This window comes from Nicotiana tomentosiformis, chromosome 1 (assembly GCF_000390325.3).
Source record: "Nicotiana tomentosiformis chromosome 1, ASM39032v3, whole genome shotgun sequence".
In the NCBI taxonomy this organism is placed as follows: Eukaryota; Viridiplantae; Streptophyta; class Magnoliopsida; order Solanales; family Solanaceae; genus Nicotiana; species Nicotiana tomentosiformis.
This window is the reverse complement of record NC_090812.1, coordinates 95,941,472-96,085,650: the sequence shown is the minus strand read 5'-3', so window position 1 is coordinate 96,085,650 and position 144,179 is coordinate 95,941,472. Positions and strand designations below refer to the sequence as shown.

The 144,179-nt window shown below is 38.8% G+C and overlaps 5 protein-coding genes, 1 long non-coding RNA gene and 1 other non-coding gene across 18 annotated transcripts; 4 read left to right on the top strand and 3 right to left on the bottom strand.

Annotated features, from left to right (window-relative positions):
• The first annotated feature begins 49,511 nt into the window (after positions 1-49,511).
• Positions 49,512-53,372, top strand: LOC104093916 (uncharacterized protein OsI_027940). 2 transcript variants are annotated; one of them, XM_070188155.1, is made up of 7 exons: positions 49,567-49,719; positions 50,829-51,015; positions 51,431-51,590; positions 51,683-51,720; positions 51,810-51,833; positions 51,927-52,014; positions 52,976-53,372. In XM_070188155.1, the coding sequence occupies exons 1-7, from the start codon at positions 49,715-49,717 to the stop codon at positions 53,068-53,070; spliced, it is 597 nt and encodes a 198-aa protein (XP_070044256.1). In that variant the 5' UTR covers positions 49,567-49,714; the 3' UTR covers positions 53,071-53,372. The 2 variants fall into 2 exon arrangements, with proteins under 2 accessions (XP_009598040.1, XP_070044256.1); XM_009599745.4 differs by having other exon boundaries at positions 49,512-49,719; positions 51,810-52,014.
• Positions 53,373-53,978: 606 nt separating this feature from the next.
• On the top strand, positions 53,979-57,786 carry LOC104093917 (WD repeat-containing protein GTS1). Its single transcript, XM_009599748.4, has 8 exons — positions 53,979-54,263; positions 54,356-54,563; positions 54,662-54,757; positions 55,145-55,219; positions 55,766-55,876; positions 56,495-56,586; positions 56,814-56,898; positions 57,188-57,786. The coding sequence occupies exons 1-8, from the start codon at positions 54,124-54,126 to the stop codon at positions 57,539-57,541; spliced, it is 1,161 nt and encodes a 386-aa protein (XP_009598043.1). The 5' UTR covers positions 53,979-54,123; the 3' UTR covers positions 57,542-57,786.
• Positions 57,787-58,133: 347 nt separating this feature from the next.
• On the bottom strand, positions 58,134-73,471 carry LOC104093919 (DNA mismatch repair protein PMS1). Of its 5 annotated transcripts, none has more exons than XM_009599749.4 (11): positions 72,985-73,469; positions 71,543-71,866; positions 69,346-70,578; positions 68,918-69,192; positions 68,705-68,834; positions 67,632-67,700; positions 67,417-67,490; positions 65,842-65,907; positions 59,352-59,455; positions 58,842-59,023; positions 58,134-58,416 (listed from the first exon to the last, which is right to left on the bottom strand). In XM_009599749.4, exons 1-11 carry the CDS (start codon positions 73,216-73,218, stop codon positions 58,285-58,287), a joined length of 2,823 nt encoding a protein of 940 aa, XP_009598044.1. In that variant the 5' UTR covers positions 73,219-73,469; the 3' UTR covers positions 58,134-58,284. The 5 variants fall into 5 exon arrangements, with proteins under 5 accessions (XP_009598044.1, XP_009598045.1, XP_070044248.1 ...); XM_009599750.4 differs by having other exon boundaries at positions 68,705-68,831; XM_070188147.1 differs by lacking the exons at positions 58,134-58,416; positions 59,352-59,455 and having other exon boundaries at positions 58,843-59,023; positions 72,985-73,471.
• On the top strand, positions 61,575-65,477 carry LOC138900714 (uncharacterized). The gene is made up of 2 exons (XR_011411912.1): positions 61,575-61,957; positions 62,006-65,477. It is a non-coding gene; the product is annotated as an uncharacterized lncRNA (long non-coding RNA).
• Positions 73,472-73,482: 11 nt separating the features above from the next.
• On the top strand, positions 73,483-73,556 carry TRNAV-AAC (transfer RNA valine (anticodon AAC)). Its single transcript has one exon. It is a non-coding gene; the product is annotated as a tRNA-Val (tRNA).
• A 1,320-nt stretch (positions 73,557-74,876) lies between these two features.
• Positions 74,877-79,244, bottom strand: LOC138891351 (thiamine pyrophosphokinase 1). Of its 3 annotated transcripts, none has more exons than XM_070188128.1 (6): positions 79,024-79,244; positions 78,824-78,920; positions 78,008-78,080; positions 76,942-77,040; positions 75,801-76,050; positions 74,877-75,567 (listed from the first exon to the last, which is right to left on the bottom strand). In XM_070188128.1, the coding sequence occupies exons 1-6, from the start codon at positions 79,154-79,156 to the stop codon at positions 75,449-75,451; spliced, it is 771 nt and encodes a 256-aa protein (XP_070044229.1). In that variant the 5' UTR covers positions 79,157-79,244; the 3' UTR covers positions 74,877-75,448. The 3 variants fall into 3 exon arrangements, with proteins under 3 accessions (XP_070044229.1, XP_009598048.1, XP_009598049.1); XM_009599753.4 differs by having other exon boundaries at positions 78,824-78,925; positions 79,024-79,165; XM_009599754.4 differs by having other exon boundaries at positions 78,824-78,915; positions 79,024-79,162.
• A 2,508-nt stretch (positions 79,245-81,752) lies between these two features.
• Positions 81,753-97,597, bottom strand: LOC104093922 (uncharacterized). Of its 5 annotated transcripts, none has more exons than XM_009599758.4 (27): positions 97,312-97,594; positions 96,917-97,109; positions 96,681-96,793; positions 95,031-95,153; positions 94,745-94,888; positions 93,993-94,642; positions 93,688-93,809; positions 93,501-93,592; positions 91,159-91,381; positions 90,939-90,999; positions 89,724-89,872; positions 89,533-89,603; positions 89,274-89,447; positions 89,119-89,190; positions 87,521-87,622; positions 87,352-87,441; positions 86,452-86,527; positions 86,262-86,358; positions 86,060-86,129; positions 85,775-85,954; positions 85,494-85,616; positions 85,334-85,417; positions 84,978-85,162; positions 84,734-84,872; positions 84,545-84,604; positions 84,179-84,283; positions 81,753-82,224 (listed from the first exon to the last, which is right to left on the bottom strand). In XM_009599758.4, the coding sequence occupies exons 1-27, from the start codon at positions 97,396-97,398 to the stop codon at positions 82,111-82,113; spliced, it is 3,699 nt and encodes a 1,232-aa protein (XP_009598053.1). In that variant the 5' UTR covers positions 97,399-97,594; the 3' UTR covers positions 81,753-82,110. The 5 variants fall into 5 exon arrangements, with proteins under 5 accessions (XP_009598053.1, XP_009598050.1, XP_009598052.1 ...); XM_009599755.4 differs by having other exon boundaries at positions 96,681-96,808; positions 97,312-97,593; XM_009599757.4 differs by having other exon boundaries at positions 93,697-93,809; positions 96,681-96,808; positions 97,312-97,593.
• Between the last annotated feature and the right edge of the window lie 46,582 nt (positions 97,598-144,179).

Genomic DNA, 144,179 nt, shown 5'->3' with positions numbered 1-144,179 from the left:
CCACAAAGGAATCCAAGTAGGGTTTGAACACCCGGTTAATCAAATCCATGAATGCTGCTGGGGCATTTGTCCGGAAAGCTGTCTTAGGAACATCGGATGCCCTAATCCTCAACTGATGGTAGCCAGATCTTAAATCAATCTTTGAAAACACCTTGGCACCCTGAAGCTGATCAAATAAAACATCAATCCTCGGCAATGGATACTTGTTCTTGATGGTAACTTTGTTCAACTGCCGATAATCTATACACATCCTCATTGATCCATCTTTCTTCTTCACAAACAACACAGGTGCACCCCAGGGCAAGACACTAGGTCTAATGAAACCCTTATCAAACAAATCTTGCAACTGCTCCTTCAATTCTTTCAACTCTGGCGGGGCCATGCGATATGGCGGAATGGAAATAGGCTGAGTGCCCGGAGCCAAATCAATGCAGAAATCAATATCCCTGTCGGGTGGCATCCCCGGTAGGTCTGCAGGAAACACCTCTGGAAACTCACTAACAACCGGCACCAAATCTATGGAAGGAACCTTCGTACTAGAATCGCGGACATAAGCCAAATAAGCTAAACACCCCTTCTCGGCCATATGCCGAGCCTTCACATAAGAGATAACCCTGCTGGTAGAATGGCTAAGATTTCCTCTCCATTCTAATCGAGGTAACCCCTGCATGGCTAAGGTCACTGTCTTGGAGTAACAATCTAATATAGCATGATAAGGTGACAACCAATCCATACCCAGTATGACATCAAAATCAACCATGTCGAGAAGTAGGAGATCTACACGAGTCTCAAGACTCCCAATGGTGACCACACATGAACGATAAACACAATCTACAACAATAACATCTCCCACTAGTATGGACACATACACAGGAGCACTCAAAGAATCACGGAGGACAACCAAATAGGAAGCAAAATAGGATGACACATAGGAGTAAGTAGATCCCGGATCAAATAGAACTGAAGCATCTTTACTGCAAACTGAAACAGTACCTGTGATAACGGCGTTAGATGACTCAGCCTCAGGCCTTGCTGGAAAAGCATAACACCGGGGTTGGGCCCCACCACCCTAAACTACGTCCCTGGGATGACCTCTAGCTGGCTGGTCTCCACCTCTAACGGCATGACCTCCACCTCTAACAGTCTGGCCTCTACCTCTGGCTGCCTGACCCCTGCCTCTAGCTGGCTGAGCAGGTGGTGCAACAACTGCTGCCGGAACCATGGCACGAGAACTCTGATGTTGTGAGCTGCCCGTTACCCGAGGGTAAAATCTAGTAATATGCCTCGGATCACCACAAGTATAACATAACTTCGGCTGCTATGACTGATGACCCTGAAACTGACCCTGTCGACCTGAATAACCACCCTGATGACTCTGGAGTGGAGGTGCACTAATAGAAGATGGTGGTGCACTATAGGCTAGATGGTTGGAATAATGCATCTGAGGGTCACGACCACCCGAGGCACTGTGAGATGTCTGAGTCGCTGAATGAAACGACCTGGGGGGATGGACTTTACCAAAAGTACTCCTGCCTATAGGTGAGGCACCGCTGAACTCACCGGAATGACGAGGTCTCTTGTCAGACCCCTGACCTCTCTATGTAAGAACCAGTTTAACTCGTCTGGCGACATTAGTAGTCGCCTGAAAAGAAATCTCACTCCCCATCTCCTTAGCCATCTGCAATCTGATAGGTTGAGCAAGTCCATCAATAAACCTCCTCGCCCTCTCTCTCTCTCTCTCTCTCTCTCTCTCTCTCTCTCTCTCTCTCTCTCTCTCTCTCTCTCTCTCTCTCTCTCGGTGGGAAGCAGAAGAATAGCATGACGGGCCAAATTCACAAAACAGGTCGCATACTGAATAACAGTCATACTACCCTGCTAGAGACGCTCAAACTAATGGCGACGCTCCTCTCTCAATGTGATAGGCAGAAACTTCTCTATGAAGAGCTGAGAAAATTGGTCCAAAGTAAGAGCAGGTGACCCAGCTGGTCTGGTCAACAAGTAATCTCTCCACCATTTCTTGGTGGAACCCGTCATCTGAAATTCAGCAAAATTGACCCCATTGGTCTCCAATATACCCATGTTCCGTAAAACCTCGTGAGAGCTGTCAAGATACTCCTGGGGATCCTCTAAAGGAGCATCACTGAAGTGAACATGAAAGAGCTTGATAAACCTGTCTAATCTCCATAAGCCTTAGAAGCCATAGCTGGCCCATCTCCGACCTGTGCCGCAATAATCGGCTGAACTAATCCGACTAGCGGAGCTGCTGGAGCCTGATACTAGGGAGCTATCTGCTCTGGAGTGGGAGTGGTAGGGGTCTGGGCTCCTCTTCCAGCTTGAGAGACTGCTGGTGCCATGGGAAATGCGCTAGTCTGGGCCACACTCTCCATAAGTCCCACCAAACGGACCAAAGCGTCCTGAAGTACTGGGGTGGCAATGAACCCCTCCGGAACCTGAGCTGGTTCGACAGGAACAGTCTGGACTGGAACCTACTCCTCAAGCTCTATCTGAGGCTCCACTGTTAGGGCTCTAGGTTGAGCCCTGCCCCTGCATCGGCCTCTGGCACGGCCTCAGCCTCGATCTCTGCCTCGCGTAGGAGCTGCCACTGGAGGCTCTGGCTGCTACTCAGCTGAGGAAGCGGTACGTGTTCTCGCAATCTGTGAGAGAATAAGAGTTGAAGAGTTCAATCAGCATTGAGAAAGCAAAAACCGCACGACAGAGAAGAAAAGAAGTGAAACCTGTTCCTAAACTTCATAGCCTTTGGAAGATAAGCACAGACGTCTCCGTGCCGATCCCCAAGACTCTACTAAGATTGCTCGAGAATAATGAAAAGACACAATTAAACAAAAAATCCTTAAACGAATTGAGCAAATTAAACAGCAAGGAAAACTGGACGACATCACCCTTCGTACTTTACACTCTTCCTCACAATATAATTAAATTATGCACGGCATCACCCTTCGTGCTTTACACTCTTCCTCACAATGTAATTAAATTATGCACGGCATCACCCTTCGTGCTTTACACTCTTTCTCACAATATAATTTAATTATGCACGACATCACCCTTCATGTTTTACACTCTTCCTCACAATATAATTAAATTATGCACGGCATCACCCTTCGTGCTTTACACTCTTCCTCACAATTCACAGAATCAATAACAACGGATAGAGAGAAGTTTCACAGGAAATCAATATTTCATCAATGATTAATTTTACAATTTTATCGACCTTGGTGGAACCGGATACAAGTCTCCCAACATTTCAACAACAACAATAAGCATGGATAACAAGATTTAAGACTACAAATTTGCAAGAAATGAAATTTCACTCGCATGCTATGACTCGACCACAACGTATAGATGCTCGTCACCTAAACTATACATCGTATTCAATAACAAAAACACGTAGCAAATACTCACACAATACCTATTCCCTCAAGCCAAAGTTAGACACAATACTTACCTTGCTCCGAAGGCCACTTAATTCTCAATCACAGCTTTTCCCTTGGAATTCACCTTCAAACCACTTGTATCTATTCAAAAATGACTCAATAATATCAAATATTGCTAAAGGAATTAATTATATTTCTTAAATTAAATTTTCCAAATTTTCCTCCAAAACGTCGAAAAATTGACAACGGGCCCGCTTGGTCAAAATCCGAGGTTCGGACCAAAATCCTTTTACCCATTCATCCCCGAGCCCGAATATATAATTGGTTTTGGAATTCGATCCCAAAATGAGGTCTAAATCCCCAAATTTCCGAAATCTCTAGTTTCTACCCTTACCCCTAATTCTACCATGAAAACTCTAGATTTTTGGTTTAAAATTGATGAAATGTAATGGGTAATTGAAACAAAATGGTTTAGAATCACTTACCAACAATTTAGCGAAGAAATGACTCTTGAAAAATCGCCTCTCACCGTTTTGTTTTTGATAAAAATGAATTTTTGGCTAAAATCCCGTTTTTGGATTCTGTTAAATGCTGGGCGACAGTGTTCATCGCATTCGCGAGAGCACTGTTGCGTTTGCAAAGGGTACTCGCTACCAAGCCTTCGCATTCGTGAGACCCAGCTCGCGTTCACGATGATCACTCCCCCCGGCCTTCGCGTTCACGAGACATGGCTCGCGTTCGCGATGAAGCAACGACTAACCACCCCCAGGTCCCCACATACTTCTCCTTCGCGTTGAGCCAGTCGTGTTTGCGAAGGGTAAGTCCCCCATCACTTCGCGTTCGAGACCAGGCCTTCATGTTCGCGAAGAAGAAAACTTCAGCTGCCCAGTTTACTCTTTGCGTTCGCGAGAGTACCTTCGCGAACGCGAAGAAGGAATGCCAGAACACAGACTCAGCAGAAAAACCAGATTTCCAAAGTCCAAAACATCCTGTGGCCTATCCGTAACTCACCCGAACCCTCGGGGCTCCAAACCAAACATGTACACTTGTCTAAAAACATAATACAAACTTGCTCGCGCGATCAAATCGCCAAAATAACACCTAGAACTACGAATTTAGCACCAAATCGAATGAAATCCTCAAGAACACTTAAAGATTACTATTTTCTGAGCCGAAGGTCCGAATCACGTCAAATCAACTTTGTTTCTCACCAAATTTCTCAGACAGGTCTTAAATATCATAATGAACCTGTACCGGGCTCCAGAACCAAAATACGGACCCGGTACTAACAATGTCCAACATCAATTAATTCTTAAAAATAATTAATTTTCAGACTTTTAATGTTCATCAAAAATTCATAATTTGAGCTAGGGACCTCCGAATTCGATTCCGGGCATATGCTCAGGTTTCATAATTCGATACGGACCCACCGGGACTATCAAAACATGAATCCGGGCCCGTTTACCTAAAATGTTGATTGAAGTCAACTAAAATTAACTTTTAAGGCAAAAATTCTTATTTTCATTAGTTTTCAACATAAAAGCTTTTCGGAAACCTATTCGGACTGCGCACACAAATCGAGGAGGGTAAAAATAATATTTTTAAGGCTTAAGAGCACAGATTCGAGTTCTAAAATATAAGATGACCTTTTGGGTCATCACATGGGGCTCAACCCCGATTTTATGCTTTTCTATCTAGGCCTGAGGCCGAGTCATCTGATGTTGTGATCACAGGTATTATTCCAGTTTGCCATAGAGATGCTTCAGTTCTATTTGATCGAAGATCTACTTATTCCTATGTGTCCTCCTATTTTGCTTCATACTTGGTTGTGCCTTGTGATTCTCTGAGTGCTTATGTGTGTGTATCTACACCGGTGGGAGACTCTGTTATAGTAGATCATGTCTATCATTTGTGTGTGGTTACTATTAGTAGTCTTGATACTAGAGTGGATCTTCTACTTCTTGATATGGTAGATTTTGATGTCATCTTGGATATGGATTAGCTGTCACCTTATCATGCTATATTAGATTGGCATGCCAAGATAGTGACCCTAGCTATGTCGGGGTTACCTCGGTTAGAGTGGAAAGGAACTCCTGGTCATTCTGCCAGCAGGGTTATTTCTTATATGAAAGCTCGGCGTATGGTAGAGAAAGGGTGTCTAGCCTATTTGGCTTATATTCACGATCACAGTGCGGATGTTCCTTCTATGGACTCAATACCAGTTGTTCGTGAATTTCCAGAAGTATTTCTCCCAGATCTGTCGGGGATGCCACCCGACAGAGATATTGGCTTCTGTATTGATTTGGCTACGGGCACTCAGCCCATTTCTATTCCACCATACCGTATGGCCCCACCGGAGTTGAAAGAATTGAAAGAGCAGTTACAAGACTTGCTTGATCAAGGATTTATTAGACCCAATATCTCGCCCTGGGGTGCACCAGTATTATTTGTAAATAAGAAAGATGGCTCTATGCGGATGTGTATAGATTATCGTAGGTTAATAAGGCCACTATCAAGAACAAATATCCGTTGCCAAGAATTGATGACTTATTTGATCAGCTTCAGGGTACCAAGGTATTTTCGAAGATTGATTTGAGGTCTGGCTAGCATCAGTTGAAGATTAGGGCATATGATATTCCTAAGATAGCTTTTCGGACTCGGTATGGGCATTACGAATACCTAGTGATGTCATTTGGGTTGACAAATGCCCTAGAAAAATTTATGGATTTGATGAATCGGGTGTTCAAGCCCTATTTAGATTCTTTTGTGGTTGTATTCATTGATGATATCATGATTTACTCCAGCAGTCGAGAGGAGCATGAGCAGCATCTTCGGAGTGTGTTTCATACTTTGAAGAATAATCAGTTATATGCCAAATTTTCAAAATGTGAGTTTTGGTTAGACTCAATTGCCTTTTTGGGGCATGTTGTATCCGCAGAAGGCATAAAGGTGGATCCTAAGAAGATTGAGGTTGTTTAGAATTGGCAACTAGACCTACTTCGATTACAGAGATCCGGAGTTTCCTAGGTTTGGCAAGTTATTATCGTCGGTTCATGGAAGGGTTTTCATTTATAGCAAGCACATTGACCAGACTAACCCAGAAGGGTGTCCCATTCAGATGGTCAGGCGAATGTGAGTTGAGCTTTCAGAAGCTCAAAACCGCTTTGACTACGACGCAAGTGTTGGTATTACCCACAGGTTCAGGATCGTATACGGTATATTATGGCGCATCTCACATTGGGCTTGGTGCAGTATTAATGCAAGATGGCAAGGTAATTGCATATGCGTCGCGGCAGTTAAAAGTTCATGAGAAGAATTATCCTGTTCATAACTTAGAATTGGCAGCCATTGTTCATACACTGAAGATTTGGAGGCATTACCTCTACGGTGTCTCGTGTGAGGTATTTACTGATCATCGTAGCCTTCAGTATCTATTCAAATAAAGGGATCTTAATTTGAGGCAGAGAAGATGGTTGGAGTTGTTGAAAGACTATGATATCACCATTTTGTATCACCCCGGAAAGGCCAATGTGCTGGCCGATGCTTTGAGTAGAAAGGCTATGAGTATGGGCAGTCTTGCGTATATTCCAGTTGGTGAGAGGCCATTAGCTGCAGATGTTCATACATTGGCTAATTAGTTCGTGAGGTTAGATATTTCAGAACCTAGTCAAGTTCTGGCTTGCACAGTCGCTCGGTCTTCTTTATATGAGCATATCATAGAGAGGCAGTATGATGATCCTCATTTACTTGTCCTTAAGGAAACGGTGCGGCGCGGTGATGCTAAACAGGTTGATGTAGGTGAAGATGGAGTTCTGCGAATACAGGGTCATATTTGTGTGCCTAATGTGGATGGGCTTTGTGAATTAATTCTTGAAGAGGCACACAGTTCCAGGTATTCTATTCATCCAGGTACCGCCAAAATGTATCAAGATTTGCGGCAACATTATTGGTGGAGGAGAATGAAAAAGGATATAGTTGCATATGTAGCTCGGTGCCTGAATTGTCAGCAAGTTAAGTACGAGCATCAGAGACCTGGTGGTTTGCTTCAGAAGTTAGAAATTCCTGAGTAGAAGTGGGAGCGTATCACTATGGATTTTGTTGTTGGGCTCCCACGAACTCGGAGAAATTTTGACACAGTTTGGGTCATTATGGGCAGGTTGACCAAGTCAGCACATTTCATTCCATTGGCAGTTATCTATTCTTTAGAGAGGTTAGCTAAAATTTACATTCGTGAGATTGTTCGCCTTCACGGTGTGCCCTTGTCTATTATTTCAGATCGAGGTACGCATTTTACCTCATATTTCTAGAAGGTTGTACAACGTGAGTTAGGCACGCGGGTAGAGTTGAGTACAGCATTTCATCCATAGACAGATGGACAGTCAGAGCGCACTATTCAGATATTGGAAGATATGCTTCACGCTTGTGTTATAGACTTTGGAGGTTCTTGGGATCATTTCTTGTCACTTGCGAAATTTGCTTATAATAATAGCCAACAGTCGAGCATTCAGATGGCTCCATAGGAGGCATTATACGGAAGGCGATGTCGTTCGCTAGTTGGCTGGTTTGAACCGGGAGAAGCTCGGTTATTGGGTACCGATTTGGTACAGGATGCCTTGGATAAGGTCAAGATTATTCAGGATCAACTTCGCACAGCTCAGTCTAGACAAAAGAGTTATGCCAACCATAAAGTTAGTGATATTGCATTCATGGTTGGAGAACCAATATTACTCCGGGTTTCACCTATGAAAGGTGTAATGAGGTTCGGAAGGAAGGGCAAGTTGAGTCCTAGGTATATCGGACCCTTTGAAATTCTTGAAAGGGTGGGTGAAGTAGCCTACAGGCTTGCATTACCACCTAGTTTATCAGCGGTTTATCCGGTGTTCCATGTGTCTATGCTTTGGAAATATCATGGTGGTCTTTCCCATGTGTTAGATTTCAGCTCAGTCCAATTGGACAAAGATTTGACTTACGAGGAGTAGCCGGTGACTATTCTAGCCCGGCAGGTCCGGTAGTTGAGATCTAAGAGTTATGCTTCAGTTCAAGTGCAATGGAGAGGTGAGTCGGTAGAGGCATCTACTGGGAGTCCGAGTCGGACATGCTGAGTAAATATCCACATCTTTTCTCTAGCTCAAGTACTTTTTCTAACTTCGTTCGAGGACGAACGTTTGTTTTAGAAGTGGAGAATGTGATGACCCAAAATGTCATCTTTAAATTTAATAAGTAATTCTGTGTTCTAAGACCTCGAAAATCACTATTTATCATTCCTCGACTTTATGTGAAGTTTTTATGTGAAAAATGGATTAAAATGTGAAATAGAGCCTTAAAACTCAACTGAGTTGACTTTGGTCAGCATTGTGAGCAAACGGAACAAGATCAGTGTTTTGACAGTTTCAGTAGCTCCGTATTGTGATTCGGGACTTGGGCGTATGCCCGGAATTTAATTTGGAGGTCTCTAGCTCAAGTTATGACCATTTAACGGAAACTAGTAATTTAAAGGCTAAAGATTTCCAAGTTTGACCACGGGGTTGACTTTTTGATATCGGAGCCGGAATCCGATTCTGGAAATTTGAATAGCTCCGTTATGTCATTTATGACTTGTGTGCCAAATTTGAAGTCATTATAGATTCATTTAATATATTTTGGCACAAGATTTGAAAATTAAAAAGTTTAAAACTCAAAGTCTAAATCGAGGTGTGAATTACAATTTCGATATTATTTTATGTGATTTGAGACCTCGAGTAAGTCCGTATTATGTTACGGGACTTGTTGGGATATTTTAATATGGTCCCAAGGGGCTCGGGTGAGTTTCAGACGAAATTCGAATTGTTTAGAGCATGTTGAAAGCATCAGGTTCTTGGCAGAACCTGGTGTAATCACACTTGCGAAATGGTGATCGCAGGTGCGCATTCGCATCTGCGAGAAGCTGGTCGCTTCTGCGACCTGGGCACTGGCCAGTTGCGTCGCTTCTGCGAAGAAATGGGGCGCAAATGTGCGACCGCTTCTGTGAAGGCTGAAGCGCTTCTGCGGTCGTTTGGTCGCATCTGCGACGTCGCAAGTGCGACATTGATGTCCGCAAATGCGGAATTTCATCTGGAAGCCTCACTTCGAAAATGCGAGATTTTTCTCGCAAATATGAGCTCGCAGATGCAAAAATATGTCCGCAAATGCGAAAATGCTGGACAGAATGCTTAAAAATCGGGAGTTACCATTTTTACTCATTTTTGAGTTTTGAGTCTTGGATTTTGGCGATTCCAAAGCGATTTTTTACGACTTTGAATTGGGTAAGTGTTCTAAAACCAAAAGTGATTATATTTCATAAATCCATGTCTATATTCATCATTTATTTCGGATTTAGATGGAAGAAATTGTAATTTTTTTAAAATCTTTCAAAAATAAAAAATTTAGATTTGAAGGTCCATTTGACATCGGAATTGGATAATTTTTGTATGGTTGGACTTGTCTCGGAATGGATGTTCGTATTTCGTAAATTTTTCCGAGATTTGAGATGTGGGTCCCACTGTCAAATATTTTAATAAATTTCAGATTTTTATCTGGAAAAATAGTAAATTCATTTGAAATTAATTCCTATGATTCGTATTGAGTATATTGAATTATTTATGAATAGATTCGAAACTTTTGGAGATAAATTTAAAAGAAAAAGTTGTGGTCGAGTAATTGATTGAAATTCGCAAAGCGAGGTAAGTATCGTGGTTAACCTTGACTTGAGGGAATAGAACCCTTAAATTATTTGTTATGTGAATTGCATGTGAATGACGTATAGGCGAGGTGACGAGTGTCTATACGTTGTCGAATTAATTGTTTGCATCATTATTTGAAAATCATAAATCATTTTAAATCATGAATGAATTATTATATTAATTGTTTCACTCATAATTCCTTGTCAAATATTAATTCTTGAATTCCTGTAATAATGGCTACATGCTTATTTGAATTATGTGCATTAATTGCTACTTGACATTTAGTATATTAAACATTAAACTGCCTATTTTCTCTCTGATTTTTATAATAACTTTCTATTCGTCATTGTTTGTTTCATAATTAAATCATAATTATTGTATGCTTGTTGTCTTATAATTTTATATTAATTGTTGCATTTATTAGGAAAACTTTTTCTATAAGAATTGGTAAATTAATATATTGGAGGAGCGGGTTGCACGCCGCAACAGAATTGATTGAAATGGATATATTGGAGGATCGGGTTGCACGCCGCAACAGACTTATTAAAAGTCGATATATAGATATATATATATATATATATATATATATATATATATATATATATATATATATATATATATATATATATATATATATATTGGGGGATCCGGTTGCACTCCGCAACAGAATTGAATATGAATATATTGTGAGAGCAGGTTGCACGCTGCAACAGAATTGATAGAAATGATAATTGATTATAACTGCTGAATTGTGTTCAATTATTATAAATGAGTTACCTGATTTATTTTTATTATTGTTGTTTTTACTAATATTGCGTACAAGTAATGTAAGTGACCCGCCTTAGCCTCGTCACTATTTTATCGAGGCTAGGCTAAGCACTTACTAGTACATGTGGTCGGTTGTACTGATACTATACTCTGCACTTCTTGTGCAGATTTTGGAGTTGGTCCCAGCGGCATACCATAGACTTGCTCGGATTTTCGCTACTCAGAGGAGACTTGAGATATAACTGCACGATGTCCGCAGTTCTGAAGTCCCCGTCTACTTTACTTTAGCTGTGTGTTTATTTTCAGACAGCTTTATTTTATTCAGGCCCTAATTTGTATTATTCTAGAAACTCGTGCACTTGTGATACCAATTCTGGGATGGTATTTAGACACCATTGTTCTTATGGATTATTCACATATTTCAGACCTTACTTCCATATTTGTTCCTTTGTTATTAATAAATTTAAAAATTATTTTTAAATGGATAATATTATTCTAACGTTGGCTTGCCTAGCAAGTGAAATGTTAGGCGTCATCACGGTTTGAAGGTGGGAATTTCGGGTCGTGACAATTATGTAAAACTTTATTAACTTGTTGAAACTTAAAAATAAATGATGTTATAAAATACATTACTTTTGATATTTGTGTTGTAACATCATTGTAGCTAATTTGCATATTATGATATATGTCATACTTTTCGTATTTGTCACGATCAAATTTCACCTATAGGTCATGATGGCGCCCAACACTACAGCTAGGCAAGCCAACTAGTAATTTAAACATACATCAATTATTTTCAGAATAATTTTTCTAAGTAATTTTTATTATTTTACGAGCAATATTAAAAAAAATATAAAAGATACCGATTAATTTAAATTCAAGATAAATAATCGAATCCCAATTCTACCAATGTGTGTATCAAGACCTGGTATCACAAGTGTATGAGCATCTAGTAGATTATACAAAACTCCAAATATTGTCTGAAATAAAAATAGACAGAATAAAAATGCAAGAAGAGGCACAGGTAGCTGCAGAACGGCTCAGAAAGGCATCTCACCACTACGCCTCTGGATAACGTGGATGTGCGATGATAGGTCCTCCACTAGTACCTGCCTCAGATCCTGCACAAAAAGTGCAGCAAGTGTAGCATGATTACGTAAACAACGTGTACCCAATAAGTATCAAGCCTAATCTCAAAGTGGTAGAGACGAGATGACCGACTTTGACACTCACTATGGGTCAATAATAATAATTAAAATAAAACTAGAATATCTAAATCAACATGATTCACAGAGTTAATAATAATTTATTTAACCAGCAAAAATAATTAAATTCCTTCCAATGCATCAATTTCTCATCTATTAATTAGCCTCATTATAGGGATAACAATAATTCCTTAACAAGTAGAGATAATTAATTCTTTAAATTCTAAAGATTTTCACTTTATCAATTAGCTTCAAAAGCTGCAATAAACTATCCAAATATCGTGTAATTATTATTATTAAGCACGATTTCTGCCGAGGTCGTACGACCCGATCTAGAGTATCGTGTACACTGCCGAGGGACGTGCGGCACGATCCATAGATGCATCTATCCTGCCGAGGCGTTCGGCTCGCTCTATAACAAAGGAGGACATTTTCTTATGTACCTCCAAAAGGAGAATATATTTATTATAAGATAAATTCGAGAGGAAGAACAATTTCTCTTAACAATTAATTAGTATAAACAGAAAAATCAAGTATATGAGATTTTCATCCTTTAATATTTTTATCTAAAAATTCACAATATAAATATATATATCAAATAATATTAATTAAACAAAAAATACAATTTACACAAGTAATTCATGATTTGAGTCCTAAACTACCCGGACTTTAGCATTAATAGCAGCTACGCACGGACTCTCGTCACCTTGTGCGTACGTAACCCCCACAATTAGCAATAATTATTTAATTTTAATCACCTATGAGGTAATTTCCCCCTCACAATCACTAAAAATTATAGGAATCAATTCCATAAGAAAATACTATATTTTTCAATAAAAATCCGAAATTAACTCAAAAATAGCCCGTGGGGCCCACGTCTCGAAATCTGGCGAAAGTTATGAAATATGAACGTCCACTCAACCACGAGTCTACTCATACCAAAATCACTAAATTCAGATAATAATTCGGCCCTCAAATCCTCAAATCTATCCAAGAGGGTTTTAAACTTTTCCAACTCAATTCACCAATTAAATGATAAAAATAGTAATGGATTCAGATAATTTAACCAATATTGAGTTAAAAAATACTTACCCCATTATTTTCTCTGAAAATCTCCCAAAAATCGTCCAAATTCGAGCTCCAAATCGCTAAAAATGAAAAATGGGCCGAAGTCCCATTTTCAGAACTTAAACTCTCTGCCCAATGATTTCTTCTACGCGATCGCGAACTTCCTCCCGTGATCGCGAAGAACAATTCCAACACTACCCAAAATTTACTCTACGCGATCGCAGAAAGACTCACGCGATCGCGAAGCACTGACTCCGTAAACCTACGCGATCGCGAACCTCCTCGCGCAATCGCGAAGCATTAAGCGCGTGGTCAAGTTCCTCCCCAGGTTCCCCTACGCGATCGCAGACAACGCCACGCGATCACGATGCAAAGACTGGCCCAACCTACGTGATCACGGACGTACCCACGCGATAGCATATAACAAATTTACCTTTGCCCAAACTAAGCCTGCGCGATCGCAGACAGACTTACGCAATCATGTATAAGGAAATCAGAAGAAAATTCCAGCAACTATGAGAAATCTCCCAAAAGCCAAAAATGATCTGTTAGCCGTCCGAAACTCACCCGAGCCTCTTGGGACCTCAACCAATTATACCAACAAGTCCCAAAATATCATACGAACTTAGTCAAACCCTCAAATCACACCAAACAATTCTTAAACCACGAATCATCCTCCAATTCAAGCTTAATGAAACTTAAGATTTTTAACTTCTACATTCGTTACCGAAACCTATCAAATCAAGTCCGATTGATCTCAAACTTTTCACACAAGTCATAAATGACACGACGGAGCTATGAAAATTTTCGAAAATGGATTCCGACTACGATATTTAAAAAGTCAACTCCCCGGTCAAACTTCCAAGCTTAAATTCATGTTTTAGCCATTTCAAGCCTATTTTAACTACGGACTTTCAAATAAAATTTCGAACACGCCGCTAAGTCCAAAATCACCATACGGAGCTAATGGAACCGTCAAATCCCGATTTCAGGGTTGTTTTCTCAAAATATTGACCGAAGTCAAACGTAGCATTTTAAGGCCAACTTAAAGAACCAAGTGTTCCGATTTCAAACCGAACACTCCCAAATCCCGAACCAACCATCCCCGCAAGTCATAAATCAATGAAAGTACATACAATGAGTTTTATTTAGGGGAACGGGGTCCTAAAAGTCAAAATGACTGGTTGGGTCATAAAAGTATTATTCATAGATGAATTATAATTTATAAATATTTTAAATATATTATTTGTTATAATTTTGGGGTTTTAATGTAATTTTTATAATTATTTTTTATTTTACATTATCTTAAAATTCTTGAAATTAGTAAAATTTAAAGATCCATGTGACTTACGCCCCATGTCTCAGGGCTTACGCCTCGCCTCGTCAGAGGTAAAACGTCTCGTCTCACGCCCCCGCCTTTTAAAACATTCACTACTTAAATCTAATTAGGTTACTTTGATAGCTTGCTAGCTAGGTATTTCATAATGTAAGTTAGGTGTACACATTTGTTTTCTCACATAGGCGCGATCGGTCTATGTAGCCATATAGTACTTCGTGGTCCCTAAAATAACATTAATATTTATAATATATTCTAACTTCGGACAAATATTTTTAAAGATGTATGCAATAAATATTTAATTTGATTTTTGTTCGAATGTATGCTTGGACATTCTTGGTTCATTAATTTACATGATAGGTTTGTATGGTTGTTGACATTTTTGGTGATTTTTGTAACTAAATTATATCTAAGTTCAATAACTTTGATGCTCGTATATTATGCGAGAAAAGAAAATATAGAGAAACATAACTTCCTCTAAACATGAATTTGAAGATCTGCGAACATATGGTTGCTAGTGGATTCATACTAATCATTATTTCATATGTTGTACTATAAAACAATAATTCATGGTTAAATAGTGAGGCATACTTACAATTTAATGTTGCATTCACGCTCCCATTTCAAAATCCTATATTAATTGTGAAAGGAATTAGAATTATGTTATATAGTTTAAATAAAAAAAGAATTTATATAATGTAATGTTTTATTTAATTTTTAATGTCTTAAATTTTATGATTTGTGAAATAATTTAAGTAAAGAAAGATTTATATTTGTCACGACACAATTTCACCTATAGGTCGTGATGGTGCCCAACACCACAGCCAGACAAGCCAACTTAATAAATTAAGCATATATTGACAAAATTTAAAACCAAAAAAAATAATAAAATCCAAATCCTACCATTGTGTGTGCCAAGACCTGGTGTCACAAGTGTATGAGTATCTAGTAGATTATACAAAACCTCAAATACTGTCTGAAATAAAAATAGACAGAATGAAAATACAAGGAGATACACTAATAGCTGCAGAACGGCTCAGAAAGTGCAGCTCACCACTATGCCCCTAGATAACGTGGGTGTAAGACGATAGGTCCCCCACTAGTACTTGCCTCAGGTCCTGCACAAAAAGTGCAGCAAGTGTAGTATGAGTACGTAAACAACATGTACCGAGTAAGTATCAAGCCTAATTTCGAAGTGGTAGAGACGAGATGACCGACTTTGACACTCACGATGGGTCAATAATAATAACTGAAATACAATTAGAATATTTAATTCAGCATGATTTATAAAATTTACAATAATTTATTCAAGCAGCGGAAATAATTAAATTCTTTCACATGCAACAATTCTCAATATATTAATTAAATTTCTTAAATTCAAATAATTTCTAATTTATCAATTAATCTCATTTACAGGAATAACAATTTATTTCCTTAACAAGCAGGAATAATAATTCATTAAATTTCAAGGATTTTCCTATTTATCAATTAGCTTCGCAAGCTGAAATAACTATTAAAGTATCGTGTAATTATTATTATTAAGCACGATTTCTGCCGAGAACATTCGGCCCGATCCATAGTATCGTGTACACTGTCGAAAGACGTGCGGCATGATCCATAGATGCATCTATCCGGCCGAGGCGTTCGGCTCGATCCACAAGAAAGGAGGACATTTCCTTATGTACCTCCGAAATTAGAGTATATTTGTTATAAGATAAATTCAGGAGGAAGAACAATTTTTCTTAACAATTAATTAATTTAAACAAAAAAATCTAGTATATGATATTTTCATCCTTTAATATTTTTATCTAACAATTCACAACATAAATATATATATCAAATATTATTAATTAAATAAAGAATACAATTTACACAAGTAATTCATGCTTTTAATCCTAAACTACCCGGACTTTAGCATTAATAGTAGCTACGCACGGACACTCGTCACCTCGTGCATACGTAGCCCCCACAATTAGCAACAATTATTTAATTTTACTCACCTATGAGGTAATTTCCCCCTCACAAGATTAGACAAGAGACTTACCTCGTCTTGCTCCAATTTAATCCACTAGAAGGCCTTTTCCACGATTATCCAACTCTGTCTGGCTCGAATCTAGCCAAAAATAATTCCATACAATCACTAAAAATTATAGGAATCAATTCTATAAGAAAATACTACATTTTTAATAAAAATTCCGAAATTAATTAAAAATCCGTCCATGGGACCCACGTATCGGAATCCGGCGAAAGTTACGAAATATGAACAACCACTCAACCACGAGTCTACCTATACCAAAATCACTAAATTACGATAACAATTCGGCCCTCAAATCCTCAAATCCATCCAAGAAGGTTTTCAAACTTTTCCAACTCAATTCACCAATAAAATGATAAAAATAGCGATGGATTCGGGTAATTTAACCAATATTGAGTTAAGAACACTTACCCCATTGTTTTCTCTGAAAATCTCCCAAAAATCACCTAAATCCGAGCTTCAAATCGTTAAAAATGGAAAATGGGACGAGGTCCCATTTTCAGAACTTAAACTCTCTGCCAAGTGATTTCTTCTACGCGATCGCGAACTTCCTCACGCGATCGCGTAGCACAAATTTTACTGCCCAAACATTAACCCTACGTGATCGCGGAATATCCCACATGATCGCAAAGCACAGTCTCCGCAAGCCTACGCGATCGCAAGCCTCCTCACTTGATCGCGAACCTCCTCACGCGATCGCGAAACATTAAGCGTGTGGTCAGCTTCTTCTTCGTTTCCTCTTTGCGAATGCATCCTTAGCCACGCGTTCGCATAGCACAACTGAATCCAACCCACGCGATCGCGGACTTGCCCATGCAATCACATAGAACAAATTCTCAGATGCCAAATTAAGCCTACGCGATCGCAACCCAATCACACGATTGGGTATAAGGAAATCAGAAGAAAATTTCCAGCAGCTATTAGCAATGTTCCAACAGCCAAAAATGATCTGTTAGTTGTCCGAAACTCACCCGAGCCCCTCAGGACCACAACCAATTATACCAACTAGTCTTAAAATATCATACGAACTTAGTCAAAACCTCAAATCATATCAAACAACACTAAAACCACGAATCATCCTCCAATTCAAGCTTAATGAAACTTAAAATTTTCAACTTCTTCATTCGGTACCGAAACCTATCAAATCAAGTCTGATTGACCTCAAATTTTGCACACAAGTCATAAATGACATATCAGAGCTAAGAAAATTTTCAGAACTGGTTTCTGACTCCGATATCAAAAAGTCAACTCCCCAGTCAAAATTTCAAACTTAAATTTCTATTTTAGCCATTTCAAGCCTAATTTAACTACCGACTTCCAAATAAAATTCCGAACAAGCTCCTAAGTCCAAAATCACCATACGGAGCTGTTGGAATCGTCAAAATTCTATTCCTGGGTCATTTTCTCAAAATATTGACCGAAGTCAAACTTAGCACTTTAAGGCCAACTTAAGGAACCAAGTGTTCCGGTTTCAACCCAAACACTTCTAATTCCTGAACCAACCATCCCCGCAAGTCATAAATCATTAAAGGCACATACAGGAAGTTTTGTTTTAGGGAAGGGGTTCTAAAAGTTAAAATGATCGGTTGGGTCATTATATTCTCCACCTCTTAAACAAACGTTCGTCCTCAAACGAGTTTAGAATTGTACCTGGAGTGCTGAATAAGTGTGGATATATTCTCCGCATGTCTTTCTCGGCCTCCCAAGTCGCTTCCTCGATTGGTTGGCCCCTCCACTGGACCTTTACTGTAGAAATCCTCTTGGACCTCAACTGGCAAACTTGTTTATCAACAATGGCAAATGGCTCTTCTTCATAACCCAAACTCTTATCTAGCTGAACTGTGCTGAAGTCCAACACATGTGATAGGTCGGCATGATACTTCCGGAGTATAGATACATGGAAAATTGGATGAACTCCCAATAGACTGGGAGGCAATGCAAGCTCATAAGCAACCTATCCAACTCGTCTCAACACCTCAAATGGGCCTATAAACCTTGGGCTTAACTTGCCCTTCTTCCCGAATCTCATAATTCCCTTCATCGGTGAAACCTTCAAGAGAACTTTTTCACCTACCATAAATGATAAATCACATGCTTTCTAGTCCGCGTAACTCTTCTGTCTTGACTGTGCTGTACGAAGTCGCTCCTAAATCAACTTTACTTTTTCCAAGGCATCCTTTACCAAATCAGTATCATATAACTTAGCCTCACCATGCTCAAACAATCCGTTAGATGAACGGCATCGACGGCCATATAAAGCCTCAAATGGAGCCATCTCGATGCTGGATTGATAACTGTTATTATAATCAAACTCGGCCAAAGGCAGGAAACGATCCCACTGACCTCCAAAGTCAATCACACATGCCCTAAGCATATCCTTCAAAATCTGAATTGTCCGCTCTGACTGCCCGTTGGTCTGCGGATGAAAGCTATGCTGAGCTCTACACGGGTCCCTAATTCACTCTGTACTGCTCTCCAGAAATATGAAGTAAACTTAGGGCCTCTATATGATATGATAGAAATTGGCATACCGTGCAACCGAACTATCTCCTGAATATAAATCTGGGCCAACCTCTCTGAAGTATACGTAGTCACAACAGGAATAAAGTGTGCCGACTTGGTCAACCTCTCGACAATGACCCAAACTGCATCAAACATTCACAAGGTCTGCGGCAACCCAACTACAAAGTCCATAGTGATGCGTTCCCATTTCCATTATGGTATAGTCATCTGTTGAATTAGGCCGCGTGGCCTCTGGTGCTCATATTTAACTTGTTGGCAATTTAGACACCTAGCTACATACTCAACTATGTCCTTTTTCATTCGTCGCCACCAATAGTGCTGCCTCAAGTCACGATACATCTTCGTAGCACCTGGATGAATAGAATACCGAGAACTATGTGCCTCCTCTACGATCTTTTTTACTCAATTCATCCACATTAGGAACACACAGATGATCCTGGAGTCGCAGAACACCATTCGCACCAATAGTAACTTCCTTGGCACCACCTCGTAGTACCATTTCTCGAAGAACCATTAAATGTAGATCATCATATTGGTGAGCCTTGATATGCTCAAATAGTGAAGACTGAGCTACGACACATGCAAGAACTCGGCTGGGCTCTGAAATATCTAGCCGTACAAGTCTGTTGGCCAAGGACTGGATATCCAAAGCTAATGGCCTCTCTTCTGCTGAAATGAAAGTCAAACTACCCATACTCTCCACCTTTCTACTCAAGGCATATGCAACTACATTTGCTTTACCTGGATGATATAGGATAGTAATATCATAATCTTTTAGTAATTCCAGCCATCTGCGCTGCCTTAAATTTAGGTCCCTTTGCTTGAACAAATGTTGCAAACTGCGATGATCAGTATAAACTTCACAGGATACCCCATAAAGATAATGCCTCCAAATCTTAAGGGCGTGAACAATCGCAGCTAACTCCAAATCATGTACCGTATAATTCTGCTCGTGGGGCTTCAACTGACGTGAAGCATATGCAATAACTCGCCCTTCCTGCATTAATACACAACCCAAACCAACGCATGAAGCATCGCAATACACTATATACATTCCCGAACCGGAAGCTAACACTAAAACTGGTGTTGTAGTCAATGATGTCTTGAGCTTCTGAAAGCTTGACTCATAATCATCGGACCATCGAAACTGAACATCCTTCTGGGTTAATTTGGTCAAAGGTGCTACAATAGATGAAAAACCTTCCACAAACCGACGATAATAACCTGTTAAACCCAGAAAACTCCTAATCTCAGTCGTCGAAGTGGGTCGATGCTAATTCTGAACTGCCTCAATCTTTTTGGGATCAACTTTAATACCTTCGCCCGATACAATATGTCCCAAAAATGCTACAGACTCTAGCCAAAACTCACATTTAAAGAACTTAGCATATAGCTTTTGTTCCCGCAATGTCTGAAGCACTACTCTCATATGCTGCTCATGTTCCTCCTTACTACGTGAGTAGATCAAAATGGCATCAATGAAGACAATGACAAACGAATCAATATATGGCCTGAATACCATGTTCATCAGATCCATAAACACTGTCGGGGCATTAGTTAAACCGAAAGACATTACCAGAAACTCATAATGACCATATCTAGTACGAAAAGCAGTTTTCGGAACATACGAATCTCGAATCTTCAACTTATGATACCCCGACCTCAAGTTGATCTTATAGAACACCCTAGCACCTTGCAACTGGTCAAATAGATCATCAATACGCGACAACAAGTACTTATTCTTAATAGTAACTTTGTTTAATTGGCGATAGTCAATACACATTCGCATTGTGCCATCTTTCTTCTTCACAAATAATACTGGTGCACCCCAAGGCGATACACTCGGTCTGACGAACCCTTTGGCTAGTAACTCTTCAAGTTGTTCTTTCAATTCTTTTGGAGCCATGCGATACGGTGGGATAGATATAGGCTGAGTATCTGGAGCCAAGTCAATACAGAAATCAATATCACGATCAGGTGGCATACCTGGAAGATCTGAAGGAAATACATCGAATAACTCTCGAACTACTGGTACTGAATCAATAGCCAGAGTCTCTGCTGTAGTATCCCGAACATAGGCTAGATAAGCCAAACAACCCTTCTCAACCATGTGTTGAGACTTTATAAAAGAAATAACCCGATTAAATGAACTAACCGAAAAACCCTTCCACTCCAGCCTAGGCAAAGATGGAATAGCCAAGGTAACAGTTTTGGCATGACAATCTAGAATAGCATGATATGGAGATAACCAGTCCATACCCAGAATAATTTCAAAATCGGTCATCTCGAGCAATAAGAGATCTGCTCTAGTTTCATGACCACAGAATGTAATAATATAAGACCGGTAGATCCGGTTCACAATAACAGAATTGCCTACAAGAGTGGACACATAAACAGGAGTACTCAATGACTCACGAGAAACACCCAGGAATGGAGCAAATAGAGATGACATATATGAATACGTGGATCCTGGTTCAAATAATACTGAGGCATCTTTGCCGCAAATAGAAATAATACCTGTAATTACAACATCTGAGGCCTCTATATCTGGTCTAGACGGAAAGCATAGAACCGAGCTCGAGCGCCAACTGGCTGGCCTCCGCATGGCTGACCTCCACCTCTAGGATGACCCCTACCCACCTGTCCTCCACCTCTTGGTGGTCGGACTACTGGTGGAGCAACTGGTCCGGTAAGCATAGGCTACTAACCCTGCTGCACTGGTCTACCCCGAAGCCTGGGCAAAATCTCCGCATGTGACTGGGATCCCCGCACTCGTAACAAATCTTCGGTGCGATGGGCTGCTGACTAAATGTCTGGCCCTGGGGAGCTGAATACCCACTAGGAGGACCCTGAATAGCTGGGGGCGGTAGGAACTCTCCGGTATAGCACTGAGATAAGGTCGCACTAGAGCACCTCGAGGAGATGGTGGTGCTGGATATGGGGGTCTGTTGGACTGCCCCCTCACGAACTGACCTCTGCCCCCAGATGGAGAACCTCTGAACTATCCAGAATACCTGAACCGCTTATCTCTCATAATCTTCTCTCAGCTCCGTTGACGCACACCCTCAATCCTCCTGGCTATCTCCACAACTAGCTCATAAAAAGTACCCATCTCAACCTCTCGAGCCATAGTGTCCTGAATGCCAGTATGTAAACCAGCTACAAACCTCTGCACTCTCTCCGCCTCAGTAGGGAAGATCATAAGTGCATGGCGAGATAATTCAGAAAACCTCGTCTCATAATCGGTCACTGACATCTGGCCCTACTGGAGCTGCTCAAACTGAAACCACAACTCTTCCCTCTGGGAGGGTGGAATATACCTGTCCAAGAAGATACGGGTGAAACTGTCCCAAATCATGAGAGGAGAATCTGATGGTCTGCTGAGAACATAAGACTGCCCCATCTACGGGCCCTGCCCCTAGCTAAAAAGTAGCGAAGTCAACCCCATGAGATTCCAATATCCTCATGTTGTGCAGTCTGTCCCTGCAACGATCAATAAAGTCATGTGGATCTTGATGTCTCTCTCCCCCAAAGACAGGAGGATGTAGTCTAGTCCATCTGTCCAATAGTTTCTGAGGATCAGCGGCTACAGCTGGCCTGGGCTCAGGTGTAGCTGTTGCTACTGGTTGGGCTCCACCCACGGGTAGTGCACCCTGGGTCTGATATACAGCAGCTGCCTGTCCATGAGCCTGCGCGGTAGGGGTCTGTGCTCCCCCGCCCACCTGAGATATGGCTGGGTCTGCCGGAAATAAACCAGCCTGAGTCATATTGTCCATGAACCGTAGCATACGACCCATTACATCCTGAAATCCTGGCGCAGATGTGAAATCCACCGGAGCTGGCTCTGCTATAGGCACCTCATCTTGTTCCTCAATAATGGGGTTCTCTGCTGGACCCACTGGCAGTATAACTGGAACAGTCTTGGGACATCCTCACTCTCTACCACAGGCCGGAGACCTCTCTCGGCCTCGGCCTCTGCCTCGGCCTCTAGCAACTGGGGGAGTAGCTCTTCCCTGGTCTGGAATCTCATTCTAGCGCGTTCTCACCATACATGAGAGAATAAGAGAAGGATATTTAGTACTACATCAATTGCACGATGGAATATGAAGAAAGGTAATTTCCTAACACCCTATAACCTCTCGAAGATAAGTACAGACGTCTTCGTACCGATCCGCAAGACTCTATTAGGTCTGATCATAACTTGTGAGACCTACGTGAACCTAGTACTCTGATACCATGTTGTCATGACACAATTTCACCTATAGGTCGTGATGGCACCCAACACTACAGCTAGGCCAGCCAACTTAATAAATTAAATATATATTGACAAAATTTAAAATCAAGAAAAATAATAAAACCTAAATCCTACCATTGTGTGTGCCAAGACCTGGTGTCACAAGTGTATGAGCATCTAGTAAATTATACAAAACCTCAAATACTGTCTGAAATAAAAATAGACAGAATGAAAATACAAGGAGAGACACTAGTAGCTGCAGAACGGCTCAGAAAGTGCAGCTCACCACTATGCCCCTAGATAATGTGGGTGTAAGACGATAGGTCCCCCACTAGTACTTGCCTCAGGTCCTGCACAAAAAGTGCAGCAAGTGTAGTATGAGTACGTAAACAACGTGCACCGAGTAAGTATCAAGCCTAATCTCGAAGTGGTAGAGACGAGATGGCCGACTTTGACACTCACTATAGGTCAATAATAATAACTGAAATACAATTAGAATATTTAATTCAGCATGATTTACAAAATTTACAATAATTTATTCAAGTAGCGGAAATAATTAAATTCTTTCAAATGCAACAATTCTCAATATATTAATTAAATTTCTTAAATTCAAATAATTTCTAATTAATCAATTAATCTCATTTACGGGAATAACAATTTATTTCCTTAACAAGCAGAAATAATAACTCATTAAATTTCAAGGATTTTCCAATTTATCAATTAGCTTCGCAAGCTGAAATAACTATTAAAGTATCGTGTAATTATTATTATCAAGCACGATTTCTGCCGAGAACATTCGGCCCGATCCATAGTGTCGTGTACACTGTCGAAAGACGTGCGGCACGATCCATAGATGCATCTATCTGGCCGAGGCGTTCGGCCCGCTCCACAAGAAAGGAGGACATTTTCTTATGTACCTCCGGAATGAGAGTATATTTGTTATAAGATATATTCAGGAGGAAGAACAATTTCTCTTAACAATTAATTAATTTAAACAGAAAAATCAAGTATATGAGATTTTCATCCTTTAATATTTTTATCTAATAATTCACAATATATATATATATATATATATATATATATATATATATATATCAAATAATATTAATTAAACAAAGAATACAATTTACACAAGTAATTCATGCTTTGAGTCCTAAACTACCCGGACTTTAGCATTAATAATAGCTACGCACGGACTCTCGTCATCTCGTGCATACGTAGCCCCCACAATTAGCAACAATTATTTAATTTTAATCACATATGAGGTAATTTCCCCCTCACAAGATTAGACAAGAGACTTACCTCGTCTTGCTCCAATTTAATCTAGTAGAAGGCCTTTTTCACGATTATCCAACTCTGTCTGGCTCGGATCTAGCCAAAAATAATTCGATACAATCACTAAAAATTATAGGAATCAATTCCATAAGAAAATACTACATTTTCAATAACAATTCCGAAATTAATGAAAACTTCGTCTGTGGGACCCACGTCTCGGAATCCGACGAAAGTTACAAAATATGAACACCTACTCAACCACGAGTCTACCTATACCAAAATTACTAAATTCCGATAACAATTCGGTCCTCAAATCCTCAAATATATCCAAGAAGGTTTTCAAACTTTTCCAACTCAATTCACCGATTAACTGATAAAAATAGTGATGGATTCGGGTAATTTAACCAATATTGAGTTAAAAATACTTACCCCATTATTTTCTTTGAAAATCTCCCAAAAATCGCCTAAATCCTAGCTCCAAATCGTTAAAAATGAAGAACTTAAACTCTCTGCCCAATGATTTCTTCTACGCGATCGCGTAGCACAAATTTTACTGCCCATACATTAACCCTACGCGATCGCGGAATGTCTCACGTGATCGCGAAGCACAGTCTCCGCAAGCCTACACGATCGCGAGCCTCCTCACGCGATCGCGAAGCATTAAGCGTGTGGTCAGCTTCTGCTTCGTTTCCTCTTCGCGAACGCAACCTTAGCCACGCGTTCACATAACACAACTGAATCCAACCCACGCGATCGCGGATTTGCTCACGCGATCGCATAGAACAAATTCTCAGCTACCAAATTAAGCCTACGCGATCGCAACCCAATCCACGTGATCGCGTATATGAAAATCGAAAGAAAACTTCCAGTAGCAATCAGTAATGTTCCAAAAGCCAAAAATGATCTGTTAGTCATCCCAAACTCACCCGAGTCCCTCGGGACCTCAACCAATTATACCAACAAGTCCTAAAACATCATACGATCTTAGTCGAAACCTCAAATTACATCAAACAATGTTAAAATCATGAATTAGCCTCCAATTCAAGCTTAATGAAACTTAAAATTTTCAACTTCTTCATTCGGTACCGAAACCTATCAAATCAAGTCCGATTGACCTTAAATTTTGCACACAAGTCATAAATGACATATCGGAGCTATAAAAATTTTCAGAACTGATTTTCGACTCCGATATCAAAAAGTCAACTCCCCGGTCAAACTTCCAAACTTAAATTCTTATTTTAGTCATTTCAAACCTAATTTAACAACGGACTTTCAAATAAAATTTCGAACACGCTTCTAAGTCCAAAATCACCATACGGAGCTGTTGGAATTGTCAAAATTTTATTATGGGGTCATTTTCTCAAAATGTTGACCGACGTCAAACTTAGCACTTTAAGGCCAACTTAAGGAACCAAGTGTTCCGGTTTCAACCCAAACACTTCCAAATCCTGAACCAACCATCCCCGCAAGTCATAAATCATTAAAAATACATACAAAACGTTTTGTTTTAGGGAAGGGGTTCTAAAAGTTAAAATGACCGGTTGAGTCATTACAATATTAGCTTTAATTGCAAGATTTATATGTATTAGGAGGGAAAGTGGGTTCTTATTAGTTTTACATGATTAGGGTTCATATATTTATTTAAAACTTCTTTCTATGTAAAATGTGTTTAAGAAAGATTATATAAATTTAGGAAGACAGAAGCTTGAAATAGAGCTCTCATTACGATTTATAAGTTTTAAAACTTGGAAACGTGTAAGGATCAAATTAAAGGAAAATAGCTTTAAATAGGAAAAAGATCTATATAAGATAAACTTTTAATCAAAAGTCCCAAATAAGATTTTCTATATAGTTTTAATAGGGAAAGATTTATAAAACAAATTTTTAGTTGATTTCTAAATACTAAATATTAGAAAAATAATTAAATAACTATTTAGTCCACTGTTAGATCAGTTTTTAAAGGGTAAAAAAGACGAACGGCATTTCACTAAAGGGTTTCGTGCTTTTAATATAGTATAAATATAAATAGATAGATAAGTATAGATGAAAGTATACATGGTACCGATTTTTAATATAACAAATTAAATATCAAACTATAAATAACCTCTCCATTACAATTCATAAACTATGATTCCTCTGTTATAATTTTAAAATTACTAATCTCTTTATAACTTGTTTTTAAACCAAACTATCTCTTAACAAGGCATATTACGATAATACGAAAACTCAATCAAATACAAAAGTGGCAATAAGTATTTGGAATTTGAATTGTGCACTCTTGACTTCTACTTTATCTCTCTTGAGGATTGATCATGTTAAAAGACATTGCTACAAGATTTTTGGTTCATTATCCGGAGCAAGACAGAAATAAAGGTTAGAGATGTTGAACTATTTTCGAGGTCCTCCTTATTTTTACGTGGGTTTTGAGTTGATCTATGAGTGATTTGCATAAATAGGCCATTCACTGAGTTTCTTAATTAGTAATCAATGAGTTAGGCTAAAATATCAAAAAATAGGTGTTGTTGTTTGAATCTTGATCCCACTAAAATAAGTCTTGAGAAAATAGCTCCCCAAAATTTTGGGAAGCGCTCCTATCAATACCTATAATTTTTCATATTTTAATCGCCAAGATTTAACACAAAATATGATAAACATTAGAATTTTTCATATGGTAATCACCAAAATTTGCCACAAAAGTTAGACGGATCGCTAGAATTTTTCAGCATTGTGGCTGAAACACTTGACAATCACCATAACTATCTATCAAGGAGGCCGTTTTTTCAAGATTTTTCTTAACAGAATCAAATTCAAATGGTGATTATAAAAAAATTCATCCAACGTAATTTCACCTCGATCAATTAATGGCCGAAGTAAGAAATAAATATATTTAAAAAAACAGACTTGTGGGCTTTTAGAACAACGTTTTGGATTACGAAGTAGTTGGCTTTGCGAGCTGAGACCTCTTCAGAGCATAGCTAATGTTACGCGGCGCCTTCCTGAAGTTCCTTGGAAGGGCGACGTAAGGCTAGGCAACCGATGTCAGTACGGTTGCTGTCCGCCAACTGAGGTCCCCTCCGTACGCTAGACTAGATTGTCAGTGCCGTACGGGAAAACCAATGTCATGAGCAATTGAAAGAGAGCAGAAAAGAGAATTGAGAATGAAAGAAAGCTTGATTGCATTGAATGAAAGCTATTACAGAAAACAAGACGGTGTCGGGGGGGAGAGACACCAGTACAGAGAATTGTTTGCTTGCTTGAAAGTTTTGATTGCTTGGTCCCCCTTAATAATGCTTAAAAAAATAAACCAAAGTTACATGACTAGACCTATGAAAGCTGAAAAATCACACTTAAAGAAAATGCAGCAAAACTACTCTATATTTACAATGAAAAGGACTTAGTCTTCTACAAAGCAGCAGCAAGTCCGTTGGCAGCAACTTTGTCTTTAGCATCAGGGTCTGCGCGCGCGGCATTGTCTGCGCGCGCGGCGCTGTTGGCTTTTGCCTGTGGCTGGGCGCTGGCGATGGCTATCGGTGGGGCGACAGAGGCACATGCGCGCTTGTCACTTGGAGCTGCCGAGACCACGGGGCCGACCGTGGCGACGGGCGTTGGGAGGCTGGCCAGGACGCCACGGGGCGCGTCCAAGGGATCATGGGGCATGGCTGGAAAGCCGCCCATGACATTCTCCCCCACCTGAGTTGGCGACGTCCTCGGCGCCTTCCTTGCAAGGTAATCATCAATCAGGCTCTTGTAGGCTTTGAGGTTTGTTCCCCTCTCCCAAGTATTCTCCTCTGCATCACATCCCTGCCATTTCACCAAGAACTCCTGGTGATCTTTTCTTGAGGCGTGAATAACTCGATCATCAAGAATAGCTTCAGCACGCCTTTTTCCGGTTGAATTGGGGCCTCGAATACTTGGTATTGTGAGTTGGCTTCGTGAAGGATCCTCCACATCTTCCCGAAAAGGTTTCAGGAGACTGACATGGAAAACAGGATGGATTTTCCACCAAGCTGGGGTATCCACCCGGTATGCAACTTTCCCAATGCGCCTTTCAATGGACAAGGGTCCAATATATTTTTGCAATAGGCGAGGGTCATGGACCCCTGCAAACAAGTACCGCTTTGGGATTTTGACCATCACTTTGTCTCCCACCTGGTATTCCACAAAGCGGCGATTCTGATCAGCATGCCTCTTCATCCGCTTTTGGGCTTTGACAAGATAGCTCCGCACTATCTCCAAATTTTGCTTCCATTCTTTTGAGAAGCTGGCAGCCCGAGGAGATTTTGACATGTTTGGTGCGTTCACTGTGTGTGGGAGTAGCGGTTGCTGTCCGGTAACAATTTCAAAAGCGCTTTTGTTGGTACTTGAGCTCTTTTGTGAATTGAAACACAGTTGAGCAGCATCCAGAAGCTTCACCCAATTCTTCTGCGATCCGGTCACAAAGTGCCGGAGATATTCCTCTAGCATGCCATTGAATCGCTCCGTCTGGCCATCAGATTGCGGATGAAAACTTGAGCTATGACTCAATTTTGACCCGAGGCACTTAAAGAGTTGGGTCCAAAAATTGCTAGTGAAGCGTGAGTCGCGATCACTAACAATGTCTTTAGGTAAGCCCCAATACTTGACGACATGAGAGAAGAATAGTCGAGCTGTATCTTCTGCTGATATATATTGTGGGGCTGCTATAAAGGTAGCATACTTGGAAAACCGATCCACCACAACCAAGATAGTTGTGAGATCTCCGACCTTGGGCAATCCGGTGATGAAGTCCAGGGAAACGCTTTCCCAAGGTCTTTTTGGTACAGCTAGTGGTTCCAAGAGCCCTGCCTGCGTCAAGCGGTCTGACTTATCTTTCTGGCATACTAGACAAGTCTTCACATACTGAGCGACGTCATCGACCATTTGAGGCCAATAATATGCACGGCGAAGCAATGCCATGGTGCGTTCCTCGCCGGGATGACCGGCCCACAAAGTATCGTGGCATTCTGCAAGAAGAGTCCGTCGCAGATCTCCTCCTTTAGGAACATAAAGTCGGTTCCCTTTCACCTTCAGGAACCCATCTTCGGTGTAGAACTGGCGAGTCTTGCCCTGTCCTACCAAATCAACCAAATACTGTGCAGCAGGATCCTTGATGAGTAGATCCTGTATCTGGTCTTTTATGGTGGTGGTTACTTCGCTTCCCTTTAGGGCGGCGAGAACACACATCGATGCTAGATCAGCTCTCCGACTGAGTGCATCAGCAACATGATTGGTCTTTCCACTTCGGTACTCCAGGTTGAAGTGAAATTCCGCTAGGAGTTCCTGCCACCTAGCCTGTCGTCCATTCAGCTTTGGCTGGGTCATGAAATGGCTAACGGCTGTATTGTCTGTCTTGACCACGAATGGGGCTCCCAGTAGATAATGCCTCCAAAGGCGTAAGCAATGAACGACAGCCAATAATTCTTTCTCATGGGCGGCATAGCGTCGCTCTGCATCCTTCAGTTTCCGGCTCTCGTACGCTACGGGATGCCCTTCTTGTAGCAATACTCCACCAAGTGCATAGTCGGAGGCATCCGTTTGCACTTCGAATGGCTTGGCCAAGTCAGGGAGGGCCAAGACTGGGCTACTGGACATAGCCATCTTCAATGCGTCGAAGGCCTTTGCCCGCTTGGGGCCCCAATCCCACGGGGTGGCCTTCTTGAGAAGTTCTGTCAGCGGCACTGCAATGAGGGAGTAACTTTTCACAAACCGCCGATAGAAGTTGCATAGGCCAAGGAACGACCTCAAGGCATGTATATCCTTAGGAGGCGGCCATTTTGTAATGGCCTGAATCTTCTGCTGGTCCATCTTGATCCTCCCTTCCTCGATGACATGTCCGAGGAAGTCAATTTGTTTCTGAGCAAAGGAGCACTTGGATAGCTTCGCATATAGTTCGTGCTCCCGCAATCGGGCTAGGACCTTCCGCAAATGCTCCAGGTGTTCTTCTAGTGTCTGGCTATATACCACAATGTCATCCAAATAAACCACGACGAATTCATCAATGTATTCTCGGAAGACTTGGTTCATCAAGGTGCAAAATGTGGCTGGCGCGTTAGTCAAGCCAAAGGGCATAACCAGGAAGTCGTACGACCCATATCTTGTCACACAGGTCGTCTTGTGCTCATCACCATCGGCAATCCGAACTTGCCAATAACCTGTCCTCAGGTCTATTTTGGTGAATACCGTCGCACCACCCAGTCTATCAAACAAGTCTGCCATTAGCGGAATAGGGTACTTGTTTTTCACGGTGATTTTGTTTAGAGCCCGGTAATCCACGCAGAGTCGCAAACTACCATCATGTTTCTTTTGGAATAGCACAGGGGACCCGTATGGGGACTTAGAGGGCACAATGATCCCTGTGTCTAGCATTTCCGTCAATTGTCTCCGAAGCTCGGCGAGTTCGGGTTGTGACATTCTGTATGGCGCCCGGGCAGGTGGCTTCGCACCCGGCACCAACTCAATCTCATGGTCCACAGTTCGCCTAGGCGGAAGACGCTTTGGCATGTCTTGTGGCATGATGTCTTCAAATTCCAGAAGTAACTCCTTCACGGGTGCAGGAATGGGACCCGAGGAGCGTTCTATATCTTCCATGCAGAGGGTAGCCAGGAACGTGGGTTCATGTCTTTTTACCCCCTTCTTCAACTGCAAGGCCGAGATGTTCTCGGCTGCCATCTTCATGGGAATGCACGGAATAATGCAGGGCTTGGCCCCATTTGCCCCCATCATCAGCAGCATGTCTGCATACGGTGCGGGCATGGTATTGGTCTGTCTCAGGAATTCCAACCCCACGATTAACTCAAAGTCATCTATGATCACTACGCGCAGGTTGAACTTTCCTTCATAAGGGCCAAGCTTCACTGGTACTTCTTTGGCTATTCCACCCACTGGTTGAGGTGGTGAGTTGATAGCCTTCACACGACCTTTGCCCTTTCCTACGACTAGTCCAAGACGCTCCACCTGAGTCGAGGCTAAGTAGTTGTGGGTGGCACCTGTGTCTATCATTGCCCGAATGGGCTTGCCATTTACCTTCATGTCAACGAACATTAGGGTCCTCTCTTGATGAGGAGGAGTCCTCAAATTCGCCTTCTTATTTCCTTTCCTGGCAATTGGACAGGGGTCCTTCTTCTTGCGGATACCGGCACTGGTACCCGCTAAGGGCTCAGAAATGGAGCCAACAATTGCATTGAATGCACCTACTGGCTCGGTCTGGTCCGCATCATCGGCGTCGTCATCCGTCCCATCCTCAAAAGCTTGATGGGCATTCATCTGTGCATGTGGACATTCATTATTCCAATGTGGTCCGCCGCAATGGCGACATCCTGAGGGGGGCTTCCTCCCCCGATCATTGTTGTTAGATGCAGCACTAGTACTGCCGGAAGAGGGAGTCTTGGATTTGGGTGCACTCCGGTCTCCTCCACTTCTGCTAGGGCCACTAGTGTTTGGTTGGCCCCCTTTGTATCCTCCTCGGACAGGCTGTTGAGGCCTATCCTTCCGGGCTTCCACTTGGTAATCCCCAAGGCACTCTGCTGCTTGGATTGCCTTAGGCAACGTGTCTACCCTTTGTCTCTGCAACTCCATCCGGGCATAAGGTTTCAACCCTTCCAGGAAGGTGAAGAGTTTGTCTTTGTCCCCCATGTCACGGATGTTCAGCATGAGCGCGGAGAATTCCCGCACGTAATCTCGCACTGATTTGGTCTGGCGGAGCTCCCGCAACTTTCTCCTGGCATTGTACTCAACATTTTCGGGGAAGAACTGTAGGCGTATGGCTGCCTTCAGTTCCGCCCATGTGTCGAGGGCATCTTCACCTGCCTTGATGGCTTCGTACTTCACCCGCCACCAGAGTTTGGCATCACCCTGAAGATACATGGCAGCAGTTGCTACCTTCTTAGCTTCTTCCAGGCTTCCCACGGCATCGAAGTATTGCTCGATGTCGAAAATGAAATTTTCCACTTCTTTGGCATTCCGAGCTCCACTGTATGGCTTTGGCTCAGGAATTTTCAGCTTTTGTGCCATGGGGGCGAGGTTCACACCACCCCCAAATTGGTTTCCGCCTCCTCGAAGTAGGCCTTGTAAAGCAGCATTGACAACATTGAGCTGGCCTGTCAAGTTGTCAATGGTTTGTTGCATGGCAGTCACCCTGTCTGCCTCTTGTTCCCTGTTGGCTAAATCCTCGGCACGCTCCTGCTGGAGGACCTCAAATTTACCAAAAATTTCAGCTGCCTCTGTGGCTGCTGTTTGCCGGTCTCCTTCAGAGTCGCGGCTGATGTTTTCTATGTCAACTTCGGCCTGGATGAGTCTGCGGTCCAGGTCGTCCAACCTTTGCACTAGGCTGGTTTTTAGATCGGGCACCATTTCCACGATGGGCCGTAATGCGTCAACCGTTCCCTCAAGGGTCGCGATGCGATCCCCATAATTCACCATGGTCAGAAATGGTGGTAATTGCAATGTGATCCCTCGTCCGATGTCGAGCCTAGGCTCTGATACCAACTGTTACGCGGCGCCTTCCTGAAGTTCCTTGGAAGGGCGACGTAAGGCTAGGCAACCGATGTCAGTACGGTTGCTGTCCGCCAACTGAGGTCCCCTCCGTACGCTAGACTAGATTGTCAGTGCCGTACGGGAAAACCAATGTCATGAGCAATTGAAAGAGAGCAGAAAAGAGAATTGAGAATGAAAGAAAGCTTGATTGCATTGAATGAAAGCTATTACAGAAAACAAGACGGTGTCGGGGGGAGAGACACCAGTACAGAAAATTGTTTGCTTGCTTGAAAGTTTTGATTGCTTGGTCCCCCTTAATAATGCTTAAAAAAAATAAACCAAAGTTACATGACTAGACCTATGAAAGCTGGAAAATCACACTTAAAGAAAATGCAGCAAAACTACTCTATATTTACAATGAAAAGGACTTAGTCTTCTACAAAGCAGCAGCAAGTCCGTTGGCAGCAACTTTGTCTTTAGCATCAGGGTCTGCGCGCGCGGCATTGTCTGCGCGCGCGGCGCTGTTGGCTTTTGCCTGTGGCTGGGCGCTGGCGATGGCTATCGGTGGGGCGACAGAGGCACATGCGCGCTTGTCACTTGGAGCTGCCGAGACCACGGGGCCGACCGTGGCGACGGGCGTTGGGAGGCTGGCCAGGACGCCACGGGGCGCGTCCAAGGGATCATGGGGCATGGCTGGAAAGCCGCCCATGACACTAATCATGCTCCAATAAGGAAGGCTGAGAAGTAAGAAGTAATCCTCAAATTCGCTTCCATCCCTTTGCACAATAATGCCTTTACTAGCAACTGCGTGGACTATAGTAACTAAGATTAATAACCTGAAAATCAAGGTATAAGTGCTACAACTGATTAAAATAAATTGATAATGTAAAAAATATAATTACATTTCAATATATACAACTATATTAAAAGCGTGAAGGCTCTTAGCGAAATGTCATTCGTTTTTTTTTTACCCTTTAAAAATATATTTAATACTGAACGAAATAGTCATTTGATTTTTTTTTCTAATATTTAAGACTTCAAAATTCTGCTTATTAAATCTTTCCTTATTTGGATCATGTAAAAAATCCTAATATTTATGATTTTAAAATTAATTAATTTTTTATATTAATTTTTTTCCTTATTTGACCAACTTTTATATCCTTATTTATGGACTTATTATAGGAGTATTTTCTTTTGGAGTTTAATACGTGGCACTTAAAGTTTTCCTTGTTCTTAGACTCTTTCCCCAAATATTACCATAACAGAATACCTAAATATCATTGGAAATCAGCAATGCATGTTACTTTTCGTTTTGACTTTTTAAGAGTTAATTTTAATTTTAAGTATAAATTTTTAGAAGTTTAAACTAACACGATAATATTAATTTAAAAAATAAATCAAACTACAACCATACTATGTAAAATTATTATTTTAATCTTTTGATAAACTAATATATTTGGAACTTTAAAATAACTACAAAGATTTCATTTTTTCACGAGAAGAGGTCCACTTAACTTTAATGAACTTTGAATGAAAAGAAAGCCTATGTAATTAGGTTACAAAGAACAAATTCCATCACCATGCTAAAAAAAAAAGACATATAAATATCAAAGAAAAAGGTTTTAATATTGGACCCAAACCTTAAAAAGGAAAAAAAGAAACAAAGAAAAGTTTCAGAACACATTTTTAAACTTTTAGTCTCTTTTGTTATAAAAGTAGCTTAACTTCATTTTGTAACATATAATATTGATTTTAGAATATTGATAAATCAAAATTAAATTTTATCATTTTATTCTTCAGAAAAATAAAAACGGATTGATTCGTGTAATAATGCGCATAAAGTTTTTATACTCCATTTTATATCAACCGAAAGAGTGTGCACTCTTTTTTATTTAATAAATAATTATTATTTTTGTATACTAATATTTTGAATATAGAGTTTTAAAGAGATGTCAGATGAGATACAATAACATAATATATTTATATTTTATATAACACAAAATATTATACAGCTAATTCAACCAAATTTATCATCTTTACATATTCAGAAGATATTAAATTCAATTATTGTGTCAATGTAATAATTCTTATTTTCATGATTTAAATAAATATTTGATTTATCAATTGTTATTTTTCAATAATTTTTTCTTCTTGTATACATTTATACTGATTAACGTGATGCACACGTGCAACGCACATACACTAAAACTAGCTAGTATATCTAAGAAGTAAAACCCCATAATAACTTAAGAGATATACATGAATACCACCCTCAACTTGTTATGAGGTTCCAAACATACGTTTAAACTTTGAGCGAGATCTATTATCCAAATGTACTTTGGTAAAAGTGTATCTCCTATCACCTTGAGTCTTGAGATGCCACATGGCATAGAGAGCATATTTACTCTCCTAAAATGCGTGAAAGAAGAAAAGTTTTATTTTTTGCAGTATCTTTTATTTAAGTTGAACAACAAAGCAGCATAAACTCAAACGGGTAATTAGAACTAATTTTTAAAAAGGTTAACTTATTATAAACTTAAATTTTGGGAGATGGCAAATGCAGATTTAAAGCTTAAGTATTTTGAAATGTGTTTACCCTCAAAATTGGATAACAATTAAATTTATACGCGATTTTAAGAATACGTGATCTAATTTGACACAAAATGAAAAATCAGATTAATATGAAAATAAACGATAAAAAAATAAATGCAAACCACACAAGTTGAACAATCCTAACCTTTAGGGGATTGGTCACCCTCAAGCGAGAAATAATTTTATCGGTGCCGGAGCAGAATGACAAGATGGTAAAATTGGAAATAACAGTATATTCCTTTGTGAAGCGTGTTACAATATATCTTTCATGCATTATTAAGTCCCCTTTTATGTATTAGGGCCTTTGTGAAGCGTGTTACAATATATCTTTCATGTATTATTAAGTCCCCTTTATGTATTAGGGGAGACCTACCCTTTAAGGTATTACTTTATTACTCTATAAAAGGCACAAGTCCTTGATTTGCTGACCGTTGGTTTCCTTTTTTGATTTGTTCCGTGATTTCTGCCATAATGATTGGTTAATGGCGAGAATTACGGACCTCTGCCGGATGAGTTAGCGAAACTTTCTTCGAGACCGTTAGAAACAGGACCAGTTATGCCACCGGTAGAGTTGAGGACAGATCTTATGGTTTCGATGGCTAATTTTGACGATGCTTTGGGTTCGATCTTAATTACCATGTTTCGATCTTTGGCCGATCGTGTGGGGCATTAGATCGATCTTCGAGCTCGACTTTTACCCGATCACAGATATTTCGACACTGGCCTAATCAGGGAGTTTGGAAGCTCGATTAAATATCGAGTTTGATTTTACCCGTATACAGATAGTCTCCTCATTTTTTGGAGAGTAGGCGACAAGAAACGATATGAGCTCTCGATTCTCACTTCGATAAATCATGACGTAAGCGACAAAAGGTAATTGAAACGTCCCATCGGTCCAGTCTTCAAGGCATTAAATGTGTGCCTGTTAATGGTCGACCACTTCGGTGTCACGACCCAAAATCCATTAAAGGTCGTGATGGCACCGGACACCGCTGTCAGGCAAGCCAACAATAAATACTCAATTTGGTTCTCATCTTTAATATTTTGAAATCACATTTTTCCTTCAATTAAATAATAAGAGATAGAATTTATAAGATAACTAATAATGCTTTCAACAAATTTCAATATGGGACAACCCGTAATCACCCCAAAACTCGGTATCACAAGTGCATGAGCATCAACTAGGAATATAAAATAAAATACAGCATATGTCCGGAATACAAATTTGGACAGGAGAAATATAAATACTCTGAAGGAGACTTTGCCGGCTGCGGGTTGTAATGTGGAATGCAGCTCAAGTAAGTCCCCGTATGTATACACACCTCTGCTCTCACAAGGCCACTAGTCACGTATGTACCTACACAAAAATGTGCAGCAAGTGTAGCATGAGTATGTAATCAACGTGTACCCAGTAAGTATCTAGCCTAACCCCGACGGAGTATTGACGAGGGGTCGACATAGACACTCACTAGTGGTCCAATAATATCAAGTACAGTGAAGAGGTGAGTAAATATGAGGCAGAGTAAATAAATGAGGTAAACAAGTAATAAATCATGTGGTACAAATTCCCCCTCTTTACGAGGAACTCAAGCTCTCCATTAGAAATTTCCTCCCTAACCGGAGCATATATATATATATATATCGGATCTCATCAGATAGATCGTCATAACGCAAATCGGGAAAACTCACTGATATACTGGCTTTTTGCCAAATATTACGCACGAATCCATGAGGATATGATATAGGAAATGTCGAGGCTTACGGCCTGATCCAACATAATAATAAAAATGTCTATAGCCGACGGTCAAACGGTCCGAACTATATGATAAATCAATTAACCTGCCGAAGTGAACGGCCCGCTCCTATAAGAGTGTGGTACATAAATCCTGCCGAGGCGAACGGCCCGATCCCATAAGAAGTGAAATACAATTTCATGTCGAGACGAGCGGCCCGATCCCATAAGAGTAAGAAGCTTGACGGGTCCTTGACCCCACTCACGAATAAACGTGTGAGTTGTAATTTCTTTAACAAAACCCTTTCAATGAAGTATATATATCGCGGAAACATGCCGAAAGAGGAGTAGAATTATTCGGTGACTAACCATGAACTCGTGAAGTCTCTACAATAACAAGTCTAGTCTCAAGTAATAATGTAAAACAAAGGAATCAATAAGTGAGAGACTACTCAAATAGTACAGCTATAGCATGATGTGAACCTAAGTCTATCCGGACAATAACATGAGTGTATCTACGTACGGGCTCTCGTCACCTCGCGCGTACGTAGTCCCCACAACAAGTAGCACTCATCAAACATATCAACTAGGGGTAATTTCCCCCTCATAGAGTTAGACAGGAGACTTAACTCGCTCAGAAGTTCCATAACCAGCTCCAACGCTGCTCTAACACCTCAAACCGATGCCCGTTGCTCCAAAACTAGTCAAATAAGATGCAACCCAATCAAAATATGCTCTGATACTCATAATTAACTAATTTACAACAAATTTTCAACTCCGCTCGAAAAGTCGATAAAGGCACCCTCGGGCCCACGCGCCCGGATTCCAAAAATATTTGAAGATAATTATTACTCGTAGTCTCACGAACTCAAATATATAATTTATTCTCAATTTCATGCCCAAATTCGTGATCAAAATCTAAGAATACCAATTTCTAGGTTTTTCTTCAAAATCCCAAATTTTCATATTTAAATCCATATATAAACCAAGTATTTAACTTGCAATAGGTGGGAACCACTTGCCTTGACATAGATGATGAAAATCTTCCCTTGAAACTCTCCAAAAATCGCCCATCCCAGTGAAAAATGAGAGAGAATGAGCCAAATCCCGTATTAAATCCAATCTGCCCAGACTTGTTCTTCTTCGCGTTCGCGTGACTAGTGTCGCGTTCGCGAAGGACTGACCAAGCACAGCATCGCATTCGCATTCAAGCTCTCGCATTCGCGGTAGCCAACTGCTCTCCTTCATCGCGTTCACAGTCTAAGCTTCGCGTTTGCGAAGGCTTAATGGCTCAGGGTCCTAGCTCCCCTTCCTTCTTCGCGTTCGCGACCACTGCGTCGTGTTCGCGCAAGCTTGACCAGACCTTGCCTCGCGTTTGCATTCGCGTCTACTGCTTCGCGTTCGCGAAGGCCAAATCCAGCACCCCCAAAATATCTTCTTCGCGAACGAGGGACTTCCTTCGCATTCGCGAAGAAGGAAACCAGACACCAGAATCAGCAGTTCCAAAACAGCTCTAAATGATCTGAAACACACCCGAGGCCCCCTCAGACATCAACCAATCATACCAACCAGTCCCATAACACATTACAAACTTGCTCGAGGCCTCAAATTGCATCGAACAGCATCGGAATCACGAATCGTACCCCAATTCAAGCTTAAAGAACTTTAGAACTTCAAACTTCTACATTCGATGCCGGGACCTACCAAATCACGTCCGATTGACCTCAAATTTTGCACACAAGTCACATTTGACATTACGGACCTACTCCAACTTCCGAAATTGAAATCTGACCCCGATATCAAAAAGTCCACTCCCGGTCAAACTTCTCAAGAACCTTCAAATTTCTAACTTTCGCCAAATGATCCCAAAATGACCTACGGACCTTCAAATCCACATTCGGACGCGCTCCCAACACCAGAATCACCATATGGAGCTATTCCTAGGCTTGAAATCCCAAACGGACATTGATAACATTGAAATGCACTTCAACTCAAATTTAAGAAATCCTTCTAAAAATGCTAACTTCCATAATAGGTGCCGAAACGTTCCCGGGTCATCCAAAATTCGATCCGGACATACGCTCAAGTCCAAAATCATCATACAAATCTGTTGGAACCGTCAAATCCTGATTCCGAGGTCGTTTACTCAAAAATCCAACCTTAGTTAATTCTTCCAACTTAAGGCTTCTGAAATGAGAATTTTCTTTCCAAATCAACTTTGAACTTCTGAAATTTCAATTCCGACCACGCGTACAAGTCATAATACCTGAAGTGAAGCTACTCATGGCCTCAAACTGTTGAACGACGTGTTAGGGCTCAAAATGACCGGTCGAGTCGTTACATTCTCTCCTACTTAAACATACGTTCGTCCTCGGACATGCTAAGAACTGTTCTGGAGTTGTCTGAAATCACTGTTTAACACCTCGTGCACCTGCCTGTGCTACCACAACCCAGTTGAGCACATTAGCTCGAGCAAATCTAAAGATCCTCCCCTATATTTAGGCAAATGAGCCTTAGGGCCAAATTCCAACGTCCAAAATTCTCTACTAGGTCTGCTTCCAACATACAAACACTGTTTCAATCACCACACGATGTACCAGTACATGATTGTATACTCTCACCGAATTCTTACCATGCACCACATAACTCACTTGCCCAAGGCAATCTTTCCGAGCACATCAGCTAAAATTTCCACTGATCGAAGTCCGTAGTGTACCTCATGACCAATTAAGCCTTGCTTAAACTCTCGCAATACTGCCACAACAGAGAAGATGTGTAGAACTCATAGCCATCTGCCGAATTACAATTTATGAAGTCTCTCCTGCCAACTTCAACTTTTGAGAAGATGGTATACAAGATTGGAATGCGTAGACTCAAATATTTGAAACAAGATTTTCATTAGGATAGTAAAATACGCGATCCTTACTAAGATTTTTTCCCACAGGGTTTTCCTTATGAAGGTTTTTAATAAGGCAGCTAGAAATGTGTATTACTAAATATGTGTACTCTTTTTCCTTCACTAAGATTTTTCTCACTAGGTTTTTCCTAGTAAGGTTTTAACGAGGCACAATACCTTTTAATGAACATCTAAGAGGGAGTGTTATGAAAATAATTATATTGTGGATGTTCATTTATTACTCCGCTATAGATAATCTTCCTGAAAAAGATTATCCATTTAGTACCCTGTTGAAGTTTATCTACAAGCAGCTGATGCAGGCAAGTTGCAAGCAGCTCAATGAAATGATTTGCAGCAGCTTATTATTAAACAGGCGGGTTGCAAGCAGCTCATGCAGACAGCTTACAAGCAGCTAAAGAAAAGCCTTGCAGCTGCTTCCTTTCTTCTATAAATAGAGGAGTTTTCAGTTCATTATGTACATAAGTTTGAAGTTTGAACAATATATCAGTTTTTCTCTATACTTATCTTTACTTTACAGTTTTTATTTTATAACAAATTTGAGTAAAGTTTGGTTTGAAAATGAAAATCTATTTGAATATAATTTTTCAAAACATATTTCACTTTAAAAAAAAACAAACATGAAATGTGATTTATATTATCAAAAATACCTAACAATACCAAACAAACAAGGCAAAATACATAAGTTACCTCCTAAATTATAGACCAAATCCCTATTACACACGTTTTGCGGTCGAAAATTATATTACACACTCAACATTTTTAAAGTGTATCTAGTACACACTACTTTTTCTTTGACTAGTTTTTCAAAACATGTGTAATGTCACGCACCAATCAAACAGTGACATGTGTCATTTAAAAAATAAAATAACTAAAATTACAATTATACCTCTCATCTTCCCCATCTAAACTACCATGGTTGTCTTCCTCCTCTCTTCACCGTCAAACACCATAGCCTCTTCATCTACTTTTTACTTAATAACAAAGCCACCATTAACTAACAAAAATCACCAGAAAACACACCCAAAACTCCATCTTTTTCGCTGAAATTGAATCAAAAATTTTGAGCCCAGATCCAACTCATTTTCCATTTCACTTCTGTAAATATTCGACCGCCATTAACTGTCATCACCACAATTCAGCTATTTAAAAAATAATCCATTAATAAAATTAAATAATGTGCAAGAGCTTGAGCTAAGCTTTAATGGTTGGAAAAAATTTCGGAAAATTCTTGCTTCCGGAAAATTCGACTTCGCCATGGGTAAAGCTCAAGTTAAGCTTCTCTGCAAAAAAAAAAAAAAAAAATCTTCTATGCAAAAGGTTGAGGCAAGCTTTTGGCGGGGCTACAAAAAACTTTAACTGTTGAATCTAATCTAAATTTCTCACCAAAAGATATGGAAACAAAAAACTAAAAACTAATCAATGAGAAGAGATATGAGAAATTGTGGTATGTCTATTTGAGAAGAAGGAGATCGGGTGGTGGAGATCAGGAAGTAGCCATGGCAGAATTTTTAAAAAGGAAGAAGATGACTCAATTTAAAATTTTAAAAAACTAAAAAAAATTGACATCTGACACAAAATTCTTCTCTTCACGCGACTCATTCATTGGGAAAAACACGCACTATCCACATGGGCAAAGTAGTGTGTATTAGATACACTTTGAAAATATTGAATGTGTAATGCGATTTTTGTCCGCATAAAGTGTATAATAAGGATTTGGTCTATAGTTTAGGGGGTAACTTATGTATTTTGCCAACAAACAAACTTGTTAATCATGTATATATAGAACCTTCATCGACGCCATTCATTATCATTATCACAAATCATAGTCCGAACATATATAAATTTGACATAAAATTATCATTTTTATAATGAACTACATAATGCACTATCCTAAAATCATAACATGATATTTTAATATCAACTGCTAATAACATAATTACTAGTCAGTAGCCACTATAATTCGTCAAATTGTAATAATATTACAAGATTCAGCAGTACAAAAGAAAATGATAGTAATTAGCTGGTGGTTAGTTGGGTCATAATAGATTGTGTTTTTTTTTTAATAAAATACAAAAGTTTGAGGTAATTTTTAAAATTGTTAAAAGATCAAACGGTGATATTTTGGGCCAAAGACAGGTCTAGAACTAGTTTTGTGATTGAAAATTTTATTTACAAAATCTGCTAAAAACATGGATAAAATCTAGGCGTGATACATACGGAGACACCTAAAGTTGGCACTATTTTTCATTTAGACACTTAAACTAGGCCTCTTTCCATCTGAGCACATTTCGTAGGCATATACTATACCAATTAGACACGTTTTATGCAGGTTTATGAATTCACCAAGCGAGTGTCTGCAATCTCCGTCTACGTAGAATAAATAACCATTAAACTCGTGCCACATCATTTAATTGCCCACTTCATCTATATAGTCTGATTTCCAATCAAATACACAAATAAACAAAAGACCTAAACAAAATTATCTCTGTTCCTTTTCCATCGATGGAATCAAAGAAACCACATTTACTTAACAAACTTCTTCTACTTTCCGTCAATGGTGTTGGTATCTACTGTCCTCTACTGATCTCTTATGGTATTTTCAATGCTTAAAGGTCCAATCTCTCCTTTATTTATTTTCTATTGCTGCAGTTAGGGCTTCTTTTTTGAAGTTTTTGATAAATCTAGGGTATTTTTGGGGGTTTTATTTGTGATGGTCCTTTGGCATTTTATCTAAGGGAATATTATGTATGACTATATTTTAACTCGTTTTCACCATGGGGTACATTTATTGAATAACCAGTCCCAATATACAAAGGGGAATTAGATGCCTTTTTTGTTGCTATCGATAAAGACCATTTCAGTCTTGTTGAGTTGTCCACTTATGCTGAAGACCTTGGGTATACAGTTGTCGAAGGGTTTTTTCATCAAAAGAAAAAAATGGTGCATTTATCCAAGTCGTATATGATTTTTAATTATTTAAATTTGTGAAAGATTTACAACATGGTGATATTTTGGATGTTTATTTGCGTCATGTGGTGAGTCAGTTTGAAGTACTCGAAAACTTAGTTGGTCTTTTATGTGGGACAGAAGTAGGCGTGGGTGGTAATGAACAATTTAAAGTTAGGGCAACACCTAAGAGTAATATAAATACTGAAGAACCTATTGAGCCACCCAAGGAAGAGTTAGAAAACATCTTAGATCTCAATGATGCTCAATCAAATTTGAATGGTGCTGAACCAACTCATAATGGTGATGAACCAGATCATAATATTGATGAAAATGGAGTGCAATCAGATGTTGACAGTAGTGACTCACAAGCAGATGTTCTTCCTAAAGAAGATGATTCAGAGGTTGTTGATGAATTGAGATTTTTAAGGGCTGAAAGAAGGAGCAAGAGGCAAGGTAGATAGAGGAAAAAACCATTCGCAACAGAGGAAATACCACTAGGAGAAGCAGGTATTGATAGAGGAATTGAAGATATTGGAAGAAACAAGGCTTCCAGATATGTAGGTAATTTAGGTGGGGATGAGCATGTTTATTGTTAGTTCAGAGGCTGATAGTGAAGATAGCACAAAAGAGTTAGATCCTGAAGCTATTCCTGGTGTTGATATACCAGCAAGAAGGAGGAGTACAAACGTCAGGTATGATCCTAATTGTGAACTTGCTATATTTGAACTTGGGATAATTTTTGAGAATGCTATAGAGTTTCGGAAAGCATTAGCAAATTATGCAATTGAGTACAAGGTGCAGATTAAATTGAGATCAAATGAACCACATATGGTGAGGGCTAAGTGTAAATCAAAGAGATGCAAGTAGGTATGCTATGCTTGTATTGATAGAGATTCTAGTAATTTTAAAGTAAAGAACTACTACCCAGTACACAAATGTGATACTTCAAACAAGAATAAGTTGTGTACTTATCAGTATGTTGCAAAGAAATTCAAAGATAAAATAACTAAGCAGCCTCGCATAAGGATATGTGAAATACAGGAGTTGTGCAGGGACAAACTAGGATTGTATGTTGGCAAGACAATTTGTTATAGGGCTAAACTGCGTATTCTCCTAGAGTCCATGGGTGATTGGAATATGGAGTTTGCAAGGTTATGTGATAATGTTGATATGATAAAACAAACCAATCCTGGTAGCTCATGTTGGGTAAGGATGGACAGTGAAACTAAGCCAGGAGAAAATCTCTTTGTTTACTTTTATGTGTGCTTTGATGCATTGAAAAAAGGTTGGTTAGAAGGATGTAGGAGAATCATATGTTTTGATGGTTGTTTCTTAAAGGGTGCTTGTAAAGGTGAGTTTCTAGTTGTTGTTGGCAAGAATGGAAATCAACAAATATTTCATATAGCATTGGTAGTTGTGGACCAAGAGATAAAGCATAGCTGGAGTTTTTCATCAACTACTTGAAAGATGATTTGCACTTATGAACTGGAAAAAGATTGACTGTGATGGCAGATATGTAAAAGGCAATATTTCTCTGTCTTGTTTAGTATTTATTTTTTAAATTGCACTAGTTAATTAAATTAATTATTGTGTAGGGTTTTGCTGCAGCTTTAAAAGAAATTTTACCCAATGCTAAATTTAGAATGTGTGCCCGACATATATGGTCTAATTGGCATAAAATATGGAAAGGAGAGGAAAGGAGAAAATAGTTTTGGAGGTGCTCTAAAGCTAGTTATGAAGTTAAGTTTAAGGAGGAGCTTCACAAAATGGACAAACTTGGTTAGGATATTTGTAGGATTGGAGAATTTTTTGAAGTGAATTCCAAGTGTGATGTTGTTGAAAATAATATGTGTGAGACCTTTAATTCATGGATTTTAGCTTCTAGGCATAAATCAATTATAACTATGTTGGAGGATATTATGAGAAAAATAATGACTAGACAGGTGGATATGTTAAAATTTGCTGATACTTGAATATCTGATATATCACCTATGGCTAGACTTCTGTTAGAGGATAGCAAAGAGCTTGCTAGAAAATGTACTGTCCTTTGAAATGCTGATGTTGGCTTTGAGATTGGAGAAGGAATACATAAACATGTAGTTAATCTGACTGATAAGGTATGCACTTGTAGAGCTTGGCAGTTGAGAGGTATTCCATGCCAACATGTTGTTCTTGCATACTATCATATACATGAAGAACCTGAACATGCAGTGGAGCATTGGTATAAGAGGGGTACTTTCTTAAAAGTATACAAGTATTTCATCCAACCTATGACAAATATGAAGATGTAGCATGAAACCAACAATCCAAAGAATGATCCTCCCAAACCTAAACCCGTGCCTGGTAGACCTCAGAGAAATAGAAGAAAAGGCAAAGATGAACCAAAAAGGAAATATGAAAAGTTGTCCAAGTGTAGAGTGAAAATGACATGTTCTAAGTGTCATCAACAAGGACGTAACAAAAGATATTGTAAGGTAAAATATTTTATATCATTTTAACTATTTATGAATGTAAATTGGTGCCGCATTTTTGTTAACAATTGCTACAGATTGGTGCCACCTTTTTGTTGTTTCAAACTAGAAATTATTTCTGTAATTTGCCACCTTTTTCCAATTACGTATATGTCATTTGCACCTTTGTCATTGTCAAAGTAAATGAATGACAAAAGATTGGACTTAAGATATTGTAAGGAAAGATGAATTTAACTCTGTTGCTCTTTATAACTGGTTCTCGTACAAAGTATTCCGGTAATTGTTATTATCCTCCATGCTCTTCATCCTTGAAGTTTTCTATGCTACTGTAAAACATATTTTGTTCAAGAATCAATATCATAGTGTAAACTCGTTGCTCATGATGATATACAGGCTGAAAATTGGATGCCTTCACAGCAAGGTAGCCAAATATCACAAGGAGGAAGCCAACCTGTTGTAGTAAGAAGCTCAAGCCAACCTGCAACCTCAAACTCTATTTGTGATGATACTGCAAGAGTTAGAAGGGTTCATGAAGCTAGAAGCTCAATTCAACCACCACCAATTTCTACAGATTCGTGCAAGCATGCTAGAAGAAGATTAGCTAGTCAACTTCCTCCAAAGGGTAAAGGAACTACTGTCCAAAAGAGAGGAAGGGGTGCATGTAAAGGAGTTGCTGAAAAAGGAGGAGAAAAAAGGTCCAAAAATGTTAGATTTGGCATCTACACAACTGCAAGTGGAACTCAAATACTAAATGTATATATTCATACATATTTCATCTATAATATGACTTGGAATAACTTACTAATTGTACTTCATTATTTGACAAATTGCAGCCCGGAACATCAAGCCAAATAATTCTATCAGGTGGTTCAACTTATAAGAGTGCAGCTCCAACAGGAATAGAGCTTGGTTTTAAGGCTAGAGGCTTGAGGTGGAAGGGTCATGATGTTGTCACAACTTCCCAATTGAAGCAGATGAAGGCAAATATGAGCAAGAAGTAGTATTTTAGGAACTTATTTTTTGACTATATGATTATGTAGCAACAATCAATTATCTATAGTCAAGGTCTATTCTTGACTCTAAGGTAGCAGCAAACTATTATATTTTGGGATCTAGTTTTTGAAGAACTAAACTATTATGGTTCCATTATGTTGTGTAATCTTTATGTTCTTATTAAAAGAATGATCATTTCTTTGTGGAAATATTAGCAAGTATTTCTATCTAACTCCATAACAACTAAAATAACTTTAGTGCATCAACAACAACTAAAATAACTCTTTATTACTTTCAAAATACAACATTACATAGCAATACTAAGATTACAAAAGTGCAGCAGCAACAATACCTAAAACAACCAAACTAATCTGCAAACCACATCAAAATACAAGAATGCACCAACATCTAAAGACATCAACAACAACACCTAAAGATCACGGTCGGACATCAGCCCTACAGTTTCCATAAAACGAACAACAATACAACAACAACAGTCAAAGGGATCAGTCTTTTTTTTGCTCGAACCTTCTCCTCTTCAAAAGCTTTGATTCTCTTTAATAAACCCCAAATTATTTTCTTTGCTTGAGTAGGCATCTCATCATCATACCAACAGAAATAATCACATCCACCCTTTTTCTACAAAAACAACAAATACATTTGATCAATTATCATCAAAGAAAATAATTAATAAAACAGGGTACAATTAAGAACAAAAAATTTACCTTTTCGATTTTGCAAGTAAAAAACCTACGACATGGGTTTAGTTGGGTCCATGAAGTATTCAATTTTGGAGAAATACCACACTTACAAATTCGAGCAGCAGCGCAAGGTCACATTGACAAGTTCGTTGATTCCGATAAATTCGACATTAATGGATATTAACTAAGTTTCAACCTTCACTTAAATGAACCCGGCTACAACAGAAATGAGAGAAAGAAGAGAAGAAAAGAAGAGAATGAGAAGTGTTGGAGCAAAAAAATTAAATTTTTTACAATAGGGAAAGGAATTAGGGTTTAAATAGAGAGATATAAAGAATTATCGTTACTTCACAAATGTTACCATTACTAAACATATATCATCTGAAAAGTTTCTTCTTACGCGTTTAAATAGGATGTAATTCACGCTATATACCACCTGCTGTGCTGTCAAACCCAGTAACTTAAAACAATTTAAATTTCAAGCTCACAAAACTTAAAATCTTGGCTCCTTTTTTCGATGCTCCTTAATAAAGGATATCTCCGACGTTCTAACTAATCTATTGTACAATATAGAGGGTGCTTATTGATGTTGCAAACATTGATCCGCTCTTTTAAAAAAAGCTAAATGCAAGAATACAAAGATTCGGGACTGTTAGTATTATTTATATAGAGGGGAATATTGGAAAATCATTGCACTATAATAATTATCATGCGTCACATTCAATGATTCAATATTATTCTCTTTAGTATCCTGAATTTTCAAACATGGAGCACAACTTTAGGACTGCGGAATACTTTTTTCTGTTCTACAAATGAAGGTCATAATTAAGGCAAACACACAAACAAAACATTAAAAAAAACATAGAAGTACAACCTTAGGACGGAATAATTGTTCTCTATTGAATAAAAGATACTAACATGGCCTACAAATCTTGAAAGTTAAAAAGGGAATATCAAGATTTCATCTTTGCGTGAAAGCAAAGATATCTACAGGAAAGAAAGAGAAGCCAAATGCAAATGATATTTAGAATTTCCAAGGAAAACATGTATGGAAATCTCTGTTTGTCAACATCTAAAGTCACTCAAAAATCTAACTGGAGAAAATACTTCTGTAATTTGAGCATTTAAAATATTCAAGGAGAAAAAGTGAATGTTTTCTGAGTAGCACTAAAATGCAATCTCACGAATCTGAGTAGAAAAATCGGTTGAATTAGTTATACATACATCTTAACTAAAAACTCACGAATTAGTGATATTGTGGTTCAACGTGTGTCCCAGGCCTTTTCTCTTTTCTTTCAATCTCTCATGCTATTTGATTAATTTTTTTCTTAATTCTATTTAATTGATTTTCTAACCAAATAAAGGAAACACAATTGTCAATAGGGAAAATTACGCGACACATCAAATATTTATACTGTATTTACCATTTATAGCTATTTCAGTAAATTTACCATTCGTTGCACGTTTGAATACAATTGACACATGTTGTATTCGTTGCGCATTTGAATACAAGTGATACAAGTTAGTAACAATTGAACAATAACTACAAATGGTAATTAGATAAATTATAGTTATTAAACTTTAAGTCGTAGTGGTTTATGAAAATTCCTTATTGTCAAATGTAACTTGCCCAACAAAATTTCAATGCGGCAAATTAGAACGGGCTACATGGGCTAAATGGCCACACTGTCAACTATCTTTTGGGCCATAATATAGAGGGAGAATGAGGCCCGTCATGGAAGAATTGCAGGCCTCATAACGAAGAATTGCGGGCCTCAACTATCGTGGTTTATTTTCGTTATTGATGGACTATTTTTTTTCTAAACTATTTTATTTTGCATAAATTCTCTTATTTTTACTTTTATTACTTGTGGTGTACTAATATTACTTGTAATGCTGAAATTGGAGAAATAAAAATATTGAGAAAGAAAATCTATTTTAGCAACATAAAAAACACGTGATAGTTCTATTAGTTAATGGTCCATTTAAATGTTTGGTCAGTTGAATTAAAAGTGCTATTTGAAAAAGTAACTAGAAGTGGTAAATTGATGAAAACTTAAATCAGAAAAATAAATTTTTGAAAAAACATATGCTCACAAGATAATAGAATATGAGAAAAATAAACCTACCCTAAAACTTGAGGAATCATTTGATATTAAAAAAAATCAAGATAATTGGAAAGACTTTGGGAAGTGAGCTCACGCCTTGAACTACCACTTAAGTAGTTAAGTGTGGTATTTGCAGCTGTGCCGCTTCACTTTGTTTTTAGGGTTTTTCAGAGTCTCTCTTTCTTTTTACCTTTCTCATCGCCTCAGCCGAGACACAGAATTCAAATATGAGGTAATTTATCTCTTCATTTTCCATTACGATTCCTACTGTATTCTACCATTTTTCTTTACTTTTTTAAGATCTCAGCTTATTACCTTATTTGTTTACGAGATTATTGATTCATATCTGTACTTTAATGTCTTCGGTTCTAGAATTTGGGGTTTTCTTCTTCTTTTTGCTGCTTTAACAATTATAATATCTTTTTTACTTTAATTTGTTGTTTTGGACTGGGAACTCTTATATCTCGTGAATGTAATACTAGTAATCAGAGGCGGCTCCAGGAATTAAATTTTATGTGTTCAACTTTTAAAGTTTTCAGCATTGAACGAATTATATGTTTAAAGTTATTGGTTCATATCTACTATTTATATAATTTTAATAATTTTTTACACATAAATTTTTACTCCGCGTTTATAGTTATGGTTTCAATTGAATCCGTCAATTGGACACTACATCCGCCCCTGCTAGTAATGGCAGCTGCAGATATGGAAGTCTTCGTTTCTTGTGGTTTATGCTTAATTTTTTTCCTACATAAGCAGTATTATTTAATTTTAAAAAATGTTACTTATGATGAAAAAAAAGAAAAAGAAGTTAATCCTTCTTTCACCTGTATCCCAGAAGAAAAAGGAAGAAATAAATATTTTACTCTTAAAGAGCGCTGCGAAGTGGTATCAGTAATAAAATAATACCCTGCTGGTTTAGAATTAGTCTGATTCACTCGGACGTGCTTGTGGCTTAGAAGAAGATTCACATTCTCACTTACAGTGTTTGAGCTAAAGCTACTATAGTTTGGATGAAACCATAACTCTAACACTACATCCGCCCCTAGTCATGACTCATGAGAAACTTATACACTACACTTACTGAGATAGACTATGTTAAATAGTTTTCAGTGATCAAGTTTCCTTTGCTTAGTAGCTAGTTAGAGTAATATATTTTCTTCTCTATCCAAACATTAAAATGATAGAACAGATTCCTATTTTAGTATGTAAGTGAGTTTGGTGATGCCAAAAAGTTTTGGCTGCTTAGATAATTTCTTTTGTTATCCCCTATATGTGAATATATTATGACTCTTCTAATATGCACAAAACCCTTCATTCATATTTTTTTTTGGTTGGCAGCCTCCATCCCCAAGTCAAGTGGGCCCAGAGACCTGATGTGGTGTATCTCACAGTGCTATTACCAGATGCTAAAGATCCGAAAGTAAACCTGGATCCAGAAGGAATTTTTACCTTCAGTGCTACTGCTGGGGCAGGAGATCGTCACTATGAGCTGAAGCTTGAGCTCCAGGATAAAGTTAATGTTGAGGTAGGAGGCATTTGTTTGATTTGGTTACGTCATTAGATTGATTTGGATTTTCTAGTTACTCATATATGTGTCCAATAGGGACAGGTTAGATAGAGCTAGCGTGACAGAAATGCTGTAAATCATGCTTATAAAAGGCAAATCACTAGAGTAATTGAATCAATCAGAAAGGCTAATTTTATAATTTAGTTATGATAAGATATAACAAGGGGATGTCAGTTTATGTGATTTAGCAATCATAAAATAGTGACAAGATGGTGGCAGTTTGTGTGGTTTAGCTATCATAATATAGTATCTAGTGGTGAAGAGGAACTGAGTTACTGAAGACACAAATTTTAACCTGCCTTTGATTTAATTGCTATACTTGTCTATCCCCGGTACTTAGAATTGCATTCTAATTTGCAATTTCATTCTGAAGGAGAGCAAAATTAGTATTGGCGTGAGAAGTATAGTCTGCGTTTTGCAAAAGGCAGAGCCAAAATGGTGGAACAAATTATTGCGTGGAGATGCGAAAGCACCACACTATGTGAAAGTAGATTGGGATAAGTGGGTGGATGAAGATGATGAAGCTGATGCTGGTATCATCTCTATCATGTTCTGACAATCTCTTACCATAGTTGTTATAACACATGCAGAAACTAACTTTGTTACTGCTTCATATGTTTTTTAGGTCCTGGCGATATGGATATGAACTCAATGGATTTCTCGGTAAAAATTTAATGTGTTACTCTATATATATGCTGCATGTTTAGTTTGGAGTATCTTCTGATCTTTCTCTTCACTGGTGTAATTTGCAGAAATTCGGTGATATGGGTGGAATGGGAGGTGATATGGCTGGAATGATGGGTGGAATGGGTGGCATGATGGGCGGGATGGGTGGCATGATGGGCGGAATGGGCGGGATGGGTGGCATGATGGGTGGAATGGGAGGTGATATGGCTGGAATGATGGGTGGAATGGGAGGTGATATGGGGGATGACCTTGATGACAGTGATGATGAAGGTAATTTGATAGCTCTGAAGCATGTATAGATTGCCTGATTTTTCGTTATGTTGATGTTTCGTTGGATTTGTATCCTCATTGAATCAGTGATAACATATTTTGCACAACTTTGTTTGGCCTTCTTTGTCTTTTCCTATCCTCTGGAATGCACAGGTGGAGAAGAATTGGAGCAAACCTATTCAAGCATGTTGCTTTTAAAGACATAACTACTAAAATTTTACAAATGATTGAGGAATTTATGCATTCTGTGTTATAACGTCATGCCTAGTATCGTACGTGATTCTTCAAAATTGATATGGTGGAAATGGCGGAACTTAGCAAAATCTTGTACTAACCGTTTCTGGTTTTTCTACAGCATTTGTCATAAATGAGATACTACAAGTTGTTAAATTTCTTTTAGAAGAATCTTGTAATGGCCATTCAGCAACCTTTTAATGTCAATGAATTCCAGTGGTCTCGAAGTGTTCTAATTTCTTAAAGTCATGTTCACTTGAGCTGCACATAAAGTGGTATACAAATAGTAACAATTGTATTGCTTTAGTTGACAATATTAAGGTACTTGATGAGATGTTAAAGGTTTCGTTGATCGGATGACACTTGAAAGACTTGTATGATGAGAAATCAAGAATTAGAAAGATTCTAAAACTTGAGAAGTAGATACTAGTGGATGTCTCCTTTGGTGTGTTTCAGGATAAAGCTTGACCCCCAGTGTTACCTCTTTCCTAAAGTTGATGGTTGCGGATAAATTTGGAATATATGTTGTAAATATGCTAATCAGGATATTTCCTAAAGAAATTATTTGCATACATTACCTTAGGCTATTTGTTATTTAAAGGAGTGTATATTGTTTAGATGCTTATGTTCTGAGATTTCCCTTCCTTCTACCTTGAGGTTTATTGTGGCCTTTTCTACTTGTCATAGGGTACTGTATATAAAAGCTCGATTTAATTCTCTTTTGCAGAGCAAGAAGTGACAAAGCCTTCAGCTAAAGCTGATGAGAAGGTAGATGAGGAGCCTAAGGGAGAAGGCAGCAAGGTAGCTGATGAGGCTAAATAGGGAAAAAGTGGGTGCTCCGCCAGGCTCTTGAGTGCATAAATAGAGGTTGTTGCAGAGATTGTTGGCTTTGCTTTCAGCAATGCACTAGAGTGGCATGGTTATTAGTAGTCCCTTTCAGTTCATGAAAGTAGAGAAGCTTGTTGAACTTGGGAGTTAGCTATGAGGGACATTATCATTTTCATCCACCTGAGCTGGAAAACATACCTCTATGCTCTATAATTTGGGTTTTTGTAATATTGTTTAAGTTCGACTGAAAATGGTGTTTTTGAATGACTTGGATCAAATCTCTGTATCTTTCTGAAGTGCCATCTCTCTTTTTCGTGCTACTGCTTTAATGTGTGGTAGTTAAGAATATAGTTTCGATTTGCTTGATACCAGGTTGAGGGGTTTTCATCCCTGTTGTTACTAGTAGTTTGGAAATGATTTTAACAAGAAAGAGGGTACGTGTACCTTTTGATGGATTTTTCCTGCTTAAATAATTAAATAATGTTTACAACCATTAATTAATTTATGCAAAAGAATAGTCTCAAGTTCACGTAGAGGAGGAGGAAGGTCACAAATGTAATTATGAGAAAAAGTTTTATCAACTGATTTGAATTTAAGGTACAATTGAATGAAATAATCAGCCGAGCGAGGAAGCCATCTACTTGGTCCTCTCTTCTCTGTTAGCAATTAACAACAAATTCGTTAGGCTTATCGTTCAGTGCTATTATTGGTTCTCTCTTTTTCTTTGGTACAACTATCCGAAACTTATGCGTGCACTATCCTGTGATCTCCATTTCCGTTGTTTTGATTGTGATAATTTTCTTTATCTATATGATATCTCACCACACTACTCGTGATTACATTATACTCTACAAGTTGGTCAATTTTGTTTTTTGTATAACCGTCAAACACTTGCTAATATTGGAGCTTATTCAGTCCAACCCCAAAATCTAAATCTAACTTAAGAAGAAAAAAAAAGTCCAACCCTAAACCCTTGTGTCCGAGCCGGAGCTTTGGTTCTTCGCTGTTACACAGAGAAAGAGAAGTAGAGTAGGAGCAACAAAGAAAATGGATGGCGCAGAAGAGATGGACATAGAACAACAATCGCTCTCTCTCCCTATTCCCAACACTTCTTCTAAGCGTTTTGGTATCAAAAACTCTATTCAGACTAACTTCGGCGACGATTACGTTTTCCAAATCGTTCCCAAGTATTATTTTCCTTGCACCTTCTCCCTTCTTATTATGTAGTAGTAGTATTAATTTTTGTTTCCCATCATAAAATAAAATTCTCACTGAACAGGAATGACTGGACATCAATGGCGGTATCACTCTCAACTAATGCAATTAAATTGTACTCAGCCGTAACAGGACAGTACATTGGGGAATGTAATGGTCATTCCTCGACCATTAATCAAATTGCCTTTTCAGGTCCTTCATCGCCACATGTACTACACTCTTGCTCTTCCGATGGTACTCTCAGAGCTTGGGATACTAGGTCTTTTCAGCAGGTTCCACTTTTTTTTTAAAACTATTTATATGCATTTGTAATGTGTACTTTCACACTTTTTTGTTATTTTATTTTTGATATCAAATAGATGGAATGCAGGTGTTTTCAGTAAGTGGTGGCTCTTCTCAAGAGATATTTAGTTTCTCCTTCGGTGGAGCCGATCACAATCTGCTTGCTGCTGGCTGTAATTCTCAGGTACTACGCCTTCTATCCGAAATTAGCAGTGGTTTATTTTAGTAGAATTTTAAGTTAGTGGGTGCAAAGAACCACTGCAAAATATTAGTGTTTGTGTATCTATGTAATTAAGAAAAAAACTATTTTAACTATATATGTGATTCAAATTATTTAGTTTGGTCCGTCATAAGCTATTGACTGCTTGCTTCAGCCTCCAAACGAGGAATTCAAATTGTTTGAAGCTACAAAAATAATTCTTCTTTGCCAGAAATAATTCCAAAGATCTTTTTATTATATGAGAGATGTGATTTGGCTTATTCTTTTGACTGAGGCACATGGATACTCAGCTCTATTTATTAGTATGAGATCTGTGGCAATTGACATTGGATTGTGGTTATTTTTGTACAGCTACACTTCTGGGAATGGAGAACCAAGCGCCAGGTTGCTTGCTTGGAGGATTCTCATACGGAAGATGTTACGCAGGTGTGTTACTATACTAGTTTATTGACTCATTTCCCGCTGCACATTTGGTCAGTAGGCAGTGGAGTATATTTTGATCTTCTTACAATTAATGTTCTATAAGTTAATGATAGTTTCTCATCAGAGCTAGAACAATTCACACCCATGTTAGTACAGCATTGCAAATTGTATTTCTTAGAGCTGAATAATCTGAAATTTCCTTTGTATTCTAATTGCATCACAAGAAAGATAAGATATAGCTATACTAGGTATTTGTCTTACTGTAAGTCATTAGCATGTTTTTGAAGTTAGTATGTTTGATAATATCATTGAAATGTTGACTGATTTGGAAGTTGCACTGCTCCACAATAGGCAGATATGATTGTGACATTCGTTGCATGTTCCCCTAACTATCTAAGACAGAGAGCAGAGAAAATTAATGACCGACCTAGCTGGGATGCAGAGTTATTTATGCTTCTGATTATACTAAATGCATGATCTTTTGGAGTCTTTTATCTTTTCTTTTTTTTGTATCTTGAAGTCTATTTTGTTGCTTGTGGTCACTTTTAGGTGCACTTCATTCCAGGCTATGATGATAGACTCATTTCGGCATCTGTTGATGGATTGATGTGTCTATTTGATACTGGTGGAGATATCAACGATGATGATCACTTGGTATCGGTATGTTAAAAATTAACTTTTTGCAGTCCTTTATATTTTCTCCTTGTTTATTTAATTTAATAATTATAAGTACCTCATCCAAAATTTAATAATTGTAACTACAACTACTTTGAGATGGTGCAGTCCCTGAAAACTTTAGGTGGAAAAGTCTACACTAGCTGTAAATCAATAGTATGTCTTATGTCTTGCCATATTATGAAGTTTTTTCTGAAATCCATGCTTTTGTCTCTATAGAGATATGCCAGATTGCTATTGAAAACTTTCATGAGCTTGGTTAACTAGTACTCAAAAGGAAAATAAGTAGTTACTGTATATTCTAGGTATAAAATTTTCAGGCATCTCTTGTTATGAGAACTCGACCTCCATCCACGCTCAGGATATGACACATTGTCTTCTTCTCATGATGCTATTGATTTTATTTATTCTTCACTTTTGAAATTGCTAGTTTAATGTCAGTACAGTGTAGACATTTAGCTAACTTTGAAGCAAAACCTGGGATATTGTAGTTTTGTTGATTCATAAGCTCTGCCAGTGTTTTCATGTTTCTATCTTCTTTTAAGTAGATTTCAGTTCCTTTTTTATCACTGTCTGCTACTTATACACAAGATGCAATTACAGGTACTCAATGTGGGAACCTCTATTGGAAAAGTGGGATTTCTTGGGGAGAAGAATCAGAAGCTTTGGTGTTTAACACATATTGAAACTTTAAGGTATTATAATTTCCATATTATCCTAATATGCTTCATTTGGCTCCTTGCCTGTTGTCTTTTATGCTAAACTTTTGGTCCCTTGACATAGTTGGTGTCTTTTGCATGTTATTGTGCATCTCTCCTGGTTGTAGATATCTCTGACGATGATCTAGCCGTTTTTACTCTTTGGAGGAAAAATCTGACATTCTCACCCTCATTGTTTTGTTTTTATTTCTTTTTCTGTGCAGTTTCTGGGACTGGAAAGATGAAAGAATTGAAGCCAGTTTTGAGGATGCTAGAGCTTTAGCCTCTAAGAGCTGGATCACAGACCATGTATGTGACTTGTACACTTATTCATTTCTCTATTCTTGTTAAAAATCTGATACATGTATGTTGTTCAAAAAGAAGACAAACTTATCCTAGTTTGCTGTTGGCAGTGATCTATCCTCGATACTTGGCAACTGCAATGTTCTGCACATGTTAGTTTTAGAAAAAAGAAATAAAAGGATATAAGATATCGGAGAAGTTGGAAAAATATATAAAGTGCTCTGGTATTGAAGGCAATAATTCCGAGTTTAAATGGAGCATAAATTGATTATTCTGGCTTAAATTCTGATGGCAGGTTGATTATTTTGTTGATTGCCACTATTCAGTGGAGGAAAACCGTTTCTGGGTGATTGGCGGGACGAATGGTGGTTCCTTGGGCTATTTCCCTGTAAGTTATAAAGAAACGCGAGCCATTGGTCCTCCAGAAGCAGTTTTGAGTGGTGGACATGAAGGCATTATTAGGAGCGTCTTGTCTGGCGTGCCAGGTGAGACCATGGATAACCACGGTATCTTTGGATGGACAGGTGGTGAAGATGGCCGCCTATGTTGCTGGTTGTCTGATGGTTCCGATAATAGCCAATCATGGATCTCTACTCTTGCTCTGAAATCAGAGAAGACCCGCAGAAAGAGCAGACATTCTCCGTATTAGCAATTTTTCCTTTGGATGGAAGATTATGTTGTATATTAGTTTTTCTATATTATGTCTCATAATTATATCAATGTAGGCTTGCTTCATTTTGCAAAATGCGGTCTTTCTTGGTTTGTTCCTTTTTTCTTTTTTTAATTATTTTGGGAAGGTGCTTGAGCTCGAAAAGATTGTGAGGGCGCACCAGAGCAAGTGTAATACATCTTTGGATTATCCTGATGGAAACCAGTAATTGTCCCATTTCTGAATTTTTGATTGTTAACTCTGCCTATGAACCCATGTCAAGTATATTTGATCCTATTCTGAATCCGGTCATTTATAGGTTGACAGTAAATGTGAAGATAATCGATCTATTATGAATCTTCTGAGTATGTATTAATAAAGTGAAAATTTTGCATAGCTGATTTTAATTAATTTAAGATCGAGGCTTTGGTTCATTGACTCTTCATCTGACTGTTGACACAATACACTCTTTCAGTATTTCAGCTTTCCATACTTGCGCATTTCAAGGACGCTCCACTCAAATCAGTGTGGAAATGGAGAAAATCGAACAAATAAAGAAAGAACAAGATAAAGTGTTTGCAAGAAAGGTAAGTAATGTAATAAAGATTCTTTAAACAAAAACGAAAAAGGAAGTAGTAGATGTTAAGCAAAAGACCTCTTTCTGCGTTCTCAATTAACATATGATAGTTGTAGGCAAAATGCAGTCTTAATAACTTACAGAAAGAAGTACCCACTTGAGGAGTTTATAAAGTGGTCTCATACTCATCCGCTTCTATTCTTCTATGTACAGTCCTCAGATCAACCAAGTGACGCATTGTTGGTCTACCATGTGGACAATTCCACGGAGACCTGAGTCGTGATAGATTGTCAAGTATCTGAAACAATGAATTTTATATCTCGGGTCATGAAGCAAACCAGAGGGAAGAAGAAGATTTTTTCGCCAAAAACTCAAGCAGCTTTTCAGAAATATGATATGTTGAGAAAAAATATACTCCTAGCTTTTTTGGGCATAAACTATCAAACAAACACTTCGAAACTAGAAAAAGTGTTTGGCCAAAATTCTTTTTACCCTTTTCCCCTTCTAAAAGATATTTGATAGAGGTTAAGCAATATAAGGGTGAAGGATGGAAGGAAATATTTTTGTGACATAGCTGATGACCATGTATTCTCAAAATTCACAAATTAACAGGCAAATAAATGGGAATACTTTTACTTGTTTCTGCAAAGCAGAGAGGATGATACCAAAGATACTATGAAATGATCATAAATTTCAAGAACACGGTAAAATGGACAAAAATACCTTTTGCATCTCATTTCTCCCAAGTGGATCTCCAATAACAATAGATGATTTGCAGGCACGTGATGCCAACATTGCACGAACTCTAGGAGGACATAGTGAATCGGCGGTATCATCCTTATAAGTACCCATCATGGAACATTCTTCCTGACTATCGGCAAGAATGGAAATGAGTTCTTTCACATCTGCAAGGACAATAAAGTATTTTTCAAAAAGATGAGCCAAAGTTTCTTAATGCAATAAAGCAGATGCAGGAGCTAACACGACTTGTCCCCCCTTACATTCTGTAGATTACATCAGGCCCAACTGTCAATAGAATGACCAAAAGGGAAATATGTCCAGTAATGCAAAGCGCATTCCAGATTATGAAGTTCTCTCTTTAGTTATCCTCTGCTTAAAGGATTGCCAACTTGTGTGGTCGTTTGTGAAGTTGCAACACAAAGATGAGACATTGACCAATGTCCTGCAGACCTTCAAGTTCATGGAAGGTATGGAATGCATCTGAGTGATTACCTGCGACTCCAAAAGTTATATTTTTGCTGAAGGGAACTGCTTTTAGCTTAAATCGATGCCCTGGAGGAGCATGCAGATCCTCTTCCAATAGAAAACCATTTTTCCTGCGAGCCCAAAGATAGAAATGATATTGTCATCACTCTAAGAGAGGACATATCGCACCAAATAGTTTTTAAGCTAATATGATTAGTAGTTTATCAAACAGAGAAGTGCCAGATGTCAAGATGATTCTGTGGACTGCATTTTGGCTGCTATATTACAAGATCTTTTTACTTCGTTGATCACTATTTGATTAAGTAGAAAAAGAACCTTCCAACTGTTAATTTTTGGCACTTCTATCTGACTAAACCTAAAAGACTTTCTTACTCTTATTCTCATTTGAAATGTTTTCATTTTCTTTCCTTTTTAGTTTCTTCACCAAATTAGATATATCTGAAAATAGGTAAAAAGGAAACAGTAATACTCTCTCTTTGTCGGCACGAATAGTCAGCTTCACGATGGAAACAAGGTAAACTTCGTAATAGAAAAATTAGGTGAAAGAGTGAAGACAATCGACATTTTTTTCCTTTTTTGATAAGGTAAAGTTTTATTGATAAAAGTACCAAGATGGTACAGAAAATTACATAACAGGACCAGACAACATCTACACAAACCTCCAATTACATCTTCCCTAGCCAATCCAAAAATTCCATATACTGATTCATGTTTTCTAATAGACACCTCTTACACCAAAAAAAACGTTATGCAGACGAGTTTTTGATTCTAGAAATCTGATTTTTTTTTTTCTTCAAAACAAACATAGTTCCTCTCACTCCAGATGGTCCAAAATTGCATAATGGATAGTTCTCCAATCTGCCTCATTTCCTTTCTTATCTTCTGTACTTGCCAGCTAGCCAATAGATTTCTAATGCTTGAAGGCATAACCCAAGTAACTCCACAAAGGTTCAAGAATAGCTCCCAGCATTGCTTTGCAATTTTACAATGAATAAACAGATGGTTGACTGATTCCAAACCTTCTTCACACAGATAGCACCTATTGCTTAAATTGAAACCTCTTTTCTGCAAATTGTCTTAGTTAAGCAGGCCTCTCTGATAACTAACCACCCAAAGCAGGCTACTTTAACATGTGCCTTTGTACTCCATAACATTTTCCATGGCCAATTAGATACGTAATGGTCTGCTTGTTTCTGGAGAAGTTTATAGCCACTATTGACAATACTTCATATTTGCGCTTGTTGTCCGAACCATGGTGTCCTTATTTTCCTCTATCACAACTGTGTCCATTAATTGAAAAAATTGACAAACTTCTTCCATCTCCCCATCATTAAAATCTCTTCTAGAATCAGCCATTGGAAGAATAATACACAGCCACACTTCCTTCTTTAGTGAGGGAGTAGTTGTATAAGGACACAAATCTGTCTTTCAAGCTCACATCCCCCACCCACACTTCAGACCAGAATCTGATTTTTGCCCCATTCCCCAACTTCAATTTAGTATGTTGCTGAAATTCATTCCACAGTTTACTTATGCTGCTCCGGAGGAAATAATGACAACTGGAGGGCTCCATACTTCCTTCTTCTCATACTTGGTATTTATAAGATTCTTCCAGATGCTCTCTTTTCCATCATTATTTCTCCATAACCATTTACTCCCCCGTTTCAAGCTCACATCCCCCACCCACACTTCAGACCAGAATCTGATTTTTGCCCCATTCCCCAACTTCAATTTAGTATGTTGCTGAAATTCATTCCACAGTTTACTTATGCTGCTCCGGAGGAAATAATGACAACTGGAGGGCTCCATACTTCCTTCTTCTCATACTTGGCATTTATAAGATTCTTCCCGATGCTCTCTTTTCCATCATTATTTCTCCATAACCATTTACTCCCCCGTTTCAAGCTCACATCCCCCACCCACACTTCAGACCAGAATCTGATTTTTGCCCCATTCCCCAACTTCAATTTAGTATGTTGCTGAAATTCATTCCAGTTTACTTATGCTGCTCCGGAGGAAATAATGACAACTGGAGGGCTCCATACTTCCATCTTCTCATACTTGGCATTTATAAGATTCTTCCAGATGCTCTCTTTTCCATTATTATTTCTCCATAACCATTTACTCCCCCCGTTTCAAAAAAATTATTTTAGTTTGACTTGGCACAAACTTTAATAAAGAAGGGAAGACTTTTGAAATATGTGGTCTTAAATAAGCCACAGCATTTGTGCGGTTGTAAAACTTTTAAAACTTGTGGTCTTAAACCTGGCATAGTATTTGTGTGGCTATTAATGCTTCCTATTAAGGAAATATTGAAAGGTGCCAATCTTTTTGAAACAGGCTAATAAGAAAATAGTGCCAATCTTTTTGGAACAATGGGAGTATAGACAAAGCTTTTATTATGGAATCTCAAGTTTCTAACTCCCAGTCCACCTCCTTTCTTAACGGTCATCACCTTTTGCCATTTGACCAGATGTAACTTCCTTTTTTTCTGCATACCTTCCCAAATAAAATTGCTTCTCATAGTATTCACTTTCTTCTCCACATTCACAGGTATCTGACATAAAGACATCAAATAAGTTGGAATCCCATCCAATACACTACTAACCAAGGTAGACATCAAATAAGTTGGAATCCCATCCAATACACTACTAACCAAGGTGAGTCTGCCTCCAAGGAATAAGTATTGCTTTTTCCATGGAGTCAATTTTTTGCAACATCTATCAACTACTCCACGGCCAGATCCTCAGTTCATTTTTCCCAGCACCCAATGGAAGCCCTAAATAAGTTGTTGGTAACTGCTCCACTTCACAGCCCATTAACTCTGCAAGATCATCTATACAATGTTCTGCATTAATGCTAAACATACTACTCTTTGCCAAATTCACCTTTAAACCTGTTACTGCTTCAAAGACTAGTAGGACCCCTCTGAGATAAGAGACTTGTTCTTCCTTAGCTTTACAAATCAGTAAGGTATCACCTGCATATAAAATATGTGAGATGACACAACTTGCCTCACCCCTTCTTTCAATATTCAAGCATTTAATCTACCCCAATTGTTCAACTTTCTTTAAGCATCTTACTGAAAATCTCCATAACCAGAACAAATAAGTATGGGGACAAAGGGTCCCTCCGCCTTAGCCCTCTAGAAGAATTGAAGAAACCTTGAGGGCTTCCATTAATAAGTACTGAAAATATTACGGTAGAGATGCAATATTCAACACATTTTAATCATTTCTCATCAAAATTCATCTGCCTCATGATATTCAATAGACATGCCCAATTAATATGATCATATGTCTTTTCTAGGTCTAATTTACAGAGAACTCCTTGCTTTTTATTTCTGATCAAATGCTTCACACTCATTGGCAACCATAGAAGCATCAACTATTTGTCTCCCATTTATAAAAGCATTCTAATTGTCACAGATCAAATTTTTTATCACCACCTTGATCCTTTCTGCCAGCAATTTAGCAATAATCCTTTGGCCTTTTGTCTTTTATGTCCACATCATCTTCCTTTTTTGGTATTAAGGCAATAAATGTAGCATTAAAGCTCTTAGTGAAATTACATTCTTGAGAAAAAAATTATATTGTTCCATACATCATTTTTTACTGTAGTCCAACATTTCTGAAAGGAATGGGATCAAAACCATCTGGACCTGGAGCTTTGTCTCCCTTAAAATAAGCCGTTCCCACTTCTTCCATTGTAAGAGGTTTTTGTACCCAGTCTTTCTCCTCCTTTGTCAGCTTGCTTAGATCGCCTCCTAACCATTTTTGCCTTCATGCTTCAGGTTCTCTAAACAAAAACTTTTCTAAAATCCCAAAATATGTTCCTTTAATCTTTATAAATTTATCATCTTCAGTCATTCTATAACAATCTTGTCAATGCAGTTGTATCTTTTACGCGCATTTGTAACTGGAATTTCTATCTCCATGCTCAATTCATAAACATCTGGACTTTTGTCTCCAAGATATTTAATCTGCTTTGGTAGTATTTTCTGGCTCACTTAGGATAACACACCTTTCAGCCTCAACTTGATCAAAACTTTGAGTCAAAATTGCTCTTTGATCCAAGACTTCTATTTTCTTTTCTGTCGGATTGCCAAAGGCCTCGCTATTCCACTTTTTCAAGTCTTCTTTCAACAATTTCAGCTTTTTAGCCAGGACTTCATCAGCCCTGCCAAGTACATTGTATGAGTTCCACCAATTATCAACTAAATCACTGAAATCTTTATGTTCAATCCACATGTCCTCGAATTTAAAATAATCCTTTCCCTGAATTTAAAATAATCCTTTCCCTTACTCCGATCCCCACATTTTAGCAAAATGGGACAATGGTCTGAAGTAACCCTGGGCAAACTCTTTGTTTTAAGATTTTAAATTGCTCATCCCAGCTTTCAGTAAACAGGAACCTGTCTATTATATAGGCACATGTACTATTCCCCCCTCCCCAGACCAAGTGTATAAGCCACCATGAGGTTGGGGATACAATAAAGATAAATCATCAATGAATCTGAAAAATTCCCTCACAGCTCGAGTATTTCTTGCATTCTCTTTCTTTTCTGCTTCAAAACTGACCACATTAAAATCTCCACCAATAAATCATGGATGTGAAATCAAGCCACAGATTGTAGCCATATCTTTCCACAAACTCCTCCTTATCTTCCGATCACAAGGTGCATATACCCCTATGAATGTGCCTTGAAAGCCAGTATTTTCCTCTTCCATAAACGTAGTAACAGAATGTTGTCCCACATATTTCTCCTTGCATTTCCATTTCCTTTTGTCCAATACACGACAATTCCCCCACTATTTCCTTGAGCCTCCAATTCAACCCACTCACTCCACCTAGACCACCCAACTTGTTTAATATCTTCCTGAGTTAGACCACTTATCTTTGCTTCATAAAGACAAACAATGTCAACATTCCAATTCCTTAAAAGCAAATCTACCAAGCTTCTTTTCTTTTTATCATTCATGCCCCTAACATTCCCACATATAATTGTTAACTTCATTAAGAAACAACCAAAGCCCTCCTACCCTTGCCTCTACCAACATTTTCCGCACCTGAACTAGATTTTCCTTCTTTTTTTCTCTCATATTTTTTGCCAGGAGAAATATGCGTTAGGGTGCAAAGAATGGGAGAAAAATATAACATGCGTTAGGGTGCAAAGAATGGGAGCAAAAGATAATCAAAACATTAGACGAACCAAATGAAGAAAAGAGTTTGATGTGGCAAACTGTAGATTTTGAAAAGAAGAAAAAGCTTCTTGTATTTTTGTGTATCTCTTACATCCCTAAGCAAATGTATTTATACACTACGTCCAATCAGCATCTGAGTACCCAAGAATCTGCTCATGGCCTCGATCCTCAAATAATAACCCTTTGCCTGGAGCTGACTTTACATACTGAAGAATGCGGACGATTGCATCCCAATGACTATCACATGGAGAATCCATAAACTGATTTACAACACTCACAGGAAAGGAAATGTCAAAAGAAAACTGTAACTTGATGAAACGGGCGGAGGAACACTGTCAGAAAAGAAATCTGAATTGAGAGACATTATAGGATTGAAGTGAGTTCTAGCAAATTATCACCAAAATAACAGAATGAATTAATTGTAACTTACTGAAATGGGCGAAGGAACAATGTAGCTGCAAGAAAAATCGGTGTGGTCGCCGGAAAAAACTCAAAGTGATCGGAATAAAACGAAAATAGTATGGGTGGGGTCGGAATTAGCAGATGAAGCAATTGTTCCGAAGGAACTTTTACAAAAAATGGCCGGAAGGAGTCGTACACACCGGCGCGTGAACTCACGCGCTCGCCAGAACCCTAGCTTATGTCGGTGCGTGAGGGCACGTGAGACTGCTGCCGGAGATGTTGATTGGGGTTTAGTCGCCGGATGATGACGGATCTTGTGGTAGTGTTGAATTTTGCACAACACTGACGGAGAGAGAGTTGACGCAAGACAGCCGGGAAAAGTTGCCGGAAAATCAAGGCACAGTGACTTTTTGTTGTATTCTTGTTCCCGGATGTGTCTCACCACCACTGCTCTGATACATGTAAGAAATAATACACAAGAAAATAATTCTTTTGATATATTAACAATGATACAATGACCCCTATATATAATACATGTTCTACTCCTACTACATATAAGATTATTTACACATAACTATTTAACATTAGGTAAAAGAGATAACAACAAGTGACATTTATTTATTTATTCTGATTTAAGTTAAAAAAGCAAAGGACTGCTTATCCCTGACAACGGACTGATTGGCTTAAGCATCAGTGCAGTCATGCTTTTGACTTTTCAAACAGGTTGATAAAGTTGAGGATAGCATGCAAAGGTTGAAATCATGTCATCTTAACCTCAGAAGTTGAACATAACCATACTGCAGATCGTTCGGGCAGAAACACAACCAAATGATAAAAAGAAATGCCAATAAGAATTCACAATAAACAAGAGCAATAAGGATCTCAATCACCTGAAAGTATCATTGTGGATGGAAATAACTATTTCTTCTTCAGGAGATAACTCCATCTTCAAGGGCCTAGATTCCAGAAAGAAAGAATCACATTTGAAGCCAGGAATGAAAAGTTCTCGAGGAGTGCAGAAAAGAAATAACAGAAAAGAAATATTACAACTTATAGCAGCTCCAATCCACAACAATTCTACTATGGAATATAGCATCACACCTTCATAGATAACTGATATTAATTACAACCCATAACTCATCCCTGCTGCCAGGACAAAACAGATGATATATGGGAGAACAATAAAGGTTCAGCAATCAGAGCAACTAGTCATCATGCATAAATAACTTATAAACATGTAATTTCACCTGCAATATTCCAAACAGATTGCATGACTCTCAATAGATCAACATGTCAATGGAGTAGCATGTCACATCAAGAACTTGCAGCAGTACAGTACTGTTACGTCCCACATTGGTTGAGGGAATGGGTTATGGTCTCCTTATATGGTCTTGGGCAATCCTTCTCTCATGAGTTAGCCCAAGGGCCATATTATCACATGGTATCAGAGCTAGACCCATCGGTCCATGTTGTTGTGTTTCTCAATGTTGGGCCCCGTAATTCACACTGTAGTGGAGTCCTGAGCGTGTGGGGGAGTGTTAAGTCTCACAATGGTTGAAGGAATGGGTTGTGGTCTCCTTATATAGTCTTCGGCAATCCTCTCCTCACGAGTTAGCTTTTGGGTTGAGTTAGTTCCAAGGGTCATACCTTCATAATATATACAGAGTCTTGGGACTCCCTTCTTTGGGGGAGGGGGGCATATTTGCGAGAAATATCCAAAATTTTCAGGCCGGAGAATGTAAATGTAATTGAGGGATATGTACTCAATTTTTGAGAGGCCAACATAAATGCTAATTTATCATTTTTAGCATGAAATATGGAAAAAGTTGAAATACAAGGAGTATAATTTGACCTAGCATCTGCATGAGCAAACTTACGACATACATCAACCAAACGGGCCTACTGATCTTACTTTGCAGATTGTCTAGCAGTTTGACACCAAGAAGAGAATATTTTGATAAATCTATTAGTTGTTCCGAGTTTTAACATCTGATGACTTCCCACATTACGGGTGAAAGATAAAAGCAGAGATAATCACAAAACCATTCACCAAATGCTGCAACAACTCAAACCAGATAACAAGTTACTACTTTAAGATTGAAGCATCAAGATATGATTTGACATGTAAACTTATTTAGTCGCTTCGAGTAAAAATAGCTCAAATCCATTCGAACCCATTAAAGAAACCAAACACAAGGCACAAAAATAAAGTCTTCTCCCAATCCCTGCTTTTAAAATTTATGCTGCTCTTTTTACTGTGCAAAATGACTTATTGAGAAGGAAAAAGAGAAGGTAATCCCTTTATTCTTTTGGTCGAGTAAAGTAACATCAGTATATATTTAGCTTAATAAAACACATTACTTTCCAGCTACTATTGTGTTGGAGGGATTGCATCTATCTTGATCCATTATGAACTTAAAAACAATCTTACACAAAACACATAGCTAGAGAATGAAGAATCTCACCGAAGCAAAGGTTGTTGATTCAAGATAGTTGACTGTGACAGACGCTCAAAATTATACTTCTCGTCTGCGGCATGCTGACCAATCAAAGAAAAATGAGAAGAGAGAGAGAGAGATCATCCAATTCAAATCACATAAGCAACCTTCAAAAACCAAAATCAAATGATAGACGAATTTACCTACAGAGAGGTCAGTATACAAAAGCAATGGAATAATACCTGATCAACAATAAAAAGGTCCTCATCCAACCTGCCTATAATGAATCCAAGATTGAATTGCCCAATCACCTGCATAACCAAAATTTGAAGTTGAGAATTTTCAAGTGCTGATACTAAAACTCTGCATTTCTGCTGAAACTACTAATGACAAAAGTAAACACGGAGATGGAATGATTGCCAATTGCATGTAAATAAACTAGTGATTGACCAAATTTAGCGTTGGAAGTATGACAACCAAATAGCATGCAATAAAACTCACATTTTACAGATATATACCACAAAAGCAGCTCCGCAAATACTCAGAAGTTCAAAAGAGTAGGTTTATATCAGCATAGACAGGACGACAAAAATCACTTATTATGGACTAACAAATCTGTTACAATAATTTAAGCCAGAACGCTGAAGGTTTCATAGTGTAAAGAGAGGAAAAAGAGATCAGACAAATTCTGCAGTTAAAAACAAAATGCAAATAGTGACTCCTGTCATGCCTTGGATTGGATTGATTTTCCAAAGAATAGCTGAATATGAGTATTATATAGCGTTAAGTGAGGGAACATGTTCAGACTGCACTTCAGAGTTGCATTACGGAGTGAAGAAGTGGGTTTATAAGGTACAATTAAACTGTACCTTATCCGAACAATGACAAAAAGAAAAAAATTTGAACTGACACCTTTAAAGAAGTAGGTGATATTATTTACGACACAGAAGAAAGAGGTGGACATATTCAATTTGGGACCAAGGAATGCTAAGAATTTCAATGGGCGTTTATAAGTGCTATTGACTGGAAAAAGATAATGCAGCGTGAGAACACCCCAGTACCACAATATCCTCAATCAAACCAACTACGGAATATTTAACTGAAACATTCAGATGAAACAAAAATCAGAAAACTGCAATTTTTTTTATTAGAGGTGGGGTCTAATAAGGTAGGGGTGTGGATGAAAGAAAAGAATGCTCACGGAGATCCTAAAACAATATTACCTTCCAGCCAGAACAGGAAACAAACTCATTGGCAGATTAAAATGATAATACATGTTTGCTTTTGAATACTAATAAATGGATGAGTCTTGGACCTTCATTTTAGTAAAATCTTCTTTCTTGAAAAGTCTCTCCAGCTCACTGGTAGCAGCGATCAAAGCCTTTTCCTTGGCCTCTTCATTTTCTGATTCAGTGAGCTCCAGGGTTGCTGCAGCATAATCCCTACTGAAGCCATTAAAGAACTTCTTTTAACTAATTGAAAGACCAAGAGCTCTTTTCCCAAGCCAAAGGAAATTACTATATAGTACCTTTTTGTTTTCATTCTTTGAGATGTACGATTAAGGAGTTGCATTCTTGACAGTCTCTGCTTCCTTCTTGATATGAGGTCGTTCACACTAAATTGCAATGTCGAACCAATCTTTAAATCAGATGAAGCCTTAGGAGCATCCAAAGTCAGACTAGCAGGCTGTTCAAAAGAAACAGCATCTACCATATTTTCTGACACATCGTGAATGTTGTTGCAAGTAGAATCAACAAGCACTGATTCAGTCACACATAATTCGTTCATTTGAACCTCATGCTCCTGAAAATGAAATGGTTCAAAACTAAAAGGACTAACAAAAATAGCATAGAGAATGAATTGAAATTGTCTCCTGTTGCATCTATCATTCTAATCCAACAAAGCAAGGATACTTAAAACCATTCAGAAAGGAAATATCTACTAGTTTTCTCTTACCTCCTCAAATTTTCCATTTTGTATACTATTTCCAGGTCGAGAAAAATTATTTGTTTGATCAAGGACTGTGTCCGTTCTTGACTGCTTCATTTGATGAAGAAATCTATCTATCTTTGTGAACTTGGAAGATCCAGACTTATCACAGGTTACTTCATCACAGTTATCAGCCTTAACTGGATTATCTGGAGATTTTAAGGATGTCGTATCCTTCAAAGAATTGTCTTCTCCTGAAGGACATACAGTCAATCTATTTCTCAGGAGAGGTACCTCAGATAACGCAGTACTCATACTCTCGTGCTTTCTCTTATTTACTGTAACAAATTTGGTGAGTGATGACTGGACAATGGTTGCACGATCCACATAATGTGCATTATCGATACAGCTTTTATCTTTTGATCCTGAGCTGAGTGCTTGTCTATCAGCAGTAATCAGACCTCCGACTTCCTTCCAGGGACTTCTGGAACTGCGATTATCTTTCTTCTTTCCATGGAATCGAAGACTGAAGTCTTTCTCTGTTGACCTGTTTCCATCATTTAACATCGCCGTGACAGAAGTATCTTTTAATTCCTTTAGAGGTTTTTTGAGATAGTGACCATCTTTACGTAGCTCCCCAATGCAGTCACCTTCCTGAGTATCATCGCTATCTGACAATAATTGCTTGGATTGAAACTGAAAGGCCTCAAGTTGGGAATGAGTGGATGTATGTTTTTCTTCAAAAACCTCTTGGAAACTATTAACAGCATAACTAGCATGATTAGATGAGTATATCTTCTCTAAAGCTTCTCTCAAAGAATGCAATATGGAGCCTTCATCGGATAGAAATATTTTTCTTTTATCAGGAGTTACGTTGACATCAAATGCTCTGGGTGGGATCGTGAAGTCCATGATTGCAATGGGATATTGTCGAGAGTTTGCACCTCTGTACAACTCATTAACAAGCTTGCCAATTTTTGGCATATCTACTGGCCGTCCATTCACAAAAAAGTATTGTCGATCTCCTATATTGCGTCCACTACCATAACCAGGCTTAGAAATGAATCCTTCAACTGTGCAACCATCAGAAGTACATACTTTGAGAGGCTCCAGACAAGTAAAGGTACTCATACCAAATACTGTTATGATGTTATCTTTCAGGGATCCACTTCCCTGAGTCTTCAGAACTACAGACTTTGTATTTCTTACAGCTGTGTTGGTGCAAACTATTCTGACTCCCTTAGAAATAAGAGCATAGGCCTAGGAGTGCAATAAAGACAAAAAAATTAGTAAATAACTTAAACAACTAAAGCATAAAATTACTTCTTCAACAGGATACCATGCCTATAATCTCTTATTAAGATTAAAACTATTGACAAGAAAAAATTATATAAGGCTAAAATGGATGATTTGGTCACCAAAGTTATAGCACAATGCGACTTAGAATTGCCAGAAGCAAAGGTTTTTTTGATGAAGCAAATCAATTTCATTAAAGTGGGAAAATCTCCCTTATACAAGACGTATACCAAAAAAGTAGAGAACTTACACAAAATATGGTTCTCTACAAATTGCACCCAATCTTCTATATAGACAGGAACCTCATTTTCCAAGGAAGATCTCTATTTTGCACAGTTGCATCCCTCTTAGAAATTGAGTTTATAAAGGGACTCAAATTCAGTCAGGTATTTCCAACTTACTATAAGCTTTTCCGATCGAAAAAAAGAAGAGGAATATAAAAAGAATTAGCAGACATATAAAGAATATCCAAAAAACACTACAACACAAACACAGCACAACTGCTAATATACAAACTCATCTACAATACAGTGTCAGTTAGATAATTATTCATTATCGAGATACCACAAATAAAATGATTAATAATATATTTTCGATATAGTGAAGAAATTCTCTTCTTTTAACTCTTTTTTTTTTTTCCTTTTTTGGTTGAAATAAGTATGTCCAACATATTACTAAGTTTAAAAATCAATGTCCTCCAAAAAGTCAAAGACAGGATTGCTACTGTAACACATAAAAGTTTCGAGCTTTAAGTCTGAACCAACTTGAACTGAATCGTTATACCACCACGAACTGTCCTACAGTTTTGAAGGCACCAGTTGAAATTTTGATCTTCAATTATTTAGTTGAATTACAATTAAATTCTTCCTAAGAAATTAGTAGCCAAAGGCAAGTAGATATTAGATAATGCAGATTAAAGGCATCATACATTCAGCAATGTAATAAGCTTTCCATATTCCTTTCGGATGTTGCGGTGAAACTCTTTACTTCGCACTGGTAAAGTGGAGAACAACTTCTTAACAGTGACAGTGGTACCAACTTGGCGAGCTGTGTTCCTTTCAGCAATCAGAAGGCCCGTACGATCAAAAGTCAAGTGTGTCGCCACTTGCTCATTCTTTGTTCTTGTTTCAACCGTCAAATCCCCTAAAGCACAAAGTGAACTCAATGCCTCCCCTCTAAATCCAAAAGTCGCTAATGACTGAAGATCAGGAAAATCTGATAGTTTTGAGGTATGATGTTTTAGCGCCAGTACCTTCAAAACCAAACACAAACCACTTTGTACCATTAGACCAATTCTCAATGAACACAACAAACAGTACACTTAATCAGCACAAACTAAGAAATATTAACAAACAGTGAAAACCAGCAGCAAGGGAGCTACAGCGGACAAGAGACAACCATGATTGAAAATAGAGATTAGCATAGAGAAAGTTTACAGGTGATACATAAAGAAACACCACACATATATATATACACACTTTGGCATACACATATACACGGGCGGATCTATAGCCCAGTGTATGGGACACGTCAAGCATTCAGGCACCAAAGACCTCTGACTACGCTCCTCAGCCTAGGAAAGATATCGAGCCTCCATTTATGGAGTGGTAGAGTAATCTCGCCATGCGTCAAGAATTGGATGGCAGACACAATTCTTACTAGTTCTCCGCACAACTTTTGTGCAGTTGAAGACTATTATGCCTGTTTAATGAAAAACACTTATAGCTTTGGAAATTTAGTTAGTCCTGCAACTCTCCTAGCTGCACATGAATGCACAGAGAAGGCCCTCGCTCAGGTTCTTTGACATCGACTCGGTTGCTAGGAAGAATGCGGGCTTAGAGACCCATGGTCTTTCCGTCAAACTAGGTATTTTATGTACATATTTTTTAGAATTGATCAGATATTACTTGCTGGCACCCATGCTCCAAAAAGGCTAAATGGTGCACTTGGTTGAATGCTAAGTTATTTACCTAGAGTAATAGGTATCAATTCCCACTTAATACTTTTATTTTTCCCTTTTTTTAGTGGTGCACCTATGTTATAAAAATCTTAGACCCGCCTCTGCATGTACATAGTGACACATAAAACACATACATGACACATACATAAAGACACACACACATTGACACAACCTTGATTGAAAATAGAGAGTAGTATGAAGAAAGCCTACACACAAACACGCATACACATATACAGGCATAAGTGTGTGTGTCTCTGTATACATAATACACACACTCTCTCTCTCTCACACACACACAGAGACACCGAAAACACAATTTTACTGGCTTATTCACAAATAACAAGCAAATGGAAGAGAGAGTGTGACAAAAACTTAGGACAAGAGCAGAAAATAGAACAGCAAAAAGAGACCTTGAAATTGTTAGGCGAGATGCCACAACCGTTGTCGATAACCTGGAAGGATTCAGCGCCATAGTCTTTGAGCGAAACCTCGATGCTGGTGGCACCGGCGTCCAAGCTGTTCTCAACCAACTCCTTGACGGCGGAGGAAAGGTCCAGAATAACTTGACCAGCACAAATTCTATGCACGACGCCCTTGTTTATGGGCTTTATAGTCAACGGTGAAGTTGCTGGTCCTCCGTCCATTTCAATGGCGCTCAATTACAGGGCAATGCCGGTACCTGTAAGGTATCAAATCTACTTCATGCTGAGAACTTACGGATGCATATCTGCAATTTTCTAAGCTTTAAACTGATTATTGAGTAGTGATCAGTGGAGCTTCAATCCAGAAATCAAACCAAACAACAAAACCCTACGGTTTCAATTTGATTACTGTTCAGAAAATCACTTATTTGCCGCCAAAAGAGAATCTTTGCGAGATATAAAATCATCGAAGTGAGATGACGCAGCGGTGTCGTGGTGTAGTTGGTTATCACGTCAGTCTAACACACTGAAGGTCTCCGGTTCGAGTCCGGGCGACGCCATAATATATTAGTTGAATTTTTAACTTGGAACTGAAAGTTGGAAAAAATAATCCTTTTTCTTTTTCATTGTTCATTCCTCTACTGAATCGGGATATCAACTGTTATTATCATCTTGGAAAAAATAATCCTTTTTCTTTTTCATTGTTCATTCCTCTACTGAATCGGGATATCAACTGTTATTATCATCTTTATATGAGAAGATTGTTGCACAAATAGTTGATTACTATTCATTACTCTATATTATTTCGACTTTGGAGTTTCCAAAAGAAATTGTACTGGTCTCAATCGGAAAAAAGTTTATTCACGAACATAGACGTGTTTTTTTGTATATTAAATACAGTAGTTAATTTTCTTGCGTTTCGCACGATCATAAAAGAATAAAAATCGTCAATATTTTAAAGTTTTGCTTCTCTAATTCAATATGCCAAGTTTATTTGTATTCATATATTTTGAGGCATGTGAAATTTCTGCCAAAGACACACACAAAGGTCAAAAATAAAAGATGAAAAACATGAAAAATAATATACATATTAAATACTATTAATAATACTAATATGTTATTAGTGAATGTATTTTGAATTTAATGTTATTTTTAATTAGAGGTTTTTAGTTATATCAAGTCCATCAAGAAAAGAATTACTTAAAACATGAAAAACTTCTACAGTCTAAAACAACTAATTCAAATTTATTTCCAGAAGAAAAACTACATAGCAATTCAGCTTATATATATATATATATATATATATATATATATATATATATATATATATATATATATATATATATGTTGGTGCATATAAACGCATAACACCTTAAAGAGAGACGCGAGCTGACACTCTGCCAATGCAATAATCCCTCGACCTTTCGCGGAATCAGATTCGAACATGATTCTTCACCATTACATTTTTAAAACGTACTATCTTCTAGTCGGGGCGAAAATTACACTGTATATATAAGATAAATATTTTTTCATCTATATATATATTAAATGTTAAATCCCTTCAACTTCTTTGCGCGTTTTTTAATTTTATTTTTTATATTTCCTTGGTGAAAATTCTGCTTCCGCTGCCTTCTAGTCATTCTAAATTTTTAGTAGCACATATTTAGTAGCTCCTCTTAAGCATACTGATTTGTGGGTGGCGGATAAGTAAACACCATTAGGAACAAATTTCAAAAGATCCCCTTCTACGACCAATTGGTGAGGCAAGTTTGTCGTAGCCATTCTGCAATTGAACGAGAGAACCCTTTCTCTCATTTATATTGCAATCTTCCGTATTTACCAACTGTAGACATGTTAGTCAGTTAGTGTATCACGCGAAATTAAAAGTATACTTCTCCATGTTTCATTATAATGGTAAAAGATTCGTGTATACAAATATTGAAGAACCGCTGGACCAAATGCGTTTAATGAATCAAAGCACATAAACAGAAGTTGATAATCAATGTTAACCCGCTATACTCATAAGACAAGAGGTCGATGCAACATATTAGTACCGGGTTCAACTAAACCCAGTACTTTCGACACGAAACATAAATTTATATGTAAAAACCTAATAAAATTGCAATAAACAGTAGCTCTGAACTCATAACTTTAAAATACAATGAATTCAATGATAAAAACCTTAAAGGTTGGACCTATAAAGTTTAAATTCTGGATTCACCACTCCATAAGACCCGTGTTGTTTTTCCCCCAAGACTACTGCAAGCAGGCACTTGACGCCAAAGAAATCTGTTGTGTGCCCCCAAAAAAACAAAAAAAGAACCCCAACAATTCTCAAACTCTGTGAAACTTTTATATCTGGAAAGAATTGAACAGAAAATGGAGGTCAACACCAACTATTCGTCCAGCAAAATTTAGCTCTTCCATTTGTATCATCTGCAAGCTGCATCCTTCATTCTTTTTTGATAGAAATCGTCCATAGGAGGTCAGATTCAGATTGCACTGTTACTATGTTCTCTTTCACGATATTAGATGTACTGACTAAACCACCAAATCTCATTTCTGTCTTGTCTGAATAGAAGTCAAGTGAATGTAAATCAGTCTAGTAGGAAAAGTAGATAACCACCAGTACGATGGCATCAACTAAAATGTTAGCATAGGCTATCTGGACAGAAATTTATCCTTCTTGTGTTGAACCAACAGCAAATAGAAATATGCAGCACATAAATCATCAGCCCATAACAAATTGAGGCAGGTTGAGTCTATTAAAAGTTAAAAAGGAAAAAGTAGATGGAGCTACTCACCCAAATTCCATTTGAGACCTGTGGTTGTGGTTCTTCCAGCAGCCGTTCCAATGGGTATGAGTCCGCAATGTGGGCCCTCAACAGAGGACTGGATATGAATCTTGTGATGATGTGTACTTGGAAGAAGTTGGATGAGGCAATCATCAGAGAGAAGAATAATCGGCATGGACGGGAAACGGCATATGACATTAATATTTCCCATCTCATGGTCAAACCTTCCACCAAGTGCTCCGGTGGCTAGAATACACAACTGTAATTACACAGAGATACAAGTCAATCCCACTGAAACTACATTAGGGCATTCTTTCCAGTAATGGGGTCCTATATTCTTCTAATTGCTCTGAGAGTATGCTAAATTCTATTTTGGTTCTCCCTGTGTGTGCTTGTAATTTTCATCTTACTATGTTAGAGTTGTAATATTGCATCAGATTTGTGATCTTTATAGTAGTGGCTTTTCTCTAATGTCAGTAGATCCACTCAAAATAATAATAATGGTAATAATAAAAAGACAATAACAAATATATTGTTCCTTCTAATACCACTTTATACTATATTTTTTAAGCAAAAGTAATAGAACTTGGACCGATCATGCTTACAAGTAGAAAACTTCCACTATATATGATAAGGCATATAACATTTTTTCCATAATAACCTTACAACATACCCTACTAGTGAGAACAGGGAAGAGGTTAAAAGGGTTATTGTATTTATTGATGATTACATCACCTTGCCACTTTATATCCTCACTTTCTTGAAGATAGTGCATGTAATGGTGTCCCCGGTAACTAGTTTCAATTTTATTTCTAAGGAATGAGTAAAAGAAGCAACAAATGACGCTTATATCACCTTAAATTGAATAATGACGAATAAGCAATACATCTGATCCACCATGTGAAAGATTTTCTAATGAATTGTTTATTTCAAATATCTATTCTAAACTAATAATATCCTACTATTAGCAATAATCATAACTAAGAAACAATTAGAGCACAAATATCCCACAACGAAAAGATGCAGATACAGTTTGAGCAACTATTTAGTGTACAGATGTTTTTAATGGATAGAAACTAGAACATAGCATATTGATAAACATGGGAAAAGGGTAAAAATATCCAGAGCTATGTTAAAAAGCTTAACTTACATTTGGATGTTCCGGGTTTAGTAATTCACGAATATATGCAACACATTTATGAAGATCTGTAGTATCTTGATCATGAGATTCATCAATTATCTTGGTCCCCTGCAAAGTCACCAAGTTATACATCCTCAAATATGGTTCTAAACATGCTTTGTAATGAACTGCAGAAACATATTGCACAAGAACAAGACGGCAAAAAATGATCTTGAGCCACATTGCTAATTATATCCAAAAGTGTAATAACTATCTAGTAACTGAAATGACATACACATGTAGTCAGGTAGCTAAGAATCCTCACTAACATGCTTAAAAATGAAAAAATGCACAAGTATAATTACATACTACATTAGAAAGAATTTAAACAAGACCAGATATTATTCTCTTGATCTTTACACAAAAACTAGTAAAATAGAAGTGTGGTAACTGCTCGTACACAGGGCAAAAACTTGAACTCAACAACAAGGTTTTAACAAAGTGGGCCTCTCTGTCAGACTTAAGAATATATTTGCACAGCTCAACTGTACTGTAAACAAATTTCTCACTCTCGGATAAGGTGAAAGACAGGGAAGCTCTTAACACATCATACACTAGTAAACTGTCACATGGAGCTCCACTCCATTGCATATCAAATAAGATCCACCACAAAGGTTCTGTAAGGCCAAGGGTTCAAACACCAGATTCTTTCGGTAAGGTCAAACACCAAATCCTTTTGAAGGTTGACGTCCCTGGAGGTCGGCATTTAACACGAAGTGATGATTCAATTCAAAGTAGGATAAATCATACTAATAAGGGAGACTTGTAAATATATATCAATCAGGACTGCCTCAATCCAAATTAATTGAGATCGCCTACATCAATACAATGTATCTATTCTGCCGCACCATTCAGGTTCCATTTCATTTCAACACTAAATATTCTGTCTTTTAAGGCAAATTAGTTATTCTCCAAAACTAGATGTTCTCTTACACTTATCCCTACACAAATATAAAAATGTGGATGCTTTTAAAATTTATTGGAAAACAGATTTGCTAAGAAACTAAAGAACCATCACAAGCAAACTCTAGCTTACCAGGCCTCTATAAAAGTCAAGAACATCGGTTCTGATTGAATCCATATCTCCTTTTATAGCATGTGGCTTGTACCTGCAAAAAAATCATGGTTCACTCAAATTCAATCTAAGAGGACAAAATAAAAATTTCCAAATATTAAGAAATCGTGTTTTAGCCCAAAAAAGAAAAAGAGAAATCCCGATGCTTTTACATATTGTCTGCATGTGTTTTTACTCACTTAAAGCTCAAACTCGAATCTCACTATTTGTCCTATGTTTGTACTACTAATATGGCATGAAAATTTTCAAAAAGTAACTTATAACTCATTCTTTCCTCAAGCAAAAATCCAAGTTTTAGTTTCCTTTTGCACATTCTGGTCCAAGAAAAAAAACACCAAGGCCCACGTGAGGGGCGTGTACAGTGTAGCAAACCTAAACAAGTTCACAGAGTTCAAAGTTACTAATATATACTATTTTTTTAAATAGTAGATTTTTCTTTTCTCGAAATGGTGGATAAAAGTAAATAATTCGACCTATAAAAATCCTTGTTTTATTCGGGGCGGAGATCCAGTGTCGGAAAAGGGTTAGGCCAAACCCATAGCTTTGGTTCGAACCCTGTATTTTTCATAAAAAATTTATTTAATATGTATAAATTATTAATTTAGAACCCAATAACTTAAAACTATTAGAATCGAGATTGAAATCCTGCCTCCTGTGGTTTTATTCCTTATTATTTTGCCAATTTGCAAACAAGTTTAGAGATTGAAGAATGAACCAGCAACAAGCTGCTACGTATAATCAGTAACAAGAGCAATTGGTAAATGAATTCAGAATCACCTCTTACGAATATCAGAAGGGTCGTCATGAGGAAAAAAGCGAGGCAATTCATCAAACACCCTATTCGCTCCACCGTCAGCGCAAACATGAACCTGTGCTGCTCTAAACAACAAACATATGCCACCATTTTCAGGGAAATTACAAGGCCATAGAGAGAACTTCAAAAAAGGTTGAAAAATGGAAGGCGCAGGGGCCATTACCGTGCTCCCAGAGCAAAGGAGTGAATCGAGGGAGGCGTTGGTTAAGGATAACAAGGGCGTACGTTAGATCAGGTCCGTTGTCGGTAGGAAGATTTGGGAGGAGGAAAGTAGATGAATGAGAAATCATCCCCATCTTTGCTAACTTGCGCCCCTCCAAATCACCCCCGCAGTTTCAGTTTTTTCAATGAAGAAAGAGAAAACATACGAACACCATTATGAGCCCGGATTGGCTTATTTTAAGTGCTTTTAAGCCAAAATAATTTTTAATGTTTAGATAAAGTAAAAAAAGTACTTTTAAGCACTTGTTTTTAAGCTAAAATGACAAAAATAAGCCAAAAGCCAAAAGCTAGAAATACTAACTTATGGCTTAAAAACTATTTTGGCTTAAAAGTTACTTAAAATAAGCCCATTCAAACGGGATCTATATACCAATCAATCATTTAATTAACTACGTCTTAATCCTAAAATTATTTAGTATTCCTAATAAAACTGTAGAACTTTGTGGAAATATTTCGATTGGTCAACCCCTTTATTACAGGCAGATTTTGTGGTTGTGTTTAACCAAATTTTCAAAAAGGTATTATTAAGAGTCACATTAGGAAGGAGATGTACCCATTTGCTTAATATTATCTTAGAAAATAATTTTTAGTTATTTATTGTTAGAGATTTTGATTAAGTTTTCCGATTTTATTTAATTAATATATTTCATCTTTTATTTTAGATTTGATATGACTAGCACAAAGAAAGAGTTGAAGAGATGATGAAAAAACTGCATACAATGAAAGAGGAAGAGACAAAGTTTTAATGGTTGATTTTCTTATTGAAATGAACAAGAGGTACTTTTGTAAATGAAAGTTATTGATAACAATATTTTTTATTTTAAAGAATAAATTTTTTACTTATGCTTCTAACGTTTTTTCAACGATAAAATAATTACGGTTCAAAAATACTTTTTTGTTGGCAAAAGAACCAAAAATTTAATTTTTCCAAAAAAGTATGTTCTTGTTTGTAATTCATCTGATGTCCAGTATTTGTATTGGCATCCAACTAAATGCAATTACGCACCGAAAAGTTTCATATTCCGATAAAGCGCAATCTAACAAAGACAATTTAATACCTAGGGCGAACCCGAAATTCTAGTAATGGATAAAAGATACTTATCATTCCACCGCAATTATTATTGATCACAAACAAGTATTTTTAGCTTGCCAAAAACTTGGTCAAACAACTCTAAAATTATGACCTACGGGAAGGAAGTAGACACAAACTCTGGTAATTTCTTTTTATCCCAAAAAGATTAACCGTCATGCCATTACTTCACAATAGAAATATAAAAAATTAACTGAAATAGTAGTCTACCTAATTTCTTAAACTAAAAATAACCGACAGATGTATAATATATATAAAATTTATATATAATTATGTATAATCAATATACAATCTATGTATAATGACTATAAAAAGTAAATAGTAAATATGCACGGTTATTTGTGCAATCCCAAGAGGTATTCTACTTCATAAGAAATATCAACCTAAAAGCCCTTGGGAGTTGGGAAAAGTCAGGTGGCTAAAATACAACAATTACAACTATACAAGTATCACAAGTTGCAAGCTAGAGGTCCTTTTGCTCACTGCTAAATCACTTGATCTTTTCTCTTCCTCAATTTACCTTTTCAGCTTGGCATAAAGGCCAAATTTCAGACTCGACTTTAGTCTTCTTCATCGACCGCATTGAACCATTTTAGTTTGCGAGGTTTTGTTCTTTTCCTTTACTTTCCTCATTGTTTACTTAGTTTCCGATACAGTTTATAATTTCCGTTTTAACTCCGCCATGATCGTTGAGATCTTTGTTCATCTGTTTTGCGTTGACATATTTGATGCACCCAACAGGATTGCTGCTAGTTTTATTGAATAACATCTTATGTATAATTAGCGAACTTGGCATCAAAGAAACTATACACTTTAGAAAATGGAGAATACTTTCCCTTGAAGTTGATCATACAATTTAACAACTTAAAAATATTTCCTCGAGAAAAACCTTTTCTAGAAACATAATTCCTTCCTACTAAACACAGTATCTCAACGAACCCAAAAAAAAAAAAAAAAAGACAATCGTGACTTTATACACAGTATTAGATACAAACTGATGATCTTGGAAATTTTAAGTAGAATTGCAATTGTCAACAGTGAAATTAAAGAAAGGAAGAGAGAAAGCTACACAAATATAACAAAAAAGTATAATAAAAACAGCATTAAAAAAGCGTAGCTTAAGGTCTAAGTGGTCAAAGCAGAGAGATAGCTGATACTGATACAGAAATATGAATCCACACAAATCCAGCTAGACAATGTCAGTTTGACTGTGACAGTCGGTATCAGTTATGAAATTTATGGTCATGGCAACCACCCTGAGGAGAAATAATGACCAACTGGGAATGAATGGGGAACCATAGCAAAATCCCACGTAACATTTAATAGGAGAGGGTTTCACACAGGCTCCTAAATAGTCGTCCCAGTAATACAAACACAAATTAACTTCAGTATCAATCACTTTAGCACTAGCTTTAGTCCATGGATGTCGATGACCTTGTGCCAAGACTTGACCACAATTCACAGATGAAAGCATTTGCAGTTAACCGCGTGAGAGAGGCCAGTTATTGAGGTGGTGGAAGTGCTCAACAAAGCCAAAATATTATCCAAAGTAAATAAAAATATTTAACAGAACAGACATATGGAGGCCAATAAAATAGTCTGTATTTACTCCTCCAGTTAACCCCCAACAAGTTTGCCCGCTTCATCATAAGAATTCAAACTATACAATAGTCAATACAGAAAAAGAATATTAGAATACGGTTATTAAATTAGTCAACTCGTATATACAAGAGGAGACCTACAACGGAGAAAATTGGATGAGACAAGATTTGAGACTCATTAAGACTAGCAATTGCTAAGATAAAATCCTATGAACTAATATGATACACAAGGGCCTGAGGGGAACCTGAAATGGATTATCCATGTAGGTCCCGCTGCCATCTCGGGTTGCAGAACAGGAAAATAAATAAACCAATGGTATATAGTTACATATTTCCTCTACATGAAGTAGCTGAGAGATATTTTCTTCCTTGATCCACCTTCTCCATATAATTCATTCCACTGGAGAAGCTCATTCATGTTTGAAGATTCTGGGGATACACTAGCACATACCTGCATTCATTGACACATAAACAAGTCATGAATCAACTATGCATACACAGGTAACACACTATACCAAACTATTCTCCACAGTGATGATAAAGTTAGAAAACACACAAGGGCCCAAGAAAGTAGTAGTACTTGAACATTTTTTCCCACACTAACAAGAAACAATTTCATTTCCACAAATTGGTGCAAAACCATCAAAGATTCCTGGTTGGTCATCCAGGTAGGTCAAATACAAAAGCTCTCAATAAGACTATGATATCAACATCGCTTATGCGGCAAGGCATTCAAGAAGAACATGATATTTAGATTGAGGTTATTAATTTAGCTGCTATCTGTTCCATCTTAAAAAAAATAGCTGCTATATATGGAGGCGACAATTGTGATGGTCATCCGATCGCATGAACTCAACTTTCCTTCTTCATTACAGATACAGGGTCTTCTGGAGTGTGCAACCTATAACAACAAGGATAAGAGACAGCATATATTTATGTAAGTGGACCCACTAGAATTTACCGAAATGAGGCACCAAACAAGATCAGCTGCCTAAAGACTGGAATTTGAGCTTACAAGACTAAGTACCCATGTTCCTCAGACCCCCCAACAGTGGCTTTACCCAGTGGATATCCTCCTACCTAATCACGCTCTTATCCACATTAGTAGCAGGCATTGCACTGCCGTGGAGATGGAGTATTCTGTATAGGGGCCAAAGGAATTAGCTTATGAACTAAGACGCTCACCACATACAATTAGGCTCCGTAAAATTAAAAAAACCACTGTGTATATCAGTTTAAAAGAGAGGACTAGTGGAATTTGAGACTATTTTTTATCGTCAGATTGAAGTTTGGTGGCTTAAACGCAAAGGCCAGCCAGTGAAGGTACAAGTACCTATACTAATGGCTGACTAGGAGATGCTAGTGTAAATAGAGAATCATTTGACTTGCAATCCATGAAACAGTGAGGAAAGAAGCCGCTCTTTAAGAGAGGATTACATCAGTTTGAGGAGCTATTGATCTTTCAAGCTACATTTATAGACTAGCTGATCGAAACCAAAAGATGTGGTGGTGGTCTCTTGTGCAATCACATGAACAAAATTCCTTTTTGAACTACTTCACAGTAGCATGTAGAATACATGAGAGACCGACAACATTCAACGGTTCAACCAGTCAATGTGATTATGACGACGGCTCTCAAATCCCAAATCTGTATCTCACACCATCGAATATATAAATAATAAAAACTAATCACTTGAGTACATATATATCTGACATTACGAAAGATGTTCAATTCCTTCCTCTACGATCCCCACATTCTCTTTCTTTGTTGTGAAGTAAATGTCGATCTCTCATGTCTTCTGCATGCTGCTGTGAAGTAGTTCAAAAACCAGTCAACACGATTTACCCATTATTTTACGACAACGGATCTCAAATCCCAAATCTGTATCTCGCACCATCGAATATATAAATAAACAAAAACTAATCACTTGAGTACAGATATATCTGACGTTATGAGAGCTGTTCCATTCCTTCCTCTCTATGATCCCCACATTCTCTTACTTTGTTGTGAAGTGGATGTGGATTTGGAGCCCCAGTCTCATTGAATGAACTAGATCAAAGAGCTACCTTCCTGGAACTGCCTCCTTACTTTAGATCGTTAGTTCAACAATTCAAACTCAGATCAGTTGGCAAGTGGATTCTGTGCCTGGGTACGAGCTATAAACTAGAAATTCGATCTAGAAAGAGTACCTAAGGCGGATTAGTTGTTTATTTTCGAAAGAGAATTTTAGTAGAAAATCTGCAACAGTGTGATATCGGAAAGAACCATGAGAAAGTCCCAAAGTTTTCTTGGCAGTAAATAAAGCCTACTAACATTTCTCCTGAACCCCAAATACTCTTGCAGAGAAAGTAGAATGCATGGCACAAAAATCAGATTAACAACCACAATACGTGCAATTGTGTACCTGTTCATGTGCATACTTAAAATCATCCATGTTAAGTGGACGGATGTCTGCACTACTATGCAATGCCGGACTTGGTTTGTTCTCTGCAACTGCCGATGCTTTCTCCTGAAAGCATGCCCCAAAAGTAAAGAATAATAAGTCAATTAATTTAGCAGATTAAAGTGTAACGACACCATAGGAGATGATGATGACCAATTAATTTAAGACATCACCAAAGGAAACACATCATGGAGCTAGAACAAAAAGACTTCTAAGCAAAACTAGTAATAGCGCTTTTGTATGTTGTGATCCAGGTCACCAATTCAACCAAATGTTGGAAGGTCACAGAATTATAAGGAACAACTAGAATGAACTCAAGCAACTAACCTTCTTCTCTTTCTCCAAAATTTCTCTAATCGGGCAATGCGCAGCTGTCACACATAAATTCTGGGATTTGGAAAGTTCAGACAGCAGTAAGTACGATATCCAATATAGATTAAAAAATAATGCAGTTATTTTGAAGGATGGATTGCAAAAACAGATGCATTAGCAAGTGCAAGTAATCTTGATCCAGACCTTTAAATCACTCCCTGAATACCCTTCCGTCATATTAGCAATAGCTTCTACATCCACATTTGGCACTAATTCTTCCTTCGCCAATATCACTCTCAAAATTTTCTTTCTGTTTGGAGCATCTGGCACGTTTACCATCAACCTGCATTGATCAATCATTGGAGCATCAGTACCCGTAAATCATTTAAAATCATCATTGATCAATCAGTTACACAAACGATAAGGAAATAATTTCATTAAATTTTACCGGCGGGGAAGCCTCCTAATAACTGCTTCATCAAGGTCAAAGGGTCTATTTGTTGCAGCAAGCACAAGCACCCGTTCCTTGTCTTTTGTACGCAAACCATCCCAATTTACCATGAATTCATTCTTCATTTTCCGCATAGCTTCATGCTCTCCTGGATTTTCTCGTCTTCCTAACATGCTGTCCACCTAGTAGACAAGAAGAAGTGGAGGCAAACGGACAATATAAACAAAGAACGATATAAAGAAGAAAACTTTATAACTTTGTAGGGTGTGAAAAAAGAAAATCTAGCTTTGTAATCTATATAGGAAAAAAGCTTAGCCCAGCAATGGCTGCAACCTGGAGAAAATGTCACCAACCTCGTCAACGAAAACAACACTAGGCGCTATTTTACTAGCTAAAGTGAAGACTGCTTTGACATACTTCTCCCCTTCACCGAACCACTGACAAGAAAAAGTTGTCAACCATTAAGAAAGGTCAGTCAGACATAAAACAGCAGAAAGCAGATATCAGCGATACCTTTGACGTAATGCTTGACATTGATATGTTTATAAAGTTTGCACCAGCCTCAGTAGCAACAGCTTTTGCAAGCATTGTTTTACCGGTACCTGGAGGTCCAAAGAGCAATATTCCCTTGCAAGGCTGTAGATAGCATCTTGTCAGAAACATGAGTGAACACTTGATGACCAAGTTCTATCTACCTCACCCCCCCACCCCCCACCCCAAAGAAAAGAACCCGAGATAGAGGAAAAAAGATCCCAATAGACTTCAAGTCTTCAACATAAAGCAAATTTCTTTACCTTGGTCAGCTGTCCTTTACAAAACAATTCTGGTCTCTGAAGAGGCAACATCACCAATTCTTTTAGAGTATCCTTGACAGTTTCCAAGGCCCCAATGTCATTAAAAGTAACACCAATATCACTAGGTGGAATTACGTCCCCAAGTAGTCTCTTCTCGAACTCGTTTTCAGTAACCACATCCTGAAAGTCAAGTATCCATCTCAAATTTCAGGTAATTCAGAACAAGAAGCCCCTTTTTTAAGAAGTAAATTTGCACAGTCGAGAAGAAAAATCAGAGAGAGAGACCTTGAGGGATTTCTTTGAACTCTTGGTTTCACTCTGAATGCCTTGCAAGATATTGAGCCCATAAGCAATGCTGCGAATAAAAAGACATTTCAGTGAAATGTGAAGCAACCCAAAACCTTCGCCCCCTAGAGATGTGAAATAAGAGGACATTTTCTCTATATGTTATAACATTATGGACTAGAGAGTGAAAATTAAATTTGACCTTTCACCGGAGATAACTAGCTTGGCGTCCTTCACAGAAGACTCGGATTCGTGCATAAAGTGATGACTCAAAGCCCAGCCGACTATCTTTTCAACACCTTGACAGCCACATCAAGAAATATGAAAAGACTATTATAATCAAGTAAACGATTTCAAATCTAAAAGGCCTAAAACTACGAGAAAATACTTACTTTCATTTGTGAGGGCTTGATCTTTTATGCATAATGTTTCAAGGTCAGGGCAATCAATTCTGATTCGATTCAAAACCTGAAATCACACATATAGTTAGAATAGCTCAATAAATCAGTTCATTGAGGTTACAATCTAAGTTGCTCGGACTCGGGTTCGGGTCTAGAGGTCGGGTCCTTCATAATCTAAATTTTAAGATTCGGGGATACGAATACGGGTGCGGGGATTCAGCTAAAAATAATTCAAATATGTGAAAACATAGTTATAAAAATATGTCTAAATTATGAGCCATTATGTGAAACACTTACAAGGTTTAGAGAAGGAAAAAATATTGATCAAGAAGGAGATAAAAAGGAATGACAGAGAAATTTATATATACAAGGTATTCCATTTTCTTCAATTTCACTCTAGCTTTTGTTTTGATTTCAGAAATCATAGTATATGTCTCAAATTTCTCTGTCGATTTTGGTCAAAGTACCCAAAATTGGTTGACCAAATCCGGTATGGATCCCACACCCACATCGTATCGACACAGGTGCAGCACCGAAAGTGAAGAGTCCGGATATTGGTGCTTATGATTTGTACCTCCATAAGCATAATACTCATTTATCTTTCTTACATAAATCATCATAAACTGTCAATTGTAAATATTATCTTATGCTTTAGCTCCACAAGTGGTGGAACAAAATTAACTTTTCTTCTGGCAAGGGATGCGCTGATGAGAAGGTGGTTTCAGCCTTACAGGTGAATCCAGGACAAGACAGTAAGAAAATGAAAATTGAAGTGCTAAAGAAATATTCATGGTGTAGCTTATGTGTCCTACATAATCCACAACCCGAAAACAATGAAGGAATCTAAGATAAAAGGGTTTTGCCCTTAGCTGGTCAGAATAGAGCACTCACATTGCGAATGCTTGCTATGTTTGCCTGAGATTTCATAGTTTCCATATCCCGATCTAACTGTTGCTTCCAGTCTGATAATAAGGTTTCATCCTGCCACAAGAAGAACCATATTAAATACTTAACTCAAAAATTATTACAGTTAGCAGTCTAACAATAAACTGAAAGTTACCTGAGGAATCTGTATGGTAACTTTATTGGGGAACAGGCGGGTGAGCTGCTTCATTGTCTTGGGGGTTTCTTTGCTTCTATCATGCAACCTACCAAAATTATCCTGGAAAGAGATGCCATTCAATGCATATTAATCAACCATTTTACAGGGGCAAGTACTTCCAGAATGCAATTCGTAATAACTAGAAGTTCACCTAGAAGCTTAAAGGAGATGCCAATAATAATAATAACAAGAAACACAACTTTTTTTTTATAACAATAACAACTTATCAAAAAGAAATTTAATAATAATGATGACGACTCTTTACTACACAACTCTCGAGTAGAGCTAGCAAGTAAAACCCAAGTCCACAGGTCCGTCAATACCAGACCCATATGAACCCTATTAGTTCGTAAAAATCTGGTTTAGCACGCAATGGTTAAAACAGGTTTCAAACCCATTTTTAACGAGTTTGGTGTGGGTTTAAGAAATTTTTTTTTTTTTTTTTTTTGGGGGGGGGGGGGGGGGGAATTGGGGGGTGGGTGGTAGGGCAGAAGTTTCAAGGATTTGAAGGCACATAACTATAGCAACATGGTCTAGTCAACTTGTTTGTACACCACACCTGCCACCCTCTTCCCCAGAACACCCCGCAAAAGGCACCATTTCCTTCATGCCTCTCCCTGTAGCCTTTTCTTTCGATAACTCCCTCCCTCATACATAATTACATATGCATCTACATATATATGCACGGGGTGAAAGAAAACTTTCTAGTGGCCATTGGTGGGTGGTAGTAGTTTTGGTGATTGAAACTTAAGAGATTTGATATCTGGTATAAGATGAATAGGATAGAGATATTTGCGTCGTATAAGAAGAAAGAGTGAGAATATGGGTTAAATGAGTGTCAGTAGGTTGGGTAAGGCCTGTGCAGATTACTTCCAACAAGCATACATTCAGATAAATATATGCCTATTTACTAATGTGTACACATCATATATATATATATGTATCCACATGCGTCTGAAAAATAACTTTCTGATGGCAATTGGTGTGTTTAGTACTTGAAAGATGAGACATGGATGGGTAAAAGTAGTTCGGGTAATTGAAAGATGAGAAAAATGGATAGGAATAGGACCCCAGGTGGTATGAGCTGGTATGAGCACAGAGGCGCATGTTACAGGTTCAAACTTGCAGCAGACAAAAGCCTGGTATTTAAGTGGAGAAGGGCAGAGGGATACACCCATCATCCACCATGTTTCAAGCCACGCACTAGCTGGCCATTGGGGAAATAGTATAAGAACAATGGGTTTTGGTACATTGGGCAAGTTCGGCAGCCATTTTCTTAAAACCCAATTGACACCCATTCCTTTGAAACCCCTACACCACAGTGGCACAGCATAATCATGAGGTAAAAAGTTTGTTTTATATTATATGCTCCCAAACTATACAATTCTTAAATGACCAAATGTGTCAGTCATAGGAACAATAAAACAAATAAAAATCCATATTAAAACATCTCCCCTCAGACGTGCACATTTACATTCCATCGAAATTCTTAGGTACAACACCGAGAACAAGAAATGGAAAAAACAAAAGGGAATGTGAAAGAAAGTTGTACATACTGGGAAGGCAAGGTCAAGCAATGCCGTTTGGTTACTTCCAAATTTTGTAAATAGCAGGCCACCAGGATGCGACTGTAAAGCATAAAATAAGGCAATCAGAATCACAAGCCAATTTCTTTATCCTGAAGGAACGCGAAAATAACTGCCATGCATACTTTCTCCTTTCGGTTGTCCGACTGGGTAAGGGATGCTATGGCAACAACATTCTCTGGCAAATGTTCGAGCTTAATCTTGAAAGCAGCATAAGCCTCAGGATTTCCCACCATAGACTTCTCAATGTCTTTGATGAACAAAACTAGAGGACTACTTTTACTTTCATTTGAAGCAACCTACATATATAAAACAAAGTAAATAAACCAAGGACACTCGACTCTGAAATGGAATAGTATCACGGAGAGGTATATTAGCAAATACCTCAAAGAGTTCATTGATAGCAAGTTTATCAATTTCATCAGTACTTGAGCTGTCAAGGCGGAGCAAGTCAGCTGTGGAAGAAAAAAAGATCAGGCCACCAAAAAGACATGCTCTGTTATTCGGCATAACTGAGCCAGGCAACAAAAGCGGACCATGAAAATTCTGATATAAACCAGGCAGTAGAGTATTACCAGCACAAAAGAACCCATGATCTTCATCGCACAGACCTCCAAGATCATTACCCTCCGGAATTGATTTATCAAATCTGACACCAATTTTAGAGGACCCATTTTCCTCAAATGCAAGAACCACTTTTCCCTTGTAACCATATGTTGGACCCCTGCAATCATGTGCGTTGATGACGTGATTTCAAAAATAAAGGAGTTACTGACAAATCCAATAGAGACATAGACAACAAATAACGAGAAAATTAACTAAGCAAGTCAATCCATTCTGTGCACAATGAATAACAAGAAAAAACCATTTTAATCCCCAAAGTAGCATTACCATATAAAGGCACAAAGGGGGTCATAATTAAGAATCCTTGGTGCAGAAAAAAACCTCATTATAGAAATACAGCATTAAATGCTCATATATACCGACATTATCGAAAACGTTTAAATCTTGTTTTCAATAAGGTACTTTCAAAACTATTTATAAGCCTTTCATGGCTAAAATGTTTATACCCATGTTCCTATTTTATTTTCACATTTAGAGAACGGATAAGGCTAAGGGAAGGAATCAAAAGATTTCAAACGATTCAACTTGTTCACAGCACTTTAAATTACATAAACCAAACAGAAATTATGTTTTTAAGTGTGTTGTAAGACAAATTCAAATTTTTATCTCTAATTGGACCTTTTGACAAAAATTTGGCCCATAATGGTTCCATGAAAGTTTTGAAGTTATTACAGATTATACAGAGTAGTAATTTCAGAAAGTGGACTATGGAAGATCTATCATACGCACATAAGATCACTTAATTCATATCAAATAAATAGAGTACTAGAGCTATTAAGCAACCACTAACTCAAAACTGATCCATAAAAATGATCCAAATCAGGAACTCAAGTAAACAGCCATCGATGAGGTACTAAGATCAACTCCTCCGGTAGCACATTATAGGCTGCCCAAATAAAGTCAGGCACCTGTACAGCCAACCATGCAAATTATGTGTCTAACAGTAATACATGGAATAGTAAATATCAGAGAATACTCAGGTTAATTGTGGAAGTCCATAATTCTATTCATATGAAGACTTTAACAAGACATTACAATTAAACAATAAGTTTACAGATGGAAATGATTGAAAATGCATCCTCAAGCATAGCATAGATAAGAATCAATGAAAGAACTGAACTAACATCTCACAGTAAAAAGATTCTAACAGAACTTATTGCAGTTACCTTAAAGGTGTTTGCAGCGGAGAAAAGCCTGATGAAGATCCAACATACTTCACTCTGTCACCTATCAAAATGACAGGTCTAGCACTAAGCACAAAACTTCTAACCCAACATATATAAAATATGAATGGATGTTTTGTGTCATTGTTAGAGAGAGAGAGAGAGAGAGAGAGAGAGAGAGAAAAACCTAAAAAAGAATTCTCGCTATGAAAGCAACAATTACCTTTTTTGAAAGTGTAGTTTTTTGACGAGGCAGTAGATGCCTCCTGCTTGGGCTGAGCATGAGAACTTATCGTTGAACCACCAGTTATATCTGCCTCAACACTTGAAGCTGGCTTCTTATTAAGATGCAGTGCCGCTGCTTGTGCAGCACGTTTAGCAAATACACTAGCTCTCCCTGGCTTTGAGCTTTCTTTCACAGGGTCGACATCTTTGGCAATTGAACCCTACATAGTATTAAAGAAAAAAGCAAATAAATTACAGGATAAAGAAAGTTCAATTACATTGACCTCGTACATCAATAATAACAAATATGTTCTGAGTGCCCGTCCCTCCCATTTCACGTGACACTGCAAAATAACTCTCAGGTGATTATAGCAAGCAGGAAAGTTGATAGATTACTCTTTAAATATTCTGACCACCCTCCATATGATCGTTGAAAACTTTGCAAAAGTTTAGATTAGATCGCCCTGAGCGGCTGAGCCTGCCATCAAGCACCTCCCTGTTTACTTCTAACTTGGCTTGCGGTGGGCAGTGTGGATGTTCAGCGTTAATCTACACGAGCGAACTAACAAAATCCCTAAGAAACAAGGTAAAGGGTAGAGGGACATCCCAGCTACGATTGAAAATTTGCAGCCAAGTTTCTATCCCATTCTCTATTTCCCCGTCGAAATGATATCTCTGTTGTTCTTGAGGTCGAGGCTCAAACCAAAATGTTTTCCTTTCTTTCCCCCTCACTCCCTCCCCCTTACACAAGCTTTTTTCCCCTGATTTTCAAGCCATTTTGCATATGTTCTGTCAGCAAGTCAAGAGATGAAATGAACTGTCAAACATGTCCTAGTGAATTAAAATTGTTTGAATTGCACGAACGAATAATGACTGTAAATCATGTCTTTTCTACCATGATCTAGACCTCAAAATGAGTTATATCATTATACCTCTTACAAGTATATAGAAATGCAACACTAGTAAGCCTCCATGTATATTTTAGGTAACTGCATTACCTTGTAAGCTAAAACAGCTTAAGACCGGAACGTATAAAACAATGATGGCATGGTTGTGTAAGGATATGCAATTGAGCTTATGAATTGCAAATAAATGAACGGGCTTTGGCAAGAAAAATGAAATGTTCCCTCTAGTATCCGGCAAGGACATTTTTGACCTCGGGGACGTGTTTGAATTTCTTTTTCTTTCTTTTCTTTTAAGACCAGATTTCTTGGTTAAGAAATTGACCTTCCGCCTAACTCAACCCTAAAAGCTAGCTCATGAGGTGCGGATTACCCATAACCATATAAGGAGACAAAAAAACTCATCCTCAACCAATGTGGGATACTTAACACCTCCGCTCGCCCAGGCCTGCCAACTGAAGCGTGGACAACATAACATGTGGGCCCAACAATGACACACCATAACAGGAATAGACTTGGCTGTAATACCATGTTAAGAAATGAACCTTGCACCTAATTCAACCCAAACACTAGCTCATGAGGTGATGGTTGCCCAAAACTACTTAAGGAGACAAGCAACGATCCCTCAACCAATGTAGGACACTTATCATTCTATTCCTTATTCTCTATAGTTCGGCTGATTGAACTGGAACTCTTTTTCTTGCAATTTGCTAAATATTTCTTAATTCCACATTTTGCTTTCTTGGTTCCACCTCCCAAATTCTTAGATCACTTGTCTGGTTGATATTGGATATATATTTCCACCTGAGATCCAGTAGCGATCCACTTCAGAACCAGTTTCACCATAATTCACGTAAAAGCTTGACCATGAGGAAAGAAGTATTTCTAAGTGGGAGAAAATGACGAAGATGGTGTGGACTTAAAGGGCTTAGAATCCAACTTTTTGTCGTATGTCTGTGAGAGAGTGGGTGGGCGTACAGTTATCTTGCACACGAGAAATAGAGTAGGAAATGGGGTTTGCTAACAATGGAGAATAGATAAGAAAGTGAGCAATCTTATGTCCAAGAGATTCAACTACTGTATCTCATTTAAGCACAGTAGCTTCAGCGTACTCTCTCTTAAATGGTTACATTTTTTTAAGAAAAGATGCCTCTCTGCAAAGGGGCTTGCAGTATTTTTAGAGAGAAACCCTTTTTAACCTCAATAAACACGCCTTCCTATTTCCATTTATTACTAAAAAAATGAATTGAAAAACTGGAAATGGACTGTGCTCCAAAAACAATCTTAGCTTGTTGCGCATTTCTCTTACAGCGTTCAACTACATTTCCACTATACATGAAATGAGGCGGGTAGGCATCTGGGGTGTTCAAGTGGGGAAAAATATGAGCCCTCAACTGAGGAGTATACATATATGAGCCAAGTAACAGAAGATACTTACACCAGGCAGCAAGAGAGAATCAACTATCAGTAGCTTAGCACCAAAGTGTTTAGCAAGTGCTTTGGCCAGCGTCTCCTGATAAATTTCTGAACCTGTGAGCAGTCATGAGTCAAAAAAGGTGATATTGAGGGCTGGATAGAACTCAATAAAACTAGAAAGAGATTCCACATATATGGGCAATAACTACCTGCCGGACCTGATAGCAAAATCCTAGGGCACACTGTGGGGAGATCTGAAGTATATTTTGCAAACTTGTTACACTTCAAGTGTATATAAGTGGAAGCAATCAGAATATCCTTGGTGTTCTCACTGTCATAGGAAAAAAAACATTAATAAGTACATAAATCAATCAAACAAATTCCAGAAATACACGAGTACCAACTTTAACTTGAACAAACTAAATGTAGCAACGAGAAGTAATGAAAACAACACTAAAGCAATATCAACCAGCAAATTAAAAATTAAATATAAAAAAAAGAGACCAATATTCACCTTAAATAATATGGAAAATTTTCAAATGAGACCTCAATATTGTTGAAATCAAGTACTCCTTGCTCTAAGGCATTTTTAAATGCTTGGCGCCTAGTTAAAGCCGAAATTGGAGGATCAAAATCCTTGAATAGCTCTCGGAAATCCCTTTGCTCCTCGAGAATTTTGGAAATACCACTTAAACCAAACTCAGAAGCAGAAGATCCAGCAAGTACTCGCAGGAGAGGTCGCACCTTCCCAATCTCTGCATCAACTGAATCTAGTGCAATGTTATCAAGATTCAAGTTACCATTTCCAACATCGGGAGATGTCACGTCATTCTTCTCATCCACCAAAACACGAGGTACATCATTACAATCAGAAGCATCCTTCATATCAATATCTAAATCATCTTTATCTGCCACTCCACTGGCAGCGGGTAGTATTGGCACCTCTGAACTTTGTTTTACATCCTTACCATTTTGAGATGATGGTGGGAGAAGAGACAACTCTTTTGGAAGATTTGACAAAGATGCCAGGGTCGATGCAACTGCTACAGTGGAGGGATCCCTGGACCTTGCCTCAAGATGCAGTCCCTTGATTGATCCGCTATGAGCTCCCAATATGCTAACAGAATGAGCAAAACTTGCAGCAGATAAGTTGTCATCAAAGATCTAAAGTATAAGTCAAGGAAATGCTGGTAACTCCAGTTAATAGTAACCAAACTGGATTCCACACATGTATATGAACTCTCAAACACAATGATTTAAGGATACATAAGAATGTTGACCAGATGACCCAAAAACAACTTCATCACCTCCTTTGAGAGGGACAGTAGAATTTTTAGGGTAGACCTTGCCATTGACTTGCACGTCGCCTTTTTTCCCCATAACTTCAAGAAGAGTGATGGATACCCCTTTCTAGTCATAAAGAAACCATAAACAGAATGAATAATGTTGTTTCTCGACTACAAGTGGGAAACAAAGGAAAACATTGTTAAAAGATGAAGAACTACTACTCTGAGCCAGGACAAAGTAGCATCTTAAGAAAATTGAGGTTTACCTCTGTCTCAGTATGCTTGAGATTACATAAAGTTTTACTAACAGATGAATCTCCTATCCACAAGTCACTGCCACGACCTTGACCTACAGTATAAGTTGCACGATGCATGACAACATGAGGATTCTGCAAAGGCAAATAGAAGTTAATTAGTAAATTAAGTGGTTTATTTCACTAGAAAACTCATGAAAAGTAAGCATCTGGGATGTTGTTGATACTTGATATGGTAAATATGTAAAGTGATCCGGCTTACTTATAAAAGTGAAAAGAGCCCGATCTTATTAAGATTTAAAGAATTTAACAACGTATAAAGAAACACTTTTTAATTGTTAACTTCCATATGGCTAATGTTAAGACAGCCAATTGAGTTGACCAGGGCCAAGCCTCGTCTGCTCAACATGCTAAAAGTAGAATTCCACCCCAGATCCCCATATCATAAGAAGAATTATAACCAGACTTAAGTGAGTTAGTTGGAGTTAGTTGAGACCAAAGCAGTCTGGAGGCAAAATAAACTGCACTTTGAGTCTCAGGTCTAACTCAACTTTCAAAAGGTTTCCAACACCAACTTATCATGTATAGATCGTTTCTTTTTTTGTGTGTGTGTATTTCAGCACTCATCTAACCCACCTGAGGCACTCATATTGGTTTCATGGACAACAATGAGACACTACTTCACAATCTTATGCTTTTCTAGAAGTTCTTTTCCAGCACAAAAAACAAACTTTCTCGAAAAATGAAATGGAGCGCTCCGAATAATCTCAAATAACCCCTTCTTTGAACTAGCCTTGACTAATTTCATCAATAAAAACAAATCAAAAACAAAAAGAATACCTTTAATCAGCAACGAATATCCAGACTTTGCAACTACATTTAGAAATTTAATATCCCTAAACCAGACTACGGATCCGCATCTACACTTTTTTATATAATTTAGTGGAAAACAGAAACTAGTATGTGTGCTCTCGCATTCCCTACATGTAAACATTAAACAACAAAGATTTTCAGAAGAAAATTGTATAAAATCAGAATCAAGACATTCAATTAAAGTGGAGGGAGTAACTCAATATCAGAAGTGGAAAGGTAAAAGATGGTTTTTAAGTTGAAGGTACAAGCCCTATGCTAATCATTTCATTGAACATGAACCAAGACGATGCCAAATGTAACAAAGAGTTTAGCATTGAGCTTCAAAAAAACCAATTCGGCTATATACAAAAAAGGAAGTTTCTTTGTGCCAAATTATAAGTAAAATAAAAGAAAGCCCTGGATCTTCCATGTCGGATTTTCGACTCCTCCAAACGGCATTTATTCATCTCTCCATATCTTTTCAACTTCTTTAGACATCCTTTCTTCCACTCTTCCATATCATCCAAAAACGGCACAACTGTACTAGCTTCCACATTTTCCTCCTCTGTCCCTCATTCTCAAGCTCCAAATATTCCACGTCTCTCCTTATTCTCAACTCCAAGACACCAGGATCTCACCGGTTCCCATTGGCAGTGTGCTAGCTAACGGTTACTATTTTCGCGTCAACATTCGATCAAGATCACATATTTACAAATTTCATAAAATTCTTCTGGAATCTTCACTACTTTACCCAATTACAAGAATCAAAGATAAACATATAGAAAGCTTAAGATAAGAAGCAAAACCTACCTGAGAGCACTGTGAAACAAGTTTACCCCATGCAGCAGCAGCAACATTAGATTTCAGCTGCCGCTTCTTTCCCCGATTCAATGCCGACTCTTTTGCCTTAGACTTCTCCACATCTATCACAGAATCACCTAAAACCCATCACACAAAAATTCAAGAAACCAACAAAAAAAAAAAAAAAAATCAAAAGATCAATTTTTTTTTAAAACCCAAAGCACATGCAAGGAAAAACATTGTACCTAAAGTCATGGGTGATACCAAAGGCTCGTTTGCGGCTTCAGTTTCCAGCGATTTTTGTGGCACATCAGCAGCAGCGTCCAGATCAGCTGATCGAACCTCTTGTTCAGCAGATTCAGGTCCTGATTCATTCAACTCACCCTGGATTTTCTCCCCAAGCGTATCATTAGTCGACGATGACAATGCCTCCGCCGCCTACAAAGCGGATCAATTTATATAGAAAAATCAAAGGAAAAAGAAATCTTTTACGCAGAGTACATGCAGGCATGTAAAAAAAATCAAGATTTAGTGGTCTGGTCTATTAAATTATAGGAGTACAATTTTTAAAAATCTGTTCACATGAATTTAACCCTAAATCTGAATCTGTTAGGAGTTATCAGAAAAGAGAAACCCTAACCTTGGAGCGCTTGCCGTTAGAAATAGGAGAGGAGGGGGACGAGAGAGAACGCTTGGAGGACGAAGAGCTGCGTCTGGTCTCAACCATGTTTGATCTTTTCTCCTTCTTCTTCTACAGATCCAAAGAATTAGAGAAATGAAGCAAAAACCGATTTGGATGTTATTAGGAGTAATAAATAGAGAATTCTAGTGTGTGTGTGTGTGGAAAATGGGGAGAGAGAGATAGATAGAGAGACAAGGGGAGAAGGTGAATGATTGCGTAAATATCAGTTATAGAGTTCTGTCTTTTTGCTGAATTTATATGCTGCTAAGTTTTAAAGTGGTAGCTAGTAGTAGGAATTAGGGAACAAGTCTCTCTTTTTTCATTTGATTTTCGTTTCTGGAAATTAAATTAGTACACCGTTGTATTGTTTTGTAAGGACCGTATGTTAAACAAAAATAAGGATGTCAAATTAAGGTGGTATGTGGGCCGGCTACGGTCCTGAGTGGACTTTGTGGGCCGGTCTTAAGTAGACCCGGTCCCAACTTAAACGGTACTAAGTGGGTCTGGGCTTCGCGGGCTTCTTGTTGGAACCGGTTCGGGACCGAAACCACGAACTAATGGTCCAGGGTTAAGCTGGACGGTCCCGGACCTAAATGGGCCCAACATATATTTTTTATTTTTTAAAAAAAAATTATAAAAGTTAGAGAAAAAAAATGGTAATAAAAATATCTAAGGCAATTCCTTGTAAATTATATTATAGAATTGTGACCTAAATTTTTTAATTCAAATTTAAAGACAAAACTATTGTAAAGAGATATTTAAAGCAATGTGTTATAATTTAATTATAACATTAAAAAAATATGGCAATATCTTTTTTAATCTTCCTCTCCCCTATGTAATGAGCACAATAATGTGTTAATACCACCATTGAGAAGAAAAATAAACTAATCAAGATGTGCCAAAATACAAGTTACATATTAATTTTTGTTCATACAAGTTACATGGCATCTCTTACAGATTTCATAAATCCTTCAAGGTCCGAAGAAATTTTCGTTGGTGGTAGCGGAAAAGAAGCTTGGTCACCACCGCTTCCGGGCGAAGCAGCATCCTCCGCAAATTCAGCTAACATTTATTCGTAAGCTTCATCTACCTCTGGTTGTGATTCAGCAAGTCCAAAATTTCTTCTTTCCGAACGGATCCAATCTCTGAAAAGTACTCATTTTTCCAAGCTCTGCCTCATAGACGCTCTATAATCACCGAGTTGAAGTCTTGCTTGACTGAAAGCGCTCTCTGATGCCACTGTTGAAACTTGAATAGTTAAAATGTCTCGGGTCATCCTTGAAAGAATCGGAAAGTGTTTTTCTTTGTCCTTCCACCATTCCAAAATATTAAAGTAGCCGTCGGGATTCACTTCCTCAATTCCCTGTGACATATAAACTCCAAGCTCATTTAGTTGTGAAAAATCACTAGTACTAGAACCTTGAGAACCTCTGAATCCCACCCAAGCACTAATGTCACGATCCCAAATTATCCCTCCGTAAGGTGTCGTGATGGAACCTAGTCTTTATGACTAGGTAAGCCTAATATTGCGAAAAATATAAAGAAACACAATATTTTAAAGATAAACAACATATTATAAATAGCCAAGAGTAGTATCACTCGGCATATACAAAATAATTTTTCAAGACCCGAAATATCGCTAAGTCACAAGCTGTTATAATCTATGTAGCTCTATACAAAAGTCTGAAGATAAAAAAAAAATCTCTAGATGAGGGAGTAGAAGGGGACTCCGAAGATCTGCGGACGCAAGCAGAAATACCTTGAAGTCTCCTAGAATCAGCAGCACGCGCTAATCCCAAGGCTGATAGCTCGTACCTGGATCTGCACACGAAAAACATGTGCAGGAAAGGACATGGGTACACCGCAATGGTACCCAGTAAGTGCCAAGCCTAACCTCGGTCAAGTAGTGACGAGGTCAGGTTTAGGCCCTACCGGAGTAAATATAGTAATTTAAACAGTAAAAGATATAAGTAAAATTTACGATAACACAATTAAAAAGGGAGCCCTCGGCTAAGAACAAGGTAAACACAGTGAAAAATCTCTCGGGATATCGTCCCGTAGTATCAAATGAATATGCAGTACATGGGGAATCTCCCGGAATATGTCTGTAGTCCCAAAACAAATATGCAGTACTGGGGGATCTCCCGGAATACGTCCATAGTCCCAATTTAAATATGCAGTACAGGGGGATCTTCCGGAATACATCCGTAGTCCCAATTTAAATACGCAGTACAGGGGGATCTCCCGAATCTATTCAAAACAGTACAATAACATCAATACGCGCTAATGGAATGTATCCCACAAGAAAACTACAAAACTTAGGCCAAAAACTCGAAATTGGCTCAAACCCGGCCCCTGGGGCCCACGTCTCGAAACCCGACAAAATTTACGAAACTAAAAAACTCATTCACTCACGAGTCTAACCATATCAAATTTACTAAAATCCGACACCAAATGGTCCTCCAATCCACAATTCAAACTCCCAAATCCCTAGTATCCAACTTTAAATTTTTACCTTAAATACACATTAACTAGGTGGGAAAATACATGGCAAGGCAAGATTATTGAACAAAAATAAGTATAAGGAACTTACCTCAAGAAATACCTCGAAAATGCTCTCAAAAATCGCCCTAACACGAGTTTGCAAAGCCAAAAATGATAAAAATCGCGAAGCCCTTCGGTTTTAATCACTGCTCAGGTATTTCCGCACCTGCGGAACCTGGGCTCGCACCTGCGGGTGCGCTTATGCGGAAAAACGTGCGCATCTGCACAACTCACTTACCCCCTCTGCCTTCGCATCTGCGATGAAAGGGCTGCATCTGCGCACTCGCGCCTGCGGAGTCCTTTCCGCTTTTGCGCATCTTGCGCATTTGCGAACGTCCTTGCGCAATTACGGGTATCGCAGATGCGGAAACTTCCTCGCACATGCGACCCCAGGCCAACTCTCGATTTCTTGCATCTGCGATTCCATGTGTGGCTCGCGCACATGCGGTCTCTTTTATGCAGGTGCGAAAACACCAAAACCAGCAAAGTTCAGAAATTCTTCTAAGTCCAAGTTTTCACCCGTTAAGCATCTGAAATACACCCGAGGCCCCCGGGACCTCAACCAAATACACCAACCAATCCTAAAATACCTTAGAACTTAGTCGAGCTCTCAAATCCCATCAAATATCGCAAAAATCACGAATCATCCTCCAATTCAATTTTAAAGAACTTGAAACTTCAAAATTCTACAACCGATGTCGAAACCTATCAAATCATGTCCGATTGACCTCGAATTTTGCGCACAAGTCATAATCACCATTACGAACCTACAACCACTTTCAGAATTCCATTCCGAACTCGATATCAAAATTTCCACTATCGGCCGAAATTCCCGAAAAACTAGCTTCCGCCAATTCAAGCCTAAATCTGCTACATACTCCCAAAACACATCCCGGACGCGCTCCTAACCCCAAAATCACTCAACGGAGCTAACGGAGTTGACAAAATTCCATTCTGGATCCGTCTTTACACAGTTTCGACTACGGTCCAAATCCTAAGGCTTAAGCTCTCATTTGGGGACTAAGTGTCCCAAAACACTCTGAAACTCAAAACCAATCATCCCGACAAGTCACAATAGCAGAAATACATTTGGGGAAAGCAATTAATAGGGGATCCGGTCTATTACTCTCAAAATGACCGGCCGGTTCGTTATATCCTCCCCCTCTTAAAATAATTTTTCGTCCTCGAACGAGTATAAAGACATACCTGAAACTGTGAAAAGATGAGGGTACCGGCTGCGCATATCCTGCTCGGTCTCCCAAGTCGCCTCCTCGACCGGCTGACCCCTCCACTGGACCTTTACTGAAGCAATATTCTTTGACCTGAGCTTTCTAACCTGCCTGTCCAAAATGGCTATTGGCTCCTCAATATAAGATAGATCCTTGTCCAACTGGACAGAGCTGAAATCCAATACACGAGTCGGATCACCGTGATACTTCCGGAGCATAGACACGTGGAATATCGGGTGAACTCCTGCTAGGCTGTGAGGCAAGGCAAGATCATAAGCAACCTCCCCAACTCGCCGCAATATCTCAAAAGGACCAATGAACCTCGGGCTCAGCTTGTCCTTCTTCCCGAACCTCATGACACCCTTCATAGGCGATACCCGAAGCAAGACCCGCTCACTAACCATAAGTGCCAAATCACGAACCTTACGGTCTGCATAACTCTTCTGTCTGGACTGGGCCGTGCGAAGTCTCTCCTGAATCACCTTCACCTTAACTAGGGCATCCTGGACCAAATCTGTACCCAACAATCGGGCCTCGCCCGGCTCAAACCATCCCACTGGGGACCAGCACTGCCTACCATACAAAGCCTCATACGGTGCCATCTGAATGCTGGACTGGTAACTGTTGTTGTAAGCGAACTCTGCAAGTGGCAAATATCGGTCCCATGACCCTCCAAACTCCATCACACAGGCACAAAGCATATCCTCAAGAATCTGAATTGTGCGCTCGGACTCCCCGTCCGTCTGAGGGTGAAAGGTTGTGCCCAACTCCACCCTAGTACCCAACTCCTGCTGTACGACTCTCCAAAACCGTGATGTCAACTGTGTACCTCTATCTGAAATGATGGATACTGGAATACCATGAAGGCGGACAATCTCTCTGATATAAATCTCAGCCAACCTCTCCGAAGAATATGTAGTCAACACTGGAATGAAATGGGCTGACTTGGTCAGCCGGTCCACGATCACCCAAATAGCATTGAACTTTCTCAAAGTCCGTGGAAGTCCAACTACAAAGTCTATGGTGATCCACTCCCACTTCCACTCTAGGATCTCTAACCTCTGAAGTAATCCACCCGGCCTCTGGTGCTCATATTTGACTTGCTGACAGTTGAGACACTTGGCCACAAACCCAACTATATCCTTTTTCATTCTTCTCCACCAATAGTGTTGCCTCAAGTCTTGGTACATATTCGCGGCACCCGGATGAATGGAGTACATCGAGCTATGGGCCTCCTCAAGAATCAACTCCTAAAGCCCATCTACATTGGGCACACAGATCCGGCCCTGCATCCTCATCACACCGTCATCACCAATAGTCACATCTCTGGCATCACCTCGCCGAACCCTGTCCTGAAGAACTAGAAGATGAGGATCATCATATTGGCGTTCCCTGATATGGTCATAAAGAGAAGACCGAGCAACCACAAAAGCTAATACCCGGCTAGGCTCTGAAATATCCAATCTTACGAACTGGTTGGCTAAGGCCTGAACATTCAAGGCTAAGGGCCTCTCAGCTGCCGGAAGATATGCCAAACTCCCCAAACTTTATGCCCGGCGACTCAGGGCATCGGCCACTACATTGGCCTTCCCCGGGTGGTATAATATAGTGATGTCATAGTCTTTAAGTAGCTCCAACCACCTCCGATGACGCAAATTAAGGTCCTTCTGCCTGGATAAGTACTACAAACTCCGGTGATCAATGTAAATCTCACAGGGAACACCGTACAAATAATGACGCCAGATCTTCAGGGCGTGAACAATAGCTGTTAACTCTAGATCATAAACTGGATAGTTCTTCTCATGCACCTTCAACTGTCTAGACGCATAGGCAATCACCCTACCGTCCTGCATCAATACCGCTCCAAGGCCAATCCTCGAGGCATCACAATAGACAGTGTATGCCCTGAACCTGTAGGTAATACTAATACTGGGCTGTAGTCAAAGCTGTCTTGAGCTTCTGAAAGCTCTGCTCACACTCCTCGGTCCACCTGAATGGAGTACCCTTCCGGGTCAGCCTGGTCATAGGTGCTGCAATGGATGAAAATCCCTCCACAAAGCGACGGTAATACCCAACCAAACCAAGGAAACTACGGATCTCCGTAGCTGATGACGGTCTAGGCCAACTCTGCACTGCCTCCACCTTCTTTGGATCTACCTTGATCCCATCACAAGACACTATGTGGCCCAAGAATGCCACTGAATCAAGCCAGAATTCACACTTAAAATTTTTTGCATACAACCTCTTCTCCCTCAAAGTCTGAAGCACGGTCCTTAGGTGCTGCTCATGATCTTCCCGAGACCGGGAATGTACCAGGATGTCGTCAATAAATACAATGACGAAGGAATTAAGATAAGGCTGGAATACACCGTGCATCAAATGCATAAAGGCTGCTGGGGCATTGGTCAGCCCAAATGACATGACAAGAAACTCATAGTGACCATATCTAGTCCTGAAAGCAGTCTTCGGGATATCCGGCTCCCGAATCTTCAACTGATGATAGCCAGAACGCAAGTCAATCTTGGAAAATATCCTGGCACCATGTAACTGATCAAATAAGTCATCAATGCGAGGCAAAGGATACATGTTCTTCACTGTAACCTTGTTCAACTGCCGATAATCAATACACATACGCATAGAACCATCCTTCTTCTTCATAAATAAGACCGAAGCACCCCAAGGTGATACACTGGTCCTGATGAAGCCCTTGTCAAGCAACTCCTGCAACTGCTCCTTCAACTCCTTTAATTCAGGAGGAGTCATATGATATGGAGGAATAGAGATGGGCTGAGTGCCCGGCAACAAATCAATTCCAAAATCAATATCTCTATCGGGCGGCATACCCGGAAGATCAGCTGGAAACACATCTGGAAAGTCCCTCACATAGGCCAAATACGCATCACACCCCTTCTCAACCATTCGTTGAGCCTTAAGAAATAAAATGACCCTGCGGGGAGTATACTCTAAGGTACCTCTCCACTCTAATCTCGGCAAACCTGGCATAGCCAGCGTCACACTCTTAGCGTGACAATCAAGAATAACATAATGGGGCGACAACCAGTCCATGCCCAAGATAACATCAAAATCTACCATATTGAGAAATAACAAATCGGCTCTGGTCTCAAAACCACTAAGAGCAATCAAACACGACCGATATACGCAGTCCACAACGAGAGAATCTCCCACAGGAGTAGATACATAAACAGGGAAACTCAAAGAATCCTGAGATATCCCCAAATGTGGAGCAAAATAAGAAGACACATATGAATACGTAGAGCCTGGGTCAAATAATACTGATGCATCCCTATGACAGACGGGGACGATACCTGTGATAACTGAATCTGAAGCAACGGCCTCTGAACGGGCTGGAAGGGCATAGTACCTGGCCTGACCTCCCCCTCTAGGGCGACCTCGACCTCGAGCTGGCTGAGGAGGTGGGGTAGCAGCTGGTGCTGGAAGAATGGCCGGAGGACCCGGTGGAGCACATGAAGGCTAATAAGTCTTTGGAGATGCATCCCTCCTGGCTCTGGGGCAATCTCTAACCAGGTGACGAGTGTCACCATACTCAAAACAATCTCTCGGAGGACGCGACGGCTGAGACTGAGTCGGACCTCGCCTGCTGGACTGGCCGGTAATAACACCTCGAGTAGGAGGCACACTGGATATTGGCGGTGCATAACAGGGCTCCTGAGGTCTAGGAGGAGCTGGGACACCGCTGGCTACTGGAAGAGCTGAATGAACAGGGCGACTCACAAAACCCCTACCATAGCGTGCTGCTGGTGCACGAGCTCCTGAATAATGACCAGTCTCTCGAGACCTCTTGGCCTCTCTCTCCTCTCGGTCACGGGCGAACACGCCCTCCACTCTCCTGGCAATGCTCACTGCCTACTGATAAGTGATGTCCATCTCCAACTCCCTGGCCATACTGGTCCGAATACTGGGGTGTAGTCCCTCAATGAAGCGACGAACCCTCTCTCTGACTGTAGCAACCAGAGTCGGCGCATGGCGAGCTAATCCACTGAAACAGACTGCATACTTTGACACAATCATAGAACCCTGACGCAACTGCTCGAACTTTGCGCGCCAAGCATCCCTGAGGCTCTGAGGAACATACTCATGCAAGAATATCTCTGAAAAATGAGTCCAAGTGAGTGAGGCTTCCTCGTCTGGACTACTCAGCTCATAGGCACGCCACCACTGATATGCTGCTCCCCTCAGCTGGAAAGCGGTGAAAGAAACCCCACTCATCTCCACAATGCCCATAGTATGGAGAATACGATGACACTCCTCAAGAAAACCCAGAGCATCATTTGAAGCTAGTCCGCTGAAAGTAGGTGGTCGGTACTTCTTGTACCTCTCAAGTCTGAGGTGCTCTGCCTCAGAAGCAGCTACCCTGATCTCATGCTGAACCGGAGACACTGGGGGCATAGGAATATACTCTGGGGCCTGATCAACCTGGACCCTCTGCTCAGGGGTGTGGGTTGCGGGAGTTTGTGCCCCTCCCCCGGCCTGAGATGTAGCGGGAGCTATCGAAAATAGTCCAGCCTGAACCAGATTGCTGAACATGCTCAAGAACTAAGCTAAAGTTTCCTGGAGGGCTGGAGTAGCAATAGGGATCTCCGGCGCTGCCCCTCCAGCTGGAGCTGCTGGGGGCTCCTCTGACACAGCTCTCGCAGGTGCTCGGGCTGCACCGCGAGGTCGTCCTCTACCCCGACCCCGGCCTCTGGTGGCTTTGTCAGAGGGCTCGGGTGCCTGATTGTCGGTCCTCCCGTTGCGGGTCCTCACCATCTGTGAGAAAAAATATGATAGAATCTTAGAAATTTTTTGGTGTCAATAACTCGCACGATAAGGAAATCAAAGAAATATGATTATTCCTAACAGTTACATAGCCTCCCGAAGATAAGTACGGACGTCTCCGCACCGATCCGCGAGACTCTAATAAACCAGTTGGTGACTCGTGACTCCTACGAACCTAGTACTCTGATACCAACTTGTCACGACCCCAAATTATCCCTTTGTAAAGTGTCGTGATGGCACCTAATCTTTACGACTAGGTAAGCCTAATATTGCGAAAAATATAAAGAAACACAACATTTTAAAGATAAACAACATATTATAAATAGCCAAGAGTAGTACCACTCGGTATATACAAAATAATTTCTCAAGACCCGGAATATCGCTAAGTCACAAGCTGGTATAATCTATGTAGCTCTATACAAAAGTCTGAAGATAATAAAAAAAAATCTCTAGACGAGGGAGTAGAAGGGGACTCTGAAGATCTGCGGACGTAAGCAGAAATACCTTGAATTCTCCTAGAATTAGCAGCACACGCTAATCCCAAGGCTGATAGCTCGTACCTGGATCTGCACACAAAAAACATGTGCATGAAAGGGCATGAGTATACTACAATGGTACCCAGTAAGTGCCAAGCCTAACCTCGGTCAAGTAGTGATGAGGTCAGGTTAAGGCCCTATTGGAGTAAATATAGTAATTTAAACAGTAAAAGATATAAGTAAAATTTACGATAACACAGTTAAAAAAGGAGCCCTCGGCTCAGAACAAGGTAAACACAGTGGAAAATCTCTCAGGATATTGTCCTGTAGTATCAAATGAATAAGCAGTACATGAGGGATCTCCCAGAATACATCCGTAGTCCCAAAGTAAATATGCAGTGTTGGGGGATCTCCCGGAATACGTCCGTAGTCCCAATTTAAATATGCAGTACAGGGGGATCTCCTGGAATACGTCCGTAGTCCTAATTTAAATATGCAGTACAAGAGGATCTCCCGGAATACGTCTGTAGTCCCAATTTAAATATGCACTACAGGGGGATCTCCCTGAATACATCCGCAGTCCCAATTTAGATATGCAGTACAGGGAGATCTCCCGAAATACGTCCGTAGTCCCAATTTAAATATGCAATGCAAGATGAAATGGCAGGTATGACACCGAGTTATATAGTTTATACTGGACACAGATAGGGCAAATAAGGACTTAACTAAATATGACGCACAAAACCCGAAATTGGCTCAAACCCGGCCCCCGGGGACCACGTCTCGAAACCTGACAAAATTCATGAAACTAGAAAGCTCATTCACTCACGAGTCTAACCATATCAAATTTACTAAAATCCGACACCAAATGGTTCTCCAATCCACAATTCAAACTCCCAAATCCCTAGTCTCCAACTTCAAATTTTTACCTTAAATACACATTAACTAGGTGGGAAAATACATGGCAAGGCAAGATTATTGACCAAAAATAAGCACAAAGAACTTACCTCAAGAAATGTCTCGAAAATTCTCTCAAAAATCGCCCTAACACGAGTTTGCAAAGCCAAAAATGATAAAAATCGCGAAGCCCTTCGGTTTTAATCGCTGCCCAGGTATTTCTGCACCTGCGGAACTTGGGCTCGCACCTGCGGGTGCGCTTATGCGGAAAAACGTGCGCATCTGCGCAACTCACTTACCCCCTTTGCCTTCGCATCTACGACGAAAGGGCCGCATCTGCGCACTCGCGCCTGCGGAGTCCCTTCCGCTTCTGCGCATCTTGCACATTTGCGAACGTCCTTGCGCAATTGCGGGTATCGCAGATGCGAAAAATTCCTCGCACCTGCGACCCTAGGCCAACTCTCGATTTCTCGCATCTGCGCTTCCATCTCCGCATGTGCGGCTCGCGCACCTGCGGTCTCTTTTATGCAGGTGCGAAAACACGAGAACCAACAAAGTTTAAAAATTCCTCTAAGTCCAAGTTTTTACCCGTTAAGCATTCGAAATACACCCGAGGCCCCCGGGACCTCAACCAAATATACCAACCAATCCTAAAATACCTTACAAACTTAATCGAGCTCTCAAATTTCATCAAACAATGCAAAAATCACTAATCACCCTCCAATTCAATTTTACAGAACTTAAAACTTTAAAATTCTACAACCGATGTCGAAACCTATCAAATCACGTCTGATTGACCTCGAATTTTGCGCACAATTCATAATCAACATTACGAACCTACAATCACTTTCAGAATTCCATTCCGAGCACGATATCAAAATTTTCACTATCGGCCGAAATCGCCGAAAAACTAGCTTCCGCCAATTCAAGCCTAAATCTGCTACATACCCCCAAAATATATTCCGGACGCGCTCCTAACCCCAAAATCACTCAACGGAGCTAACGGAGTTGACGGAATTTTATTCCGGATCCGTATTCATACAGTTCCGACTACAGTCCAAATCCTAAGGCTTAAGCTCTCATTTGGGGACTAAGTGTCCCAAAATACTCCGAAACTCAAAACCAATCATCCCGGCAAGTCACAATAGCAGAAAAATATTTTGAGGAAAGCAGTTAATAGGGGATCGAGGCTATTACTCTCAAAACGACCGGTCGGGTCGTTACAACTAAGTGCTCTTACTCCCGCAATTTTTTTAGATGATTGAGAACTAGAAGAAGAAGGAGTTGGAATATTTGGTCTAGCATGATCTAATGCAGAAGAAGGAGTTGGAATATTTGGTCTAGCATGATCTAATGCAACTTGATAAGCATTATAAATAGTTTGAACATCTATTTTAATTAAGGCTATTGCGTCCGGAAGTTTAGACAACTCCTCATCTTCAAGTGCTAAACTATTATAAACAGTTTCATACCAAAATTGAGGGCCTCATAATTTCATAGTAGGATTTAACAATGCAGCAACACCATAAATAGGGGGAATAGGAAAAAAATATTTTTTAAATTTTTTTCTCATAGAATCAATAGCAAGTTGATAAATTTCCCCACTCTCTGAAAAATGATCAAACAAATTTGCAAGTTCTGCAATATAAACTAAACAGTTAGAAATAGTAGGATAATATTACCCAGAAAATTTATTTGTAGTAATTTAAAATTTTTCTAAAAAAATCTACAAGCATGTTAACATTAGCCCAATCCGCATTTGTAAGGTGCTCATCATCATCACTTACATGAGCATTAAACGTTGAGTTTATGGGGTTTCTATATTCATATGCAATAACTAAACCTTCATACATGTAATTCCATCGAGTTGGACAAGGTTTTGGAACCTTTCTTTCTCTTAGGCCAAATTCATCGCAACTTTTAAAATATTCTCTAAGTCTACTTCTACGGTTTGAGTAAAAAAGCCAATTAAGAGCCATTTTAATCTTTTTAATTTCAACATATAAAATTCGCATACCATCAACCACAATTAAATAGTAAATATGACAAATACATCTAACATGAAAAATATTACTAAATGCAGAACTTAATGTAGTGGTAAGCAAGGCTACAACATTTGCGTTACTAGTAGCATTATTCATTTTAACTGACATTATTTTATCACTAATGTAAAAATACTTACAAATATCCGTAGCAGTGCTAGAAATAAATTGCCATGTATGACGTGAATTAATTATTCTATAAGCAATAAAGCGCTTTTGCATTATCCAATCCTCATCAATCTAATGACTGGTAACAATAAGGTAATCACAGTCATTACTACTCATACCAATATCAGTTGTAATAGCAACACGACAATTTATATGAGTAAATAAATAGCGCAAATATTGTTCATATTCATGTTTATATTTATAAATATCGCTTTTTACGGTTGTGTGAGGAAAACCTTTATAAGTAGGATTATAAATTTTTCTAATATAATGCACAAAGTGATAGCTAGAAGGAAAATTATAAGGTAAGTACATAACAGTAACCATTTTTGCCAATTTTTCCCGATCTTTTTTGGATCATAATATAAAATACCACCGGTAACAGTGTTAATTCCCGGTTGAAATTGATTTGACCTGGTACTAAGGTCAGCCTGACTAGGTGCACTTGTCCCCTCGGCCAAAGCTTTCATACGAAAATATCTAACTTTATCTTGAGGGTGTAGCAATATGTGTCTGGTCAAACTCCTCACCCCCTCCCCCGACCTCCAACATATTTAGAAACTAACTCTTTGCCACAAGTTTTACTATTTTTTTTCTCTTAATTGAGTAAAAAGTGGCCAAACAACAGATGTTTCTGTCCGTTTAGAAGGTTGTCTAGAAAAAATAGGGGCAATAACAGGAGAGTCAGACGGGGCATTATTTGGATTATTATTAGTTGGGTTAACTTCAGGAGCAGGACTAGCGGGTGTATCGTCATCCGGTTGCGTTTTCATCAAAATTTATTTCTTAATCATCATTTTCATCAATAGTTGGACAGAACAAAATGAGTTATAAGAGTCCGTTTGGACATAAAAAATTCAAAAAAATTTCACTTCTTTTCGAAATAAGTATTTGACCATAAAATTTCCAATTTTCACTTGAAGATTAATTTTGTAATTTTTTAAAAATTCAAAAAACTTCAAAAAGTTATTTTTCAAAATTTTCACTCAGATCACTCACAAAACTTAAAAAATAACCCAAAATTATATTCATGTCCAAACATAACTCTAATTTTCAAATACCATTTTCACTTGAAATTTTTTTCACTTTTTTTTTGAAATTTTATAATTCTTATGTCCAAACGCCCACTTAATTTTTTACGAGTTGAAACGATTTGAGTCAACAAACATGTCAAAACCTAATTCATCCAAAGTTTACTTTGATTGGGTCGAAATGGGCTAAAAGAAATCAACCCACTCAATTTGATTTTGAATTTTAACTCCAAATGCACCGCTTGAAAAATCAAATTGTAAAACAAACTCTACACTTTCATCACAAGAATTTATTAGAAAATCCTAAAATAAATCAAGTAGGCTTCCAAGATATTGGATGATAGGAATCATAGATGAAATTAGGTGGGTTTCCGTACACTATCTTTTGTTTTGCTAGTATTTGTTTGTAGTTCCCATAAGTAGATTGATGCAATATTTGTTACAATCTAGTTTTTCGCACATCACTTCTCGCTTCATTTGCTTAGAATGATCTGGTGCCAATGCTACGACAATTCATATTCTAAAACGACATATTAGTCTCGACTTTTATATATTACTACCTTTTATGTTTTTTCTAATGAGTATCAAATATCTATGCAATTTGCATTTTAATCTCTTCCAATATTGCCTTTTTTAAAAATAGATTTAAATAGGATATTAAAGTAAGTTATTGTGATGACCCAAAAGGTCATCTTATGTTTTAGAATTCGAATCTGCGTTCTTAAACCTTAAAATCTTATTTTTACCCTCCTCGATTTGTGTGTGCAGTCCGGACAGGTTTCCAGAAAGCTTTTATGTTGAAAACTAATGAAAATAAGAATTTTGCCTTAAAAGTTGATTTTAGTTGATTTCGGTCAATATTTTTGGTAAACAGGCCCGGATCCATATTTTGACGATCTCGGTTGGTCCGTATAGAATTATGGGACATGGACATATGCCCGGAATCGATTTCGGAGGTCCTTAACTCAAGTTATAAATTTTTAATGAAAATTAAAACTCTGAAAATTAATTATTTTTAAGAATTGATTGATGTTTGGCATTGTTAGTATCGGGTCCATATTTTGGTTTCGGAGCCCGGTACAGGTTCATTATGATATTTAAGACCTGTCTGAGAAATTTAGTGAGAAACGGAGTTGATTTGACGTGATTCGGACCTTCGGTTGAGAAAATAGTAATTTTAAAGTGTTCTTGAGAATTTCATTCGATTTGGTGCTAAATTCGGAATTCTAGGTGTTATTTTGGCGATTTGATCGCGCGAGCAGGTCCGTATGATATTTTTAGACTTGTGTGCATGTTTGGTTTGGAGCCCTGAGGGCTCGGGTGAGTTTCGGATAGGCTACGGGATGATTTGCACTCAGAAAAATCTAGTATTTTGCTGCATCAGTTGTTCTGGCATGTCCTTCTTCGCGTTCGCGAAGGTACTCTCGCGAACGCGAAGAGTAAATTGGGCAGTTGAGGATTTCTTCTTCATGAACGCGAAGGCTTGGTCGCGAACGCGAAGTGATGGGGGCGTTACCCTTCGCGAACGCGACAAGCCCATCGCGAACGCATAGTGTTAGGCACTGGGGAGGGGGAGTCAGTCGTTTCTTCAATGCAAACGCGAGCAATGCCTCGCGAATGTGAAGGCCAGGGGGGAGTAACCATCGCAAACGCGAGCTGGGTCTCACGAACGCGTAGGCTTGGCAGTCAGTACCCTTCACGAACGCGATGAACACTGTCGCCCAGCACTTAACAGAATCCAAAACGGGATTTTAGCCAAAAATTTATTTTTCTCAAAAACCAAACGGTGAGAGGCGATTTTCCAAGAGCCATTTCTTCCCTAAATTGTTGGTAAGTGTCACACCTCCTTTTTTCGAGAGGGGATAGGGGATAGAGGAGTTTTTCCAATTAAAGTGACAATATTCGAAATGAGATTATTTATTTGATCAGAGTCGCCACTTGGAATAATTTATGGTGTCCCAAGTCACCGGTTTATTTTAAATCCCAAATCGAGAAAATTTGACTGTATTTATGGTTTACGAACATAGAAGACCGGGTAAAGAATTCTGTTAACCCGGGAGAAGGTGTGAGGCACTCCTAAATTTCGTGGTTTTAGCACAGTCGCTCAACTATTAATAATTGGCCTAATTATCTGATTAATACAAATTTATAACCTATTGTGTATTACCGCTTTTAATTATTTACGGAGTTTATTTGAATAAGCCGCGATGTCACGCACTCATTTGTTTTTGTATACATTGCGAATCGCGCCACGTGAAATGCACCCGCGATTTACAACGTGTTAATTTTATTATTAACATTTGAAGTTATGGTCGAGTCACGTGAAACGCACACTCGAATTAGGGATTACGTATTGTGACTATGCCACGAGAACCGTACCCATAGTCACGATGATTTATTAATCGTGCCTAAAACAAGCTACGATATTAATTAGTTATGGAGTTATTGTGGAAAAGTATTATCACATAACTATTGTTGCCTACACCTTGATATGTTTTCTTCCAAAATTTAAAGCAATCTCTACGTCCTCCAGAATTGACAGACAAAGGTACAAAACCCAAAACCAATTCCTAGTAACATCACGTTAACAACCAAAATTCTACGATCTGCTCTCAACTAATTTTATAACAGCTCAATTGCCTTGAGATTAATATTTCTATAGTACTAATTAAGGCATGAACAATTGGATCCAAAGTATTGACTAAAAATGTACATTCTTTCCCTAGTTAAGCGTGAAAAAACGTTCAGATACACTAAATCCATTTATAAGTTAATAACACCATTTAAAGTTATACACCATTCTAATCACGTGTCTTTAACCTACTATAATTTACCTGTACAGTTCAATTCTCACACAAGAAAGAAGAGTCCACATTATAAATATTTAGATCAATTAAAGATAAAAAGGTCAAAATACGTAGAATGCTCAACAACTTAAAATTTAAAGGTGTTTGGTGGATTAAAATATACAAGATTATTTACTTTGACTTAGAATTAAACTAAGAATCAAATCCTCAGAATTAAACCAAGTTATTCATCAAACAACAAGAAAAACATATCATATGAAACAGAACTGAAAATTCAGATCTTCAAATTAATATCTTAACGGAAGCATACAAAGTTATAGCTACATACCAAAAAACAGCAAAGAGAGACCAAATATGAAACTCGGCAAGCAACTTCCAGCCGAGAAAGGGCAGAATTTCTGCTAGGCGAAAGAAATAGCTGAATTGAGCCAAATCAAGGCTAGCAAAACAGTGAAGACGAAGCTCAACAAGAAATTCCAGCAAACAGCAGCAGATTTTGAACTTAATAGCTTTTGAAAAAAAAAATCAGAAAAATATTCAAGCTTCACCAATCCACAATAATTGATTCAGCTTCAGTTCTCCTTGAAATTCACTCTTTTCTTTTGTTTTTATTTCAAAATTTTGCATCTCAGATCTCGAATTCAAACCTTTTAATTCATAATTTTATTTTTGTTTTTCTCAATCGGCTTCAGATATGTGGGAATTGTATTACTAGGGGTATGTATGTAGGTGAATGAAAATGGAGGTGTGAATTACATGAGTAAGAATCGTGTGTCTATATGTGTGAAGAAGAGGCAGCTAGGTTTTTTTTTTTAAGGGGATGGGGTTCTGTCCCTGTTCTCTTTTCAGTTGTCTGTCCTCTCTTTTCAAAAATGAGAAAAGAATTGGGTAATTAAGGGAGAATTTAGGGCAAGCTTGTGGAGAAACTGGGCCACCGAATTTGCTTGGCCCAATTCTAAAAGATGTGAACCAACAACTCTTTCTTTCCTTCTCATCTTTCTTTATTAGACGTTTTTGCAAAATTAACCACTCTGGACTCAAATTTTAATTAAAACTAATTTGTGTGGCTAAAATATTTATATATTTTACTCATTAATTGACTAATGACCTAATTAATTAACTAGCCTAAAAATACATGTAGAGTTACTAATGTATTTTTTGGTATTTTAGTGTTTTACAAATGCAATTGATTATGCATTTAAAATCTAAAAAATATAAAAATTAAAATATTTTTGTATTTTCTTTAGGATTTAAAATGCAACTTAAAAATGCATCAAACATGAATACGTACAAAGCAAACTAAGTAAAAATATAGAAAAATAATTTAAAGCTATATTTTTTTTTTTTGGATTTTTTAGGAGTAATTTTATATTAAGGCAAAAATTAGGTGCTCACAATTGCCCCTCTTTGCTCGGAAACATGAAGAGTTTTCGGGCAAAGATAAAGTGAGCAATTACGAGCAACTTTTGCCCGTTTGGATACTCCATGTGAAGCGTTTTTGAAAAGTTTGACCGAACCTTGCTTCGGAGGTTGCCTACATATCCTTGGCTATAAAGGAATCAGGTCAGTGTAGTTCTGGAAGTTTATGTAGCTGGGACTACCGAGAAGCTATGATTTCACTGTTGTTGCTGCTGTTTACTGCTTGCTGAGCTCTTTATTACACCAAAGTCAAAATGAAAAAGACTAACTAAGCCTATCAGCTACGAGTTACAAGATTCCTATATGAGTCTTTTGAAGCATGATCTTGAGTCTTGGCTGGTTCTTCATGCAGACTCTGATATGAATCTCGATGCTTGCTAGCTGCAAGTGCTAGTTCATTCTTCTTCGGCTTTTCAGATTAAGACGAGACATGTAAAGCTTGCGACTTCAGTCATGTCTTAAGCAGCTCATATCTTTCATCGGCTTCTGCATTTTGGATTCACTTCTCTTTTTTTTCTTTTATTCTGGATTGAGACTTCTTCCTTTGGTCATCTCAGACTGTCAACTCGCATTCTTGAGGCGAGCTTCTGCTACTTCTAACTTGAATTGAATTCTAAAATGACTTGAAATTTGAAACGAATTCCCTCATTCTCCAGGTGGGCGCCTGATGACTTAAAACTGAAATGAATTCCCTCGCTCTCCAGGTGGGCGCCTGATGACTTAAAATTTGAAATAAATTCTCTCGTTCTCCAGGTGGGTGCCTGATTTTGACTTAAAACTGAAATGAATTCTCTCATTCTCCAAGTGGGCGCCTGATGACTTAAAACTTGAAATAAATTCCCTCGTTCTCCAGGTGGGCGCCTGATTTTGACTTAAAGCTAAAATGAATTCCCTCGTTCTCCAGGTGGGCGCCTGATGACTTAAAACTGAAATGAATTCCCTCGTTCTTCAGGTAGGCGCCTGATTTTGACTTAAAGCTAAAATGAATTCTCTCGTTCTCCAGGTGGGCGCCTGATGGCTTAAAGCTAAAATGAATTCCCTCGTTCTCCCGGTGGGGGCCTGATGACTTAAAACTTGAAAATAAATTTTCTCGTTCTCCAGGTGGGCGCCTGATTTTGACTTAAAAGCTAAAATGAATTCCCTCGTTCTCCAGGTGGGCGCCTGATGACTTAAATCTTAAAATGAATTCCCTCGTTCTCCAGGTGGGCGCCTGATGACTTAAAACTGAAATGAATTGCCTCGTTCTCCAGGTGGGCGCCTGATTTTGACTTAAAGCTAAAATGAATTCCCTCGTTCTCCAGGTGGGCGCCTGATGACTTAAAGCTTAAAATGAATTCCCTTATTTTCCAGGTGGGCACCTGATAACTTAAAACTGAAATGAATTGCCTCGTTCCCCAGGTGGGCGCCTGATGACTTAAAACTTGAAATAAATTCCCTCATTCTCCAGGTGGGCGCATGATTTTGACTTAAAGCTGAAATGAATTCCCTCGTTCTCCAGGTGGGCACCTGATGACTTAAAACTTGAAATAAATTCCCTCATTCTCCAGGTGGGCGCCTGCTATCACAACAATACAGACAAAACAGAGAAAATTTTCTGCCCCAGTTTGTTCCAGGAACATTCATTGATTGTTAGTTGAATCCCATTATCCATGAGGGTCCTGAAAATTTAAAACTAGATCCCACTATCCAGGAGGGTCCTGAACAGTTAAAACTGAACTTATCTGGAACATGCTTTCCTCATGGAGATTCCTGGCAAAGCAAACAAGATTTCTTTCCCCTACTTAAAATAAAGAAAATTTTGTCAGTTTGAAAATATGATGGTTAGTTTGTGGCATCCTGCCTGAAAGTGTCTGCTTCTGCCACTACCCCGCTTCGTTTTGATTAGTTGCTTCGAGCTACAAAGAATTATTTGACCTTTTGATCGGACCTCGACCACAAAACCTCTGAATGACTTGAATCTCTTATACTCAACTCGTCGTATGGCACTTTCATTCTGACAACTGTTGAACCTTTGCATTTCCTATAAATTCACGAATCACTTGACCACTGAACTTCAGTTACCACCGCACTGCTCATTCTAAATCATGTCACTTGTGATGTGCCTGGCCGAATTTTGCTTGGTGCAAATAAAAAGCTGGTAATGAGCTTTGAAGTCCTTTCTTGCTTGCTTAACAAAGACTGATTTGATAGAGACTTAGAAAAATAGACCCAAAAGAGACGAAGCGAAGTGACTTCGAGAATTAGGAATAAAAAGAAGAAAAAAACTGAGATGACTATTTGAAGAAAAATGGAAAAGAGACTTATCTGAATGAATCAACTGGCTCTAATGATCATGACATGCATTTCGGATTGATCAGCCTAATCCATCCAACTAATCACATTTCAGTTCATGTTATCTCTTCATACTTCAAAAATCGGGCTTCCAATGATCCAACTTTTCTGTAAAGTCACCAACCTCTTTCGACTTGTAGTGCCCTGAAGGGTTTTTACCAACAAGCCTCTCTCATTCGTTCATCTCTTAACTCATTGCCACCTTACGGTGCCCGTGAGGGTTTTCACCAATAAGACTCTCTCATTTTAAATTTTCCCTCAGCTAACCATCGCCTTACGGTGCCCGTGAGGGTTTTTACCAATAAGACTCTCTCATTTTATTTATTTTCCTTGTACCCAATGAACAAAGTGTTACCCATGATGGAAATCATACCTCTATCTCACTTGACCTGGCATCCTCAAAGATTGATCGGAAGGTCTTTCTTTGGACCGTAGTATAGGCTTTTGGAAAGGGTTAGAAAGAAAATGTGGTATAAGGCTCAACATGACTTAAGATGAAAGGGTTCAAAATTACAACTTTTGGAATCAGACCTATTGCAAAACTAAAACTTCTGCCCCAGTTTTTTTGAATCTGGGAAATTTTAAATTTTTATTTTAATGGGATCGAACTGTGTAAGGCTGCCTATGTATACTTAAAAGGAATCAGGTCGATTGTAGTTCAAACATAAGAGTTTTGTTTTTGTTACCTTGCTTTTCTTTTTCTCCTTTCTTTTCTCTTTTCTCTCTTTGCTTTTCTCTTTTCCTTCTCTTTTTTTCTTTTTTTTCTTTTCTTTTACATTTCTAACTCTGCTTCTGATTCCAAAAGAGGGGTATGAAAGAAAATAAATATGGCTCAAAAAGGGGTAACAAATGATAAAAGTGTTTGGGATAGCAGAATAAAATGCCTTCGTCATTCCAACTTTGAACATGCCTAGTACAAAATGCGATTGAAGATAAGCAAAGAAATCATACATAATATCTCTTGACTGCATCAGAATTGATAGCCATATCCACACATTTACCTTCTATGTCTGTTAAATACAAAGCACCATTGGGCAACACCTTTGTCACAATGAACGGCCCCTTCCAGTTTGGGGCGAACTTGCATTTAGCTTCAGCCTGATGTGGAAGGATGCGTTTCAATACCAGTTGACCAACTTCAAATTTTTGGGGACGCACTTTCTTATTGTATGCTCTTGCCATTCTTTTCTGATACAATTGACCATGACATACTGCTGCCAATCTTTTTTCATCAATCAAACTCAATTGCTCTAGCCGGGTTTTGACCCACTCATCATCATCAATTTCAGCTTCAACAACGATCTGCGGGGATGGAATCTCAACTTCCGCAGGTATAACTGCCTCGGTTCCATATACCAGCAAATAGGGAGTTGCACCTATTGAAGTGCGAACAGTAGTGCGATAACCCAGTAAAGCAAAAGGTAACTTTTCATGCCATTGCTTGGAACCTTGCACCATCTTACGAAGTATCTTCTTTATGTTCTTGTTAGCAGCCTCAACAGCTCCGTTTGCCTTAGGACGATACGGAGTGGAGTTTCGATGCATAATCTTGAATTGTTGGCATACCTCTTTCATCAAATGACTGTTGAGGTTAGCAGCATTATCTGTGATGATTACCTTAGGAATTTCGAACCGGCAAATGATGTTTGAATGAACAAAATCTACCACCGCCTTCTTGGTCACGGACTTGAAAGTTGCAGCTTCGACCCACTTAGTAAAGTAATCAATGGCCACCAGAATAAATCTATGCCCGTTTGACGCTGCCAGCACAATTGGTCCAATGACATCCATTCCCCAAACAACTAAGGGCCAAGGTGCAGACATTGTGTGCAACTCAGATGGCGGGGAATGAATCAAATCACTGTGCACCTGGCATTGATGACATTTGCAAACGAAGCTGATGCAATCTCGTTCCATGGTGAGCCAATAATAACCTGCTCGAAGAATCTTCTTTGCCAGGACATACCCACTGATATGCGGCCCGCAAACTCTGGAATGCACTTCGGCCATGATAGTCGAAGCTTGTTTAGTATCTATACACCTTAGTAATCCTAGATCTGGAGTTCTCTTGTACAATATTCCCCCACTTAAGAAAAATCCACTAGCCAGACGTCGAATGGTTCTCTTTTGATCACATGTGGCATGTACCAGATATACCCCCGATTTGATGTATTCCTTGACATCATGGAACCAAGGCTCACCATCAGGTTCCTCCTCAACCACATTGAAATAGGCATGCTGATCACAGATTTGGATATGCAGAGGGTCGACATAAGTCTTATCCGGATGGTGTAGCATTGACGCCAGAGTAGCCAAGGCATCGACAATCTCATTGTGAATCCTGGGAATATGCCTGAATTCTACCGACCTGAATCATTGACGAAGATCATGCAGACATTATCGATACGGTATGAGCTTCAAATCTCGAGTCTCCCATTCTCCCTGAATCTGGTGAACCAACAAATCTGAATCTCCAAAAACCAATATTTATTGAACTCCCATGTCTATAGCTAGCCTCAAACCCAGAATGCATGCCTCGTATTCAGCCATGTTGTTAGTGCAATAAAATCGAAGCTGAGTTGTTGCGGGGTAGTGATGCCTTGTTTCAGAAATGAGTACAGCCCCTATTCCGACACCTTTCATATTAGCAGCTCCATCAAAGAAGAGTTTCCAACCTGGCTTTTCATCATGATCAGCCTCGTCAACATACATCACTTCTTCATCAGGAAAATAAGTCTTTAGTGGCTCATATTCTTCATCCACCGGATTCTCGGCCGAGTGATCGGCCAGGGCTTGGGCTTTTATCGCGGTCCGAGTCACATAGATGATGTCAAACTCTGTGAGTAAAATTTGCCACTTTGCCAATCTTCCTGTGGGCATAGGCTTCTGAAAGATATACTTTAGAGGATCCATGCGAGAAATGAGGTAAGTAGTGTAGGATGACAGATAATGCTTCAACTTTTGTGCCACCCAAGTCAGGGCGCAACATGTCCTTTCAAGAAGAGTATACTTAACCTCATAAGGAGTGAACTTCTTGCTGAGATAATAAATGGCTCGCTCTTTCTTGCCTGTGATGTCGTGTTGACCCAACACACAACCGAAAGAATTATCCAATACCGTCAAATAGAGAATTAAAGGTCTCCCAGGTTCTGGCGGGACCAGCACAGGTGGGTTTGACAGGTAACTCTTGATCTTATCAAATGCTTCCTGACACTCATCAGTCCACTTAACCGCAACATTCTTCTTCAGCAACTTAAAGATGGGCTCACAAGTTGTCGTGAGTTGAGCAATAAACCTGCTGATGTAGTTTAACCTTCCGAGAAGGCTCATTACCTCGGTTTTGTTCTTTGGCGGTGGAAATTATTGGATGGCTTTGATCTTTGATGGGTCCAACTCAATACCGCGTCGACTGACTATGAATCCTAACAGTTTCCCGGACGAAACACCAAATGCACATTTTGCCGGATTGAGCTTGAGGTTGTACCTGTGGAGCCTTTGGAAGAACTTTCTCAAGTCTCCAACTTGGTCGGACTGCTTCTTTGACTTTATGATCACATCATCTACATAAACCTCAATTTCCTTGTGTATCATGTCATGAAATATGGTAGTCATTGCCCTCATATAAGTTGCCCCAGCATTCTTCAAACCAAATGGCATTACCCGGTAGCAGTATGTCCCCCATGGTGTGATGAACGCTGTCTTTTCTGCATCTTCCTCATCCATCAGGATCTGGTGATATCCCGCGTAGCAATCCACAAAAGACCCAATCTCATGCTTGGCACAATTGTCGATCAGAATATGGATGTTCGGCAATGGAAAGTTATCTTTTGGACTTGCCTTATTTAGATCACGATAATCAACACAGACCCTGGTCGGACTGCTTCTTTGACTTTATGTTCACATCATTTACATAAACCTCAATTTCCTTGTGTATCATGTCATGAAATATGGTAGTCATTGCCCTCATATAAGTTGCCCCAGCATTCTTCAAACCAAATGGCATTACCCGGTAGCAGTATGTCCCCCATGGTGTGATGAACGCTGTCTTTTCTGCATCTTCCTCATCCATCAGGATCTGGTGATATCCCGCGTAGAAATCCACAAAAGACCCAATCTCATGCTTGGCACAATTGTCGATCAGAATATGGATGTTCGGCAATGAAAAGTTATCTTTTGGACTTGCCTTATTGAGATCACGATAATCAACACAGACCCTGGTCTTACCATCCTTCTTTGGTACTGGCACGACATTAGCTAACCAAGTGGGATATCGAGTGACCCGAATGACCTTTGCGTCAAGCTGCTTTGTGATTTCTTCTTTGATCTTCACACTCATATCAGTCTTGAACTTCCTTAACTTTTGCTTGACTGGAGGGAATGCCGGATCAATTGGCAATTTATGAACTACCAAATCAGTGCTCAAACCCGGCATGTCGTCATACGACCATGCAAAAACATCTTTATATTCAAACAGTGCTTTGATTATTTCTTCCTTGATTTGTGGTTCCAGATGCACACTTATCTTGGTTTCCCTGATATTATCTTGATCTCCTAAATTGATTGCTTCAGTTTCATTCAAATTAGACTTGGGTTTTTCTTCAAAGTGATTTAGTTCTCTACTGATTTCCTGAAATGCTGATTCTTCATCATATTCTATTTCATCATCACACTCTACTTCTTGGATTGTTGTTTCAGAATTAGATTGGCTTTTAAGATTTGGCTGAAAATTCCTCATGCACGTCATGTCATTGAAACCAGCATAAAAAGAACTGTACAGAAAAAGAAACAAAACAAAAATGAAACGCTATCAGGAATAATGGAAAACGGGAAATTGTATTTCATTGAAAATAAAGGATAGAAGGGTTTGTACAATCAAAACAAGCAAAAAATAAAAAATCTGGATTACAACCCTGGAATAACCCAGATAACAGAAAGGAAAACAAAGCAAACTACCAAAACTCCTTCCAGGTGGGGAGAGGAGTAGCTTTCCAATTGCTAAGCTTCACATTTGGCCCAACGAGCTGCACATCAGCATTACTGGAACCTTCCCAGATTTCCACCATGTTAACCTCATCAAACAAACTCTAGAACCTCTTGATCAGCTCTTCATCAAAGTCGACCACAGGTTTTGGGACCGCTGATATTGGGCGTTTTGTGACCCCTGGCTTGACAAAAGACTTGGAGATATGTGGAACAGGCTTAGGAAGTGACCATGCCTTTCTTTTCAAATTTTTAGCCTTTTTCATGCCCTTCCCTGTGAGTGTGAATCCTAAACCAAATGTACCAAAACTTTCACGTGGACACACCGGATGTGCAATACCCTGCAGAGACGAACCCAGTCCTTTGCCCGGCACAAAACCATTCTTCAACATTTCATTTGCTACCATGACGGACGCGAAGGATAGCTTTGGACCTAGAATGCATTCTCCTTCAGGAATCTTCTCGACAGAAACTGTTTCAAATGTTTGGTACACCCAAAGCCCTTTATCATCTTCAACTTCAATAAATGGAACAATTGTGTCTTGTAAGCAGATAAGTTCTCATCACCGTGCACAACTATTTCCTGCCTGTCCCATTTGAACTTTACCATTTGATGCAGAGAAGACGGGATTGCCTTTGCAGCATGTATCCATGACCTGCCTAACAACAAGTTGTAGGAGACAGCCACATCTAGCACTTGGAACTCCATAGTGAACTCAACTGGCCCTATTGACAATTCGAGCATTATATCACCGACGGAATCTTTCCCTCCTCCATCAAAGCCTCGAACACATACATTGTTCATGTGGATCCTTTCAGTGCCGATCTTCAACTTTTGCAAAGTGGACAGAGGGCAGATATTTGCACTAGAACTATTATCAACCAATACCCTTGAGACAGCAAAATCCTCGCACTTCACTGTAAGATAAAGAGCTCGGTTGTGCTCCGTACCCTCCATAGGAAGTTCATCATCTGAGAAAGTGATCCTGTTTGCTTCGAAAATCTTGTTAGCAATCTTTTTCAAGTGGTTTACCGTGATCTTATCAGGAACATGGGCCTCATTTAAAATCTTCATCAGGGCTTTGCGATGTTCATCTGAATATATCAGCAAAGACAAAAGAGAGATCTGAGCTGGTGTTTTCCTTAACTGCTCTACAATGGAATAGTCTTGCATTTTCATCTTTTTCAGGAACTCTTCAGCCTCTTCTTCGGTGACCGGCTTCTTTACTAGGATGTGGCCATCCTTGAATGGCTTAGCTTTTCTTAGTTCTTCTGGCGTAAAACATCTCCCAGAACGAGTCGGTCCTCCGGTTTCATTGACTTCTTCCTCTACTTCTTTCCCTTTATATGTTACTATCACCTGTTTGTAATTCCACGGGACGACCTTTGTGTCAACCATTGGTAACTGGGTCACTGGCTTAATAATAATAGGGGTAATACGAGCTCCTTCCACGATTATGACAGGCTTGCCCGGGACCCCTGGTACAATCACTTTTTGCTTTTACTGGTTCGCTTCAACATCAATTGAAGGCCCTTTCTCAACCAATACAGATGGCTTCACGTCGAGCGTGCTTAGCTTCTCGGACACCTCTTCAACTGTCAAGGGCATTGCTTTTGCAAAATCTGGAGCTTTAAATGGATTACTTTCGCTAGCTCAAATTATTATGACAGACTTGGAAGAATTCTTGGGCTCCCTATCCTTATGAACTATCTCAATCATATGTGTCTCTACATGAGCCGGCAAAGGATTTTGGTTGATGTTTGGCGCCTCCGAGCTCTAGACCATAATTTGATTTGTATCAATAAGCTCTTGGATCGCCCTCTTCAAATGCCAACATTTCTCTGTGTCGTGCCACGGGGCATCAGAACAATATGCGCATCTGAGGGAATAATCAAGGTTCCTTGGAGGTATCTTTGGTGTCTTTGGCTCAATCGGCCTCAAAACGTCCAACTGCCTCAACCTTTGAAACAAACTGGTATACGACTCTCCAAGAGGGGTGAAGGTTTATTTCCGCTGCTGCCTCTCTTTTCTATAATCTGGCCTCGATCAAAAGCTTGGACCAATAGGGTTTCGGTATGGTTGTGGGGGTGGATAAGGATTTTGTGGAGTTGGAGCACGCCATTATAGGTAAGGAGGGGGTTGCGCATATGACTGTGCATGGTGAACATAGTATTGGGGTGGTCTGACTGAATATTGAGGGTCTTGTGGTGGGAAATAATGTTGGGATGGATTATATGGAGCTTGGATGTAGGCTTGAGGTTGGGGTCGAGGTTGGGTGTACTGGTGAGGCGAACCCCTTGGGCCACGCCCTGATCCAGAGACAAACCTAGCGACATCATCTTTCTTCTTTTTGCCTAACAGGCTTCTGGTGCCACTTTGAATTGCTTGTGTGGTTGCTTTTATGGAGGATTAGCTCATGATCTTACTTGACTTGAGTCCCTCTTCCACCATTCCTCCCATCTTTACCACATCGTTGAAGGACTTACATATGGCTGAGATCAAATGGCCAAAATAAGTAGATTCTAAGGCTTAAAGAAAGTACTCGACCATCTCATCTTCTTCCATTGGAGGATTGACCCGTGCAACTTGTTCTCTCCATCTAAAACCATATTCCCTAAAGCTCTCACTGGGCTTCTTCTCTACCTTGGTCAAAGATAGGCGATCCGGGATAATGTCTATATTGTACTGAAAGTGCCGAGCAAAGGCCTGAGCCAAGTCATCCCATGTGTACCACCTGCTAGTGTCTTGGCAGGTGTACCATTCCAAAGCTTCCCCACTCAGACTCTGACTAAAATACACCATTAATAATTCGTCTTTCCCACCGGCGCCTCTCATCTTGCTGCAAAAGCCTCTCAAATGGGCCACGGGATCTCCATGTCCATCGTACAGGTCAAACTTAGGCATCTTGAACCCAACGGGCAGTTGGACATCAGGGAATAAGCATAAATCCTTGTAAGCCATACTAACTTGGCTTCCTATCCCTTGCATGTTCTTCAAAGATTGTTCTAGACTCTTCACTTTCCTGAATATCTCATCCTGCTCCACGTTCCGGGATGGTTTCTCAGTTTCAACAGGAGGTTCAAAGTGAGGGGTGTAGGAATAAGGATCTGTGACTTTGAAAGTTGGTTCCAGAGCATAATATTGGGTATCTGGAGCTTGGAATGCGGGTTCACTAAAAGATCGGTGGAGGGTAGCTCGCGGAGGGGCTACAAAAACAGGAGCAGATATCGGAGCTGGGTATGCGATTGTTTTGGCTGGTAGAGCATGGAAAGTTTGGGACGAGGTGCCGGGGTAGTGGTGGAAAAGGGTAAAACCCGGTACATGCTGAGGGGAAAGATCAACGGTAGTGGGATTCTGGGATTGTGCCAGTGGTGGGATGAAAACGAGATTTTCTGTGTAGTTAGCGGGAAATGAAGGTGGAGGATGCCCCTCTGATCCAGGCTTGATACATTTCAGCCATTTGATGCTTCAACCTGTGGACCTCCTCTTTCAATTCAGACTCTGATTCTACAATCTCCCTCGGTGGGTCAACAACACCTGTGTCCGACTCTTTGCTAGTCATGACTGCCTTGCGCTTTGATCTGGTATTATAGGGGTGACTTGCCAGGATGCCAACAAACTAACCACCTACACAGAACCTGTCTAATTATGCACACACAATAACTTGGTCAGTTTTAAAGCATTTAACAGATAGGGAATCGCATATTGGGGATGCAATGCACCTGAGCAGTTAAACATTTCTAAATGCTTTGTGACGGCTTATGTGCTTCATCCCGGCTCTTTTCCCAAATTTTGAATCTTGATTTTTTCCTCTCTCCTTTTGCTGTGTTTCGCTATTTTAATTCTCATTCTTTTTTTCTTTTGTTTGGCCCCTTATTTCTTTCTTCCCTCCTTTTTTATTTCCCTCTTTTTTTTTGTTTTCTTTTCTCTATTTTCTTTTAAGACTATGATCGAATTCTATGGGGATTGCCTACGTATCATAACGCCGCATGAATCAGATCATTACGTAGTTCAGGAAAATAAATGCGAAATGAATTTTTTTTCAATATTTCATTAATAAAAGACATCTTTTTGGATTTTCTATTACAAGGACTTAAAAGTAGTGATGACTACAAAAGAAAAATCTACAGACTTGAAATAAAGCAATAAGCAGCCTTGACAAGGACGAACAAAACTCGAGGAAAGTAAAATACAGACTCAAAAACTAACTAAAAAAATCAAAAATACATAAGAGCCTCCACTGGTACTCCGAGGGCTTGCGGGACATCAGCCGGTCTCCGCACGGGCCTACGGGCAATATCTTCTTGAAGGTGGTCTAGGTCAACCATCACCTGTCGAACGAATGTCATTACAGAAGCAAAAAACATAGACTTGGTCATGTCTTCACATTCATGGAATTTCATTACAACATAATCAGCTATCTCTTTAATCCTCATTCTGATGACACCCTTTTCTTGAAGCAAACGTCCAATCTGCTGGGCCCGAGCCTCTAACACTTGTGTATCTGTGTTGTTTTGGTCTTGTAACTGTTGCAGGCTTTCTTGTAGTTGGTAAATCAATGTATAGCAATGTTCTCTTTCTGTCTTGAAATCCTTTATTTGCTTGACCATTTCATTTTCCAGGGCAACCAGCTTTTTCTGTAAAATTGCTACTTCTTTGTCATATTTCTGCTTCAACTGATGGGCTAATCTAGCATGTTCTTCTGCACTTTTGGCCAACTTTGCTTGAGCATTTAACAAGTCCTTTTCGGCCTTTGTCAAGTCAAAACCATAATCATGCACTTTCCGCCTTAGGTTGGTTATAATTTTCTCATCTCTCTCACTTCTTACCGGTGTCTCGGCGGCTATTTCATTCTCTGGATTTGGGCTCGAAGGGCTTCATTTTCCCTAGCCAACCTCTTTTTTCCCCTTCATCTTCAGCTGCCTGCAAACTACTATCAAATTTGATTTTTTCAATTTGTTCTTCTAGTTTGTTTATAATAGTCCGCTATTCCTTTTCTTTAGCTAACCAAACCCATTGCTCTCGTGCTCCATCGGTGAATTGTTGGACATGGGGCCTTTTGACGGGCTGTTCTGGCTCTTGATCGACCCGATTTCTTTTACCATACCATATGGCGTAGTTGGATCCTACTTCACCTATGGACAAATCTCGTACTTGAGTCTGTGGTTCCAAGAACCTACATTGGTGCCAAATCTGACGAACCCTTTCTTCTGAAAATGTGGCTTTTGGGCATAGTTCAATAACCTGTGGACTCAAATCTTCGTCATAGGGGACTGTTTGGTATCTGCCCAATTGGCGTAGGACCCGATGCGGGGCATATGGCTGAATACTCCGAAGATCCATTAATAAAAGAAAGCACACTCCGGCGGACATGTAAATAACTTCATCGACCGGGAGCCAACTGAAAGTCCACTCAATTCTATTTGCGTTTAAAGAACCCAAATACGCGAACCATGCCTCAGTACCTTCTGGCAACTCATGACCGTTTACTCGGTTTTCATATTCTTTGATGCAATTGAGTCCGGTCAGACCGTAGTTCATGTAACCTGGGCGATGACAAAGATGTTCTACTAACCACATTTGTAAAAGCAAGTTGCAACCCTCTAAAAACTTTGTCCCGGCTCGACAAGCGGTTAAAGATCGGTAAATTTCTGCGAGAATCATCGGTATGATAGTACTATTGGCCTTTTTGACCATAAAGTCGGCCACTCCTGCGAGCCCCAATTCTCTATATCTATTACTCCTTGGGCATATCAGAGTGCCTAAAAATGCCACCACAAAGGCCAAACCCTTACGTGCTTCCCATTTGTCTTTATTTCCCTGATGATTCAAACCAGTGTCCGGAGCCTCAAATCTGTGGGGGTCCCCATACCGGCTGTATAAGAATCGAAATATGCAGAATCCTCCGGCTAAATTTTCATCTTTAACCTGCCGGCTAATACTCAAGAGGTCCAAAAACTTATGAGGGGTTACAGTTCTTGGTGCTACTGGATATTGATGCCTTAGCTTCCCTTCGAAACCATCATAACCTGCTATTTTCTCTAGTGTAGGGGTCAACTCGAAATCAGAGAAGTGGAAAACATTGTGTGTCGGGTCCCAAAACGGTATCAAAGCTTCGATTATATCAACCCTTGGTTTAATTTCCAGAAGACCAGTAAGCCCCCCTAAAGCCTTTATCACAGAACGCTTGCTGACCTCCCAGGTCGTTCCACCACATATGGAGTCCTAGTGGAATCTCGTCTACGACTCGAAAAGGTATATTTTCAACAGTGCTCATCCTGCACATTTTATTTAAGGCGACTGGTTAAAAACAAGTGATTTTTAATTTTTTTAATTATTTTTGACCCCAAAAGAAAGATTATTTGTGCAAAATAAAACTCAAACAACTCAAGGCCACCTTTGCAAATACGGCCCTTCAGCCCTTCAGAAATGAAGATTTTAAAGTTGTGCTTGCTAAGTGGCCAAAATTAGGAAAAGAGCCATAGGTGGCTATTCTGGTAAAACAAACTTCCTGCGTCCCGTCGGGACGTTTCCGGCTATTTGGACAGAAAGTGACATCCCCTAAATTTATTTATGACAAAATGACGCATTTTCATATTTTTTGGTTATTTTTGCAAAAATGGGGCCGGACCCGATGAGGGTTGCCTACATATCTCACATCCGGTGAGAATCAAACCCGCATAGTTCGGTCCATCTTGATGCACAGAAAGATATGATTTGTTTTGAAATAATTTTTTTTTTGAAACTTTGGCAGAATAACGGGATTTTTGAATATCGGGATTATCAAAATCGGGCATTTTTCTATCCTACCTCACTCTTATTTTTTTTTTTAAAATTTTTTTCTTAATTTTTTTTCCTTACTCTAGAAGCCGGTCAACATACAAGCCAAGAAAATTAATGCACAAGTAGCACGAAAAGAATGCATCAGGATGGTCTTTTGATTTTCGGGTGCACCTATCCTAGACGGACTCAACCCCTGTGTTGAGTCCCCTAAGTCAAATGCATGTGATGCAAGCAAACATACCTACTAGGGATCTGGCATGAGGCTGTGTTATTCTATGTTTTAAATTCTGGGTGTATTGTTCTAGACCTGGCTTACCCGAGCAGACAGTTCAAGCCGGGGGGGAGGGGGAGGGGCAGCGTACCGGGAATACAGAAGCTTCACCGGCTTTGCAACTTGTCCGAACCTCGTTCTAAAATTAGGATATGACTCTAACAGAAAAGAAGCCACGCGAAGCGCATGCTCCCCATAAGATTTAGAAGACTCAGAGAGAAGGAGGGTTTCGTAGCAGTTTATATATAGTTCAAACAATATCAAAGCGGTAAAAAGCGGCATTTAGCATATTAGGCTCAAACACGTAAAAATCAGATAATAGACAAAAATCAAGTATAACAGTTATTCTAAGCTCGAATTCTGAACCCTGAACCAGAGATTCTGGGTTCGGTCCCCAGCAGAGTCGCTAGAGCGGTCACACCTCCTTTTCCCCGAGGGGGGATAGGGGATAGGGGATAGGGGAGTTTTTCAATTAAAGTGACAATATTCAAAATAGGATTATTTATTTGATCAGAGTCGCCACTTAGAATAATTTATGGTGTCCCAAGTCACCGGTTTATTTTAAATCCCAAATCGAGGAAACTTGACTCTATTTATGGTCTACGAACACAGAAGACCGGGTAAGAAATTTTGTTAACCCGGGAGAAGGTGTGAGGCACTCCCGAATTCCGTGGTTTTAGAACGGTCGCTCAACTATTAATAATTGGCCTAATTATCTAATTAATACAAATTTATAACCTATTATGCATTTTAACTTTTTAACCGCTTTTAATTATTTATGGAGTTTATTTGAATAAGCCGCGATGTCGCGCACTCATTTATTTTTGTATACATTGCGAATCGCGCCACGTGAAATGCACCCGCGATTTATAACGTGTTAATTTTATTATTAACATTTAAAGTTATGGTCGAGTCACGTGAAACATACACTCGAATTAGGGATTACGTATTGTGACTATGCCACGAGAACCGTACCCATAGCCACAATGATTTATTAATCGCGCCTAAAGCAAGCTACGATATGAATTAGTTATGGAGTTATTGTGAAAAGTATTATCACATAACTATTGTTGCCTACACCTTAGACATGTTTTCTTCCAAAATTTAAAGCAATCCCTACGTCCTCCAGAATTGACAGACAAAGGTACAAAACCCAAAACCAATTCCTAGTAACATCACGTTAACAACCAAAATTCTACGATCTGCTCTCAACTAATTTTATAACAGCTCAATTGCCTTGAGATTAATATTTCTATAGTACTAATTAAGGCATGAACAATTGGATCCAAAGTATTGACTAAAAATGACATTCTTTCCCTAGTTAAGCGTGAAAAAACGTTCAGATACACTAAATTCATTTATAAGTTAATAACACCATTTAAAGATATACACCATTCTAATCACGTGTCTTTCAGCTACTATAATTTACCTGTACAGTTCAATTCTCACACAAGAAAGAAGAGTCCACATTATAAATATTTAGATCAATTAAAGATAAAAAGGTCAAAATACGTAGAATGCTCAACAACTTAAAATTTAAAGGTGTTTGGTGGATTAAAGCATACAAGGTTATTTACTTTGACTTAGAATTAAACTAAGAATCAAATCCTCAGAATTAAACCAAGTTATTCATCAAACAGCAAGAAAAACATATCATATGAAACAGAACTGAAAATTCAGATCTTCAAATTAATATCTTAACGGAAGCATACAAAGTTATAGCTACATACCAAAAAACATCAAGGAGAGACCAAATATGGAACTAGGCAAGCAACTTCCAGCCGAGAAAAGGCAGAATTTCTGCAAGGCGAAAGAAATAGCTGAATTGAGACAAATCAAGGCTAGCAAAACAGTGAAGACGAAGCTCAGCAAGAAATTCCAGCAAACAGCAGCTGATTTCGAACTTAATAGCTTTTGAAAAAAAAAATCAGAAAAATATTCAAGCTTCACCAATCCACAATAATCGATTCAGCTTTAGTTCTCCTTGAAATTCACTCTTTTCTTTTGTTTTTATTTCAAAATTTTACATCTCAGATTTCGAATTCAAACCTTTTAATTCATTATTTTATTTTTGTTTTTCTCAATCGGCTTCAGATCTGTGGGAATTGTATTACTAGGGGTGTGTATGTGGGTGAATGAAAATAGAGGTGTGAATTACATGAGTAAGAATCGTGTGTCTATATGTGTGAAGAAGAGGCAGCTAGGTTTTTTTTTTTTAAGGGGATGGGGTTCTGTCCCTGTTCTCTTTTCAGTTGTCTGTCCCCTCTTTTCAAAAATGAGAAAAGAATTGGGTAATTAAGGGAGAATTTAGGGCAAGCTTGTGGAGAAACTGGGCCACCGAATTTGCTTGGCCCAATTCTAAAAGATGTGCACCAACAACCCTTTCTTTCCTTCTCATCTCTTTATTAGATATTTTTGCAAAATTAACCACTATGGACTCAAATTTTAATTAAAACTAATTTGTGTGGCTAAAATATTTATATATTTCACTCATTAATTGACTAATGACCTAATTAATTAACTAGCCTAAAAATGCATATAGAGTTACTAATGTATTTTTTGGTATTTTAGTGTTTTACAAATGCAATTGATTATGCATTTAAAATCTAAAAAATGTAAAAATAAAAATATTTTTGTATTTTCTTTAGGATTTAAAATGCAACTTAAAAATGCATCAAACATGAATACGTACAAAGCAAACTAAGTAAAAATATAAAAAAATAATTTAAAGCTATATATATTTTTTTGGATTTTTTAGGAGTAATTTTATATTAAGGCAAAAATTAGGTGCTCACAGTAAGTGATTCTAAACCATTTTCTTTTAATTACCCATTACATTTCTTGAATTTTCAACCTAAAATCTAGAGTTTTCATAGTAGAGTTAGGGGTTAGGGTAGAAACTAGGGATTTCGGAAATTTGGGGATTTAGACCTCAATTTGAGGTCGGATTCCAAAACTAATTACATATTTGGGCTCGGGGGTGAATGGGTAAAAGGATTTTGGTCCGAACCTCGGGTTTTGACCAAGCGGGCCCGGGGTCTATTTTTTGACTTTTTGGAGGGAAAATTGGAGAATTTAATTTATGCAGTATAATTGATTCCTTTAGCAATATTTGATATTATTGAGTCATTTTTAATAGATACGAGTGGTTTGGAGGTGAATTCCAAAGGAAAAGCTATAATTGAGAATTAAGTGGCCTTTAGAGCCAGATAAGTGTTGTATCTAACCCTGACTTGAGGGAATTAGGAACCTTAGGTTACTTGCTAAATGAAATTCATGTGAGCGGCGTATATGTGAGGTGATGAGTACTTATGCGCCGCCAAATTTACATGTTTTTCATGTTTCTCTGTTTTTCTGTTTTTCTTATATTGTCTCATTTCTATGCATAATTGCGAAGTGTTATACTAGTGTTGTTCAATTTATCGTTCTTATCATGTTTACGGATTTTCTGGTGATAATTTTATTTTTCTTTCAAAGTTGAGATTGATGTTATGGTACCAAATGTTGAGGTAAGATTTGTACTCGCTATTCTATCTCCCTGTTGATATTTATGCATTGCATTGTGGTAAGGGAGAGTGTTAATGCACGAAGGGTGATGTCGTGCCATATTGTGAGTGTTAATGCACGAAGGGTGATGTCGTGCCATATTGTGAGAGTTAATGCACGAAGGGTGATACCGTGCAGTTTCTATTTATTTTATGGTGAGATTGAGAGTAAAAACACGAAGGGTGATGCCGTGCATTTTTCCTTACTATATTCACTACTCCTGTTGATTCATTGTATATTGACTGCTCCGGTGATCATTCTGTTGTAGTTCTTTATCTTGTATTCCCCTCAGTATGTTCCCCTCCCGATATTTTCTGTTTAGTTCTTCATTTCTGTTATTTGCATATACACTATTAAATTGTACAGGTTGATTTGTAGGTGCCTTGCCTTAGCCTCGTCACTACTTCGTCGAGGTTAGGCTCGACACTTACCAGTACATGGGGTCAGTTATACTGATGCTGCACTCTGCACTTTCTGTGCAGATTTTGATACCGGCTCAGGTTGTTCGAGATTTGCTACTGGTCCGCTGTCCGTAGACTCAAGGTAGATCTGTCGGCGTTCACAGATCTTAAAGTCCCCGTCTATCTTTTATGTCCTACTGCTTTCTTTCATTCAGACAGTTGTATTTCTTTCAGACTATTACTTGTAGTAAATTCAAGAATGCTCGTGAATTATGACTCAAGATCTGGGTAGTAGTAGTTAATATTGTTTTATGATATTCCGCACTTATTATATTTCATCTTAGTTAATTATTGTTAATTACTGAATGAAAATAAGGAATTAGTTAATGATTCTCTAATGTTGGCTTGCCTAGCAAGTGAAATGTTAGGCACCATCACGATCCCGTCGGTGGGAAATTTTGGGTCGTGACAGTTGGAATCAGTGCACTAGGTTTTCTAGGTCTTACGAGTCACGAGCAAGCTTAGTAGAGTCTGAAGGATCAGTACAGAGACGCTCAAATATTGCCTCAATGTGTGATTCCGACTGAAGATGCGGACGTATAAAAAGATCACCCAGTGAATAATGTGGGGAGGGGGGGGGAGGGGAGGTGCAACATACCTTGGCATCTCGTTGATTTATACGAGTTGTGAAGGTTAATATTGTGGACCATTGGACGTGGTGAACTATGACTTCGCACCGAGTGGGGGAGTTCACTATCAATGAATGGATTGCGAGTCATGTGTTATATCAGTTTTGTCCTGAAATGTATATATGTGGTACTGAAAGGTTCTCCCAAAATTTACATGTGTTTAAGGCCTGAGATCTTGTAGAGAATAAGGTTGGGACTTGCAGTATGTCCACCTCCGTAATAATCTTATACTTTAGTACGAAAGGAGTTAGAGAAACAACATTAAATTTACAGAAGGTCTACTCAGCGTGGACGTCACGGTTGCAGATTTTGGGGTGCTTCAGAGGAAGTACAGTGGTTGACGAGATTCTGGACTAAGAATTGTCTGTATGGAGCTCTACTTTTGTGATCATTGTATATAAATAGGGGTAAAGTTTACCCAAAGAAGAATCGAAGAGTATGTTAAGAAATGGGTCAACTTAACAGTGTTGAGTCAGCATAACAAAAGAAAAAATTGGCCTTGGGAGAGATAAATCTCCACAGGTGTCTATGGCAAGGCTATGAAGAGGGCAGACCAGCCAATACAACACCGCCCACTTGGCTCGGTTCTCAGAAATACTTTTGAAAGAGTTTGTTTACCGGACTCTCCGTAATTCATGGCGCATAGGGTTTGAATGATTGCGTCAGGTCACCATGACGGTGTCATAATATGCCATCAGGTTCAATAAGTTAGCCCGTCATATTCCTACTTTGCTTCCTACAACCAGAGAGCGAGTCCACAGACCCATTAAAGGACTTAATTATGATCGTAAAATTTTGTATGACTCGGGAGCTACAGACTGATACTTCATTTCCACTAGTGGTAGAAATTGCCAAGATATTAGAACGTTCGGGGTGAGGAAAAAAAAAGAAGGAAACTAAAGAGACCAAGATTTCTCGAGGTTCTGGGGAATTCAGTGGATTCTACTCTGCGATTATAAATCATTATGGTGGGGGCTCAGGTAGTCGGCCAGCCCAGTTTGCACATCGGATTAATCTAGGTGCTCCAGTAAGTTCTTTTAATGTACCACTGACATGAGTTTCCTACAATGGTTATCCAGTTATCTGGCACAGACTCAATATGAGCAGCCAAACTCGCAAAGGGGTTGTTATGAATACGGCGATACTAGGCACATCATGAGAAAATTGTCCCAAACTTGGGAGAGGCATATTTCATCAAAGTACTCAGGCTACGTGCCCCATTGTAGTTACTACACCACCCACACGATCAGTTAATGGTGGAGGACATGCAGGTAGAAGGCGTCCTAGAGGTGGAGACCCAGCCGTTGTTATATTTGTTTTATAGTATAGTGGAAGTCGTTACATCAGATGGTGTCGTTATAGGTACGACCTCGATTTAAAATAAAGGAATAATTTCTTAACTTGATTCGGTTCTGAGTATCAAGACGAGTCCTCCTATTGTGCTCCACTTATGAGTGAGCTTCGTAATTCTATAATCTACTCATGTGTTTACTTCTGTTGGGAGGTTTTATGGAGATAACTACACCTATCATTCCATGATGGACTCTAATAAGATCTGTGAGGCTAAAGGTGCCTTTCTTGTACTTATTTCGGTATGTTTTGATGTATTTTCGGATAATTGATTACAAATTGTGAATTATATGCCCTACCGGTATGGGGTTCATTATGTGTTGTGATTTTGTTTAACGAAAGTTATTTAAAAGGAGAAAATGGAAAGTTTCGATTGGCAAGATGTGCATATTACTTGTGATTCAGAACTGAGGCCAAGGTCCTCGTATTTTAAAATAAATTGATATATTTAAACCGGGCTATGATCTGCGGTGAAAGTTATATAAGGACGAGATCCTTGTGATAAAAATTCTTATGTTTAAATTCTCCCATGTGAAAATTAAATTTGTACTATAGTACTAATAGGGAGTCATGCTTGCTAGGCTTATTTGAACTTTTTTTATATGAAATTCTCTGTGCATACTTGCCAAATTCGTGTTGTAATACTGAGTTATAACCTACGAGGTAGGTGCCTGCCCAGGTGGCGTTAAATGTGACTCATTAATTCGGGTAAATAATTATGAGGTCTTCATGCCTCGCATCTCGTTATTAGTATTGTGAAGGTTTGAAACGAGATTTTTGTTAACATGAAGTTAATTGACGATTCTGTAATTGATTATGAATAACTATTAAGACCAGATTGACCCAGAAGGGTGCCCCGTTTAGGTGGTCAGATGAGTGTAAAGCGAGCTTTCAGAAGTTCAAGACAACTTTGACTATGACACCGGTATTGGTGTTACCCACAGGTTCAGGATCTTTTACAGTATATTGTAATGCATCTCATATTGGTGTGGGTGCGGTATTGATGCAGGGTGGCAAGGTTATTGCATATGCTTCACGACAGCTGAAGGTTCACGAGAAGAATTACCCTGTTCATGATCTAGAGCTGGCAGCCATTATTCACGCACTGAAGATTTGGAGGTACTACCTTTACGGCGTGCTATGTGAGGTATTCACTGATCATCTGAGCTTGCAGTATTTGTTCAAGCAGATGGAACTCAATTTGAGGCTGATGAGGTGGCTGGAGCTATTGAAAGACTATAATATCACCATATTGTATCATCCCGAGAAGGCCAATATGGTGGCCGATGCTTTGAGTAGAAAGTCAGTCAGTATGGGTAGCCTTGCATATATTCCATTTAGTGAGAGACCGCTTGCATTAGATGTTCAGGCCTTGGACAACCAGTTCGTGAGGTTAGATGTTTCTGAGCCCAGCCGTGTTCTAGCTTGCACAGTCGCTCGGTCTTCTTTATATGAGTGCATAAGAGAGAGGCAGTATGATGATCCTCATTTACTTGTACTTAAGGACACTGTGCGGTACTGTGATGTCAAATAGGTTTTTGTGGGGGAAGATGGGGTTCTGTGAATGCAGGGTCGTATTTGTGTGCCTAATGTGGTTGTGCTTCGTTAATTAATTCTTGAAGAAGCACACTGTTTCAGGTATTCTATTCATCCAGGTACCGCTAAAATATATCAAGACTTGAGGCAGTAGTATTGGTGGAGGCGAATGGAGAAGGACATAGTTGCCTATGTAGCTCGGTGCCTAAATATCCAGCAGGTAATGTGTGAGCATCAGAGACCTGGTAGTTTACTTCAGAGGTTAGAACTTCCTGAGTGCAAGTAGGAGCGTATCACTATGGATTTTGTTGTTGGACTCCCACGGACTCAGAGGAAATTCGATGCAGTTTGGGTCATTGTGGACAGGCTGACTAAGTCAGCGCATTTCATTCTTGTGGCAGTTACCTATTCCTCAGAGCGGTTGGCAGAGATTTACATTTGTGAGATCGTTCGTCTTCACGGTGTGCCCGTGTTTATCATTTCTGATCGAGGTGCGTAGTTTACCTCACACTTTTGGAGGGCAGTTCAGCGTGAGTTGGGTACGCGGGTTGAGTTGAGCACAACATTTCATCCTCAGACGGACATACAGTCCGAGCGTACTATTCAGATCTTGGAGGATATGCTCTGCGCTTGTGTTATAGACTTCGGAGGATCGTGGGATCAGTTCTTGCCCCTTGCAGAGTTCGCCTACAACAACAACTACCAGTCGAGCATTCAGATGGCTCCTTATGAGGCATTATATGGTAGGCGGTATCGGTCGCCAGTTGGGTGGTTCGAGCCGGGAGAGGCTCGGTTATTGGGCACAGACTTAGTACAGGATATGTTGGATAAGGTCAAGATTATTCAGGATCGACTTCGCATAGCTCAGTCCAGGCAGAAGAGTTATGCCGACCGTAGAGTTCGTGATGTTGCATTCATGGTCGGAGAGAGAGTGTTACTTCGGGTATCACCCATGAAGGGTGTAATGAGGTTCGGAAAGAAGGGCAAGTTGAGCTCTAGGTATATCAGACCTTTTGAGATTCTGGAGAGAGTGGGAGAGGTGACTTACAGGCTTGCATTGCCACCTAGTTTAGCAGCTGTTCATCTGGTATTCCATGTGTCCATGCTTCGAAAGTATCACGGCGATCCGTCCCATGTGTTAGATTTCAACTCTGTCCAGTTGGACAAGGATTTGACTTACGAGGAGGAACCGGTGGCAATTCTAGCCCTGCAAGTTCGCCAGTTGAGATCAAAGAGTTACCCTTCAGTTCGAGTGCAATGGAGAGGTCAGCCTATTGAGGCAGCTACTTGGGAGTCCGCGTCCGATATGCAGAGTAGATATCCCACCTATTCACCAGCTCAGGTACTTTTCTATGTCCATTCGAGGACGAACGATTGTTTTAGAGGTGGAGAATGTGATGTTCCAAAAGGTCATCTTATGTTTTAGAACTCGAATCTGCGCTCTTAAGCCTTAAAAATCTCATTTTTATCCTTCTCAATTTGCGTGCGCAGCTCGTGCAGGTTTCTAGAAAGCTTTTATGTTGAAAACTAATAAAAATAAGAATTTTTGCCTTAAAAGTTAATTTTAGTTGACTCCGATCAATATTTTTGGTAAACGGGCCCGGATCTGTGTTTTGACGGTCCCGGTTGGTCCGTATCGATTTATGGGACCTAGGCGCATGCCCGGAATCGAATTTGGAGGTCCCTAGCTCAAGTTATGAATTTTTGATGGAAATTAAAAATCTAAAAATTAATTATTTTTAAGAATTAATTGATGTTTGGCATTATTAGTACCGGGTCCGTATTTTAGTTTCGGAACCCGGTACTAGTTTATTATGATATTTAAGACATGTCTGAGAAATTTGGTGAGAAACGGAGTTGCTTGGCTTGATTCGGACCTTCGGTTGAGAAAATAGTAATTTTAAAGTGTTCTTGCGAATTTCATTCGATTTGGTACTAAATTCGGAGTTCTAGGTGTTATTTTGGCGATTTGATCGCGCGAGCAGGTCCGTATGATATTTTTAGACTTGTGTGCATGTTTGGTTTGGAGCTCCGAGGGCTCGGGTGAGTTTCGGATAGGCTACGGGGTGATTTGCACTTAGAAAATCTGGTATTTTGCTGCAGCAGGTGTTCTGGCATGTCCTTTTTCGCGTTCGCGAAGGTACTTTCGCGAAGGCGAAGAGTAAACTGGGCAATTGAGGATTTTTTCTTCGCGAACGCGAAGCGATGGGGGCGTTATCCTTCGCGAACGCGTAGTGTTAGGCATTGGGGAGGGGGAGTCAGTCGTTCCTTCAACGCGAACGCGAGCAATGCCTTGCGAACGCGAAGGCCAGGGGGGGGAGTAACCATCGCGAATGCGAGCTGGGTCTCGCGAATGCGTTGGCTTGGCAGTCAGTACCTTTCGCGAATGGGACAGTGCTCTCGTGAATGCGATGAACACTGTCACCCAGCACTTAATAGAATCCAAAACGGGATTTTAGCCAAAAATTTATTTTTCTTAAAAACCAAACGGTGAGAGGCGATTTTCCAAGAGCCATTTCTTCCCCAAATTTTTGGTAAGTGATTCTAAACCATTTTCTTTCAATTACCCATTAAATTTCTTGAATTTTCAACCTAAAATCTAGAGTTTTCATGGTAGAATTAGGGGTTAGGGTAGAAACTAGGGATTTCGGGAATTTAGGGATTTAGACCTCAATTTGAGGTCGGATTCCAAAACTAATTACATATTTGGGCTCGGGGGTGAATGGGTAAAAGGATTTGGTCCGAACCTCGGGGTTTTGACCAAGCTGGCCCGGGGTCGATTTTTTGACTTTTTGGAGAAAAATTTGGGAAATTTTATTTATGCAATATAATTGATTCCTTTAGCAATATTTGATATTATTGAGTCATTTTTGAATAGATATGAGTGGTTTGGAGGTGAATTCTAAAGAAAAAGTTGTAATTGAGAATTAAGTGGCCTTCAGAGCGAGTTAAGTGTTGTGTCTAACCCTGGCTTGAGGAAATTAGGAACCTTAGGTTACTTGCTAAGTGAAATTCATGTGAGCGGCGTATATGTGAGGTGACGAGTACTTATGCACCGCCAAATTTATCTGTTTTCCATGTTTCTCAGTTTTTCTTATATTGTCTCATTCCTATGCCTAATTACGATGTGTTATACTAGTGTTGTTCAATTTATCATTCTTATCATGTTTACGGATTTTCTGGTGATAATTTAGTTTTTCTTTCAAAGTTGAGATTGATGTTATGGAACCAAATGTTGAGGTAAAATTTGTACTTGTTATTCTATCTCCCTGTTGATATTTATGCATTGCATTGTGGTAAGGGAGAGTGTTAATGCACGAAGGGTGATGCCGTGCCATATTGTGAGTGTTAATGCACGAAGGGTAATGCTGTGCCATATTGTGAGTGTTAATGCACGAAGGGTGATGCCGTGCCATGTTGTGAGTGTTAATGCACGAAGGGTGATGCTGTGCCATGATATGAGAGTTAATGCACGAAGGGTGATGCCGTGCCGTTTCTATTTATTTTATGGTGAGGTTGAGAGTAAAAGCACGAAGAGTGATGCCGTGCATTTTTCCTTACTGTATTCACTACTCCTGTTGATTCATTGTATATTGACTGCTCCGGTGATCATTCTGTTATAGTTCTTTATCTTGTATTCCCCTCAGTATGTTCCCCTCCCGACATTTTTTGTTTAGTTCTTTATTTCTGTTATTTGCATATACACTGTTAAATTGTACAGGTTGATTTGTAGGTGCCTTGCCTTAGCCTCGTCACTACTTCGTCGAGGTTAGGCTCGACACTTACCAGTACATGGGGTCAGTTGTACTGATGCTGCACTCTGCACTTTCTGTGCAGATTTTAATACCGGCTCAGGTTGATCGAGATTTGCTACTGGTCCGTTGTCCGGAGACTCAAGGTAGATCTGTCGGCGTTCATAGACCTTGAAGTCCCCGTCTATCTTTTATGTCCTACTGCTTTTTTTCATTCAAACAGTTGTATTCCTTTCAGACTATTACTTGTAGTAAATTCTAGAATACTCGTGAATTATGACTCAAGATCCGGGTAGTAGTAGTTAATATTATTTTATGATATTCCGCACTTATTATATTTCATCTTAGTTAATTATTGTTAATTACTGAATGAAAATAAGGAATTAGTTAATGAATCTCTAACGTTGGCTTGCCTAGCAAATGAAATGTTAGGCGCCATCACGGTCCCGTCTGTGGAAAATTTTGGATCGTGACAGTTATATTATACTATTATACTATATTCTCGTGGTTTATGCATTGTTCTATTGTTTACTTTACTTACAAACCCAAGTGTGAGATTGAGACATATTGAGTTTTTTTTTTTTTTTTTTTTTAACATATTGAGTTTAATTTTTCAGTCTTACATTATCTGCTGCCAATTATGCCTTTATTGTAGTATATGGTATGTTGAAACTAAAAACTAAAAGTAAGACGCCTAGCCGTTTGATTTTGAAAGACAATAAGACGTCTAGTTAAATACCATAATTGTACCCGAAACTATATATCCATAATAACTTTAATTCTTATAGTTCCGTGAAATTGCAGCTTTCCTCCCAAACGTTATTTTCTTTTGCTAGTTTACAACCCTTTTAACTTAACACTTATCAAGTACCACAAGTTCCAAAAATTTACTTGCATTAGCTTTCGGAATTTATTTTATTTATCTCGTTCTTGAATGGTGTACTTTAATACATTAATTTCTTGCATTTGAATAATAAAAATTTAGTTCAAATCATGATAGTACAATTATGAAAAGTATTTGAGGTTGGAAAGATTACGAGCTTAATTTGGCAAGTAGGGGTAGTAAACTAATAATAGTACATACAAAACGTTTAGTTGATATATACTCCATTTTCAATGCTAGGATTGAGGGAGTTTGTACCTTTTAAAACCTATTGATGTTTGGTATGAGCCGAAAATATAAACAACTACCCCTAACAGAAAAGTATACGTTTGGTGAATTATCTTTTTAATCTTGCATCACTGAAATAAATTTATTTAATTTTCTATTTTCACAGAATAAAGTTCAACCATGTTTTTAGTTTCTTAACCTTTTCTTCAAAATGTAAGGTTAAATGTAACTATTTTGAATTGTTTAGCATGTGTAATGAGAATTCGTTCAGATCTTAAACTATTGAAATGTATATTCTTGGTGTCAAAGTATAGCTCGTTCACCATTCACGTATTGCTTTATTTAACAAATTTATAAATTACGTAGGTGCGCATATGAACTAACTTTTTTTCCTCAACAAAAATTTAAAGAAAAATAATAATGACAAATGATGTCTTAGAACCATTACAATGTCGTGTTTTATTACTCATACGTCTATCTTATTTAATCTAACATATCCTCTGTATTTTAAGAAGTTCATAAAATATTTTGACTAATAATATTATTAACATTATATTTATCTTAATGGTGATAATTGTATAAGAAGAATACTGAACAATTTATTTTATATGTGCAACGAGTTGATCCAAGGTGGCAAATAGAATAGAGTCATGGTCTAACCATGCACCAACATGTTTGATTCATAATAAAAAGTCCATTCAATATAAAATGAAGTTGAGGCTTATATAAACCCACAAATCAAAGGATTAGAGTCCCAAAGCGGACAAAGATTAAAATCTTCTAGGCGAAAATCAAGTCACTTAGAATATAGAATTATCGTGCTTCAAGGCTGACCGAAATAGAAACTATTTTGGGTCACTCGTAGTTATAACATTCCCCTTGGAACTAAAACAAGTCAATATTATAATTTATGGAAGGAGCCGAATATAATCAATGCAGATAATGAAGAATGGAACAACGCCACAAAGATGCTATAAGTTCAAGCAAGACTACTCTCTTTAAGTTTTCGAGCAAGCACTATAATACTTTGTGAGTATACAAAAGAAAAAGAAAGAGAGTGAGTGAAAAGTAAAAAATGGTATTTGTAAGTTTCTTTGATGAGTTTCTAAAACCAAAGGGTTGAATGAAAATTGTTGGTGGTAAACTAGTTATAAAACCACAGTTGTAGTTGACTAAAAAGTGAGAAGCAATAAAATAACTTTATGGCCTAAGGAAATTGAATTCATGTTTGGCCAAATCGGAGAAATCAGTTCATTTTGAGAAATGCTTTTTTAAGAGTGCTTTTGAAAAAAATACTTTTGGAAATAAGCCGTTTGTGTTTGGCTAATCACTTTGAAAAGCACTTTTGAGCAATAATTTGTGTTTGACCAATCTCTTCAAAAAGTGCTTTTAAGTATCAAATTACGAATATGAGAAACTGCTTCTACTTCTTCCCAAAAGTACTTTCCCTCCTCCCTCCCCCCCTTTTTCCCCAAAAAAAAAGCTTGGTCAAACACCTCAAGTTAGAAAAAAAGTACTTTTGAGGGAAAAAAAATATTTTTGACCTCTCGAGAAACTTGGCCAAACAGGCTATGAGGGTAGGTCTCGCACCGATATGCGAACCAGTATAAAAACCATTTGTGTCACTTTATAATTTTATTTTATTTTATTTTAGTTTATGTCTTATAATTATTTTTCCTAATGCATATAACTGTTTTCTTAAGTTGTGTTCAAAAGTGTAGGTAAAGTTGGTCTAATTAATCGACTAAAATTTAATAGCATAAAATTCATCCCCTCTTGTGTTTTCAAATATGAATCATTATTTTATATAACTTTCACAAGCTTCTATAACTGATCAGATAATTTGACAAATCTAATGAATATTTGGCACGATATTCCTCTTTTTCGGACTTAACTTACAAATAACTTTCATATTTTCTGTAAGATATTAGTTATTGTTTACCAGTAAAATAGTATTGTTGAATTTATACGTGGTTTCGAGACAAGCGAATTAATTTGATCCCGAAATAATACAAGAATTAAAAATATATGCAACACTTAGCCTTGATATGAAGATGAAATAGCAAAAATAATAGTTTCGGAAACAAGGCTTCCGGGTACAACAGTAATGAAATCAAAAAGTAAGAAGGTAAAATTGTATAAAGTTTTGAATAGATTATAGCGTAAGTTTGCCAGAAAAATCGTGTCCTTTACAATGATAACACAACTTACTATTTATAGTTGCACCTAGGGAGCAAGAATCATGCATTTCTTTAATGTCAATTATGAGGACCATTGAAGAATGTGTAACGGTGAGTATGAATGACAAATTTTTTGAAACGAACAGTGTACTAAATACTGTAGAATACTCTCCATTAAATGCTACCGGGTAGAAGATATTTATTGTATCTTTACGAGAATCATTCTTTCCAGTAACAAATAGAATAATTGTCTTCGGTTGTAGCTATCCTTTCCCTTTGGTTTCTCGTGTCACTATCTTATGCAATCACCCAACATAACATATTTTACCCTCTACCACGTCCTTCGGCCCGTTTGTAGGGCAAAAATCGACCCCTCGAAGACTGTCTCTCTGTGTCAAAATCGTCTTTTGATTTTTCTTTATTCTTCTCCTGGCCTTTTGCCGACGCCGAGAAGCCAATCTGATCATCTTCAATCCTTATCTTGG

Coding starts and splice junctions, on each gene's coding strand:
- LOC104093916 (XM_009599745.4), top strand. Junction 51,721..51,809: donor TGAACTCAATGGATTTCTCG/GTAAAAATTTAA, acceptor TGTAATTTGCAG/AAATTCGGTGATATGGGTGG. Junction 52,015..52,975: donor TGATGACAGTGATGATGAAG/GTAATTTGATAG, acceptor TCTCTTTTGCAG/AGCAAGAAGTGACAAAGCCT.
- LOC104093917 (XM_009599748.4), top strand. CDS start 54,124: ATGGATGGCGCAGAAGAGATGGACATAGAACAACAATCGCTCTCTCTC. Junction 55,877..56,494: donor ATGATGATCACTTGGTATCG/GTATGTTAAAAA, acceptor ATGCAATTACAG/GTACTCAATGTGGGAACCTC. Junction 56,587..56,813: donor ACACATATTGAAACTTTAAG/GTATTATAATTT, acceptor TTTTCTGTGCAG/TTTCTGGGACTGGAAAGATG.
- LOC104093919 (XM_009599749.4), bottom strand. CDS start 73,218: ATGGACGGAGGACCAGCAACTTCACCGTTGACTATAAAGCCCATAAAC. Junction 67,701..68,704: donor AAGATTTTACTAAAATGAAG/GTCCAAGACTCA, acceptor TTGGTTATGCAG/GTGATTGGGCAATTCAATCT. Junction 58,417..58,841: donor GGAGAAATGAGATGCAAAAG/GTATTTTTGTCC, acceptor TCATTGTTTCAG/ATACTTGACAATCTATCACG.
- LOC138891351 (XM_070188128.1), bottom strand. CDS start 79,156: ATGGGGATGATTTCTCATTCATCTACTTTCCTCCTCCCAAATCTTCCT. Junction 76,051..76,941: donor TAAACCCGGAACATCCAAAT/GTAAGTTAAGCT, acceptor GTGTAATTACAG/TTGTGTATTCTAGCCACCGG. Junction 75,568..75,800: donor AGGTCTCAAATGGAATTTGG/GTGAGTAGCTCC, acceptor ACTTCTATTCAG/ACAAGACAGAAATGAGATTT.
- LOC104093922 (XM_009599755.4), bottom strand. CDS start 97,398: ATGGTTGAGACCAGACGCAGCTCTTCGTCCTCCAAGCGTTCTCTCTCG. Junction 91,000..91,158: donor AAACTACACTTTCAAAAAAG/GTAATTGTTGCT, acceptor TCATTTTGATAG/GTGACAGAGTGAAGTATGTT. Junction 84,873..84,977: donor ATTAGGAGGCTTCCCCGCCG/GTAAAATTTAAT, acceptor TGATCAATGCAG/GTTGATGGTAAACGTGCCAG.